Below are 144179 nucleotides of genomic sequence, written 5' to 3'. Positions count from 1 at the left end.
TAAATATGGAATAAAATTGTATGCTCTCTGCGATTCATCAACTGGTTATATGCTAAACTGTGATGTATATATGCGTTCTGCAGGCAGTGTTGATTTAATATCCAGGCCTTGTAAAAAGGTTGTGTTCACAGTACTTTGGCAAAGGACATTGCATTTATATGGATAGGTACTACACCAGTCCATCTCTTTTGGACATGTTGTGAAAAAAAAAGCTCTTGGAGGGGGAACTATAATGAAAAACAGGAAAGATTTGCGAAGAATATTCAGAACACTAAAAGTAAAAAGAGATAGTTTTTCAAAGGAAACACCATCTCTTGACAGTGAAGTGGAAGTGAAAACGAGATATTTTTTGTCTTTCCACAAAGCATAAGTCTACCAACACCAGTATTCAAGTGAGGGCCAAAGGTGGAATAGCAGAAATTGTAAAGCCAGACGTTATTATTGATTACAATAAGAATAAAGCTGGAGTTGACACAGCAGTTCAGTTCTCCAGCTATTACCCGTTTGCCCGAAAAACTTGGAAGTGGTGATAAAAGCTGTTTTTCCACTTGTTTATAGTGTCAACTGTCAACAGTTTTATTTTATATAAAGAGAACACTAGGAAGAATTTATCCCTAGTAGACTTTATTCACAGAGTGGGGAAGAAATTGGCTGATAAGGGCCGAAATATTTTTCAGCAACAAGCCGCTTCGCCTCACAAATTGAGAGGACATTTGCAAGGCGCTTTCCAGAGAAGGTCCCACCCACTGCAAACAAGGTGAATACCACTAAGTATTGCAAAGTATGTTCAGACAGGGGGAAGAAAGATATGGGTAAGCGCATCAGGAAGGAAAGCAGATGGTGGTGCAAGGACTGTGGCGTTGGCCTTTGCGTCCCACAGTGTTTCCAGGATTTTCACACAAAGGCTAACTACATCTGAAGTATTAAAATACTCTAGTTTGCAGGTACCTGCACTTAGACAGTCCAGTGATATTTTGTTTTAAATTTCGATACAGTAATAATGGCATTACTCAAAAGAGAGATCATGTAAAACTTTTTTATCCACGATATTTTTGTGTTTTCCTTTTTAGATCATAACACCCATTTGTATTTTATATTGTAAAATAAACTCACATTCTTGTAAAACTCTTACTTTTTCCTTTTAAATGATGCAAGAACCGTATTCCTATCATTTTTCTGTTCTTTGCAATCTAATTTCAAACATGCATTAAACATGCCAGTTCACAGCCAAGTGTCGGGTGTAAAGAGGGCAGTGTTGGAAGTGTTAACTTCCTAAGAAGAAAAGAAAGGCTGAGCTCCACCAAAAGACGTAAACTCGAGCAAAGAGTAGTGTGAACGTAATACTTTACATCTGATAGCTCCAAAAGTGTGTTTTGGGCTACGAATTCTGCCCCAAGGGGTGTGTGCAACAAAGCTGGAATTTGTTGCCAACAACTGAGACACCTTTCGGTCGCAGTGTAAGAAAATCGAGCAACTAAACTACATCACCTATGCTACTGCATGATAACGCACTCTGTTGATTTGAGAAACAAAACTATCCAGGAGATTGATAGGAAAGTCATCTCTCAGGCACTTGTATTGATAGGGAAGTCCTCTCTCGAGCACTTATCCCTCTCGTCATATATTCGTAAAATTTTACCTTTCCCGCTCTTGATTGATCAACCGTCAAGGCAATTCATTTCTAGACGAAAATACTCTTAAAACTACACTGGTTTAATGACATCGTTAGAACCAGTAGGTTTTTACTGGCGTAGAATTTGTAAACAACTTTAGCATTGTCAGATCGTTTTAGATATCGTGAAAGAAAATTCTGCGGCTGATTAATTTCTCTTTGATGATTATTGTTGTGTTTAGTAAAGTAATGGAAAATGCAATTAAAATATTCACTGTACTAATACAAATTAAATTTAGCTTACTACAGAAACATCACGACGACAGTCTATCTTAATAAAGCATTAAGTGTCTGTAAGACGATTGAGTCTATTTTAACACGAATTAGTAGGATATTACCGACTTTTGACTTCGAAAAGATCTGTATTTACTTCATTTCCTGTATCATTCGCAAGTATTATGAAAATGTGGCATTTCATAGATAAAATTATGTATTCACAACAACAAAAAATATGTCGGCAGAAAACAAAAGTGGCATTATGGATTTGGCAGTACCGTAAGGTTTTCGCTCTGACATTAAGGGTTACTGAAAGTAGCAAGACGAATTTTGCTCGAGCGTTGTCTTACGATTCCCTTATTGAGTTTGTATCTGCCTGCTTGTAGCCTTGCTACAAAAGAGTTAAAAATCTGGCTTTCAGCAAGACTCGAAAGGCGAACGAAAGCAGCTTACACCTGGTTGCCAAGCATGTTATGTGGGAACTGGTTTTTTCCCAAAGTGAGAAGACATTCTTTTGTGGTTGAATTGGCAAATGTCAGTCAGACATGTGCCGTTGGTCTAAGCGTTTCGGTGTGTTGAATTTGTACCAATGATTTTTCTACAGGTTTTTTCTGTTGCAAATAGAGAGTTGAAGTCTCCCATTGGTATTTTCACGTCATCTTGGTGAATTTTGCTCATAGTATTTTCGAGTGTGTTCCAGAATTTTTAGACATTTTCGGTATTTTTCTTATTTTCGGTGTTGCTGGAAACATGTGCATTGGTAAGTGTATATTTTTTACTGGGGCTCTGAATGAGCATAGTCATGAGTCGATTGTTGATGGGCCGGCCGCGGTGGCCGAGCGGTTCTAGGCGCTTCAGTCCGGAACCGCGCGATTTCTACGGTCGCAGTTTCGAATCCTGCCTCGGGCGTGGATGTATTAGTATAAAGACATGGATATTTACAGGAAAATTAACATTGTCGGCTGGAATAGTTGTGCAATATGCGTACGCAATAGTAAGAGATCCAGTATACTGACAAATGCAGTCGAATGATATCGTATTTGATGTGAGTAGGACAGTATATAATAACACATCAACGGTTCTGTTGGCAGAGGGTGAACTCGGTATAAAGACGGTCGGCTCTGTGTCGTGTTACACGGTATGTGTACGCACCTCTACTGCAGATAGGAAAGAGGTTCAAAAATGGCTCTGAGCACTATGGGACTTAACTTCTGAGGTCATCAGTCCCCTAGAACTTAGAACTACTTAAACCTTAGGTTAGTTAGGTTTAAGTAGTTCTAAGTTCTAGGGGACTGATGACCTCCGCTGTTAAGTACCATAGTGGTCAGAGCCACTTGAACCTTTTGATTGTTGATGGTTGTGATTTCTTAGACAGAGTTGTTGATAGATCTGTGTTCGAGAAATGCAACGCCGAAGATTGGCACGCCTTTCGCTACCTGTTGTTGTATTTTGTTCTTGAAGATGCAATGGTTTCCGTAACGCAAGGTTTCATTGTCAGTTAGTCGTGGTTCTTGAAGAGCAAGGAAGATAATTTTTTGTCGGTCGATTTCTTTTGTGAGAGTATTTAGTTTTCGAGTTTGGATCAATGTATCGATGTTTAGTTTTCCAATGCATGTTTTCTGCTTGTGGGGAAATTTACCAGAGATCTTCGGTATTTTCTGCCGTGCTAACCTGGACTCCCCAGAATCCGAAAATCCAACTGCCGCCTGTCGACAGCCAGGTTGTGTACCACCTGGGGCGAAGTTGACTTTGCTTGCATAGTTCATGTTTGCTTGTGTTTCATTGGTTTGGCTTGAGTGACCCCCGGACCGGACAGGACCAGAGAGTGTTGAAGCCTTTGGAAGCAAATATTTTCAGCCGAGCTCATTGAACTAACTGACGGTGACCAGAGCAGCGGTGATTTTCACTCTGACGTATCTGGATTTTGGGTTCAACGGATTGAGTAGCCGTTCAGGATTGTGTTAGTATTTGGTTCACCCCAAGTATTTGATTTCCTCGGTACCACCCATATGGGGGAGGGTTTCCCTAACCGCCACACGGGATTATTATTATTATTAGTATTATTATTATTGTCATTATGTCATCAGCGAATGGAGTGTAAAGCTAGTTCGCGTCCGTAGTAGAATACTACACGTGCACCCTGGGTAACGCTAAATGAACTAGCAAAGTACAGGCGACCAGATAATCCTTAGTTGATCTCCTGGTCACGGCAAATCACGATGAATTCTAGCAAAACGAACCCTTTGACTAGAGAACTCGGATCGCTGATTCGAGTCTGCCACGTGAATATTGAAGGCATAAGTAGAGCCAAATGCATGTACTTGCATAAAGTTTTAACAAAGAACGACATTGACGTAGTCGCAATTCAGGAGACCCATACTGAAGATGACGAGCAGCTAAGATCAAGGGGCATAATATCTGGCTATGACCTAATAGGCGCCACACACCACAGACATTATGGCACGGCAACATACGTCAGGAGAAATATCGAAGAAGTGGCTCTCGTATCAACATCTACCACAAACGAGATTCACGAAGTCATTATAAAAGTGGGTGAAGTCACAATAAATAATATATACAAGCCTCCAGGGCAATCGTGGCCCCCACAAGCCCTTCAAATCCTGCCTCACCCAGCAATATACGTGGGTGACTTTAATAGCCACCATGAACTGTGGAAATATCGAATATCTGACCAAAACGGCGAAGACCTGGTGAAATGGACAGAAGATCATAATACTCAACTAATCTTTGACGCCAAAGACCGAGGTACATTTAAATCAGCCGCTTGGCTAACTGAGACCTGCTCTGACCTCAAGAACAACAAATCCCTGCCGGTCTCTCGCAGGGTACTTGAGGATTTCCCCCACTCTCAGCATCGTCCAGTGCTCTTAGAAATAGGTCTTACTATTCCCCTGATATCCTCTTATCCTCGTCCTAGATGGAACTTTGGGAGGGCAGATTGGGCTGCTTTCTCGGAGAAACTTGATAAATGCCTTGGATGGATACCCCCAACGTATAAGAACTACGAAAGATTTGTTGGAGCCGTCATCAGCTCAGCTAAAGTTAGTATGCCCAGAGGATTCAGAAACGAATATGTGCCAGGATGGAGCGAGGAAAGTGAACGGCTTTATAGACAGTTTGTGGACAATGGGGATAAAGAAATTGCAGACGATCTATTACATAGCCTAGACGCGGCCAGGCGTGCTAAGTGGATGGAGACCGGGAACAAATGCATTTTACAAGATCAAGCAGAAGGGCGTGGTCTTTGCTTCGGAGACTTGGAGGTGGAGGTAAAAATCTGCGAATGACCAACGCTATGTCCCCAAATACAGTTGCGGTTCACATCAGCAAGACGTCCAGGGCCCCAAAGGAACGAGCCCATACTATAAAAATTAAAAAGGAGCTTAAAGAGCTAAAATCGACAGCAGAGAACAATACATCTTATTCCCAACCCTTTTCAGTCGAAGAGTTAAATATGGCCCTGAACGATATAAAACCAGGAAAGGCCCCAGGGTTTGATGGGATTCACCCAGAATTTCTGCTCCACTGTGGTAAATTTGCAAGATTATGGCTTGCGCGATTCTTCTCTAACGTGTTGCAAACTGGAAAAATTCTGCACACTCTCAAAAAGGCTAAAATTGTTGCCATATTAAAACCGGGCAAACTGAGTGACCAACCTCAGAGCTACCGCCCAATCGCCTTACTCAGCATGATCTATAAATTACTGAAGAGACTTTTGTACAACAGAATGAGCGAAGTCATCCTGGAGGCTGTACCTGTAGAACAGGCGGGCTTCCGACCGAAAAGAAGCTGCACGGATCAGGTCCTCGCTCTAACAACCTACATCGAGGCGGGCTTCCAAAGACAGCAAAAAACATCAGTGGTATTTGTTGACCTGACGGCGGCGTTCGACACTGTCTGGAGACAGGGCCTGATTTATAAGCTCCTCCGCATCGTGCCATGTCTAAAAACGGCTAACCTTATCAACGAAATGCTCTGCGATAGACCATTCCAGGTTGTCATCGGTAACAACAGAAGTAAATTCATGAAACTTAATAATGGCCTGCCCCAAGGTTCAGTACTGGCTCCACTGCTTTTCAGCATGTATATAGCCGATATGCCTAGGACGAGATCCAAAATGTTCGGATATGCGGACGACTGGGCCTTGGCCACACAACACCGAGTGATGGAGGAAACTGAGATCACACTATCCAGCGATTTGACCACTCTAGGAAAATACTTCCGTGACTGGAGGCTCCAACCCAGCCCATCCAAAACAGAGGCCACTTGTTTCCACCTGAATAACAAATTAGCAAACAAAGAGCTCAAGATCCGCTTTGATGGTGGCATTCTTCCATATAATAAAACACCAAAGTATCTGGGCGTGACACTCGATAGAACATTGAGCTATAAACAACACCTTGTAAACACTGCTGAAAAAGTCAGAACTAGAAACAACATTGTCCAAAAGCTTTGTGGCACTAGTTGGGGGTCCACTGCCCTCCGTTCTGCGTAGCTCTGCACTAGGACTTGTCTATTCTGCAGCAGAGTACTGTTCCCCAATATGGTTAAATAGTGCTCACATCAAGAAGGTGGATGCAGTCTTGAAACAAACGATGAGGATTATCTCTGGAACGATCAGGTCAACTCCTGTCCAATGGCTGCCTGTATTGAGCCATATCCCGCCGCCACATTTGCGCAGAGAACACGCACTTGTCAGGGAGTGTCGAAAAATCCAGAATAGCCCAGATCTTCCTATCCACACCCTGAGTAATGGAATTGAGCAAAATAGATTGAAATCCAGACACCCCCCCTCTCGCAAGTGCCAAAGATCTGGTAAAGAACGCTTTTATTCTTGAGGACCGCTGGAGAGAAGAATGGGAGGAAAAGACACCGCCTCAGGTTAACACCTTATTGGGAACATCTAACAGACCTCGGGGCTTTGATTTGCCCCGCAAAATCTGGTCTACCCTTAACAGGATCAGGACGAGCCACGGCCGTTGTGCGGACTCCTTGTACAAATGGAGCATAATGCCATCACCACAGTGCGACTGCGGCGCTGACAGGCAAACAATTCACCATATCGTGGTAAAATGCCCTCTGAGGGCCTACCCTGGCCAACAAGGGACTTCATGGATGCGACTAACAGTGCAATCGATTATATTTCTAACCTAGATGTTTGTTTGTGATATTGTAACTGTTTTGTGTGTTATGTACTTTTAGACTTTTCATACGTGATTTGTACTTGCCATACGCTAAATAAATAAATCAGCGCATCCGATATGGTGTATCTTCCCTCCACTGAAATAGATGTGTATTGTTCGATTCAGTATTTCCATCACATAGATATGGGTTATAATCACGTTACATTGCTGCTAGTAGACATATTTCTCACTTTTTCTTAGACAGTTGCTAGCTGTTACTCCATCATAGGAATTTATGTGCGCAGCATTGTTGCAATACAGACGTTCAAATTATCCGATTTGTGTAATTTCATTTCGTTACCAGATCGTTCTAGTCCGATTCAGCCGGTCAGTCTTAATGTGGATATCCGACTACGACTCTGTGTCGACAAACTACTAATACGTTATTTAAATATAAATATATGAACTAAAGAGATAACAGTTTATTTACATCATAGCAGAGCAGTGCGAGATTGGTTTCAGGGCCAAGAGAGGATAAAGCTGTTGCCGTTTGTTCCACGATCACCGAACATCAACCAGATAGAGAATATGTGGGCAGAGGTAACAAGGTCATTGCCATGTGGACTTACAAATGCAAGCAACCATTGGACGAATATAGAAAACGTATGGTGGGAAGTAAACCATCACGCTACACTGTCGACGACTTATGAAGTCAATTCCCCTATGCCTTCGAGAAATCTTACGTAATGATCGTCGGTGGGTTGGTTACTAAAAGTATAATCGTCCACAAAACCCATGTGGACCATTATCTGATAATCGGTCAAGTTTTGCTTTGTCGCAGCTCTTTAACGTACAAGTCCATTTACTTTCAGTCACCTCCTTACAATTCTTGCAATGCAAGGTAATTGAAAAATCTCATCCATTCGACGCCAACTGAGGAACTGACTGGTCCATGTGTTGTTCAACACATAGTAGTTGTCACCCACACTGGATTCAAAGACTGTGTGTGTTTGTGTGTGTCTGTGTGTTTTCGTGTTCACGCACAATCTGAATCAATACTATTAACATTAGAGAGACAACCAACAATAAATATTGCATCAAATATAACTGTAAAGTATTTTAATGCGATGGGAAGTTACAAACTGAATTTTTACCCAACCCACGTCCTGCATCTTACGTTAAGTAAGATGTATTAACTCCATAGTACCGTTAGCAGAGACAGTGCGGTCTTGTTGTCGAGGCTCGCGACAAGTGCAGCGATTAGCAATGCCCAATGCCGCCGCGATTTGTTTATGTTAGCTGAGCGTGGACACTGCACCAGACGCCTCGCCATAAACAGAAAGAAATCACCTTGGCTCTGACTGCAGTGAGCGGATATCACTGCCTTCGTGTTCTTATAGTAACCAACCTGAGACTCTACTCAAACTGCTTACTGTAACGTTAATGGTGGCGCACATAATTTAGCGCTGACTACCTACTTAAGTAAAGAAGGCATTGTAGGGTCGTCGCTTGTCTTTATTGGGCCTCAGCTTGAGTAATCCGATTTAACGAACATAGTACTCCATTCGCGGGCTGCTAATGATACAGTATGACTACAGAGGTCATCGTGCGGGTATTACATTAATTCTGCAATGAATTCAAAAATGGTTCAAATGGCTCTGAGCACTATGGGACTCAACTGCTGAGGTCATTAGTCCCCTAGAACTTAGAACTAGTTAAACCGAACTAACCTAAGGACATCACACACATCCATGACCGAGGCAGGATTCGAACCTGCGACCGTAGCGGTCGCGCTGTTCCAGACTGTAGCACCTATAACCGCTCGGCCAACCGGCCGGCATACTGACCATTCTTTATTTGACTAAATATGAACTACAATCTAATTCGCATATATATGATATGGGTTAGCGCCAGCACAAAGCAATGACTAAGGGTTGGATGCCTTTGAAGTCCCGTTACATTGATGGCAAGACAAATGTTCGTAAATCACCTCTATTGCCTCAAAAAACAATTGCATCTTAAATATCGAAGGACCGACGTCCACACTGTCACAGCGCGTTGAAATACAGCGACGACGGCAGATGAAAATTTGTGACCGACTGGGCTTCGAACCTAGACCTCCTGCTTACTTGAGAGACGTGCTGATCACTCCACTATTATTATTTTTTTTTTTTTTAAGTTTGAGAAGACTTTCAGCACCAGGTAGGCGGAGGCAAAGAGGGCAGGGGCCGAAGATCCGAGGCCTAGTCACCATGCCTCCCCCCTACCAGTCACTGAGCAGCTGCATTATTCCCATGTATTCCATGTTTGCACCCATATATTCCTTTAAATTGTAAAACAAAATTGAAGTAGTAATTAAGGTAAAATAAAATACATATTGCCGCCTCCAGTGGCGTGCGTTCCTTGTAGAACATAACTTATAACAGTGAAAAGGGTGTCGGGAAAATACATAACAAACATTCATTCAGAAATATATTCACAATTTAAGTTATTATGCACTGGATGCATATGAGGTCTGTAAGGAAGCCATATATTTTTCAACAAATGAAAGAAATTTCGGAGCCGTTGTGGTTTCGACAAATTAGAACAGCACTGATTTTAGAACCAACGTACAAGAATATTCCCGGAATAAAAAAGTGAAAGAATAGTATTCTGCTTCTGATCAATAAAACTGTCCACCTCTTTGTAGCCCACATAAAGCAATAGATAAAATATTTTAAACCATTCCTTATATTTGTTAATCTTCTTCAACTTAAAATGTTCTTCTGCAATATATAACGTGTACTCTTCTAAGTTCTAAGTTTTGTTTGTTACGACGTAGAACACAAACTGTCCCAGAAGCCACGAATAACTGTTATTCTTTGCGGCGGGTAACATTTCCAGTCGGGTTGTAAAGCTTCAGTTATCGGTATATGACTTTCTGCGGTTCTGTTGATGGTGCTAGTTTCTTCCTAGTCCAGTTCCAAATTCTGATTCTATTTTCACATAAGAAGGTGTGCGCTACAGTTTCTACAAGCCGACATTTGTTGCAGTATGGAGATGGTCTCAATTTGATTTTCCGTAATCGTTCCGCTGTGGGTATGGTTTCGTTTACAACGTCGCACCATATGGCACTGACTCTAGTTGGTATAATTTTACTATTGATATTTTTCCAGACGTTCCTCCAGTTTTTTGTAGGTTAATGTACCGAAATTGGTTTGTGAAGGCGATGTCTGGTAATATAATCATAAACGGTTCCAGTGTTGGTTTGTGCTGGTGGAAGTTTTATACAGCTCCAATCGCCATAGTACTTTCGGACGTAATCTAGGCTACATTAACAGGAGCGTTCCCATCCCCAGGATCTAACGAGAGGAACAGAATTTTCGTGATGCCTGTCTTAGTGGAATGTATTAGTTTAAAAGCACGTCTTTAATTCCAAGTCCTCCGTTTTGCCTCTGCAAAGTCGCCGTGTGGAAGGATATTTTGAAGATATTTTGTTTCCACACATACCAAGATGCTACCAAGCCCCCCCCCGGCAATTACTCCGCCCGCTCGCGGCCACACTGTATTCCCGCGAGGGTTCGGATGATGTCGTGCGTGTAGCACTGAAAACTTTCGATGACCCGTCGAGACGCAAATAATTATACAGGATGTTTCAGGAGGAATAGTAAATATTGTAGGAGGTGATAGTATAGACAAATTGCAGAAAAAATAACATATAACATGTGTCCCAATTTTTATTGCATACATATAGCTGGGTTCATTGCATTTTCGTTGCGTATGTTGGCACTTATGGGACCCAGTTGTCTACACTTCCTTGAAAATGAGCTTCCAGCGCTATTGGAAGAGGTTCATTTGGCTACAAGAATGCGTATTTTCCTCCAGCATGACGGGGCACCTGCACATTCTAGTCGTCAGGTGACACATTATCCAAACCTAACATTTCCCGGAAGATGGATCATTAGATATGGGCACTTTTCTTGGCGTTGAAGGACCCCGAACCTTATCTCTTTGGATTTTTGCCTGTGGGGATGGTTAAAGGCGAAGTCTACAAAGAAAAATTAAGCCTAAGAGCCGATTTGATCGTTCGGATTATGAATAGTGCAGCCCTCATAAAAAAAAACGCAAAGACGACCTCAGAAGAGCTACACGTGATGTTATCAAGAGAAGTCAAATGGCATTGAAGTTGGTGGGGGAATTTTTGAAAATCAACTTTGAACGACCTCATTTGCCTTTGCTTTGAATTTGTTAGGGTTACGTACTAACAGCTGTATCTCTGTACTCAATAAAAAGTGGACGCATTTATATGGAATTTTTATGCAATTCGTCTGTACTACCACCTGCTAAAATATCTACTATTCCTCCTGAAACACCCTGTATATGGATATATGTGTGGTGTCTGTTCTTTCGGACATGTCCAAAAGAAAATGCTTCATGGCATTCTGCAACGACCTTCGATCTAGTTGCAGGGACTAATAGAGATTTCAGAGCTGCTTGGCTGTCTGAATAAAAGTAGATGCTACGATTTTTGTAGGGTCTGCTCTAATTCTCCTCCGTGACATGCTGATAGAAAATACCATGTAATACTGTAGCCATCTTCCCGAAAGAGATTCTGGGCAGTACACCAGACCCGGTACTTTCATCTGTTTTCAACCTGTCAGTAAACCTCTATATTATGTCTCCTGCATGGTGTAGTGGTTCGTTCTTCCACTGCTTCCCGCTTCCAACTGTTAGATCGCAAGGTTTATTGAAACAGCTAGAGGTTATTGTATAGTTAGTCGGCATTTCCTCAGCCATCGCCATACTGATTTGGGATTCCGTATATTCTAACTGTATCCAGTTATTTCCAATTCTTAACCTTTATGTCCCTGCCGCTGCGTCCATTTTAAGCCACACGTGTAAGGCGGGCATGTCTAGCATAATATCCATCCCAAGAGTGGATGTACTGCTAATTCTATCTGTTTGTGAAAGCAGGCCAGTCTCGGCACTTTGCCAAACTCCCTAGCAGCCACCTTCTGTTCGACTTTGTTTATATTATAGGCCATTAAATTATCATTGGTCTTTTTGCAGAGGTGTATATCAAGTACGTACTGGGTTTAGACTCCAGTTTACCCTATAGCAGCTTCTACTGCTTATGAGATTATCTTTCGCATTGGAACATTTTCTTTATGTGAGGTGTTCATAATAGTTTTCCATCCAAGGCTACCCTAGATACACTACAACCCTCTCAAGAGTTTCATCGAGAAACATAATTTTTCAGTATGAGTGCTGGTCACGCTTCCCCATAAATAGTACTACATCAGTTTTCATGGGGCTCGTCTTTAAATACTTTTTCACAATGTTCAATGCACATAGGTTTAACAGTACTAGCAAATTTTCTGAGTTTTACTGTGAACAGATCGTCTACTTATTCTTTTCAAGAGTAGTCTCCCGCATTCAGCTCATCTATGAGTTCATTCACCACTAGTTTCTTCATCTCTAACCATTTACTCGAAGGTCGTATTACTAGAACCCCCTCGACATCCAGGAAGATACAGAGAGCATCCAGAAGTGGTAGTGCCTTTTCCACCTTCCCAACAAGTTGGTGAAGTGTTACTTCACATGATTTGCTTCGCAAGTATTATGAAAATGTGGCAGTTCATAGATAAAATTACGTATTCACAACAACAAAAAATATGTCGGCAGAAAACAAAAGTGGCATTATGAATTTGGCAGTACCGTCAGGTTTTCGCTTTGACACTAAGGGTTACTAAAAGTAGCAAGACGAATTTTGCTTTAGCGTTGTCTTACGATTCAGTCATTGAATTTGTATCTGCCTGCTTGTAGTTCTGCTACAAAAGAATTAAAAATCTGGCTTTCAGCGAGTCTCGAAAGGCGAACAAAGGCAGCATGCAACTGACGAGCAAGCACGTTACCTTTTTTTTAAAAAATGTATTTATTTATTTTTTTACATGATTAAATTTAGGAAACGTGTACAAATGAGAATTCTAGGAACTCAGTGTTACAAGTAAGTATTACAACAACAAAGGTGGCATAAAAGAGTAATCAAAAAAATAAAAATGTAAATCACTGATGCAATTCCAACTAAAAGGTTCTTCAATAAATGTAACTGATTCCACTTGGTGCTTCGCCATCGTTATCTGATATCTCCAACAGCGCCTTTGAAGGGCATCTGCAACGGAGGCATTCTGCTGCGCTAGTGCCTCAAGGAAAACAGCATCCTTGCAGCAGCCTGTCTCTTCCGTCGCTCATGGCTGACAAGGCAGAACGTTCAGCCGTTAGTGTGATGCGCCACAGAACATTGGCCATGGCGTCAGTGACACCCCCCCCCCCCCCCCCCCCCGCCTACTTATACGCGCTAGGCATGAAATGTTTTCATAACACCGCCACCATTCCAAAGCACCATTATTCGACAACAACAAGGTCGCACCCAGTGTATCCACCACGTGGTGCGTGTCTAGTCCCTATTGCTGTGGTGCGGTGCGAGAGAGAGATAGCTTCATCTCTCTATGTCACAACCCCGCGCCTACATACACGCGCTGGGCAGGACCTATATAAATCAGTGCACGGTCCACCTCACTCTCACATTGCTCGTATACTTCGTTCGTCCACTACTTGTCACGCCTTCGTAATTAAACGTGCAAAAATGAAGCGTTCACGATCCGCCAGTGGCAGCAGCAGCAAACGTGCTCATGTGGACGAAGTTCCCTCGTGGTTCTCGTCTGCTGTCCCGCTCGTCGTCAGCTGGCCAGTCACCGCCACAAAGTGTAACTGCACTCACTAAGGATACGATATTTTATACGTGATTACTTATTGCCTAAGCCACTTCCTCTTACGTCATCACCACAATACATTACAATTATTTTACAGAAATACATTTCTTAAACAAAATTTTCAAAACAAAATTATAAAAACAATCATGATGATCTGTTTCTGTGGATAAAATAAACGTTTATTAATTTAGTCATCCCATCACCACATGGTCTCTAACTACTAATTTCTCTATTTCTACTTTCTACAGTTGACGTCAACATGCTACTACTACGTACCGTGACCTTTTATAGTAAACTCCTTCCCCTGGCGTCGCTCAGTTGCTGCTATTATCTGTGAACATTTAAAAACATTTGTTGCACATTATTGTAGGTTACTGTAACTCCGAATTTCTCCGATACCCCTTTGATGTTGTGCTTGTTTGACTGGTTATGGCATTGGTCTTCCGCTCCTAGTCTGCTGCTATCTGTAACGGTAGGCTCAATTCAACGTTAAGCTTATCTGTTGAACAAAACAAGAGTTAGTTTTGCACGTTACAGCAAGTAAAAATCAGTGATAGTGGTCAAGGTTCATGGCTGGACTTGAGAGCATCTATCTTTTGTGGTGACCTTCATTATCATCCTTTAAACTGACTGGCGTGTTGTTTTAGCGTCTCTGCTTAACTCAAGTAGTTAAGCCCAGACTCGGCTAGCGTCGCTAATACGTCTCTACAACACTCCTACGGCCCAAATCATCAATAAGCTCTGTCGATCACGCTATTGCGTGCGACCAGCCACCTGATTTACGTCTTTCTATGACGGCTCAAAACTCGCCTTTCCACACAACATCCTCATTGCACCCATTACGAATTATCCATGTTTGGTGCGTCCCTACCGCCTAATTTCGATTGACTGGCCACCGGATAATCGTTTTGATCACCGTACGCAATTGAGATAACAGGTGCGTCTCGAACAATACTGCGTCGGACAGACCACCTCATAATTATCACCCGAAACACCCACTATCGCCATACGCTAATAACGCAACGGGTGGGTCCTGAACACTACCGCGTCGGACATCACACCCTGCACTCGTCTCAACAAACGCAACACATTCGGTGGGACGCAATGTCCACCTACCACATCACAACACGCTCAACACACCCCAAATCCATCCACCACAGATCCAGATTTTGTCCTGAAAGTTCTCCTGTCCAATAGCCTTGCCATAAAATTTTGTATAGGAAGTTATCTGCATAATATAACCCCTTCTATAATTAATCTAATACCTCTAAATATTGTTTGTGTTATAGCTGAAACAAATTTTCTATACTAAGAGACCCAGTGGTCTCCATACAACAAAACTTAACATCAAACACATAATATACACACAATCCATACCAAAATAAGACGAGCACATGAAAAATAGCAAAATAAATACACACAACATAAAACAAATAATCACAAAACACAAATAAAACACTGCCTATAGTAATACAAATAAACATCGCCAACAAATCACAAAAATCTAATCTAATTATACACTACTTTGTTCCCGGCCACGTTCTTCCGCTGCCGGGTGTGCCGCCCTAGTCATTCTTGTCTGTTTTGCGCAGTTTGCGTACGGCCAGGGTTCGCCGGACGTATTTCGATTATTTGTGCAGGTTCTCGATTGCGGTCTTCACTCACTCTCCAGTTCTGCACTGGTTGATCCCTTCCATTTTGCTTGGCTGGGTTCCAGTTATTATTACCCTGGTTCCACCTACGTTCCTGTGGCGGAAAATTTTCTCGTCTATTATCGCGCCGCTGTGGGTTGTTTCCCTTATTGTTACCGTTACCGGCATACTTATTCCTCATCTGGTTTCTGTTTCTCTCTATATTCGCGTTTTGGCCTTCCTCATGCGATTCCCTTTGCTTCTTCTTCTCACGCACCTGCTGCTCGTTATAGGCAAACTCCAGTTCCCTAAGAATGCCCTTAAATGCTTCTACGTCATTTCCGCATCTACCAGTTAGTGTCTGCTGATATGTAAGTGGCAACTTCATATAGCATACGCGTATAATCTCCCCAGGGCTGCACGGTTCGTCCAGATACTGATTCTTTTTCAGCATTGTAATTTTTCCTCCTATCTATGTAATTATGTAGTTCTCAATTCGTTCGAGCAATCAATCATTCATAATAGGAAACACAACCATAACTCAGTCACTCAAAATGATTCAAAAATTTTACTTGTTAGAATGAAATCAGGCGATGATTCTTCTTCTCTGCAGGTTCGTGCTTTACGGCAGTCTGCTAATCTGTACAAATAAAATGCCTCGTAATTTTGGGACTATTAAATGCAGGTTCGTATCCAGTCTTTCGGAAGTTCCCTTCTGATTAACAAATGGTTCAAATGGCTCTGAGCACTGTGGGACTTAACATCTGTGGTCATCAGTCCCCTAGAACTTAGAACTACTTAAACCTAACCAACCTAAGGACATCACACACATCCATGCCGAAGGCAGGATTCGAACCTGCGACCGCAGCATCGGATTAACAACTACGCAATATATCGATGAATATCATTAATTCTCAAATGTCAAATACACACCTTTTTGTATGAAGGAGCAATATATATATATTTCCCTTTTAATCGTACAACTTCGTATCAGTTATCTTTTGTTATAAATCTCGAATTTCAGATTACAATTCTTCAAACAAAGTTCAGGCTAGTCGGCACGAAGATAATCCCGGAAGCTTTTTTTTCTAACAACCACCAGAGAGAGTACTACAGAGAATAATTATGCGCTCATGGCATAGCTATTGTATGAAACTACTTTGCGCATGGATTCTGCGAGTATGGAGATAGAAAATTGGTAAACGTCATTCAAGGGTAGAATTATATCAGAATAATTCATAGAATATAAAGAGATATTACAGCATGTTCTCAAAAAATTTCACAACACAACACTTCATGCAACATGCGAATTTCTTGAAGTTAATACGCATCTTATGCCGTCTGATATTCCCTATATTAGTTTCAATAGGCTGATTGCCTGATAAATAACATTATAACCGGTATCTAACTCGTCTTTGCAACAATTATTGTATTACAGTAAGGTACAAAATACTGCTACTTACAATACCACAGTGCCCTGTGTGGTTAGCCGCTACGATTTCCCACCCATCCCCTCCCCCCCCCCCCCCCCCCACCCAGTGTCTATCGTGGATTCTTATTGGCGCATGTTACTACCCAATAAATTAAATTATACGTTATTACCTTGACAAGGGCACCTGTAGAAAAGAGAGGTACAAGTGAATGCTGACGGCACTACGCTGAAGTGATTACCAAATTTGCAAACGTGAAATGTAGGAAGAGAGAGGAAAGGAAAAGGATGGGTGGGAAATCGTAGCGGCTAACCACACAGGGCACTGTGGTATTGTAAGGTAGCAGTATTTTGCACCTTACTGTAATATAATAATTGTTGCAAAGACTAGTTAGATACCGGTTATAATAATTTGCCGAAGTTAAACGACAAATCGAGAGCAGGGTAGAGGCACTGTCAGTCGACAGAACTTGTACAAATACAGGACAAACTGGAGCCGATATTCAGACGGTATCCACAGAAGGGTTAACCTCGGAAGTACGGCAACGGGACACAGTATCTGTCACAGGAGCTGTGAACCGACGTGATAATGAAGCACGCATGCTGGAAACCAGTCCGTTAGAACGTCAGGGCAGCTATGAACCGCGAGTCACACGTACGGAGGTACCGCGTGTAATAAGTGATTTGCCGGAGGCGGAGTTCAGTACCAGAACAACTGGCGCAAGCAATTGCTACCCGCTTAGGCGATCCACCTCGCACTTGCAAGAGCCACAGGATAACCAGAAGGAACACACGGAGGTAATTTATGAAAACATCGAAACACCACCGCAGAAAGATGAAACTAGGCAGTTTGATTATAAACACTTTCTGTCGGTACGCAAATTCCAGCACTATAAGGATGATAATAATACGTTAAATCCAAAAACGTTCATTGGACAGTTTGATCTAACGTTACCACCGCAGTGGCCGTTAATGTACTAACTTGACTTTGTGAGTGCGCACTTGGAAGGTGCATCAGCGGAAACCATGCGTAGTGTTGCTAAAGGTTGCAGAACGTACCAAGAATTCCGCGACGCATTTATGAGCAGATATTGGTCAAAGGAGACCCAAGACAGAATTAAACAGGAAATCCTTATGACATGCGACTGCGAGAGCTCAGGTTTCCGAAGTGTTGTGAAATTTTTTGAGAACATGCTGTAATATCTCTTTATATTCTATGAATTATTCTGATATAATTCTACCCTTGAATGACGTTTACTAATTTTCTATCTCCATACTCGCAGAATCCATGCGCAAAGTAGTTTCATACAACAGCTATGCCATGAGCGCATAATTATTCCCTGTAGTACTCTCTCTGGTGGTTGTTAGAAAAAAAAGCTTCCGGGATTATCTTCGTGCCAATTAGCATGAACTTTGTTTGAAGAATTGTAATCTGAAAATTGAGATTTATAACAAAAGATAACTTATACGAAATTGTACGATTAAAAGGGAAATATATATGTATTGCTCCTTCATACAAAAAGGTGTGTATTTGACATTTGAGAATTAATGATATTCATCGATATATTGCGTAGTTGTTAATCACAAGGGAACTTCCGAAAGACTGGGTACGAACCTGCATTTAATAATCCAAGAGCTCCATTACTTCTTCGGAATGTTAAACTTCATCAAAGCCAAATATCCACTTGATCTGAGGTTTCCCGACTGATTACACAATGCTCCCAAAATTACGAGGCATTTTATTTGTACAGATTAGCAGACTGCCGTAAAGCACGAACCTGCAGAGAAGAAGAAACATTGACGTTGAATTGAGCCTACCGTTACAGACAGCAGCAGACTAGGAGCGGAAGACCAATGCCATAACCAGTCAAACAAGCACAACATCAAAGGGGTATCGGAGAAATTCGGAGTTACAGTAACCTACAATAATGTGCAACAAATGTTTTTAATTGTTCACAGGTAATAGCAGCAACTGAGCGACGCCAGGGAAAGGAGTTTACTATAAAAGGTCACGGAATGTAGTAGTATCATGTTGACGTCAACTGTAGAAAGTAGAAATAGAGAAATTAGTAGTTAGAGACCATGTGGTGATGGGATGACTAAATTAATAAACGTTTATTTTATCCACAGAAACAGACCATCATGATTGATTTTATAATTTTGTTTTGAAAATTTTGTTTAAGAAATGTATTACTGTAAAATAATTGTAATGTATTGTAGTGATGACGTAAGAGGAAGTGGCTTAGGCAATAAGTAATCATGTATAAAATATCGTATCCTTAGTGAGTGCAGTTACACTTTGTGGCGGTGACTGGCCAGCTGACGACGAGCGGGACAGCAGACGAGAACCACGAGGGAACTTCGTCCACATGAGCACGTTTGCTGCTGCTGCCACTGGCGGATCGTGAACGCTTCATTTTTGCACGTTTAATTACGAAGACGTGACAAGTACTGGACGAACGAAGTATACGAGCAATGTGAGAGTGAGGTGGACCGTGCACTGATTTATATAGGTCCTGCCCAGCGCGTGTATGTAGGCGCGGGGTTGTGACAGAGAGATGACGCTATCTCTCTCTCTCTCTCTCTCTCTCGCACCGCGCCACGCCAATAGGGACTAGACACGCACCACGTGGTGGATACACTGGGTGCGACCTTGTTGTTGTCGAATAATGGTGCTTTGGAATGGTGGCGGTGTTATGAAAACATTTCATGCCTAGCGCGTATAAGTAGCCGGGGCCGCCATCATGGATAACGGTAATTTGGAATGGTACCGGCAATGGAATGGGACTGGCCTTGTTCCAGTACTGAGGCATTGTGGCCAGGCCTCGGATCTTCGGCCCCTGCCCTCTTTACCTCCGCCTACCTGGTGCTGAAAGTCTTCTCAAACTTTAAAAAAAAATAATAATAATAGTGCAGTGATCAGCACGTCTCTCAAGTAAGCAGGAGGTTTAGGTTCGAAGCCCAGTCGGTCACAAATTTTCATCTGCCGTCGTCGCTGTATTTCAACGCGCTGTGACAGTGTGGACGTCGGTCCTTCGATATTTAAGATGCAATTGTTTTTTGAGGCAAAAGAGGTGTTTTACGAACATTTGTCTTGCCATCAATGTAACGGGACTTCAAAGGCATCCAACCCTTAGTCATTGCTTTGTGCTGGCGCTAACCCATATCATATATATGCGAATTAGATTGTAGTTCATATTTAGTCAAATAAAGAATGGTCAGTATACAAGTATGCCGGCCGGGTGGGCCGAGCGGTTCTAGGTGCTACAGTCTGGAACAGCGCGACCGCTACGGTCGCAGGTTAGAATCCTATCTCGGGCATGGATGTGTCTGATGTCCTTAGGTTAGTTAGGTTTAAGTAGTTCTAAGTTCTAGCGGACTGAGGACCTCAGAAGTTAAGTCCCATAGTGCTCAGAGCCATTTGAACCATTTTCGAGAATACAAGTATTTACGAACAGTAGACACAGGATTGCAGCGAACTGATCACTTAACCAAGTGCAACATAGAGTACCTGCATAATGAGTCATTCCAGCTGCATAGCTGAGGTTAATATTTGTTAAGCAATTAATTGCAGAATTAATGTAATACCCGCACGATGACCTCTGTAGTCATACTGTATCATTCGCAGCCCACGAATGGAGTACTATGTTCGTTAAATCGGATTACTCAAGCTGCGGCCCAATAAAGACAAGGGACGACGCTACAATACTATCTTTACTTAAGTAGGTAGTCAGCGCTAAATTATGTGCGCCACCATTGACGTTACTATAAGCAGTTTGGGTAGAGTCTCACGTTGGTTACTATAAGTACACGCAGGCAGTGATATCCGCTCACTGCAGTCAGAGCCAAGGTGATTTCTTTCTGTTTATGGCGAGGCGTCTGGTGCAGTGTCCACGCTCAGCTAACATAAACAAATCGCGGCGGCATTGGGCATTGCTAATCGCTGCACTTGTCGCGAGCCTCGACAACAAGACCGCACTATCTCTGCTAACGGTACTATGGAGTTAATACATCTTACTTAACGTAAGATGCAGGACGTGGGTTGGGTAAAAATTCAGTTTGTAACTTCCCATCGCATTAAAATACTTTACAGTTATATTTGATGCAATATTTATTGTTGGTTGTCTCTCTAATGTTAATAGTATTGATTCAGATTGTGCGTGAACACGAAAACACACAAACACACACAGTCTTTGAATCCAGTGTGGGTGACAACTACTATGTGTTGAACAACACATGGACCAGTCAGTTCCTCAGTTGGCGTCGAATGGATGAGATTTTTCAATTACCTTGCATTGCAAGAATTGTAAGGAGGTGACTGAAAGTAAATGAACTTGTACGTTAAAGAGCTGCGACAAAGCAAAACTTGACCGATTATCAGATAATGGTCCACATGGGTTTTGTGGACGATTATACTTTTAGTAACCAACCCACCGACGATCATTACGTAAGATTTCTCGAAGGCATAGGGGAATTGACTTCATAAGTCGTCGACAGTGTAGCGTGATGGTTTACTTCCCACCATACGTTTTCTATATTCGTCCAATGGTTGCTTGCATTTGTAAGTCCACATGGCAATGACCTTGTTACCTCTGCCCACATATTCTCTATCTAGTTGATGTTCGGTGATCGTGGAACAAACGGCAACAGCTTTATCCTCTCTTGGCCCTGAAACCAATCTCGCACTGCTCTGCTATGATGTAAATAAACTGTTATCTCTTAAGTTGTCATCGGCGGTCAGTTTTATTGGCCACCTTAAGTGAACGACTCGGACTTAGTGTCTGTGGCGGCTGGCCGGCGGTCAGTTTTTATGTCTAAGACTGTAGATTAAGGGAATCTCAGCAGAAACTGTTTCGTACGAATCGAAAAAACGTAAAGCGGCACTAACAGCCAAACCTTGCAAAAGTAGTCTACAGATTATGAAATACGGAAGCTATCGCGAAACGCACTTAGTCATTTACATTGCTCTGCTACTGTCAAGGAGAGCTTGAATTTTTCAGTGTGAAACCGAACTCCAACCAGGCTATATCAACACAAACGATTGTACAGCCACACCATACCGTTCTAATAAATACAATTCGTATCCTGCACCATACAAAATCATCACTTCTGCATCCTGCACATAGCTAGCGACCACCAGACACTCAAACCTATACCGTGAAGACAGACAGATCCCAGAAAGCATAACCACATGCTTCGTATATAGTCGCAGCATTAGTCTGGTCGGTTATCCACGGTGGCTTACGGTCACGAGGCAACTGCCCCCGCACAAACTGGTGTGCTAAGACTGGGCTGGTTCCCTTGGGCACAAAGGCGTCCGCTCGCAATACTGCACCTTGCATGGCTCGCTTGCTGCCATGGTTTCTGTACTGAGTTCCAGTCATCTCCAAACTCTGGGATGACAACATTTACTTTCTCAGCTCTGTCTAAGAGAAATGCTTCGTCAGTCACTAACTAATTTACTGATTCAACATCGATATCAGCTGTACTATTCGATTTTACATGCCAAAAACCGATGTATTTATGACTCTTTTATGCTGAAATCATGAAGTAGCATATGAAAAATTTCAGGACTTTCATGTATTTTCGCATGATTTGCCAGAATATCATACCATTACCGTGATTGCAGTATGCTACCCATTGCTTGCACAGTATAATTCAGAAGATAAAGAGTGGAAATTATAACTCTATAGACCCAAAACATTAGCGACGTACGTCATTATGTGGGACACGCTGCACACCATTAAGTAATTAGAAACTTATCTCATCTGCAAAGATCTTTAGGTGAAAACTCGAAAATAGAGGAAACTGGTAGTTCCATTCGTATTTTTTTAATAAATACCGATGTCAACTATATAACAAACTCCATACCGTCCCTGTACTTTTCTAGTAAACTAAGGTCTTAATACCCATAATCGTATGTGTTTGTGATCTCCAGAGAACCAGCAAACGTCTCTTCCACCTGTTTTCCAACATCTAGGTGCGAACAACACATCACAATCGATGTTCTGTCAATCAAATAAAGACGGGAAACTTGTCAGTTTGCGTTGGAGGGAATAATTGTCCAGCACAAACACTCCCCGTACTGAATGTTCTCATAAATTGGAGACTACTCACAACATACACGATCACGAAGGCTGCCCAATACATACTGAGTATTAGTTCGGTATTCAGCCACCTAGATGGCGACATGGTTTGGTCAGCTGCAAATTTGTACCTCACCTGTCCAGTTCGGGCGGCTGAGTGACGGTTCCCGTCTTAACGGGAGGTTTACTACACTCCTGGAAATGGAAAAAAGAACACATTGACACCGGTGTGTCAGACCCACCATACTTGCTCCGGACACTGCGAGAGGGCTGTACAAGCAATGATCACACGCACGGCACAGCGGACACACCAGGAACCGCGGTGTTGGCCGTCGAATGGCGCTAGCTGCGCAGCATTTGTGCACCGCCGCCGTCAGTGTCAGCCAGTTTGCCGTGGCATACGGAGCTCCATCGCAGTCTTTAACACTGGTAGCATGCCGCGACAGCGTGGACGTTAACCGTATGTGCAGTTGACGGACTTTGAGCGAGGGCGTATAGTGGGCATGCGGGAGGCCGGGTGGACGTACCGCCGAATTGCTCAACACGTGGGGCGTGAGGTCTCCACAGTACATCGATGTTGTCGCCAGTGGTCGGCGGAAGGTGCACGTGCCCGTCGACCTGGGACCGGACCGCAGCGACGCACGGATGCACGCCAAGACCGTAGGATCCTACGCAGTGCCGTAGGGGACCGCACCGCCACTTCCCAGCAAATTAGGGACACTGTTGCTCCTGGGGTATCGGCGAGGACCATTCGCAACCGTCTCCATGAAGCTGGGCTACGGTCCCGCACACCGTTAGGCCGTCTTCCGCTCACGCCCCAACATCGTGCAGCCCGCCTCCAGTGGTGTCGCGACAGGCGTGAATGGAGGGACGAATGGAGACGTGTCGTCTTCAGCGATGAGAGTCGCTTCTGCCTTGGTGCCAATGATGGTCGTATGCGTGTTTGGCGCCGTGCTGGTGAGCGCCACTATCAGGACTGCATACGACCGAGGCACACAGGGCCAACACCCGGCATCATGGTGTGGGGAGCGATCTCCTACACTGGCCGTACACCACTGGTGATCGTCGAGGGGACACTGAATAGTGCACGGTACATCCAAACCGTCATCGAACCCATCGTTCTACCATTCCTAGACTGGCAAGGGAACTTGCTGTTCCAACAGAACAATGCACGTCCGCATGTATCCCGTGCCACCCAACGTGCTCTAGAAGGTGTAAGTCAACTACCCTGGCCAGCAAGATCTCCGGATCTGTCCCCCATTGAGCATGCTTGGGACTGGATGAAGCGTCGTCTCACGCGGTCTGCACGTCCAGCACGAACGCTGGTCCAACTGAGGCGCCAGGTGGAAATGGCATGGCAAGCCGTTCCACAGGACTATATCCAACATCTCTACGATCGTCTCCATGGGAGAATAGCAGCCTGCATTGCTGCGAAAGGTGGATATACACTGTACTAGTGCCGACATTGTGCATGCTCCGTTGCCTGTGTCTATGTGCCTGTGGTTCTGTCAGTGTGATCATGTGATGTATCTGACCCCAGGAATGTGTCAATAAAGTTTCCCCTTCCTGGGACAATGAATTCACGGTGTTCTTATTTCAATTTCCAGGAGTGTATCTTTGGCCAGAATAAAGCATGTCCTTTTAGAATTTTTTCTGGGGATGTGTTATAGATATCAATGTCAAATTTGGTCAAAATGTTTATTGATATTTCCTCTACAAACTGGAATTTTTTCGACCGGAAATGTCGACGAGCAAAGGCGGAAGTGCCGTCGGAACGAAACAAAATTTCGATGTAGACCTCCACGCGCGGTATGTCACAGATCAGCCGGCTTGTATGAAATCAAAACTGAGTTGACGTTAGCGAAGTATATAAGATTCTTTGGGAATCGTACCTCGCTTAAGTTATTTGGACCACAGTAAACAAAATGGCGGCCTATTAAAAAAATAGCGTTCTTTTCATCTGTTTTTCGACTTCGTCGGCCAAGTAAAAATATTTATAGATGATAGATCGGAATAAAAGTGGTACAACTCCTAGACAATTTAGTTAGCTTCGTCGGAGACAAAGAATCATGCCAATCGGTTCAGTAGATTTGAAGTTACGATACCGCGCGAAAAAAAAAGAAAAAAAACGTCATTTCGAGAAAACCGCGTTTGAAGTTTTGACTACATATAAATGCAATATTATGCAACGTGCGTTCAATCTGCTATTCCGGGTCCATGAACTAGTCCTTCTTCTTCCTCATAGAGGGCGTTCTGCTCGATTTGGGCCATCCTGCGCTGCTCCAGAGCCGCTGATACGGCCGGTGACAAGCGATTTTCGGCCGCTTCAATCCAGTGGTCGCCCGAATGCTCGGCGAACTGCGTCGCATAGAGTCCCAGGGTGACGTCCATCGTTGTCATGGTCTTCAGAATTGCTGAATACCCTTCGTTGAAGCTGCTCACTCCCAGGAAAGTCGCAATCTCCACAGTCTTCGCACCAGAATGCAAATGCTTGGGGGCTAACTTCCAAACACACGCATTCAAACTTTCATTTTAATTTTGTATGTTTCCTCCCAAGCACCGGTACAATAACTCGTCCTCCGAAAGAAAAAAAAAACTGGTGCATAAAAAGGCCGATTTCAGGCAGGTGCATTTTTTGGTTCAAACGCTAATAACAAACATTTCCGTTCCGTATTCAAAAAACCCGTTTCAGGGACGGATTCTATACACTTTTATTGATCCAAAAATGCAATTTAAAAAAATCGATTTTTTGAACCAAAAGATAGTAAACCTTCTCTTAAGCCAGAAATGTCCAATCGTTCCAGTCACTGGCTACCTCTGCCACGCACTCGCATGCCAGGCAGAATCGTCCTAAGAAACCAGCCAGATGTTTATCAGCATAATTACAATTAAGTATTACTATCGTAGCGCCAATCTGGTGACATTCAAGAATGATCGAAGTATCAGAAATACCTTCTCCTGGCGACTGTTGCTCTGGCAGTATCAATACCTATAGCGTTCTTATGATTGGACAGAATTTTCCACGGAAAGTCTTTCATCCCCCTTACGACTATCGATGCACTGAAATCACAGTTTTCCACATCAACTCTATACTTCTATTGCGTCTGAACATGCTCATTTTTTTACACATGTTGGAACATGGATCACAGTAATTTTACACCGCATTGTATACAATTTCCAGGCAAGCAGTGCAGTTATCGTTTATATGTGTGTAAAGCACCCGAAAAAATTGTGGTATGTCCTCACTCACACTGTCTAGGTGCCTCCAATCTCCTCAGTTCTAAGAAATTATTTGACATTTAAGTCTTGCAGTCAGCACTTCCGCAAGGTGCTGCATCCCGCCAAGACTATCTCAAACAAGTGTTGTAAAATATAGACGTCCGACACTATGTGATAATCAGCAAGGCTGTGGCGTACGAAAGGGTTGGAAAGACATCACTGATATGGGTTGGTGTACCATAATAAACATCGCAGCCGATAGTGCAACAAAGAACACATGAGGATCTGCTTAGGGAAGCCAAAGAGGGGACATTATGTGTATCCATTTTGTTATAGCTGTATTGCACGTCCTGTTTGCACACTGTGGCACATCCAGTTGAAACCTTGCACTGCTGTATTGTGCAGGTGTTTGACGAAATGAATCGATCACCCCTTATGGTCAGATATACTCCTGAATGCGTTGAAATCACAATTCACCACATCAAATCTATCCTCCCCTTACGACTAGAAATATGCATTTTTTTCACATAAATAGTGGTCTAATCACTTGCCACAAACGCCTGGTGGATATGTCAGGACATAAGCCACAGTACCTTTACGTAAAGATGTGATGGATTCATTTCGTAAAGAACCCCAACAGTACAGCAATGCAAGGGCTCAACGCATGTGCTATAGTTTTATATTCAAACAGCGTAACATTTCTAACTATCGTTTATAGCTGCATGTTATTGTTGTTGTGGTCTTCAGTCCTGAGACTGGTTTGATGCAGCTCTCCATGTTACTCTATCCTGTGCAAGCTTCTTCATCTCCCAGTACTTACTGCAACCAACATCCTTTTGAATCTGCTTATTGTATTCATCTCTTGGTCTCCTATGATTTTACCCTCCACGCTGCCCTCCAATACTAAATTTGTGATCCCTTGATGCCTCAGAACATGTCCTACCAACCGGACCCTTCGTCTTGTCAAGTTGTGCCACAAACTTCTCTTCTCCCCAATTCTATTCAATACCTCCTCATTAGTTATGTGATCTACCCATCTAACCTTCAGCATTCTTCTGTAGCACCACTTTCGAAAGCTTCTATTCTCTTCTTGTCCAAACTATTTATCGTCCATGTTTCACTTCCATACATGGCTACACTCCATACAAATACTTTCAGAAACGACATCCTGACACTTAAATCTATACTCGATGTTAACAAATTTCTCTTCTTCAGAAACGCTTTCCCTGCCATTGCCAGTCTACATTTTATATCCTCTCTACTTCGACCATCATCAGTTATTTTGCTCCCCAAATAGCAAAACTCCTTTACTACTTTAAGTGTCGAATTTCCTAGTCTAATTCCCTCAGCATCACCCGACTTAATTCGACTACATTCCATTATCCTCGTTTTGCTTTTGTTGAGGTTCATCTTATATCCTCCTTTCAAGACACTGTCCATTCCGTTCAACTGCTCTTCCAAGTCCTTTGCTGTCTCTGACAGAACTATAAGGTCATCAGCGAACCTCAAAGTTTTTATTTCTTCTCCATGGATTTTAATACCTACTCCGAAATTTTCTTTTGTTTCCTTTACTGATTGCTCAATATACAGATTGAATAACATCAGGGACAGGCTACAACCCTGTCTCACTCCCTTCCCAACCACTGCTTCCCTATCGTGACCCTCGACTTTTATAACTGCCATCTGGTTTCTGTACAAATTGTAAATAGCCTTTTGCTCCCTGTATTTTACCCCTGCCACCTTTAGAATTTGAAAGAGAGTATTCCAGTCAACATTGTCAAAAGCTTTCTCTAAGTCTACAAATGCTATAAACGTCGGTTTGCCTTTCCTTAATCTATTTTCTAAGATAAGTCGTAGGGTCAGATACATAGGTACATAGCGCCCGAAAAAAATTATGATATGTCCACACTCGCACCAGCTGGGTGTCGTTTGACACGGCGCAGTAGCAGATCCTACCCCCCTCCCGCCTGCCACATCATCGTCGTTATCGCATATTTGGTTGTAATTACAATTAAATAAGCCCTGGCGTCTTTTTTATTTTCTCAGTTTCGCCACTTCTAGAGAAACCTTTCATGATACTTGTAAATCCATCCAACAGAGTGGTGATTCTATGTATTTTGTTATATTCCATCTTAAACTCCACCCCCTTAATAGCACTAATCTTCAGAAAAACTAATGTCACTTGCGTCATACACACAACACAATGGGTGATAGGTGTTCCTTATTTTTCTTTTGTAAAGAAAAGCCACAAAGATGTACTGTAACGAACGTTTTCATTTATTCAATTCACACAGATACAATTCAGTTCTGGAAGTGCATTTCAGATCTTGAGATACAATTTGACTCTGATATTTCAATGCGAAAGGCTGTTAACTTACGCACTACAACAGCAACACTGGTTGAGAATATTGCTTTACAATTTTTTTCCTGTAGCACTGGACGAGAATATTTAGATTTTTTTTTTATATATTTGAACCACCAAGTCGGAATTAATTTTCAGGGACCAAGCAAATGGCTAGAACAACGTTCGCATTTCCCAAAACTGTTCTGCATCGAATTTAGGCACGTTTCAAGTTCCTGTTGATAAGGACCGTAACTGTTTAATAATTTGGAGTAGGAGGTCACCATGTTATGTAGAAACCTCCTATAGGTTTGAATGCAAATTCCAAGAGTACAATAGACTTCCGCTTGTCCTTCAGCGCACCAGCTGTATGTAACTGAATAACCACTATAAATATATCGTCATTCAGTTGTTCAGCTCCAAGTTTGTGCAGCTTGTCCGTGAATAAAGTGATGCCGTAACTCTAATAGTCAATTTGAAGAGTGGTAGTGAGTGTATTGTGAAAAGTATGGTCGAGAACGCCGATGTTCATGCTTTAGTTATCGCTGTTTCAAAACTGTTAAACGGGAGTAGTGACTGCAAGACTCTGCTTTATTCAGGAACACAACTATGGCCGCACATTAGAAAAAAATTTATAGCTCTTACTTCCTCAATATGTTACGAAAGTTAGCCTTGAGGACTACGGATTCTCCAAGAAAAGAGAATGTTACCGCATACAACGCGTTTGAACTGGTGAAATCAAGAAATGTGAGTTAGGCGCTTTCGGATTTTTATATGAAACTGATTAAAATTACGAAAAAATTCGAATGCGAATGCCACGAAGCCAAAACTGAAACGCCAATCCAACGAATGGGGTTATTATGGGTCGCCGCGAAAGTCGAAAGAGCGTCAGAGCCCCAGTATGGTGAAAGTTATGGCGATTCTCGTGTACGACTGTGATGGTGTTATCCTAATGCATTACGTTCCTTCACGGCAGACCGTCAATGCACAGTATTACTGTTCGTTTGTGGAGCATCACCTGCGACCAGTTTCGCAAAGGAAGCGGCGAATCCTTCTGCGCAACCCATCCATCATTTTGCACGACAATGCGCGGGCGCATACAGCGCAAGCTGTGACTGCTGTGTTCGGTCGATGGGACTGGGAAGTACTGTACCATCCACCATACTCCCCGGACTTAAGTCCTTGTCACTTTGATTTGATTCCGAAGATGAAGGAACCACTTCGTGGCATTCGCTTCACAACTGTTCCAGAGATTCGACAGGCAGTAGACCGCTCCATTCGCACCATCAACAGAACAGGCTCTGCTAACGGTATACTACCTCCTCCACATTGCTGGCAATGGGTTCTACACAACGCTGGTGACTACTTTGAAGGACAGTAACAGGTGCTAACATGTAACTCTTTTGTACCGATTGTGAATAAATAGTTGCTACTTTTTAAGTTCCAACCCTCGTATTATAAAAGTTACACTGCTGGTTCTGAGTTACTTGAAAGTCTTGATGCCCTTTAAATGTAACCAGCATTCTAGAAATGACTCATGAGCTTCTAAATAAATGAATACAGTGACTGTTGGCCTGATTGTTAGACTGAGGAATGCATGCATCTACCAAAGCACTGCTGGATTTGGGACAGACAGTTACAATGCTCCTACTAAATTCTGAACAAGGGTTGCTCTAAGGTACCGGTGCTGCTAATAATAGTCAACATGAATTACTGACACGAGATGTGCAGTGTTGCCATCACAACTGTCTCTGTGAGGTACAGGGCGAGGGACGTGGTTCCACTGATACAAAATCTGGACCTCGGACGAACTCCTAGATCCACCCTTGTCTGTGTCTTTGGGTGAACTCTTCCATGCACATTTGCTTTCGTCCATGAATGAACTCCCAATTTTCAAGCTGAATCATACAGCATGCTCTTTCCTTCCAGCCAAACGAGACATGACTGTTAGTCATTGTATAAGAACACTCAGTCTGTGAATGGTGTAACTGCTTCTTCTGCAAGAAAATGCGTCGTGTTAAAACTACAATGACTTTTTGATCAACCCCTTTTTGCCTGGTAACTTCTCCTTTGACCAATTTTCCAGACATCACAAGCATGCATTTTCATGCCCAGCATCTAGCCTCACATCGAAGGTTCTCAGAAGGTTAAAAACTGCACTTTTAGTTAGGCTCTTATTTTGCTGCATGCCATGTTTTATTTTGGTAAGCACTAGATTGTTATCTGCTGAAGGCATTCTTCAGAACATGACAGACAACCAGTCTCCTACTGATAAAGTTCCTGCCCTCAGCACTGCAGTGCCGCCAGGTTGGAAAAAATGTTGTAAATGAACAATAACACTGGTCCCATAGTGGTTGCCAAGTGATGCAACTTTTACGGATACAACACCTTATGCTACCTGCCCCGTCCGAATGCCAGAGTCCCTGCTGGTTGCTCAGGCCCACTTTTTCAATACATTTGATACTACCTTGCCCTCCCAAATAAAGTGTGTGCCCTGTTCACACACACTCACAGAAATCAAAGGAAAAGAAGACTTGCACCATGATAAATGTAGTTAAGATGTGAATTTAGTTAAAGGTCAGTATGTCCAGACACTGCAGTCCAATTCCCATTTATAGACCATTATTGTAATGTTCTGCCACTTCATTATCCATTTAGTGGAGTGTAATTTCTTATTAAATATAAATGGACATGCCAAATGGCTTACTACTTTTCAAGTGACCATGCTAACCCACATAAAATATAATACATGACCCCTATGATAGAGGCTTCAATTTTAGTGTCCAATTTTTATCAACAGTATTTTTGTCCCACTGTGTACCCAACTTAAAAGGATGCAGAAGGATTCTGAAGCAGAGGTTTCAGAATTCCAAGCTGTGATGCCATACCTAGCGGACCACTGTGAAGAAGCAAAGGGTGTGGCGGATTATTGTTTAGCAGAGCTTGCTCTGTCGGCACACCCATCCAGCCCCCAAACGACAACAACCTGGCAGACGTCCTCGGACAATGAGATGGATAGCAATACAAGCCAGCGCAGGCTCACAGTCGTTATGCAGCCTCAGTCTCGGCTGAGGCAGCAAGTGGTATGGTGGATGGCTGTTTCGCGGGGCTTGCCCTGTCAGTGGCCACTAACCACTGGCCACCTACGACTGACCAGTCCAAAAGGATTGGCGTTATGCAGAAGTGCAGGCACGCACTTTCGGTGGATGGGGGCATGCCCCTGCACAGTGAAGCCCATGTACTTGACGCTGGTGCCTCTTCCAAGAACAGTGCGGCCATATCTTTGGCTTTGCGTGCGCCATTGTTGGCCGTTCTGCAGCCACAATGTGAAACGGATACGTACCAGACAACACCATTTCGCAGGGGAAAGCAACTGCAACGGATCCAGCCCAGATGCCAGAAGCAGAAAGGCAGCTCGCCTTCCTGATGGGCCTTATCCCAGGTGCCAACCCAGTGGTCGAAACGATGGAGGTGGAGAAGCACTCGTGCAAGCAGCCAGCTGATGTGAGTGTGCCAATCGACTCCATGAGATCCACCACTAGTACGTCTAATAGCGCACCAACCCTCTGCACTCAGCAGAAGGCATCGTGGAAGGGATTCAGGACCCCTCCTCCAACCATCGATGATGACGGCTTAATGCAGCCCACCCGCAAGCACACAGCCAGGGATGTGGTCCTTGGTCAACCATCAGCTGTTAACACAGGCAACTGGTTCTCTGGCCTCACTGACGATGCCGGCATGCCCATGGAGGACCAATGGTAGAAGAGGTCGCCCCCACCACCCCCTGTTGTCATCAAGTGGACTGGCAGCTTCGAAGAATTTTGTGAGAAGATCAAAGCTGTGGGCAAGGGGAATGTGACATTTCGCATTGCAGGGCATGACTTGCACTGTGTTCTCACAAAGAGCACAGAGGATTACTGTGGGATCATGGAACTCGCCGGAAAAGAGGGACTTCACAGCTTCACCTACTGCTCGAAGCCGGTGAACACTCTTTAAGTTGTCTTCGACAAGATCCCCTTCAATATGGATCCTGGATACCTGTGGGAGCTGGTCAAGGACTTGGGCTTCCCTATGCGCGCCACAGCGTGTATGAAGTCACCCAGGGACAACTCCGATATGCTGCTGTTCATGGCGGTCCTCAGTGACACCACTGAGAACCACAAAATCTTCCAGCTGACCCACCTGGCTGATGTCGGAGTTACCATTGAAAAACTGCGCAAGCCGGCCGTGGTGGCCGAGCGGTTCTAGGCGCAACAATCTGGAACCGCATGACCACTAAGGTCGCAGGTTCGAATCCTGCCTTGGGCATGGATGTTTGTGATGTCCTTAGGTTAGTTAGGTTTAAGTAGTTCTAAATTCTAGGGGACTGATGACCTCAAATGTTAAGCCCCATAGTGCTCAGAGCCAAGCCAAACTGCGCAAGAGACGAGGACTGCAATAATGCTTCAACTATCAGGGCCTGGACTATGTGGCGAAGTTCTGCAAGATGCCTCCTTGCTGTGTCAAATGTATGGAAGGCCATTTCAGTCGGAAGTGCTAGATCCAGATCCCAAAGACGGACATGCCCAAATGCTGGAATTGCAGCAAGAAGCATATGGAATGCTACCGAAGATGCATTGCCTTCCGGCATGCTGCTGCAAAACAACAATGGCAGCTGACGCATTCCATGCTGGTATGACCAGGGAGGAGCTACACTTCCGCTGCTGCTGATGCAGCACCTGCCAAGTCAGCTGAGCAGCGCCCTGCCGCCCCCGTAGACGTCCAGGGGCATGGCAGACAGTCAGGGCCTGCGCTGGAGGTGGTAGTCGCTCTTGGGTGCAGACTGCCAAGGGAACACCCTGCATCAGCTAGGGCCTGCCGCCGGTGCGGATGGTGGAGGGAGCACCCTGTCTGTGAGCCTGCAGCCCCACAACGTACCATTCGAGATCAGGAACTGTCACCATCTCCCTGCACTGACAGGACTTCTGCAGGGAACTTTGCAGAAGGAGTCAGAGCCATGAGGCAGAAGTTCAAGCTGCTTCTGAAGCAGCTTCAACAGATGATTGTATCTGCAGTGCAGTCGGCCATCCGGGCCATACCAGCTGTTCCCACACACAAACATAGATAGACACATCCAAGGTCGAACCGTTTGTGTGTGGAATGTAAACAGCATCCGAACTCAAGTTGGAGAATTCTGCCAGTTTCTGTGACATGAGCTTGTGGATGTCTGTCTCGTCATTGAAACTTGGCTGACGCTGGGCGTGGACGTACGGGCAGCGAAGTTTCACTGCTACCACACTGACCGGGTGACTCACCGTGGCGGAATGGCAGTCTACATGAACATGTCGCTGCACTACTACGAGGTGCAACTCCCCGAGACGCCAACCCTGGAAACCACCAGCATCGTGGTCAACACCTCTGTGGGCCAGGTTACATTCGTGGCAGCCTACTGACAGCCGACAGGACATCTGCAACCGAGGGACTTCAAGACACTGCTGGCGCTGTGCAGGGACCTATTCATCGGCGCCAATCTCAACGTCAAATAACCGGAGTCGAATTCCAGGGTCACCAGCACCAGTGGCATATGGCTACTCTGGGTCGTTAATGACCACAACACCATAGTGCTAGGTACTTCAACCCCACACACTACCAGACGCATGGTCGTCCCAATGTTCTTGACATTGCGATCATCGTACGAGTAGCACACAATGCAATTGCGACCACTCACTGTGCCCAGTCGTGTTATCACCTGCCACTGATCTTCAACCTGGATACAGATGAGATGGCGCCACCTGAACATCACTGCTCCCGCCTCATCACAAACTGGGTTCACTTCCAGCAACACCACCACGCCCAAGCCAGATGAGGAGCAGGTGGATGCTGCACTAGCCGCATTCACCCATTACACACTCGCAGTGGCAGATGCAGCAGCGCCGCGGCGACTGTGGAAGCCAAAGGACAACTCCAAACAGCTTCTGCCTGACATCCTGGAGTCCATCCAAGAGAAAAGCCGGGTTTTCCGTGAGTGGCAGATCACGCGAAATTCCGCTACCAAGCAGCTGCTCAACCGACTGCACCGTGCGATTTTGGCTGCCATTGGCCACCACCAAAATCGAGACTGGGCTGGCAACGTAGCACGTTCAGGATCGACGACAGCAGCCCCTGGGCAATCACGAAGAGCTTTCTGAAGAAGGACCAGCACATCCCGCCGCTACAAGTTGGTCGTGACATTGCTTCAGAGCCAGATATCAAAGCCAACATGCTCGCAGACACCTTCGTGGAGAACTGTAGGCCAGTGGATGACGTCATCGATGACAACATGATCTGGGAGGTGAATGAGCATCTACCGCTGTACTTGAATCAACAGGACGAGGATGATGTCATCAAAGCCACCACAGAGGAAGAAGTCCAACGCCACCTGCAGGAAGGCAGGGACATGTGACAAGATTGACAGCACACTGCTGAAGAAGCTGCCATCGGAAGCAGTGTGCATCATCACCGTGCTCTTCAATGCTATCCTATGTACTGGCGTCTACCCCACTGTGTGGAAACACACGGCCTGCTTCCTGACGAGCAGTTTGGCTTTCACTGTGCTCATTTGATGCATCAACTTTTGTGACTGGTGGAGCAGAGGATGGGGGCTCTGAAACGTCATGAGTACCTTGGGGCAGTACTCCTTGACGTTTAAAAGGCCTCTGACAGCGTGTGGCACTATGGCATCCTGTATAAGCTGCCGGTATTGGGGGCACCCATGCCGCACGCCCACATGCTTCAGTTCTACCTGTGCAGGCATACATTCCATGTGGATGCTGATGATGGTGTGTCAAGGGCGCGCCACATCCAAGCTGGTCTACTGCAGGGGTCCATGCTTGCCCCCCTGCTGTACTCTCTTTATACCACCAACATACCAAAGACGACGCTGAGGGTACATCTGGTGCTCTACGCCAATGACAACATGCTCTACATGCACAGCATGAGCGCGCAGCTGATGCACCGCAACCTGCAACTTGCCTGCAACGATCTTGGAGCTTGGGCTACCAAATGGCAGCTCAAGTTCAATGCTGGGAAGAGCCAGTCAGTGGTGTTCACAGGCCGGCGGTGAATTCCCGATGCACTGCCGCAAGTGCAGATCATGGGAGGCTCCATTCCGTGGTCTCACTCTGGAAGATACCTCGGTATCACCATAGACCGGCACCTGATCAGGGGACCACGCATCCGGGAGTTGAGAGGCCAAGCGCTCAGGAGGATATGCTTGCTGTATCCTCTACTCAACCCCCACGACTACACTGCCTCTTCCCCCCCCCCCCCCCCCCCCCCCCCCCCCCACTGCAGCCTCTCGCTCTACTTAGCACTCATCAGGCCAGTGCTTGAGTACGCAGCCGTGGTGTGGACAAATGCGGCAGACACCCATCTGCAGACACTGCAACAAGTGCAGAATAAAGACCCCCGGCAGATGCTCCATCTGCCACGAGACTTTGACACAAGGCAGCTTCACAACATCGTGGGAATCCCGATGCTGCAGTGCCACTTCCACACGCTCGCAACAAAATTCTACGCATCAGTGAGGACATCGCGAAAGCTGCTGGTCAGTGGACTGGGCAAACAAGTTTACTGGTGCCCAGGCACCAGATAGCCCGACCTACTCCTAGAATGATAACTTGTAGCAAGAGAAGAAGAAAGCACCCCCATGACAACTGAGAAGATGAACCGAACTAAGGTGACAACACATCCATTAAGATTCCCGAAGCAGGAACAGCAGCCTCTGCTTAACCTGCATTGACTGTGCATTGACTGCACTTGAGTCACAATGCACGTATGTGTACAGAGGTTTCAGAAGTGTCCTCACTGCTGCAATTTTGCTGGACCCGCATAGAATGCGTACTCACACAGACTCAAGATGCAACAAGCTGGTTTATTATGTCTGCTGTGACTGTGTCATTATACCAGTGGTCACTTGTGAGATAGGATATGCTGTGGATTCAGTGGTCACATAAATGACAGATTATTTACAGTATTTGTCTGTGTCACTCTTACAACTGGCCCTGTTCAGTGACTAAGTGGTCGCCCCTGCAAAGGATGTTTTGTGATACTGTGATTGTTATGTGATTAGTTTCTTGTACCAACAGTGCTATAAATAAATGTTAACTTAGTAAGCAATTGTATTTTTTATGTGCCAGAACATGCCTGTTATACACTGAAGAGCCAGAGAAACTGGTACACCTGTCTCGTGTCATGTAGAGCTCCCGCGAGCATGCAGCAGTTGCCGCAACATGACATGGCATGGACTCGACTACTGTCTGAAGTAGTGCTAGAGGGAATTGACAGCATGAATCCTGCAGCACTTCAATAAATCTGTAAGAGTATGAGAGAGTGGAGATAACTTCTGAACAGCATGTTGCAAGGCATCCCAGACATGGTCAATAATGGTCATGTCTGGGAGTTTGGTGGTCAGTGGAAGTATCTTAACTCAGAAGAGTGTTCCTGGAGCAACTCTGTAGCAATTCTGAATATGTGAGGTGTCACATTGTCCTGCTGGAATTGCCCAAGTCTGTCAGAATGCACAATGGACATGAATGGATGCAGGTGATCAGACAGGATGCTTATGTACGTGTTACCTGTCAGGCGTCCCATATCACTCCAACTGCACATGCACTGCACCAATACAGAGCATCCGCCAGCTTGAACAGTCTTCTGCTGACATGCAGGGGCCATGGATTCATGAGGTTGTCTCCGTATCCGTACACGTCCAACTGCTCAACACAATTTGAAACGAGCCTTGTCTGACCAGGCAACATGTTTCCAGTCATCAATAGCCCAATGTTGATGTTGACAGGCCCAGGCGAGGCACAAAGCTTTGTTTCATGCAGTCATCAAGGATACATGATGGGCCTTTGGCTCCAAAAGCCCATATTGATGATGTTTTGTTGAATGGTTTACATGCTGACACTTATTGATGGCCCAGCATTAAATTCTGCAGCAATTTGCGTAAGGCTTGCCTTCTGTCACACTGAATGATTCTCTTCAGTGGTTGTTGGTCCTGTTCTTGCAGGACTTTTTCCAGCCACAGTGATGTTGGCAATTTTTATGTTTTGCCAGATCCCTGATATTTACGGTACACTCGTGAAATGGTCGTATGTGAAAAATCCCCACTTCATCGTTACCTCGGAGATGCTGTGTACCATCACTTGTGTGCTGACTATAACACCACATTCAAACTCACTTAAATCTTGATGACCCACCATTTTAGCAGCAGTAACCAATCTAACATCTGCACCAGACACTTGTTGTCTTATATTGGAGTTGTCAACCGCAGCACCTTATTCTGCCTGTTTACATGTCTGTCTCTCTCTCTCTCTCTCTCTCTCTCTCTCTCTCTCTCTCTCTCTATTTGAATAAGCATGCCTATACCAGTTTCTTTGGTTTTTCAGTGTATTTCTTACGTAAATTACTACAAAACTCGAAGATATAGTATTTTATGACATTCAGTCGTAGCACATGGGGCAGATGTGCAGTAGGAGGCTTTCAACCATCCGAAATATGAATTATGTAATATGGCAATTGGTCGGCAGAAGGCTTCTGAGTAGAGTCTGTTCATGGGTAAGTTATGTATGTAAAGCACTTTGATCACTGCATTTCATTAGTAACCTATTATTGTTTAAGTATATTACCACAACCAAGTCAAGTAGGTCTAGAAAATAACAGAAGTTTGTGAGATACAACAAGGTAAAATCATTTCAGACTGTTCTCCAGCACTGACCATATTGGTAATTGATTAGAAGTATTCACCACTCAAGAACATTGCATTACTAATACTTACACTTGTTAACTGACTGTGTAAAATTCACTACCTATGTTTTCAATATGAGGACCCTCAAAAAGGAATACCGATCAGTATTATTAAAATCATTCACAGTAATGTTTCCATGAACAAATTAAAAGTGATGTATTCTTGCTGCAGGAATCCCTGGACACACAATTTACACTATGATTAAAATCTTGTGTTTAGTTTTTATAATTTAAGGCTGTTATGTGTAGTTAACTTGTTACTTAGAATCAGCTGTAAGTAAAGAAAATGAGTAAATTTTGTCAGTTTGTATCAAAAGAGGTACTAAATTTGTTCATGAAAACATTACTGTGAATGATTTGTTTAAAAAAACAAACAAAAAAAAATAAAATAAAAAAAACACCAGCAATGGCTTCCTGATCTGATCTACAGAGGTGCAGAAATCAATATGCTGTTCATGGTCAAAGTATGTTCTGAAATAAACAGCAGAACAAGTTGTACTTTTTTCTTGGTTGAGCTCCCTGGCAGTAGTGCAGAGTTCCTGACTTGCTACTGCTCTCTCAGCTCTGCAACCTTTTGCCTTCTGACTCAGATGTGTATTTCCCAGATGTATGGCATTTAAATATGGTTCTTTTAGTGCCATCCTTCACCTGCCTGGCACCACCTTGCTTCAAGAAGTTAATCCTCACTGCTTCTCTTCTTCAGCCTTCCACTGAAGGAAGTCTGAAACGCCCATTGGAGGATTATTATATTAGGCACAAATCTGGCAATGTACATCACTCTATTCACAGCAAATATGTATTTCATTATACAGGATGTGTCAAAAAGTATCATCCGATTTTTAAAAAAATCATATCTATTATGTTATCTGAGATATGTGTGTGAACAGTGTACTGTTAGTAAGATCAACTCTTGAGTTTTATATGGTCCCCACAAGTTAGCAGCAGTGTGTGCTCACTTCAGTTCTAGTAAAAATGGTCTCGGGACAACAAAAAGCATTTTTTGTTCTATGTTTGCACAGTGTAGGTCAGTAATAACTGTTTAGTGTGACTTTTGTACTAGGAATGGTATGGATTCTCTTGCAGCACAGAGCATTAGATGACTGCATGAACAATTCCAAGAAAGAGGTTGTTTGTTTAAAGGTAAATCACCAGGTCATCTTCAAGTGTCTGACACAGACATTGACTGCATCTGCCATAGTTTCACAAGGAGTCCACAGAAATAAGTTCACTGTGCACCTCGACAACTCAACATTCTCCCGATGTCCATCTGGCATGTGTTGCATCAATGTTTACACATGAAAGCATACAAAATTCAGTGACTGCAAGCTCTTCGTGTGGGTGACAAACAACAATATGTGGAGATCTGTAATTTCATTCTTGGCAAGATGGAGGACGACAGTTTTCTTCCACACTTTGTGTTTAGTGATGAGGCAACATTCCATTTAAATGGAAAGTTGAACCATTATAATGTGAGAACATGGGGTACAGAAAAACCACGTGAACCTGTACAACATGAGAAGGAGTCTCCAAAATTTAATATGTTTTGTCCAGTTTCACAAGAAAAGGTGTATGGTCCATTTTTCTTTGCAGAGAACACTGTTACAAGAAGAACATATCTTGATATGGTTCAGAACTTTCTTCTTCCACAATTGGATATTGATTCGAACTTCATTTACCAACAGGATGGGCACTGCCACACTGGCATGTGGAAGTGTGGAAATTTTTAAATCAAAGGGTTATTGAACAATGGATCGATCGCACTGGAGCAAATGATTCAGCCTTACATCACTGGCCTCGAGGGTCACCAGACCTGACTGTATGTCACTATTTCTTGTGGTGGTTTATAAAAGACACTATTTATGTGCCTCCATTACCAACAACAATAAATGAACTGAGACACTGCATAACAGCACCTTTGGAAGCTGTAATTCAAGACGTGCTCACTGCATCATGGGAACAATTTGAATACTGCACTGACGTATGCCGTGCATCTCAAGAGGGCCATATTGAACACCTATGAAAAGGGATAAAAAAAGAAAAGAAAACCTTTTTGTGTTTCCTGTTCTTCAAAAAACAAAATTCATTGTGTATTTTTATTAGTTTGAGAAATATAGAAGTGCCAAATTGTATGATTCTTTTTGATACACCATGTTTAATAGTTGAAAGTGCTGTCTACAGTTACTGTTGCAATTTTGAACATTCAAAGGTTTTAGTGAGCACAAGACTGTGTTTCTGAAAGCAAATATTTGATCTATATGAAATTTACAAAGAGTACAATTTGAGGCAAATATGAAAGAAAGGCCGTTAATACCTTTTAAGGCCTTTATATATGCATTGAAATCAATTTTCTGTTTAACACTGTGGCTAGAAAGAGTGAAAATCAACAAATGTAGTAACTTTATTACTGTTCTTAACCAGTTGATAGTATAATTAAACATAGCTTAGCACATGATAAATTAATTATTATACAAATATAATAGATAATACTATTCCCTGACCTGGATACAATCATTTGTTTGACTATTGCAACCATGTCCCCGTTCCGTAATTGCAACTCTGCTAAAATGTTGCATGAGTAGCCGCAGTCATCCTTCGGAAACTTAACATCATAAGCTCACCTTCCCTATCTGATTGTACTCCTCAAGTGTGCATACTAATTCTTTCTCAGTGTAAACTCTTTATTGCCCACATAGCAAACATTAACATCTGTCACGATTTGAATGGCCAGCCTACCAGAAACAATATTCAAGTGCAGCCAACCAGAAACAGTATTCAAGTGCAGCAGTGACACAATACTGAGTAACGTCACCGATCATGAAGAAGATATTTGGTTATTTTTAATGCTTGTTTAATAGTCAGTTACAATGTGTAAATTATAAAATGCATTTTACTTATTTCTTTCCATTCATAAAAACTGTTCACAAAATACTTGACATTATACCTTGCTTACTTAACCACTTGTACCAAAAAATTACTTATACCCAAAAAGTTTGTGTGACTGGTAGGCACGAGGGCAAAGCGGAGGGAGGGGAGGGGGGGGGGGGGGACTTGTTTGTGACAAGTTACACCTCTGCATTGGGTGCCAATCTACCTAGCAACAGTACTGTCCTATTGCGAAGCACTGCCACTCACATGTTACTACGTATTTTGATTTTTGTATCAAAAAATTACATCATATAAGCAGTAACGATAAAGCTTGTCTCAGATTTTTTTTCTGAAATGCAGTCTTTTAAAAATGAAAATGTTGTTGAATTTTCACATAGATCAACATATGTAGTTCTTGGTACTCTACAAGAACACTGAGTCCACACTGTAACAAAAATACTGTGTGGTCTCTCTCAGCCTTCATAATTTTAGCACTTTTGTGAAGATTGTGCACTTGAGGGCCATTCCACACCCCTCCAATGACAAAGTAACCATAACAGACAAAAAATTAGTCATATCCAGGAGACATCATGCTAATACTATGTAACACTGCCTCTAGCTTGATAAGATATTTGATTCAGTGATTAAAAGGGTCCACACATTTCTTCAGGTATAATATATCCAGTTGAATACATTAATTGATTAATAGATCATATACAGATACCAAAAAGTGTGGGTGTTGAGTGATTTCCAAATAGTCCCAGGCATTTACTATAGGATTCACATTGGGCAATTTCAGGTGTGACAGGATGCCTGTGTGTCCAGCAAACCAGGAATTAAATGTGCAGCAATGTGAACACAGCTATTGTCATCTTGGAACATGGGAGTATCTACAGCATAATCATTATGAAGATGTAGAAGAAAGAGCAACACTTTATCAGCATGAATGTTGAAATAAACATCATGATTTATATTTATGATAACCTGAATGAGCAGGTCCAATTCATGGTAAAAAAAACACCCTCAAAACATCACAGGACCACTTCCAATACCAATTATACCCTGTACAAATAGTAGGCTAAACACTACACTGGGACATCAGTGCACTCAGTGCTTTACACCATAAGAAAATGAGAAAAGAGGCAAAATCATGACTTGTCAAATGACAACACACCCCGCCTGTCAGTTATGGTGCAGTGTTTGTGTTGTTTGGCACACTGAAGAACATGCAGTTGTATTTGCTGCTGTGAACATTGACTGTTTGTGAGGTACCTGACTTCAAACGGCTATTGCATGCAGTTTCCTTCACAGTGTTCCCTCAGAAACTGGTTGAGACTGATGCACAATCACTGACAGTAGCAACTGGTGTTGAGTTGACTAGGTGTGGCACTCGTCTCCAGTCCATGTTGGTTAAGATCTTTTATGACCACAGTTTTTATGTTATGTTACATAGCTGTAAGTTGTACACCATTTCTTGCAGACACACTGGACCATCCAAGCTGATACAAGAACAAACTGGGAAACTCACAGCGTGGTGATGAGCACATTCAAACATGTCAGTTCACTACTGCTCTTCTGCCACATATCCACCTCAACCCACACAGCTGCAGCAACTCTGTACAACTGACTGGCATACAAACACCATTTCACTGCCATGACTTACATCAGTGCTGGAGGGTCATGTGAGCACCTGGTACCAGGTCTACATAACCCACAGTGCTCCAAAGTGACTAGTGCGCTCTTTTAAGATAGTTACTAATATTTTCTCTGGTGAGCTTGTTTAGTTAGCCACAGATGGAGATATCTATGACTTATTCACAGTGGCTGATTGTATGAACCTGAACTTCATGTTACAAAAAAATGTATGTCTGCCATATACGGTACAATAATGGAGTCTTTTACATCTTACTGGAAAAAAAAACAATTCTGAAACTTACAACAGGCAGTTACAGCAACTAAAACTTTTTAACATGTCATACACAGACCACCTGCTTAGGGGAAGAAAGCTTGTAAAAGGAAGCAGTCATCGCTTGTTTATCTAGAAATGAATGATTCACAACATTATTTGAAATAGAAGGCCAAATTATTTCTTTTTGTTGATTGTACAGGAATAACTGTTGAAGCAAATAAAGAAGTCTTAACAGAGAAAATTTTAAATGTCATTTTGCACAGTGCTTTTCCATTCTCCCAAGAAATATCATTCCCTGAATTAAAAAAAAAAAGTTAATGAAGTTGGGTATGTCTAAAAAAATAGCATAAGTAAAAAAAAATACTCCATCCGAAGAGGCCTTCAAAGGCCCAACGGTATTGACTGACTGCTGTATCATCTCAATCGATAGGTGTTATTGCATGCGAACACGGATGGTCATGTCGTCAGCACATCGCTCTCCCAGCAGTTGTCAGTTTTCGTGACCGGAGCCACTACTTCTCAGTCAAGCAGCTCCTCAATTGGCCTCACAAGGGCTGAGTGCACCCTGCTTGCCAACAGCACTAAGAAACCCAGATGGTCACCCATCCAAATGCTAGCCAACCCCAACAGTCCTTAACTCTGGTGATCTGATGGGAATTCGTGTTACGACTATGGCAAGGTCATCAGTAGTAAATACAGCAACCTCAAAAGAATCAGAACTGTGGCAGTACATTCTACTTTGCATGGTTACATTTTCCAAGAACTTAAATTGAGACACTCATACTATGACACCCTTAAAACTGAAGATTTAGTTACGTTTGCAACAGGAAGAAGATGGAGGGATAAATCAGAAAATAAACATTATGTTCTTGTGTAAATGTCATATGGTGTAATATTGTGGGAAAATTCTACACTGAAACCAAAAGTATTTATCCCACAGAAGAGTATAATTAGAATTATGTGTGGTATTCAAACTCACAAATCTTATAAATATTTACCCAAACAATTATGACAGTTATGTGGACAGTATATCATGGCAATCGGGAGCAACCATAAATGAATGAGAATGTAGACTGAGGGTAAAGGAATGGTGCAGGGGAATAAACCCCACATCCCTCTTGAAGGGTTGACATCTTACATCCGCGTTCTGTGCTTCCACAAAAGCAGAACTGACATAAAGACTATAGAGTTCGCTGATTCCTTTAATTGTTGTGAGAGATGCATTTGAATCCCTTTATGCGCCAGATTATTCCCTCCACTCATTTTAAAATAAGAAAAGAAAACAAGCAATCCACAACACAGCATAAATTGGAGTATACAAAGCATTTGGTAGTGGCTACAGTGCAATTGTTTGCTGTGGTTGGCAGTGGTAGTTGAGGCCCGACTTCTACTGATATCTTATGCGACCACAGTTCAAAACACTCCCCACCTAAATCTGCCATGATAGAGTGTCCGCATAATATCTGAAACACAATTACAGTACATTTGTACTATAATACAATTTGGTACCAATACTCACTTCCAGTTTGAGAAGAGCTTGGAAATTCATAAATAAACTACTCAGAAAATGTTGTGCACCATTTTTATGACTTGCATGAATTTTATTCTTGTGATCTGAAACTTCCCTGTGAATACTCTTCAACTACAAGAAATCTCTAGATATGAACCCCCCCCCCCCATTTTTAATGGAGGTTTATTCATTGTTCACTCATTCTGTCACACATTGTGTTCTCAAAAATCAATATGAAGGGAATCCTTCATGGATATGGAACATATCAAGTTGTACGTTAACAGGCAGAAGTAGTCAATGAAGGCTACATCTGAAAAGTAATCTAACAACAAACCATGTTGTTGTTGTTGTGGTCTTCAGTCCTGAGACTGGTTTGATGCAGCTCTCCATGCTACTCTATCCTGTGCAAGTTTCTTCATCTCCCAGCACCTACTGCAACCTACATCCTTCTGAATCTGCTTAGTGTATTCATCTCTTGGTCTCCCTCTACGATTTTTACCCTCCATGCTTCCCTCCAATGCTAAATTTGTGATCCCTTGATGCCTCAGAACATGTCCTACCAACTGGTCCCTTCTTCTCGTCAAGTTGTGCCACAAACTCCTCTTCTCCCCAATTCTATTCAATACCTCCTCATTAGTTATGTGATCTACCCATCTAATCTTCAGCATTCTTCTGTAGCACCACATTTCGGAAGCTTATATTCTCTTCCTGTCCAAACTATTTATCGTCCATGTTTCACTTCCATACATGGCTACACTCCATACAAATACTTTCAGAAACGACTTCCTGACACTTAAATCTATACTCGATGTTAACAAAATTCTCTTCTTCAGAAACGCTTTCCTTGCCATTGCCATTCTACATTTTATATCTTCTCTACTTCGACCATCATCAGTTATTTTGCTCCCCAAATAGCAAAACTCCTTTACTACTTTAAGTATCTCATTTCCTAATCTAATTCCCTCAGCATCACCCGACTTAATTCGACTACATTCCATCATTCTCGTTTTGCTTTTGTTGATGTTCATCTTATATCCTCCTTTCAAGACAATGTCCATTCTGTTCAACTGCTCTTCCAATTCCTTTGCTGTCTCTGACAGAATTACAATGTCATCAGCAAACTTCAAAGTTCTTATTTCTTCTCCATGGATTTTAATACCTACTCCGAAATTTTCTTTTGTTTCCTTTACTGATTGCTCAATATACAGATTGAATAACATCGGGGAGAGGCTACAACCCTGTCTCACTCCCTTCCCAACCACTGCTTCCCTTTCATGTCCCTCAACTCTTATAACTGCCATCTGGTTTCTGTACAAATTGTAAATAGCCTTTTGCTCCCTGTATTTTACCCTGCCACCTTTAGAATTTGGAAGAGAGTGTTCCAGTCAACATTGTCAAAAGCTTTCTCTAAGTCTACAAATGCTAGAAACGTAGGTTTGCCTTTCCTTAATCTTTCTTCTAAGATAAGTCGTAAGGTCAGTATTGCCTCACGTGTTCCAATATTTCTACGGAATCCAAACTGATCTTCCCCAAGGTCCACTTCTACCAGTTTTTCCATTCGTCTGTACAGAATTCGCATTATTATTTTGCAGCTGTGACTTATTAAACTGGTAGTTCGGTAATTTTCACATCTGTCAACACCTGCTTTCTTTGGGATTGGAATTATTATATTCTTCTTGAAGTCTGAGGGTACTTCCTCTGTCTCATACATCTTCCTCACCAGATAGTAGAGTTTTGTCAGGACTGGCTATCCCAAGGCCGTCAGTAGTTCTAATGGAATGTTGTCTACTCCTGGGGCCTTGTTTCAGCTCAGGTCATTCAGTGCTCTGTCAAACTCTTCATGCAGTATCGCATCTCCCATTTCATCTTCATCTACATTCTCTTCCATTTCTATAATATTGTCCTCAAGTACATCACCCTTCTATAGACCCTCTATATACTCCTTCCATCTTTCTGCTTTCCCTTCTTTGGTTAGAACTGGGTTTCCATCTGAGCTCTTGATATTCATGCAAGTTGTTCTCTTTTCTCCAAAGGTCTCTTTAATTTTCCTGTAGGCAGTATCTATCTTACCCCTAGTGAGATAAGCCTCTACATCCTTACATTTGTTCTCTAGCCATCCCTGCTTAGCCATTTTGCACTTCCTGTCGATCTCATTTTTGAGATGTTTGTATTCCTTTTTGCCTGCTTCATTTACTGCATTTTTATATTTTCCCCTTTCAGCAATTAAATTCAGTATTTCTTCTGTTACCCGAGGATTTCTACTAGCCCTCGTCTTTTTACCTATTTGATCCTCTGCTGCCTTCACTATTGCATCCCTCAAAGCTTCTGCTTCTGTGTATTTCTTTCCCCCATTCCTGTCAATTGTTCCCTTATGCTCTCCCTAAAACCCTGTAAAACCTCTGGTTTAGTCAGCTTATCCATGTCCCATCTCCTTACATTCCCACCTTTTTGCATTTTCTTCCATTTTAGTCTGCAGTTCATAACCAATAGATTGTGGTCAGAGTCCACATCTGCCCCTGGAAATGTCTTACAATTTAAAACCTGGTTCCTAAATCTCTGTCTTACCATTATATAATCTATCTGATACCTTTTAGTATCTCCGGGATTCTTCCATGTATACAACCTTCTTTTACGATTCTTGCTATGATTAAGTTATGCTCTGTGCAAAATTCTACCAGACAGCTTCCTCTTTCATTTCTTAGCCCCAATCCATATTCACCTACTATGTTTCCTTCTCTCCCTTTTCCTACACTTGAATTCCAGTCACCCATGACTATTAAATTTTCGTCTCCCTTCACTATCTGAATAATTTCTTTTATCTCATCATACATTTCATCAAACCATGACCAGCATTAAATAACTTACACTGATAATTATGGGAATTACTTCTAGATTACTTTATAATAACATAATTTTATAACTTTATAATGAATATATTATTTTATAATAGAAAAAGAGTTACTTTGAATAAAGTCATTGGATCTCCCCCTACATTACTCAGATTTGCTGATTTTATATAATACTTTATGTTCAGTATTTATGTCAATTTACTGATTTCAGTGACCACTATGGTCATCTGTACACTGGAAATGTTGTATACATGTTTAACATGAACACTAATGTTAACTAGAATTTACATCCTGTTGTCCAATTATTGTGATAATTTATGGAAGTGGTTAATAATCCTCTCTCTTTTTTTTTAATATATGGGGATTTTCAGTTCCCTGCGTGGGGTTATACCATACACTCTTACACCAGACTATAAAACATGTGTACCAAACCTTAAATAGGGATGCATAGACTCTGTGGAAATTACACCATACTGTCACATTAATACAACCACCTCTCAAAAGCCTGAATAGCCTTTTTGCAGCACGGACTGCTGTAAAATGTGCAGGAACAGTCAGTGAGGTTCTGGAGGGTACCAACAGGAATGTGGAGCCATACCAACTCCAGTGCCATCACCAGCTGCACTAGATTCTTTAATTGAGGATTCACGAACCAAACAGCAAGATCAAAGTGGTCCCACAGATTCTTGATTGTGTTCAAATATGGAGAGTTTGGTGGTCAGGGGAATATGGTAAACTTATCCTGACACTCTTTGAACTGCACACGTGCATGCGAGCCATGTGACATGTTGCATTGTCCAGCAGGTAGATGCCATCATCATTAGGAAAATCAAAGTTCATGTTTGGGTGAAAATGATCTCCAAGGAGAGATGCATACTTGTGTTGATCAATTGTGCCTTCCAGAATGATCAGATCTCCCAGGGAATGCCACTAAGACACTTTCCAGCCCATAACACTCCCTCCTTTGGCCCGGACCCTTCCAACAATTGTTGCACAGTGTTTGCTTTCAATCCCACAGAGCATAAAATGTGATTCATCTGAAAAGGCTGTCTGTCACCACTTAGTGGATATCCAGTTGGAGTACTGGTGTGCAAATTCCAGCCTTTGACACCAACAATATATCGGCAATCTGCATCTGCTGCGGAGAGCCATACACGGCAAAGTTTGCTGAACAGTCATTGAGGAGGCACTGTTTGTAGCCCGTCGGTTCATCTGGATGGTCAGTTCCTCAACAGTTGCTCATCTATTCACCTACATACATCGCCACAGCCATTGTTCAGCTCTGTCACCTATGGCCTGTGGTGCACCACAGATGCCTGTACCATTTTGTCATACACAGTATGTTTTAACCATATTAGCACACAGACAGTTTCCAAACTCAGCCATTGAGGAAATGCTTACACCCTTGGTCCAAAAGCCAATGATAACACCCTTTTGGGCCTCAGATAAATCGCTCCGTTACCACGGTATAACAATGACTGCATTATTTTCCTAGTCCCACCAACAAGCTTTACATACCCTGCCATCTATGAGTGGTTATTGCATGTTGGCATCAAATATAGGTGGTGCTCACATTATTGTGACTGAACTTTCTGCTTTTACTTTCAGTATTGTCATTGTGAACTGAACAGTTCATGTTAAAATCTAACTTGTTTTTGCCATCAAATGTCATTAGGAAGTAAATGCATTGGCATGTTAGTGTAACAAACAATTCCTAGCTCCTTAAAGACGTTTCTGCAAGATGGTTGCTTAATCAACTTTACATTATATTCTTACCACATGCTTCTGCAGAATAAAAAAGTACTTTTTTACCTCAGCTGGATAGCCCCACAAGAGTATGGCATAGAGCAGTACTGAGTGAAGGCATGCCAAATATTTTAGAAATCCTGTCTCCAGGTCAGCACAGTGAGATAGAGTTCTAAGCTGAACTGAAATGTCTGTCTAACTTAATCATGTACTGGTGCCACCTGTACGTCTGTGAACTCCTCAAGATGACTGGGTGTTAGTGTTGTCCTCATCATTTCATCATCATTCATGAAAGTGGTGAGACTGGGCTGAGCAAAGGTTGGGAATTTGTATGGGCACTAATAACCACACAGTTGAGCGCCCCAAAAAACCAAACATAATCATCATCATCATCATCATCATCATCATCATCTATGAACTCCATATATGGAGCCTCAGCCAGAGTGTGCTCACTGATCTCTACTTAAGATACCTGGGCATCACTTTTATCTATTTGGGAATGCAAGTATGAGTCTTTGAAAGATTAAGCTTTAAGTAATTGTAAGCCTGTTGCATAATTCTCCTGGTGGCATCTGGTATGGGTGTGTTTGAGCCCTTAAGCAGATTATTTTTTCAGTAGCAAATATCACAATTTTTTAATAGTCTTGTAACGTCCATGGTAAATCATTTATGTAGGTCAACAACAGGAGTGGGCTAATTGTCAAACCTTGCATGAAACTATAATTCAAGATTTCCCACTTTAAATATAGTGCTAGTCTTGTGACATAATTTGTTAATAATTAAGGTACGACTCCAGCCATGCAAAGGGAATACATATAATGCCATGACATTTTCTTTTTCCTAGAAGAACTGTATGGACTACACAAAGTGTAGGTAAGATCAAGCACCAACAGACTAATTTTCCTTGTTTATTTCTACTAGTATGGAGTTTTGACATAATACCTGGATATCACTACAGAAAAGACTTTACAGAAGTCAAACTAAGCTTCTGTTAAAGGTTGTTATCAGAATGGTAGTTAAACATTTTGTTACAAGTTACCTTCTCAAATTGTTTTGAGACCACAAGGAGTACGGAGATGTGTCTATAACAGAACTCACCTGCTTATTCGAATTTTCGAAATAAATATTACTAATGCAGATTTCGTCTTTCAGGAAATATATCATGGCTCATCATATGATTACAAAGATAACTCAAGATTCCAGTTGGCACAATTACTTTTTAGTGACCTACAGAAATTTATGACCTCATTGACAACTTGATATGGTAAAACTACTGTCTGCTAGTGGAGCAGACAAAGTCTAAAGAAATCTAATGGATGTATTTTCAATCGTCCAGTGTCAGGAAGAATTCACAGAATTTTGTGGCCAGTGGTCTGATGTTAAAACATCATCTGTCTCACTACTACTGTCATCTACTTGGTAAATATGATTTGCCTTGCCAAGTTTATTTGTTTCATTCCTAATAATGCTGAAAATAGGCTTCGTGATGTTCATAGAATTTTTAATTTTTTTGATCAGAGCACAGTTTTGATGACACATTAAAGAATTTCCCAGTATCATTTGTACATAATGTATTGAATTTTTACGTGTTGGTTGCAGTTATCCCACTGTACCGAAGTACTGCGTGCCCTGGGAAAACTCTACCTTGTTGGCAGTATGTCATACAGCATCCCCCGTCAACCATCGTAAACATCGTAAACATTTCACATAAATTTTCTCAGCATGTTATAGTCTTAGGTGGAGATTTCAATTTACCAGATATAGACTGGGACACTCAGATGTTTAGGACGGGTGGTAGGGACAGAGCATCGAGTGACATTATACTGAGTGCACTATCCGAAAATTACCTCGAGCAATTAAACAGAGAACCGACTCAAGGAGATAACATCTTGGACCTATTGATAACAAACAGACCCGAACTTTTCAACTCTGTATGTGCAGAGCAGAGAATCGGTGATCATAAGGCCATTGCAGCATCCCTGAATATGGAAGTTAATAGGAATATAAAACAAGGGAGGAAGGTTTATCTGTTTAGCAAGAGTAATAGAAGGCAGATTTCAGACTACCTAACAGATCAAAACGAACATTTCCGTTCCGACACTGACAATGTTGAGTGTTTATGGAAAAAGTTCATGGCAATCGTAAAATGCGTTTTGACAGGTACGTGCCGAGTAAAACTGTGAGGGACGGGAAAAACCCACCGTGGTACAACAACAAAGTTAGGAAACTACTGCGAAGCAAAGAGAGCTTCACTCCTAGTTTAAACACAGCCAAAACCTCTCAGACAAACAGAAGCTAAACGATGTCAAAGTTAGCGTAAGGAGGGCTATGTGTGAAGCGTTCAGTGAATTTGAAAGTAAAATTCTATGTACCGACTTGACAGAAAATCCTCAGAAGTTATGGTCTTACGTTAAATCAGTAAGTGGCCCGAAACAGCATATCCTGACACTCTGGGATGATGATGGCATTGAAACAGAGGATGACACGCGTAAAGCTGAAATACTAAACACCTTTTTTCCAAAGCTGTTTCACAGAGGAAGACTGCACTGCAGTTCCTTCTCTAAATCCTCACATAAACGAAAAAATGGCTGACATCGAAATAAGTGTCCAAGGAATAGAAAAGCAACTGGAATCACTCAACAGAGGAAAGTCCACTGGACCTGATGGGATACCAATTTGATTCTACACAGAGTACGCGAAAGAACTTGCCCCCCTTCTAACAGCCGTGTACCGCAAGTCTCTAGAGGAACGGAAGGTTCCAAATGATTGGAAAAGAGCACAGGTAGTCCCAGTCTTCAAGAAGGGTCGTCGAGCAGATGCGCAAAACTATAGACCTATATCTCTGACGTCGATCTGTTGTAGAATTTTAGAACATGTTTTTTGCTCGAGTATCATGTCGTTTTTGGAAACCCAGAATCTACTCTGTAGGAATCAACATGGATTCCGGAAACAGTGATCGTGTGAGACCCAGAAAATATTAGATACAGGCTCCCAGGTAGATTCTATTTTTCTTGACTTCTGGAAGGCGTTCGATACAGTTCCGCACTGTCGCCTGATAAACAAAGTAAGAGCGTACGGAATATCAGACCAGCTGTGTGGCTGGATTGAAGAGTTTTTAGCAAACAGAACACAGCATAGTGTTATCAATGGAGAGACGTCTACAGACGTTAAAGTAACCTCTGGCGTGCCATAGGGGAGTGTTATGGGACCATTGCTTTTCACAATATATATAAATGACCTAGTAGATAGTGTCGGAAGTTCCATGCAGCTTTTCGCGTATGATGCTGTAGTATGCAGAGAAGTTGCAGCATTAGAAAATTGTAGCGAAATGCAGGAAGATCTGCAGCGGATAGGCACTTTGTGCAGGGAGTGGCAACTGACCCTTAACATAGACAAATGTAATGTATTGCGAATACACAGAAAGAAGGATCCTTTATTGTATGATTATATGATAGCGGGACAAACACTGGTAGCAGTTACTTCTGTAAAATATAAAACGATTTGAAGTGGAATGATCATATAAAATTGATTGTTGGTAAGGCGGGTACCAGGTTGAGATTCATTGGGAGAGTCCTTAGAAAATGTAGTCCATCAACAAAGGAGGTGGCTTAAAAAACACTCGTTCGACCTATACTTGAGTATTGCTCATCAGTGTGGGATCCGTACCAGATCGGGTTGACGGAGGAGATAGAGAAGATCCAAAGAAGAGCGGCGCGTTTTGTCACAGGGTTATTTGGTAACCGTGATAGCGTTACGGAGATGTTTAACAAACTCAAGTGGCAGACTCTGCAAGAGAGGCGCTCTGCATTGTGGTGTAGCTTGCTCGCCAGGTTTCGAGATGGTGCGTTTCTGGATGAGGTATCGAATATATTGCTTCCCCCTACTTATACCTCCTGAGGAGATCACGAATGTAAAATTAGAGAGATTAGAGCACGCACGGAGACTTTCAGACAGTCGTTCTTCCCGCGAACCATACGTGACTAGAACAGGAAAGGGAGGTATTGACAGTGGCACGTAAAGTGCCCTCTGCCACACACCATTGGATGGCTTGCAGAGTATAAATGTAGGTGTAGATGTAGATTATTGATTACCTATGCATATGCCTATAAAAAAATTTTTGTGTGCTTAAAAATTGAATCTGTGGTATGATACACACAACGGCGAATTGAAAAAAATCAACAGTGCACATTATTTAACGCCGTGTGACTGGTTTATGAAGCTCTATCAACAACTGAGGGGAGAATATTGTCAAACAGTCAAAATTTGACCTCACACATTCGGTATGTATTGACAATACTAAAAATATTTTGAGGCCCATCAGTACTGCTCATCAGTATTTCTAAAACTGGAAATATGTCAATACGTTCTATCAGTACATTGATAGTTTGACAATATTATTGAACATACGAAGATACTTCAACGCAGTTACAAAGGTCTTCAATATTATACACATTCATGGAAACGTCAAAATATTAAGATGTTTGTAACAGTTTCTGCAAGATTCTATTTTGCTTCTTATTGAATATAATTCATAATTATTTTAATTCTGGTACCAGATGTCCCAGTAAATAAATACACCTGTTTTTGTGTAAGTGTACTTGTAGACGTAAGTACAGATAAAGTCAGAAACTTGCTTAACATGTACAGTGTACCTAAATTTTCCTTTTTATCTCGACACATATTTATTAAAATAGATGATAAATGCACTCTACTATCGTGTGCAATGCGAAAATACTAGTTGGAATGATGGATACTGTTTACAACAGAGCCAAAGATATGGAAAACACCAACGTGTTAAATTTAACTCGTCCTCCCTCCCTCCCTTCTTCAGGTCTCCCTCATCTCCTAGCGCCTGGCATATCCTCTGTATTGATCATCATCAGTGTGCCACATCAGTGTTGTGTTTAGTGCCGTTTCTCGTGTGCGTCTAGAGGTGCGATTTTAATTGTGTCCTGCCTTGAGGTTCGCCGTCAGTGTTAGGTTATGTGCTATGCCATCCATCGCTACCTTTATGCTCTTGTCGTACTGTGCCTTGTATTCTTTTAACCGTCGCAGTGTGTGGCTTTTTGTGTGTGCTACTTTTAAACAGTTTTTTATCTCCATTTTACAGTCACCCCATTTTTTGTCTATTGCCTTCCATAATGTCCCCCCTTTTATATATCAATGTTCACCTTATTCCCTCCTTTGCTGTTTTTAAATGTCTTCTATTGTTTTGTTCTATGTCTTTCGGCTGAAGAGCAGTGCCTATGCTGCTGCCAGCCCGCCCCGATGGGGAATCGAAATACAATAAAAAAAAAAAAAAGAAAAGAAAAAAGGTGTATGCATGGAAGAGACACTGCAGGACATCGAGCCACACAGGATGCTTAACTACAAGCATGCGAATTGGACACTTCAAGGAAATGCTTGATAGTCGCATTCCTGACACCCACGAAATTAACAACACACAGCAAATCGATGAGGCTGTGGAGGCTCTCACAACTGCTGTCCAAGATGCAATGACTGACGCCATTCCATTTACAACAGCAAGACAACACTCGACGGCCCTGCCCCAGGAAATCCTGGGCCTTATCTCAATGAGGAACCGCCTCAGGAGATACTGGCAGCGCACCAGGCGCCCATTCTATAAACTGCACGACAAAAGACTCCAGGGCATAATACGGAATAAAATACAAACATTCAGAAATGAGCAATGGGGGCAGAAACTTGCTGGGCTGGATACCACACGTCCTGGCGTGTGGCAGCTGGCCAGACACTTCACTAGGGAGAAACATTACAGTCCCACGTTACAAGGACCAGACGGCCCAGCCTACTCCGCGACGGAAAAGGCAGAGCTTATGGCCACAACACTTGCAGTGTCCTTCATGCCGAAACTGGTTCCTTCAGACCCAGCATTCACACTTGAAATGGACCAGGAGGTTACACGACTTGTAGCCCAGCCCTCACGCAACGAAATAAGACGTACTAGCACAAATGAAATCACATGGGCTATCAAGCACACCAACGCTAGAAAAGCCCCTGGGCCTGATGGCATTCAAAACCGTGTCCTCCAGGAGTTCACGGATAAAGCTGTAGAATACCTCACACACTTAACGAATGCCATCCTGACACACCAACACTTCCCTGACTTTTGGAAGGCGGCCAAGGTCCTGATGTTCAGGAAGATAGGGAAAGACCACTCCCTCCCACAAAATTACCGACCCATCAGTCTGCTGTGTTCGCTCAGCAAGATTGTTGAGAAGGTAATACTAAAACGTATCACTAGGCATTGCATCGCCACCGACACCCTAAGACCGGAGCAATTCGGCTTTAGGAATCACCATTCGACAACACAACAACTCCTCCACGTAGTTGAACATATAACACACGGCTACAACATGAACAAAGCCACAGGGGCCATGTTCCTAGAGTTTGAAAAGGCTTTCGATCATCTCTGGCACAACGGACTCATACGCAAACTAAGTGAAGCTGGTTTCCCGGATGGACTCGTATGTCTCATACACTCATATCTCACGAACAGATGTTTCAACACTAACGTGCAGGATAAACAATCAACACAACACGGTATCCAAGCTGGAGTACCCCAACGGAGCATCCTAGGGCCCATTTTGTTTAACCTGTACATTAATGACTTCCCAGCGACACAAAACACGACGTTCACTGTCTACGTGGATGACACAGCCATCCTTGCGCAAGACTGGAAACCGTTGAACATCAATTCACGAATACAGACAGCACTCAGAACAGCTGAGCCTTGGTTGGAGTGATGGCGTATTAAAGTAAACGTCGACAAGTGTGAAGCAGTTCTGTTCACACGCAGACCAAAACTACTGCACAAACACCAACACTGTAGACCAATAACACTACATACATGCCCAACACGTTTCCAAGAGAAAGTCAGGTACCTTGGTGTCTGACTGGACCGGAATACGTTGCCAACCGAGCGCACACGAGGCTCAAACAGCTCTACCCAATGCTCAACAGGGAAAGCACACTAAATAGGAGGGTGTCGAGGTCCATATACACGACACTGATTAGACCTCTGATGACGTATGCAGCTCCCGTCTGGGGATATGCAGCTCCTACGCAACTGTGCTGCCTGCAGATCATACAGAACAAGGTGCTACGAATCATTAGCAACGCTCCACGCTACACACGCACCATGGATCTTCACCATGAATACCGCCTTGATACCCTCAAGGAAGTATTCAAAAAACACGCCACACGACTATACAGGAACTCGAGACACTCGAACAATCCTTTCATCCTCACTCTGGGAAACTACGATCACAACCACAGGTGGAAGCACAAGCGGCCAAAGACACTGCTAGCTAGGGCATAGCCACCTATGGGAAACTAACATACGCAAACAACGACAAACGTCGGTAAGCCCCTGCATATCAGCAACACTGACTGGCAACTACCAGCTGCTATTAAAGCCAACCAACAGGCCACAGCAGGGACACCGACGAGCTCGCCCACAGACGCACAAACAATCTGCCAACATTCCCTCACACTGTGCCTCGGGTATATAACCTATCGGACACAAGATCGATAACAAATCTAACTGTTGCAGGTTGCTGACGCTGAGCGAGGACTCTGTTCCAGCACCCAGCGCCAGCCGCTGAGCAGCTCAAACGCACAACGTCAAGGTATCGACATGCATGATACCCACTACTAACAAAGCCTATCCTTGCACAACCTATCGCCGGCAGCAAGACAACCGCTACTGCTCTTACCACCCGACCTAACTTTCGCAGAGGTTTTTTTCCCTTGGCTCTTGCCTTGACACTTTTTTTCCTCTGCCCTTCAAGCCACTACCCTTCGTCAGATTTTGACCAATCTATCTCCAGATGAGCACGTATTAATGGTTAATCCTAACCAGACGTACGCAAACATCGCAGTACCCACATCCTGCGACACCTCACTTTAGTGAATACTAACCCTTATGCAGAGATGGCAGTAGACCTTTTGTGTTGGCCATCATGCCGGTGTAGGTGTGGAGGGGCTCCACCTCTATTTTAAAAGGTGCATCCGCTCTGCCATTTTTGTCTTGCTTGACCTCGAAAAGGCCTACGACCGTGTCGGGCATCCCGGTCTCCTGTTTAAATGCCAAACCTACACCCTTCCTATTAATTACATCCGTCTGGTGGCCTCCTTCCTCTCCCACCGCCCCTCCTATGTTACCATCCATAATGCCAATTCCCACATCTTCTACCCCTCTGGAGGTGTGCCTCAGGGCTCTGTCCTCTCCCCTCTCCTCTACCTCCTGTACACGGCAGATATGCCCCAAACCCCCCCTACAGTACACCTCTTGCAATATGCTGATGACACCGCATTCCTCGCCCTTGCTCCTACCCTCCAACGGTCCCAACGCCTTCTTCAAAATCACCTTGACCTTTTTGCTGCATGGTATAACCAGTGGCTCCTGAAACTCAATCCTTTCAAGACCCAGGCAATCATCGTAGGTCGTACCACTCGCTCCTTCCGGCTCCTGGATTTTTCCCTTACTGTCTGCGCCCGTCCTGTCCGCCTCACCCCCACCCTCACCTACCTTGGCCTCACCATTGACCGTCACCTCACCTGGATCCCTCATCTCCGCTCCATCCAATCCAAAGCCCACAACTGCCTCTGACTCCTCAAACTCCTCTCTGGCTGGACATGGGGGTTGCACCCCTCTACCATCCTCCACACCTACAAATCCTTAATCCATCCCATCCTCTGTTATGCCAGTCCTGCCTGGATATCTGCCCCCCCCCCCAAATTCTATAAGTCCCTCCAGATCCTTGAGCGTCATGCACTCCGCCTCGCCGTCCGTATACACCTCCCGTCCCCCACGCGGATCCTCTATGATCTCATTCCTTTCCCCCATCTTCTCCTATTCCTCGAACATATCCACATCCTCTACACCTCCCACCGCCTAGAACCCCCTCACCCCCTGGTTGCTCCTCTCCTCTCCCATCCCCGCCCCCTGCCATGTCTTCACTGTTGTGTCCCCCCTACCCTCCATCTCTACACCCTACATCTCCTTTCCCAAGGTGGCTTCCATCAATTCCCCCTCCCGGATGATGCCCTCTCTCCCTCCATTTATCCCTCCTATCAAATCTGATCCTCACTCCCCCTCCTTTCCTCTGTCCTTTTCCCGGGCTCCCTCTCCCCCCCTTCCATCCTCTTTTTTCCCCACCTCCCCTCTCTTCGCCCTCTTCTCTTGCCCGAGTCCTTTTACATTTCCCTCCTCTGCCTCCTCTCATTCCCTCTCGCGTCTGCCCTTCTCCCCCTTTATTAGTCCTCTCCCTCCTTGGTTCCCCCCCCCCCCTTTTCGTTTTTTCCTCTCCTCCCTCCTTGTTTTTCCCCCTCCTCCAGGTCCCCCTCCCCCCCCCATCTGCCTTTGGCTCGGGAGTGCCATATTTGTGCCGCCATTTTCGTGCAGTGTTTTACAGTGTGTGTTTTTCCAGTGAGTGTTCCGTGTTGTGTCTTTTGGGAAGTGTAGCGAACAGCCATCATACTGTCGCTGGGTGTGATTTTTTATCTCTCGCGAACAGAAACCAGACTGTCGCCCTGTTTTTTAATTGTGTGTCTACTATGTTTCTTGTCTGATTCCTGTGTATTTTATCAACATTGCCAACCCCTTTTGCTTTCTGTTTTAACTTTCCACATTTTTACGCCATTTTACAGTTTAAGTCACCATTTTATCGCCTGTTTTTCCTTGTTTCTTTCTTCTTCCTTTTTTTTTAAAAAAAAGTCTGTAGGCTGTAGAGCAGGGTACTAAGCTGCTGCCAGCCCGCCCCCTTTGGGGGGAATTGAAAAAAAAAAAAAAAAAAAAAAAAAAAAAAAAAAAAAAAAAAAAAAAATCAGGTGCATCCGCTGGGAGCAGAGTTCCTGTGGCCTGTTGCACTACACGCCCTGAAGGAGTGGAGCAGGCCATGGAATCTCTGCACCCAACACAACCACTGCGACAGCAACACAGGCGCCTCAGCCAACATGCAACACTACAACCACATCGGCACCAATACCAGTCCCCAAAAACAACACAATAGAGGTAGGCTAAACGGTTATTCTGGAGTAACCCTTATCACAGTTCCAGTTATTACTTTTAACGGTTATTAATAACTGTCAAAAGTTATTTTTCGCTAGCGAATCCCGAATACTCCAACAGTTAAATAACGACGTAGTTGGAATCCATCAGTTTAGTTAATAGTTATCAGTAGTGTGAAATGGCAGGAATCTCGTATGAATCATTTCATAACCTTAGCTAATTAACTCTGGGTGTATTTTAGTTGATGTTAGAACGATTATTAGTGTTTCATATTACATGTATGTAGGTTATCGGTCGCTATTAGAAATATTATCCTCGCAGCTGCAACAGAAAGTACGTGGAACTTTGCCACAGCACTGTTTAAGTAAAATGTTAACAATGAGCATTTTTAAGTTTGAAGAAATATGTAAACTGAATACTTTAGGTTAAATTCAAAGCTTAATTTCTTGTGTTGTTTACTTAATAGAATAAGTGTGCTGCCTTGTAATGCAACACAAAAATATACGTAATGTGAAAGATTCGTTTACTCCTCTACAAGATAGTCATATGGTTGAAAGTGTGAGTACGCTAGTTGGAAAACTGCTCGATTCCTCCAGCTGCAGCATGTGTATAACATAGGATGAATGGAAGCATCCGATTCCACCCGTCTGCTTTGACCTGTGACGTAAGGTTCTGTAATCCCATAACATATAAAGACATGGAGATCGAAAAGATTGACAGTGTTAAATTTCTGGGATTATAACTCAATAATAAATTCAGTTGGGAAGGGCTTACCACAGAATTGCTAAAGCTCCTAAACAAGTCTGTATTTGCAGTTAGAATGGTGTCAGATGTAGGAGACACAAATGTAAAAAAGTTTACATACTTTTATTCTGTTATGTCATAAGGGATCATATTCTGGTGTAACTCATCAACGGAGCAAAAGTTTTTAGCATGTAAAAGCGTGTAGGCCTAATAAAAATCGTTTATGGTATAAATTCAAGAACACCATGTAGAAACCTGTTCAAGGAACTTCATATTCTAACCACTGCTTTATAGTACATTTATTCCTCAATGAAATTTGTTGCAAGTATTTCCAACCAATAGCACAATATATAGTATCAATACTAGGAATAAGAACAGCATTCTATATACAGATCTAAAATCACTTACCTTGGACCAGAAAGGGGTTCAATATTCAGGAACACATATTTTCAATAAACTGCCAGCAACCATTAAAAACTTGGTTTCAGATAAAGCACGGTTTACTGAGAGTTTGAAAGACTTTTTGATAGGCAACTCCTACTCTATAGATGAATATCTTAACAGGGATTGTTAGACCAGCTTAAGTAAAAATTCTGCTACCAGCATATTTCAGTTTTGACAGCACTTGGTCACAACAGTCAAGATCAGGTATTCTGTGTGTGATAAATTTATTAATAGTGCATAACTATGTTTTGTTCTGGCAGTGTATTAATACTGTACATATTAGCAGCTCCAGTTTACTGCAATATATTCACATATTTTGACAATCTCGTGACAGATGATGATGGTGGTAAGTATTATATTCAAATGCTTTATATTATACTTTGACATGTTGCACATCCATGAGAATCATCTCATTTTTGGGTCCCTGGGACAAAAACAAGTTAATCTAATCTACAGTGAGGGTTTTGATTTTGTGGTGGGAGAATGACTAATGCATGTGTCCAAGCCTTCAGTTTGTTGTGTATCTCTCATGTTTGGCATTATTGTATACAGAATTCCAGTGCTGAATGATTGATTAACAACTCATAAGGCTTAATGTCTCAGATATCATTACAATACCTTTTCACTCTTTTTATACAATTCTTCTTTGCATATCCAGATTGTGAGAGTATGAATTAATGGTATTGTGTAGGTAATACAAATTTGCAGTAAGTTTTCAGAAATCTGATCTTGATTGTTGCAGTAAAGTGCTGTCAAAACTGAAATAATACTTTTTACTTAAGTTACTCTACCAGTCCCTGTTAAGATATCCATCTATAGGAAATACAAAATTTCCTTTCCTGGGGAATGCTTTACCTGTGGATTCCACATTTTGCTTTTTTTCTGTCTCACACGAGGCAATAATACGAATCCTTTCGAAACACATCATCTGTCAATGCCAGCTGCTTGCTTTGATCTTTTTGCAGTTTAATATCATGACAGTTAACTATCTGAATAGGTAAGACTAATTCATGAACAAGACAAGATGAGCACTCAAAATGAAGGGCTAAGTCTTGCATATAACAACCTCAATGTAGCAATGAGTGCACCTAACAGAGTTTTTCAGTGTTGCTTAACATAATAGAAAATGAACTGACTTGAGCTCTTTGAAAACAAAAAAGCATATTTTATTCATAAACGTTCATGTAGTATGCACATGTGCTAACAGGCCCAAATGTAAGTAAATCTATACTTTTATTTAAATACACTAACAAAGTATCTGACATGATTATTGTTGTAAGCTTATTGTATTCATGCCAAATATACCTCCGTGAAATGCTTCAATTGCAATACATCCTGTATGTTTGAAGTGTACACTGGACAATGTTCCTGCATAAAAGTGATATGCTCAAAACTATGTATAAAATGTTCGAAAGTCAATGGCCAAAAACCAATTAAATGAAAAAAAACCTATTTGCAATGGATGTGTACAAATTGAGAAAACTCATTTTTCTCTCGCTAATGCCACAAAGCTAAGTCTCACAAAATTACATAAGTTTCTTTGTATTCAAGTTGACCTGATACAGCACTGGCACTTTTTCATCATGATGCTACCAAGCATTAGTGATGGGGTATACTTGGAGAAGATACTCAACTATGTTCCATTTTTAGATCACCGCCAATACTCAAGGCATTTCAGTAAGTTTAAAATCCCTAGAAAGTATTAACATGTTGCATACACACTACTACACTTCATAGCTTTCCTTACTATGTATGAGACAGCAAGTGTTTGTGCTCACAGTAGTGCCACAAATTTTGATACATTTCTTTAGAAGGTAGGAGATGTGATACATGTATCACTTGAGATGAGTTTCCTATCCTGCCCCAAAATTAAAATATATTCTTACAAGATTACTGCACAGCTGTTTAATTTCTGTATGTTCTATGTAAGACACCTATGTTCATGAGACAGTAATATCACCTCAACAAAGACACATTACCATGCCACATGAGAGATTACCATATTTGTACATAAAATATATCCTAAAATGGCAGTAAGTGCTCATCTTTGAGCTCATGGGTTTTCAACAAATTACTTAAGAGTACAGGGAACAAAAGGAAGGAAGATAAGTTAAAAGAAAAATGGTAACCAACACAAATGTATGTACTTGTGAGATGATCAATTTTATTCTGACTTTTCCACAAAGATATGGAACACTTTAAACATATTACAGCATTATAAAGAGAATGAATAAATAGTTAACATGTCAGAGACTGAGCAGAACCTCAGATTGGAAATGGCAGGTACTCTGCCATGGCCTATTCAGTGGAACCAACAAAAGTATTTGCCTAAAGGAATTTAGAGAACCCACATAAAATGTAAATCAGGATGTTGAAACAGGCGAAGGATCCCAATGCATCTGAATGGAAATTCGGTGCCATAACCACTCTTCAATTTTCTCAGTGATTTAACATGTGACCACAAATACAAATGTATAAACTTTTTTATTTCATCCAAGAATATCTCAACATAATACAACAAACATCAATAATTCAAAATATGGGTATACACAGAATGTTTAAAGGATCTCTTTAAGGGTGGGACAGGTGGTCAGCCGTGGCCTTGATGAAGGAACCATCCTGGCATTTGCCTTAGCAATCCAGGAAAACCACAGAAAACCCGAATCAGGATGGCCAGACAGAGCGAACCCCATCCTCCCGAATATGAGGTCAGTGCTGTTAATAGCTACACTGCCTCATTCAGTTGTTACCTATTATACAATGTCCTGATTTACATCAAAATAGATCTTACAACTAGCAAAAATAATGATTAAATATATACACAATTACATATGCAATTACACTTTAACATTTTTCTTTATCACTTTACGCAAACAGACCACACAACACTTTGTTCACGGAACTTCAATAAACTGCCAGAGGCTGCTTCAGCAGTTGCTGCATATTTGGGTAGTTATCTGAAACAGAAGAACAGGAAACAAACAGCAGAAATATCATTGTCTAAAGACACTTTAGAAACAACATAAAAACTTGCAGCAACTACTTAGCTGACTCACATTAGTAGTAAACATATTCACTTAAGGCATGTCTAGCAATTAATTTAATATGTTCTTCAAACTTCTATATGTATGCTGATAACACTACACTGTAGAGTGTGACCACAATGAAAGTAACAATGTAAGGGATATCTTCTACACAAATTCTGGGATGTTAACATCTGAATAGCTGTTCTCTGCAAAACACTGCATGTGAAGCAAGATACTGAAACTTGTTTAAGACTTACTGAAATTTATCTTTTGATGCAGTTTTAGATTTGAAGTTAACATTTAAATACCTCCGATAATGACTGACTTTTTCAGTAAACAAAATGTCCATGAAAGCCTCTAATAATAATTCCATGTCCCACAAGGTAATTGTATTTTTTAAAGAGTGGAGCCCCTCCACACTGCCACAAACAAAAGTTCTACAGTCACCTCTGCATTGATTACGTTTTTAATCAATACAGGTTCATCAGGAGATAGCAAATGGATGAAAAATGTAACAAGAATTGAGATTTTAAGGGCAGAGGGCAAAACATGTCATGGCAAGCACCAAGGGCAAAAATCCTCCACAACTGTTGGACAGGTAGTAAGAGCAGTAGCGGATTTCTTGCTGTCTTCAACAGATCATGCAAGGGTAGATCACATTAGTTAGTGGGTACCATGCAGTTTGATACTAGTGTTATAACCACCTGCACATCAGTACAAATGCATGTTGGACCACCTCAGACTACAGCGGGGAAGGCCAGTTGCCTTCTGTACTCCAACCTTACTTACATTTAATGCCCGATTTAATAAAAATTTTACTCTTCCCTTTTTGGCACCCTTTCTAGAATACAAACTAGCAAAATTATGAGAATTTCTTGTGTTCCACCACAAAGATAGGAAAACTTCCGTGTTTTGCAAATGAAATTTAGTATTGAGCACAAGATGTTTCACCAATTCACTTTTGGCATTTTCAGTGGTATTACTTTTTGTCCTATTCAAGAAACCATTTCTTCCAGTAAATATTTCTCAGCAGGTAACCTATACTGCAAGTTTGCAAAGGCTGAAGTGTTGTTATCATTACAATAAAACAATTTCAGTTAACATCTGAGTAAAATAGCAGCATATGTTAATAATAATATACAGATTAGTGTTAACACACATGAAACTGATGTCAGTATCATTTTAAGAAACTTGAAATTCAAAATAATTGAATGTCAGAATGTATGCTACAGCTAACAATTTTTAAGTAAAGCAGGAAACAAAATGCTACTGTACTTACAAACTTTGAGGTGCCACATGCCTTGACACAGGCTACCAATTACCCACAAGTATTTTTGACATCTCATGCCTCACAGGTACTTAACTGGATTGCAATCTGATGATTGCTGCTATCAACATGAAAGAGAATATAGCTGTATCCAGTGACCAAATTTCAAAGCTGATACTGAAATTAAGTTCTAAGTTACAAATTCCAGTATTTACATATACATCACTTGTAATCCATTCACGTGTCATAACATTAAACTCAGTGCAAATGTACCTCCATTTTAAGTGAAAGGTCAAGTTTGCCATTGTATGCAAAACACTATTACCTTATACTTCAAGTTTGCCTCTATAGGACTGTGTAACATTTGCTGCTGCTAGCAGACTATCAGAGCCATAACTGGAACAAAGAGCTCAGAGTTACCACCTGCCAATATAAACAAACTTCAATTTTAAACTGAAGGTGAAATATGTCATATGTATCCAAACCACTACCACATTATTTTTCAAGCTTCTCGCATTATGGCTGTGTGACGTCTGCTGCTGCTGCTGACTTCTGGAGCTGTAACAGGAACAAAGAGCTTTGAGTTACCATTTGCCAGTATACTCTTAAGGACTGTAACTGTACCTTCATTTTAAGAGAAAGGTGAAATTTGCCAAATGTCAAACCACTAGTATCTTATTGTTCAAGTTTCCCATTTTATAACTGTGTGACATCTGCTGCTGGTGACTGACTTCTGGAGCTGTAACAGGAACAAAGAGTTCCGAGTTACCATTTACCAGTATACTCTTAAGGACTATAACCGTACCTACATTTTAAGTGAAAGGCGAAATTTGCCAAATGTGTATCCAAACCACTAGTACCTTATTCTTCAAGTTTCCCATTTTATAACTGTGTGACATCTGCTGCTGGTGACTGACTTCTGGAGCTATAACTGGAACAAAGTGTTCTGACTTACTGACTGACAATATACATTAAACACTTCAACACAAAACCACTAGTACTCTTTTAATGTAGCATAACAAATATATGCTATGCCCTACAGTTATATCTCCATTTTAAGTGGGAGATCGAATCTGCCAAAAATGTACCTAAACTAGAATTATCTTACTGTAATAATATCCCAAGTATTAAACGGAGACTCATCTGCTGGTGTTGGTGTGCCTCACGAATCCACTACTGAAACAAACATCTAAGATAAGAAAAGCATATTTTGGGGTATAAATCACCAGTAATCTCTCATTAAATACAATAAATAACAAGTACCCTGTAACAGGAAATTCAGGAGTTAGTACTGTTCATATTTAGAAATATAAGTTTTTCAACTTTAGACGCCTTCAGCCGTGTTCGCCTTTCATTTATAATGATACCAGTTTTAGAAAATATTCTTTTGCATGGCACAGAAGTGCCCACTATGTTGAATTTTTCCCTCACCACTTTAGAAATATTTGGGAAAATATATTGATTTCCACGCCACCATGCCAGTGGATTCTCACATCTACTAACAACTGGGCTGTCCATGTACCTTTGTACTTCCACAATAGCAACTGACTGAGGAGTGCCCTGGGGCTGTGTTGATTTTACACTTGCATCATAGCCACCCCATACTGACAAGGGATCAGTGGTGGTTGAAGTTGACACAGTTTCATGGCTCTGGCCTGTGTTTGTCAGTCTTCTGTCACCCATTTTTGTGCTACTAGTTCAATAAGCTGCTTCTTTGCATTATCTGCTGCAACTCGGCTTTCAAACACAAGAGATTTCAAGCGTGGATCTAGTAGAGTGGCTACTGCTATAGACTTGCTCATCTCTACATTGTGGAAATGGTCCTTCAGGCCTTTTGTTAATTCTTCAATGACAGTCCTTGTCACACTGTTAAATGGCCTCTTCAAAAGTTCTGCACACGCTGATAATAATCCCCTTGTCAGAACAATAACCTGAAAATTGGAATAAGTTCTTCAATATAACACAAACAGTACAATATCTCAGAAATGATTATGCCATAATACCACAGCTAACATTGTAGCAAGAAAAAAGCTGCTTAACTTACTTGGCTGCCAGTAGGATATGACTCAGCACTAAGCTGTGTTGAAACCTGTGCAAATGGCTTCAACACAGAGCAGAGTTCTGAGCAGATGTTCCATTCCTCGTCTGTCAGTTGTTTAAAATCAACAGTGAATAGTACAAGCGAAGTCTTTACTGCATCTTTAATTTCAACTATTCACTCTAACATACACAGAGTAGAGTTCCACCTTGTTGGCACCTCCTGCACCAGTTTTTTAACATGACCTGCCCCATTATTTTGTTGGTATGTCAGCAGTCTTTCTGTTGCCTTGCAGCTTCTCTTGAAGAATGCCACAATAGTTTTGACTTTCTGCTGAATTGACACAAAAATGTTTTAGTGCATTGTGCACAATAAGATTCAGTATATGTGCATAGCACCCAAAGTGTTTCCACTGTAAAATGGATACTGCATTTTTAATATTTGGTGCATTATCTGTCACAACCAGCAAAACTTTGTCTGTCGGCCTGAAGTTATCTGTCGTGCCTATTAGAGATGCCGACAGATTCGAAGCAGTATGTGCACCAGAGAATTGGGAACATCCTAACAACACAGATTGCAAGGTGAAATCTTCAGACACAAAATGCCCTGTCACCGCCATGTAATCTTCATTTGCTGCTGATGTCCAGCAATCTGTGGTCAAACAAACTGTCTTCACAGCTGACAGTTTGTCTACCACTTTCTCCTTTGCTGCTGTGTATGCTGCTTGCAGCATTACATCTGAAATATGCTTCCTGCTTGGTAACTCATAACGAGGATTAAGGGCCCACACGAAACTGCGAATCTTCAATGACTGAAAATGGTTGGATGTCTTTAGTGAACAGCTGAAGAAGTTGCCCATCTATCTTCTTTTTCTGATTCACTCTGATCCTTTTGGAGAGGTACGATGTCATAGAACTTTGAACACCTTGCTGCATTGAGGGGGCTGGAGCAGCTTGCTCCTCTTCCACACTACTGGTGCCAAGGATCACCTCTACAGGAAGGGTTTCACCTACAGAAAAATAGGTTTCATATCAGCATAAGCACAATAGAAATGATGCCATATTATTTTTGGTGATATATATTACAATTTTTGCGTACAGTATTCTACATGGTACATGCAGCTTGAAAATTTACTTCATACAAGTTGACAATTGACTCAGTTTTAGTAATGACTATAGCTTCAAGTTCCTTCTTTAATCCTAACAACACCAACACATTTTCAATAATGTGTATTGGGGGGAAGGGAGGGTACTGTATTTCCACCCTAAAAAAATATCTTAATTGTTGTTGACATATTATCATATTTTAAACAAATACTGATGCATAAGTAGGGTCCTGAACTTTAAAATATTCAATATGACTGTCACTGTGGAAAGTCACATGTACTATTAACATGTCAAATTTTTGGGTTAAGTTTAACAACAAAATTTAAAACATTTATGGAATTCAGTTGAAGACTCCATTAAAAACAATTATCCTTCTCAAAATTTTAAAATATGAAACAGTATCTAATTCCCCCCCCCCCCCCCCCTCCCCAGGGCATCGTCAGGGTTAAAGACAAATGATACACAGGAATGAGCACTGATACAATCTGCTATCCGATTAGTTACTAATAATTGCGAGAAGACAGTTACAGATGCTTCCAGATACACATATTATACATACGTATTGTAGTTAGTGCACTCAAATATTAAATAGTCTCACAGACGACATATATCACACAGTGGCATTTTATTAGCACTATTGTTATTACACCTGCAACAATAACTTCGAATTAAATAATTAAGTATTCCGGCACCATATGCAACATAATTTAATGTTTGAAAATGTCAAGGCAAACAGGTGCGGTGGTATCGACAGCTTAAGTAGTCATGACAAATGAAAACTTGCGTGTAACAATGCACAAAGCACCACACTGTATAGCATGCTCTTATTTTTAAAAAAATTAATAAAATAAAAAGAAATGATTATACATGCACTGAAATAACCGTAATTGCAATAAGTATATTTTTTTCATTACTCACCCAAATCTAGCTCCGAAGGTCTTTGTGAAGAGAAATTCACAATTAAATGCGATTTCTGAAGATGTTCTTTTTAAATTCGACGTCGTCGATTTGTACAATAATTTCTTACTGCACAAAGTACATTTCGCAAACTCTTCATCAAGAGTTTCGAAATATGACCACATTTCGTTAGACACACAATTATTCCGTTACCAACTTCCAGGTTATCTGTGGTGGTAGCCCGATAACTGCCAGAGAACTAGAACTGCTAGCCAATAACGATAACTGCCAGAGGAGAATACCGATCTCTGACAGTTATTCCCATAGTCGCTCGAATTCCTTAGTAACTCTCCTTGTACTACCCGTCCAAGCTAAATTAACACGTAAGGCGGTGGCTCAAGGGATCGGCTGTACTTGTTAATGTCTGTACTGCAGCTTCTATCAGCCACGGCTCGGACATTAACTTTATTTAATTGTTTATGCTAAAAGTAACGAAGGCCCACGAAATAGTACACAGTTCTTATCAACAGATGGCGCGCAGTCTCACAGTTATTCCCATGGTCTATAGAAAGCCTTCCAAATGTGCAGCACGATCTTCAGTCAACAGATGGCGCGAGGCACTGTTGACACTAAACAGTTATTGAAATAACTGCCAGAATCAGAGGAACGGTTATCGCAGTAACCGTTACTTCTCAGTAACAGGTTATTTCTATCAGTTACGTTATTTTTTGCCACCTCTACAACACAACCCCACCCCCTGAAGCCACTGCCTGCGAACCCACACAGGAAGACACATCTACACAAGGACCCCCAGAACCAAAAACCCAGAGAAGGTTTAGGCGACCAAGAGGTAACAGGAGTGGGAACACACGTGCACCACAACAAAACACTGACACACAGTCAGCAAGCCAGTGATACCAGCACACACACTACTCCACCCCTCACCACATATGAAACACAGCCGGCCGGAGTGGCCGAGCGGTTAAAGGCGCTACAGTCTGGAACCGCACGACCGCTACGATCGCAGGTTCGAATCCTGCCTCGGGCATGGATGTGTGTGATGTCCTTAGGTTAGTCAGGTTTAAGTAGTTCTAAGTTCTAGGGGACTTATGACCACAGCAGTTGAGTCCCATAGTGCTCAGAGCCATTTGAACCATTTTATGAAACACAGGCACCTCGAAATGTTCCTCATAACAACAACACAAGCGCCAGCCCACACATAACACCAACACCCACACCAGTGGCTGCCAACACCACAACCAAGCCACAGGCCGACACACACAACACTTGAGGGTTTATTGGCAACAATATTCCCCCATCACACGACCGCTCAGATCCTTAATAAGCTCGCGGCGGCCGTCACCACACTTGTCACACGGCTCATAACTGCTCAACCTGGGCAGTACTGGGCCACCATACAAACAGCGCTCACCACACTGTTTACACCCACACATGGATAACACACCACACGCGGCCCCCATTGCAAACAACCAGACACTGACACGGATCCTGTTCTGGAACGCAGAAGGGATCAACAACAAAAGGGCGGAATTTGCCGCTCTCATGGAGCATAAGGGTATCCTTATTGCACTACTGAGCAAAACTAAGCTCAAGCCACGCAACCAACTAAACTTCACCGGCTACTGCGTCTATCGTACCGACCGACCGGACAGCTCCGGTCATGGCGGAACAGCCATCATCATACACAAAGACAGAGAACACACAACCATAGTGCTCCCTGAACTTGAAAAACTAGAGGCAACCGCTGTCAGGGTCATGTTCAACGGAGCCTACACTACACTGGTGTCAGTATACAACAGCCTTAAAAACATCAAAACACGCGACATCAGGACAATACTCAACATATCACCGCGCATAATCGTCGCTGGAGATCTTAACGCAAAACACCCGGACATAACGACACTCAACGTTGCCGTTGAAAACGATCTGCCCTCAAATCACCAACCCATTATACTGTACATTGAAGAAACACTGCAGCGCATGGAACAACGCAGGATGTTAGACTACAGGTGTGCGAATAGGACCCAGTTCAAGGAAACACTTGACAGTCGCATCCCACCCTCCCACGCGATCAACGAGACAGCCAAAATTGATGAGGCAGTTGAAACCCTCACTGGCGCCGTCCAAGACGCAATAACCAACACCATACCGATCTGCACACCACAACAACACAGTGCTGCCCTGCCCCAGAAGATCCTGGGCCTAATCTCAATGAGGAACCGCCTCAGGAGACATTGGCAGCGTACCAGGCGCCAGCACTTCAAACAGCACATGAACAGGCTCCAGGGTATAATCCAGGAAAAAATACAAACATTTAAGACACAACAATGGGACCAGAAACTCGAAGGGCTGGACACCATGTTACATGGCGTGTGGCAGCTGGCCCGATACTTCACCAGGGAGAAACTGTACACCCCCATGTTACAAGGGCCCGACGGACCAGCATATTCTGTGGAAGAAAAAGCGGAACTGATGGCTCTCAACACTCGCAGCATCATTCACACCAAACCTGGATCCCTCAGACCCAGCGTTCACACTTGCTACAGACCAGGAGGTCACACGCATCTTGGCCCAACCAGCGCGCAACATCATCCGACAAGCTAGTACAGCTGAAATCAAATGGGCCATCATGCATACCACTGCTAGGAAGGCCCCTGGTCACGATGGCATTCAAAACCGTGTCCTCCAGGAGTTCATGGACAAAGCTGTAGACTACCTAACACACATCACGAATGCCATGCTCGAGCACCAACACTTCCCCGCCTTTTGGAAGACGGCCAAGGTCCTGATGTTCAGGAAGCCGGGGAAAAACCACTCCCTCCCACAAAATTACCGACCCATCAGTCTGCTGAGTGCGCTCAGCAAGATCGTTGAGAAGGTAATATTAAAACGACTCACCAGGCACTGTATCACAAAAGACACCCTGAGACTGGAGCAATTTGGTTTTAGGAATCACCACTCAACAACACAACAACTCCTCCATGTCGTTGAATACATAACACACGGATACAACACAAACAAAGCGACTGGGGCGGTGTTCCTGGACATTGAAAAGGCTTTCAATCATCTATGGCACAACGGCCTAATACACAAACTTAGTGACGCAGGATTCCCCGACAGGCTCGTACGTCTCAGACACTCGTATCTCACTGACAGGAGTTTCAACACCGACGTGGAGGGCAAACAATCGACACGACTTGGTATCCAGGCAGGAGTACCCCGAGGAAGCATCCTAGGGCCCTTACTGTTTAACCTCTACATTAACGACCTCCCAGCTACACACAACACGACGGTGGAAATCTACGCGAATGACACCGCCATCCTTGCGCAAGATTGGAAGCCGTCTAACATTAATTCACGACTACAGACTGCACTCAGATGGCGGAGCCTTGGCTGGTGAAATAGCGTGTTAGAGTAAACGTCGACAAGTGCGAAGCCATTCTGTTCACTAGAAGACTGAAGCAACTGCGCAAACATCAGCACTGCAACCCAGTGATACTATACACACGCCCAATACGTTTCTGTGAGAAGGTCAAATACCTTGTTGTCTGGCTGGACAGGAAACTACTCTGGGGGCACCACATTCAACACGTGACCAACAAAGCTAACGTGAGGCTCAAACAACTCTACCCTATGCTTAACAGGTGTAGCCCACTGAACAGGAGGGTGTCTAGGTCCATGTACATGACACTTATTCGACCCCTGATGACATACGCAGCCCCTGTCTGGGGATACGCTGCACCAACTCACCTATGCCGTCTGCAGCTCATACAGAACAAAGTACTCAAAATCATAAGCAACGCTCTGCGCTACACATGCATCGTGGACCTTCACCGGGAATACCGGCTAGATACTATCTTGTAGGTATTCCGAAACCTCTCCACACGACTGTACAATAACACGAGACACTCGTGCAACCCGTTTATCCTTTCTCTGGGTAACTACGACCACAACCATAGATGGAAGCATAACAGACCAAAGACGCTAACACGACAGTACTGGTGAGCCCCTGCAACACAGCTACTGCTGGTAACTCCAGATGTTTGACCAACCGAAAAACAGGCAACTGCAGGGGAACCATACTGTGCACAGCACGCAAACCAACCACACACACCCCCTACACCATCTGTGAGCCAATCTATGACCGATCGCCCACTAATGTACAACGACCTTGAACTGTTGCAGGGACGCAGCAACTGCAGGAAACCCTGCAACGAGCTCCAGCAACGACAAAGGTAACGATGCACGATACCTCGAACTAACACAACCACACCTTGCATGCACTGTCGCAGATAGCAAGCCGCTACTGCCCTTACTACCCGTCCTACTGTTGCAGAGGTTTTTTTCCCTTGGCGCCTTCCTTGGCACTGTTTTTCCTCTGCCCTTACAACCACTACCCTTCGATCGCTTTCGTCCACTTTCTATCTCCTGATCGACCATGTTAATGAGTAATCTTACCCAGACGCACGGATAACATCACAGCCCGCATCCTGTGACTCCTGATTCAAAAACTAACATGTTATACGGTGGTGACAGTAGAACTTTTGGCTTGGTCACCACATTGGTGTGGGCGTGGACGGGCCCCATCCTTTATGACGAAGCTGAAAGAGATAATTTACAATAGATGTGAGCCTGTTAACTTGTTCATAATTTAAACATTGTTAAATGCAAGGTTGTGGTGAAAACCTCTTTAACTCCATCTTCAGTTGCTGTGAGAGTGAGTTCCGTATTTCTGCAGTTGCTGTTGCTGGTCCCAAGCCCAGAGAAAGGAGGAGGGTTGGCAACTCACAGAAGCCGTAAAAGAACTGACATAAAATAGTTTGAGGCATCCTCATCCTGTGAAGGTTAATATCGAAGCAATAGTAATATCTTTATATTCCATGTTTTCAACTTATTTGTGTGATGCAAAACAGAGTGTACCGAGCAGTAGGACGTTGGAGCTTCCCGAAATGCAGACGCTTTTGGATGTAGCCGTTTCTCTTGAAATAGCACATCTCATGGTTAACGCTATTCTTATAACAGTAAAACGTAAAAGTTTACTAGTGCACAACCTGCACCCCTCCGCGCTTCTGACAGTTCCTGCTTTTATATATCAGTGTAACAGCATAAAGAGACTTATGTGTCAGAACGAAAGGATAGCGTGCTCAGCTTCCAAGTCAAGACAAAGTTGTGGCAGAAGTGGACATGTTCGATGCAGAGAGAAATTTTCATCTCATCAAAACGGTCGATAGAAATTATAAATCAAAATCCTTTCTGGGGAGTTAAATTTCTAATAATGGAATAATATTTTCGCGTAGTGTTTACACTCATAAATTGCAACAAAGTCCAGTATGAGCTCATCATTAGAATAAGATTTATAACCCCTTTGCAATGTTTGGAGGTGTTTCAGTTACACTTTCAGACGCGTTACAGAAAGAATTCAAAGTATCATTATTAGTAAATCAGGCGAAAAGAACAGTGATCCCTAAGACTGGCTGTGTCTGAAGATAAGTTTGTTTTCAAGTTTACAAGTGAACTTATTGTTGATTTCCTAATGTTGTGACCAACCTTCCCTCGTAGTTGCCCTCCATTAGCAGAAAAATTCACACTGTTTACACTGAAAGTGACGTGCCACGTTAACAGTAGAAAGATAAAATAATAGTGATTTTCCAAATATGATTAGATTAGATGTACTTTTCCTTCCAATCGAACCATAGTGAGGAGATACAACAGAATGTCAACAACAAAAAAAAATATATTATGCTGATGTTCCCACCATACCAGAGTGGAATGATCATCATCATGCATGTGGAGTGAATCTAAACTTTCTAAACATATTTTCATTTATGAGTTAATAAACAATTAATAGAAGAATCATTTTACAACACTTACTTACAATGATTACATTACTGCACTGCATTTATACGGAAATCAGATTGCACTAATATTCACGTTATTATATGCTATTAGTAATAAATCCTTTTTGCTCCTATTAAACTGAACTTTAGGGGTAGTTAAACTTTTTATGGCTTGTGGAAAGTTATTGAAAATGTGTGTTTTTGAATAGTGGACACCTTTTTGGACAAAAGTAGGTTATTGTGAAGATTATTCTTATTCCTAGTATTGATTCCAAGAAATGAACTGTTGGTTTGAATAAGACATATTTTTAATGACATATTTCATCAAAGAATAAATATATTAGGAAGCAATAGTTAATGCCCCTGATTCCCTAAACTGGCCTCTGCAGGATGTTCTTGAATTGACACTACACATAATTCTTATTTGACGTTTTTGTATCCAGAAAACTTTAGCTTGGCTTAATGAGTTACCCCAAAAGAAAATCCCACGAAAGTAAGCATCATACGTTTATATCCCCTATGTCACAACGTTCACATTGCAAAGAGAGATTAGTTTAGGTGTTTCAGCAGCCCTGTGGTTTGCGCCTCCGTTTCAATTTATTGTCAAGCTGTAATCCCAAGAATTTAACACTGTCCACTTCTTTTATCTGCTTGTCATATTTTGTGCATATACTGGTAAGAAACCTCTTACAAGTTCTGAATTGTATGTAGTGTGTTTTTTCAAAGTTTAGTGACAAACACTTGTCTAGGAAGCATAATGTTCATGAAAACTTCATTAGCCTTTTATTGCAATATTTGTATCAAACAGCTTGGCATCTGGTAATGTTTCTGATGAAAGATTCCCACTCAGCTGCCTCACTGCCCCCACTATCAACAGCACCATTTGAGGAAGAATGTCTCATAGGCATAGATTGTAGACTGTTTAGAGTACTCACATTTTAGAAGTACTGTACATTAAAGTGTAGGTGCTCAAACCAACTGTTTGAATTCAAGTGGTCATTTGACCTGAAAGCCACTGTAAATAATTGAAAATATATTTCAGTTCACTTGTTCAGAACAATGACAATTCCACTTGTCTCTTGCTTTTGAAAACATGCCATACACCAGAGTATTCTGTCATGTACTTCCTGGTAATGATGTGGTTTTGTCTAGAAGTTGATGCTTTAAGGCTGATTACATGCAAGTATGCGTGATGTAGATGCATTAAGGTTGATAACATGAAAGTGAAGAGAGTGGGAACTAAGTCTACAGGTTTTTCAGTTAAAGAGTTGACAATATGAATATGGTAATACTTTTAGTTGTGTGTGTTGAAGAAAATAGCTTCCTTGCAAATGCACTATGGTACTGCAAAACAGTTCACTGCAGCTGCCAGGTAAATAAGCAAGCATAAAACTTTTTGCAGGGGCAATCAGCTTGTTGAACTGATGCAGAACTGAAGTTAAACATGTGAAACAATGATCTTATGTTTTTTGCTTCATTCTATTTCACTGTTGTCACAGAAGTTTCGAAGTAGCAGGCATACTGCTATTTGATACTGCCATGTCCTTTTGCCACAAGTGTCATACTAGAGCAGACTGCAACACTTATTCTATGTTACCTGCCCACAAAATTTAAATACTGGGTGGAGATGAGGCATTCATTTATTTTCATCTATACTAAAGCATTTACATGCAATAAATGGCACCATGAATAATTTTAATAACAACTTTTACATTGGGAATTGACAAAACGTGGTTTTGTGAATGACATAATTGACAAATTTATATGTGACAAGTGCAGTGTGTCTTTAATTTCTTATGTTCTTTGTTGCTTCCTGTTCTGGTTTGTTTGCTAATGTGTACACATGTGTCTTTTGTACCTGTGTACAGTAGTTTAAAGCTAATTCACTGTCATTAAGCTTTGAGAAGACCCACTACATGCAGTTCAGAACCTATAAGACATTTCCTTCCAGCATGAGTATAACATATGAAGACATGCAGACCGAAGAGGTTGACACTGTTAAACTTCTGGGATTACAGCTCGATAATAAATTCAGTTGGGAAGGAAATACCACAGAATTGCTTAAGTGCCTAAACAAGTCTGTATTTGCAATGAGAATGTTGTCAGATGTAGGATACATAAATATAAAGAAACATGCATACTTTGCTTATTTTCATTCTATTATGTCATATGGGATCATATTCTGGGGCAACTCATCAAACCAAATAAAAGTTTTTAGGGTGCAAAAGCATGTGATAAGAATCATTTTTGGTGTAAATTCAAGAACATCTTGTAGAAACCTGTTCAAGGAACTTTGTATTCTAACCATTGCTTATCAGTATATTTATTCCTTAATGAAATTTGTTGCAAGTAATACATCTCTGTTTCCAACCAGTAGCTTAATATATAGTATCAATACTAGGAATAAGAACAATCTACACAAAGACCTAAAATCACTTACCTTGGTCCAAAAAGGGGTCCAATATTCAGGAACACACATTTTCAATAAATTGCCAGAAACCATTAAAAACTTGGATTCAGATAGAGCATGGCTTACACAGAATTTGAAGACTTTTTGATAGGCAACCCCTTCTACTCCATAGATGAATATCTTAACAGAGACTGTTAACCAGCTTAAGTAAAAATATCTGTTAGATTTCAGTTCTGACAACACTTGGTCACAACAGTCAAGATTAGGTATTTTGTGTATGATAACTTTATTAATAGTGCATAACAGTGTTTCATTCTGACAGTGTATTAATTCTGTACACATTAGCTGTTCCACTTTACTGCATTGTATTAACCCATTTCAACTATCTCCTGACAAATGATCAGGGTAGAAAGTATTGTATTCAAATGTTTTATGTTATACTTTGACATGTTCCACACCCATGAGAATCATCTCATTTTTTAGGTCTATGAAACGAAAACTGAATCTAATCTAATCACACTGTTAGTGTACATATTATGTATGTAAGAGATAGTGTCCCTACATAATTGGTGACCCCAAAGACGAAACTGTGCCATCGTGGATAGGTTATCTGCCATGACTACCGCACATAACCTTCTGCACGCCATCAATGACACCATTTAGGACATTAAAAATGAGACCGAGGTTCTACAGTGCCCGCCTCCTCTGCTTCAGCTTCTGGATTCTATGTCACACACCAGTCCATCTTGGAACATCATGGTTTTAACTGCACTGGTTGTGCCATCAGACACAGCGATACAATCACAGAACACCACTTCACACGTAATTTCAACAGTGTCATAAGTCATCAAACCCAGTGTGAACATGCTCCTAGTCATTTCACCATAATGGTACCACTTGTGGGATCAACAGAAATATCTACTCTTCAGCTCTTGCAGTCCTTGCATATTGCACCTGCAAATTCAGGCCCCATTATCTACATCCAATCAACGAAAAATTTAGTTTGCAATAATGAAGAGCATTTTCAAGCAACAGCAAATCAGTAATAATTTTGAACAGTTTACCTTTGTGATGAGTAATCTTAATCAACATGCTACTTCAGTGGTGTTGGATATTATATTATGGCCCCTCCTCCCTCCCCGTCCCACCCTGCTTACAACGCTCTCAAGATGGTGCTGATTTCACGTTGCTTAAAACCAACGGGTCAAAGGCTCATGCAAATCCTATACCATGAGAGGCATGAAACATGATACCATGTGAATTCTGGAACCATTTGCACGGAATGAGTGATCCCAGTATCATGCTGGATGCTTCACTGTTACACATATGGCAACACCAATTGCTCCCTTCAAGTAAGGTTAACTTTAATTGCTCACAAATGGCAGCCATTATGAAAGTTGCTTATGGTGCACACACCTTGCCTGACTCATATGCCACAGTGGCTGCCATGATAAGTTCATTCACTCTCAAGACAACCAAATCATCCTGGACCAGTCTAACATGCTGCTGCTTTGCTGCAATTCCACCTCTGCCCAAAGGTCACAGAGTCTTCCTGAGGACCTGTAAACTCTCTGTGTCACTATCAAGAGACTGGATAAGTAGTTGGAAACATTTCAACTATGGACAGTGACAGCTGAGAGTGTGTTTGTCCCACCATACCTTCCCACCCCAGTCATGTAGCAATGAGACCACTCAAATGTTTGCTGGTTCCACGAATGTTTCAGTCACCTGGCTATGAAATGTAAGAAATCATGTTTCCCACCCTAACACTAAAACACAATCTGATTTAGTTGCAACACAGAAGGACGCCCACCTACAGTTTAAGAACAGTCAGCACCCTATGTCAAAAAGGCATCATAGGACTGCTCATTTTACTGACTGTAATGGCATGACTCCAATGCTGCCAACTACTAAATGACCACATGACACTGCAACACAAAGGCTGTTCATCACTGACCACCATTCAGACCTAGTGTTATTAATCAAATGATATGATTAGATTAGATAGATTAGATTAGTTTAGTTTTTTTGTTCCATAGATCCATGCTGAGGAGATCTTCGTGGATGTGGAACATGTCTCTCTCACTCTCTCTCTCTCTCTCTCTCTCTCTCTCTCTCTCTCTCTCTTTTTTAAAGCTGAAATAACAATATGAGTATATACAATACATCATTTTTTTAAGCTGAAATAACAATACTAATAGTATGAGTATATACAATACATCATTTGTTTCCATTAAAAAATGTGTCAATGGAGTAGGAGGAGTTGACCACTAGTAAGTCTTTCAGGCTCCTTTGAAACTGATCTTTATTTGTAACTAAAGTTTTTTATCCAGAATGAGATTTTCACTCTGCAGCGGAGTGTGCGCTGATATGAAACTTCCTGGCAGATTAAAACTGTGTGGCAGGCCGAGACTCGAACTCGGGACCTTTGCCTTTTGCGGGCAAGTGCTCTACCACTGAGCTACCCGAGCAAGACTCACGCTCTGTCCTCACAGCTTTACTTCTGTCAGTACCTCATCTCCTACCTTCCAAACTTTACAGAAGCTCTCCTGTGAACCTTGCAGAACTAGCACTCCTGAAAGAAAGGATATTACGGAGACATGGCTTCTGTAAAGTTTGGAAGGTAGGAGACGAGGTACTGGCAGAAGTAAAGCTGTGAGGACAGGGCATGAGTCATGCTCGGGTAGCTCAGTTGGTAGAGCACTTGCCCGTGAAAGGCAAAGGTCCCGAGTTCGAGTCTTGGCCTGGCACACAGTTTTAATCTGCCAGGAAGTTTCAAATTTTTTTATGTTTGCTGGCAAATTATTGAAGATGAGTGTTCCTGAGTGGTGGACCCCTTTTTGAACTAAAGTAAGTGCTTTTAAGTCCTTGTGCAGATCATTTTTGTTCCTGGTATTGTATGTATGAACTGAGCTGTTTGTTGGAAAAAGAGATATGTTATTTAAGACAAATTTCATTAAAGAGTAATATACTGAGAGGCAGTAGTTAGTATACCCAGTTCTTTGAAGAGGTTTCTACAGGACGTCTGCTAATTTACTCCACGAATAATATGTATTACACGCTTTTGAACTCTGAAAACTTTTGTTTGACTTGAAGAGTTACCCCAAAATATTATATCATATGACATTATAGAATTAAAGTAGGCAAAGTTAGCAAGCTTTTTCGTTTTTATGTTGCCTATGCCTGCTAACACTCGAATTGCAAATACAGATTTGTTAAGGTGTTTCAGCAGTCCTATGGTGTGCTCCTCCCAACTGAATTTATTATCAAGTTGTAATCTCAGGAATTTAAGACTGTCAACCTCTTCTATCTGCTCTTCTTCATACTTTACGCAATTGCTGGGTGTAAACCTCTTACAGGTTCTGAATTGTACATAGAGAGTCTTTTCGAAGTTTAATGTCAGTGAGTTGGCTTTAAACCATTTATTAATATCCATGAAAATATCATTAACGGATCTTTCTAGAACTACACTCGACATACTACTTATTGCAATGGATCACTGTGGGACACCACATGTAATTTCTTCCGATTCTGATGATGACTGACGACTTAATTCACAAGTCCTTTGCACTGACACCCTTTGCTTCCTGTTAGCGAGGTATGACTTGAACCATTTTGCAACACTGCCCATGACACCATAGAATTCTAATTTATTTAAAAGGATGTTGTGATTCACACAGTCAAATGCCTTTGACAAATCACAGAAAATACCTGCTGCTTGTAATTTGTTATTTAATGAATTAAGTACATTTTCACTGTAGGTGTAAATAGCCTTCTCGATATCAGAATCCTTCAGAAATCCAAACTGTGTTCTTGATAATATGTTCTTTGTGGTCAGATGGTTGATAAGCTGCCTGTACATTACTTTTTCTAAAATTTTTGAGAATGCTGGCAAAAGTGAAATTGGTCTGTAGTTTGATGGTATCTCTTTATCCCCTTTCTTGAATAGAAGCTTAACATCTGCATATTTTAGCCAGTCAGGAAATGTCCCAGTTATAATTGACTGGTTACACAAGTAACTTAGAATTATCCTAACCTTACAAGAACATGCCTTAATTAACTTTGTTGATATTTCATCGTAACCACTAGAATGCTTTGTTTTTAAAGTTTTATTATGGAAGTTATTTCTTTTGGTGAAGTGAGTGACATATTCATGCACCTGAAGCTATCTGTAAAGGCTAGTTTCAGATATTCAAGGGCATTATTTACTGACCCTGACAATCCCATTCTATCAGTAACTGATATAAAGTACTTGTTAAATAGATTTGCCACACTATTCCCATCGGTTACTAATGTGTCATCTACCCTTAATGCTATTTGCTCCTGTTCCTTTCTGGTTCTACCAGTCTCCTCTTTCACAACATCCCATAGTGTTTATATTTTGTTCACTGACATTGCTATCTCCTTTTCATAGTGCATTTGTTTAGATGTCTGAATTAATTTTTTTAGTATTTTAGAGTATTCCTTGTATTTAGCTAAATCATCAGCATTGGAGCTATTCTTGGTCAACAGATACATTTTCCTTTTTTGTCGTACAGGAACTCTTAATTCCTTGTGTAATCCATGGTTTTATTATAGGCTTCTGTTTAATTTGAGTAACTTTTAGAGGAAAACAGTTTTCAAACATGGTACTGACATTGTTCATGAATGTGTTATATTTTTCATTCATGTCTTGAGTACTATAAGCATCTTTCTAGTTTATATTTTGAGCAGTTTTCTAAAACACTCAATTTTTGGTTGATTGACTACTCTCCTGTACTCCAATTTAGTAGTCTTGATAATCTGCTTAGAATTTACATCTAAAACAAAGAGCTGCATGTCATGATCTGATAGTCCATTTATTACAGGTTTTATGATATGATTTTGTTCCTTCAATTTGTCTATAAAAATGTTATCAATGGCTGTCCTTGAGGATTTAGTGATCCTAGTTGGAAAGTCTACAGTGTGAGTTAGATTGAAAGACTACATTATTAACTGCGGAAGATTGCATTGGAAAATCTGTATTAAAGTCAGCAGTAATCAAAATTTCTTTGTTTCTTCCTGTTAAATAACCCAAAAGAGCTTCTAGTTGATTTATGAATAGATTATAATTTCCTGCAGGTGCTCAGTAAATAGTTACTATTATATAGGATCTGTTATGGAACTCTACTTTGTAGCACATGCTTCTAGATGCTGCTTGAACTGTGGATTGCTTTTCAAAGAATATTCTTAAAATTTTATTTTATTTACTAGTGATTCATCAAGAACATTAACACATTTATTCACAATATGTGAGTGTGGAAGTAGTTGCCAGGGAGTATTTTTTTTTTTTTTTTTAAGAAAAAGAAACAGATTTTAAATTATAATCAGAAAGCACCCTGTAAATATCAAGTTACAATTTATTCAGAGGCAGAAAGAACAAATTTTTGACTGTATGAGCTTTCAGGCTGAGAACCTTGCCGCCCCCTTTTGACACGGCCGTAGTAACGACCGCTCACAACAACCTCTGAAAGACAACACTGGTGCAAATTGTTTTAACAATTCACACAAGCACATAAACTATGCACCCTGTAGGAGGGAAGGAAATGGTACAAAACACTAAAATTAAAATATTAACTTGCCATCAAAGGTGCAACTTGATTTTAACTTCTAATAAAACGACCATTTAAATAAAAGCCCATGAAATGTAATCTTATATAAAATTATACAAGGTTGGCCAAACGAGCTAACATGCTCTACAGTACACATATACCACCTCTCAAGATGATAGGCAAGATCAAAACATATTTCAGGAATTAGGCCGTTACACTCGAAGCAATAAATTCATTAACACACCGAATCCAACAAACATGACAGAGGCAGCTCCGAACGATCAAGATACTAGCACTCCGACTGACAATCTGACTGATTTCCAACCATCAGATCCAACTGCACAAACAACAGAGAATATCAGCCGGTGTTGAGTAAACCAAGATACTTACACCTTCTAACTCAGCCTCACCAAGATCAAGGCATCAAACACCACATTATAGAAGTTTAAAGAAATACAGAAAACACAAGTCACAACTGTCAAATCACTACGAAAGAAGGCTGCGGGTTCTAGACCACAACACACACCACTTGTTATCACATGAGTGAACAACTGAGGAAACAACAATCCACAAATAATTAACAAATCGTAACAGTCAATATTTAAAAAGAAGTTGCTAACTACTCAACTTGAGGATCCTGCTTCAGAGGAAAGCAAAAAGTTGCTCTCGCAGCTAGCGCCTCCAAATGAAACAGCGCGTGCCCGCCGCCAAAAGTCCGGCCTGGCTTTGCGCTGTGGAGACTACGTCACTGCTCAGTTCCAACGAACCAACAAGGTCCAACCACATCCCGACTCAGAAAGTGGTGTTCATTCTGAGGATCCAAGACATCATCGACTAAGACGACCAGCCGAGCAAACGACCATGGCAGCCCGCTTTTACTGACAGTGGTCCTGGCTAATACTAACACCATACGGACCCGACTGTTGATGGCTGCCAACTCTTCCCGACTGATATTGGTGTCAGTGCTCAGCAGACCACATGTCGCCATCCGACGACCAGCAGACTGATCGACCAACGGCCTTCCGTCTGCATCGACCACGGTCCCGGCGCATATTTGCACCATGCGGACCTACCTACTGCTGAATGCCAACTTGTCCAACAGTGAAGTAATGATGAACCCGACTCAGTCCACAACCCAACAGCGACTGAGACTTAGAGTCGACTGACTAACATGCGTGTGTCTGCCTTCCAACTGACTCTGTCGACTCACTGCACCGACTCCCAGACTGACTCCAACTGACTGACTGGCAAGCTCATAGCATCCCTTAAATGCACATCAACAGGCAACCTTTCCCCTTTCCCACCAGAGGGAGACACCAAAGCTGTGATTGCCACAGCAGCACCACCGCCAGAAACGGAGGGCGACTGCTTTACACTACGCGCTGTGGCGCGCTCTTCGAAACAGCAATTTTTACCATGGCTCACTGCTCTAAACAGGATTTATTAATGTCAATGTTCTTGAATTTATGTCAGTTTTTAATAAATGTGGCAACTCTTCCTCCATCCATATCTACTCTGCAGAAGTAGGAAGCTAGCTTAAATCCTGAAATGTCTAACATATCTATACCGGTGGTCACTTGACGTTCAGAGAGGCAAATTATGCCAATTTGGTTAGATGAATTCATTTCATCAATACAAATGAGTAATTCATCAACTTTATTTCTGAGTCCTGGAATGTTCTGGTGTAATAAAGATAACTGATACTGCATACTAATGGTATTATAAATGCTTTGGTGAAGATGAACTGGCAGTTTCTGATTAATTTCTGTTAAACATTGTTTAAATGGAGGCTGTATGCTAAAATCTGACTCCTGTTCATCTGTTTTCTCAAACTGAGTGTGTCTGCCAATCTCTCTTAAAACTTGTTTTCTTTCCCCCTTCCCTATTCTAAAAAGGGCATCCCTCTGACACCTGTGACCACTGGTATTTTACCACTTGTGACAGTGTCCCCCCCCCCCCCCCCCCAAGTTTTCTGCAATCAACCCAGACAGTTTTCCCTTCCCTTTCCTATTGAGGTGAAGGCCATGCCTAGTGTAGTCCCACCTATCAATAGCATCCACAGGAATCAAATCAATATCCATCCTAAGCAGCCACTAAGTTCACCCTCCCGACGGAAGAGTTCAAATGAGGCCAATCGTGGCATTTCAACACACACAGAAATCCCACACTTGTATGCTTCGTTGCTGATGCTATCTTCACCAGGACACCTTCTATGGAATATACAGAGTCTCTGTCAGTGCTATTTCCCGGACCACCCACTATAACCACAGCATCCTCCTTTGTGAAATCCTTGCATAAAGAACCTACAACCTCTGTTACTCTACCCAGATCTGCACTAGGCTTGAAAACGTTTGTGACCTGGTACTCTGGACCTAGATTTTCTTGCAGTAGTTGGCCAACACCTCTATCATGGGAACTACCTAACAACAGAACTTTCTTTCTCTTTACAAAATTCCATACCTTTTTCAAGTCCTTTAAAACTTGTTGTGCCCTTTCTTTAGCTTCAGCTACACAAGGCTCATCCAATTCTCACTGAGGCAACAGGTCAAATGTATTTTTAAGATTTATGACAAAGCTGTCTGATGCTCTCGTTTGCCTGTTCCCTCTATTACCTGTTGCCACTTCCCACCTCTGTTCACCCTTCTCCCTCTTTAACCTGTCCAGATCCTCTCTTGCCTTGTCTAAATCAGCTTAAAGAGCTGCAATTTTCTCTTCCTGTTCCAGTATTTTCCTATCTCTACTGCAGATCCTACAATACCACTGGTGAGCCTCATTTATGTCCACATTTCCCACACCACTACGTTCACCCCAATGAAAGAAACTACAGCACCCATCACACCACACCCCAGATCTAACGGTCCTATGGCATGTCACACACTTCTCACTCATGGTAAAAACAGAAATCATATAAACTGATTTAAGTACTGACTAAAACGTAAACAAAGGGCCCTAGAAACTATTCAGGCAGATATAAATGAATTGAAAGAGTACTGAATAAAAAAACTGGTGATTACATATAAGTTTAAGTCACTGTTTACTTATGATACAGGCGCATGAAATTAAGCCTAAAATCCGTGCTATAGGTGCGAGAAGGAAAATAAACTTCTTACCCTGTTTAATCTTCTTCAACACTTCACTAACACTTCCACTAGTGTAACAACACTTATATTATATTTATACCAACTGGAAACGTTTACCTATAAGTTTAATTCACTGCTTACTTACGATTTGTGCACGTGAAATTAGGCCTAGGATTTGTGCTACAGGCACGAGAAGAAAAATATGCTTCTTACCCTGTTTAATCTTATTTTATACTTCACTAACACTTCCACTAATTTAACAACACTTAGATTATATTTATAACAACTGTAAATGTTTAAAAACAGCTTAATAACAACGCTTTTTATAATTATTTATTGCAGCAAATACTCAAAGAGTCCGCGTCCGCAAAGAAGAGATGAGGATACAGGGATCAGACATCAGCACACTGCTGGCGACATTCTACCCAAAGGTAAAACAACACATTATAGTCCCTTTAATGGCAGTTAATGAGGCCGTCATATGCACATATGGTCACAAGGCATTGGACTTCAATGTTGGTCTTGCCGAGAACTGGTAATGGGCTTTCATGTTAACTGATATTGATCAGTCTGTTTGGGTGCTGATTTCCTCACACAAGCCCCAATGACCTTTTTACCACTTTGCATGACCATTTTTGCTACTGGGAGTCCTACTGCTGCAACTTGAAATATGACCTCCATACCACGAAAAAGGATTATGCAACAGGCATGAAACAACAAAGTTGTATTAGGGTAGTGTGGTGTTGAAGGATACCCTACTGTAAACCAAAAGTGAATGCCAAGTGACCCGAAAAACATTAGAACAGTTTAGGACCCCTCTACAATGCAACCATGCTTCACACACAGGTATAGTAAAGCCACCTGTAAAGCCACAGAGTGTGGCCACACATACTATGGTGTACAATATCCATACCAACCCCAGTATGCTGTTTCATTACGAGCCCTTGGGGTCATGCTGAACTGCTTGCTACTGACTTCCGACAGGTACATGACAACACGGGGAGAACCAATGCCTCTCAACCCTCCGCCGCAGTCTCCTACCAACAGCTCTCCTCCTGACAACCACTTTATGGGACCAGCTATGTAATTGACTGCAGTTACATGTGCACCACAACTAGCTACTCACGCAAGCTGGCACAATGTCAAATTCAAATTCCCTCTCATCTCTGGTGCACTACACTATTGGAAGGGAGGGGGGAGGGGGGGAGGGGGGGAGGGGGGAGGGGGGGGGGCGAGCACTGTGTGGGAGTGACAGAATCAACTAATCAATATATGAGAAGTGCAGTGTGTCTTTAATTCCTCATGTTCTTTGTTGCTTCCTATTATGGTTCCTTTGCTAATGTGTATGCATGCATCTTTTGTATCTGTGCACAATGAAGTGGAGTTTATCATACTGTTAGTCCCTGTATGTATAAGCCTCATTAGGGACTTAGGGATTGTTACACATATGTGGCAATACCTATGCTCCCTAGTGGTGTTTGTAGTTAACAACAAGAGTGAATTTAGAATGATGATGTTTGGTTTTTGGGATGCTCAACTGCATGGTCATCAGTGCCCGTACAAAGTCCCAATTGTTTCACAGTCCAATTTTTTTTTTCACAGCTCAGTCTAGCCACTGTCACAAATGATGAGGATGATGATGATGAAATGATGAGGACAACACAAACACCCAGTCCTTGGGCAGAGAAAATCCCCAACCCGGCTGGGAATCGAACCCGGGACCCCGTGATCCAGAGATAGCAACGCTAGCCACTAGAGCACAAGCTGTGGATGAATTTAGGATGAACTCAGCAATTCAGTCAGGTAACTAGATGAAGTAATAATTTCTATATCAGCTATGTATCCCTTTCTGTGGTGCAGAATGGAGTTTTATATTCTGGTACAAAAGTCCGTAAAAGGTACCCAGTGGATGGCAGGCAGAAAAGTGAAAGATCAAGTATTTAAAAACAAAGTAAAATAATACCTCATTAGCCACTGTTTCAACAATTTATCAGAACACTTGGACTCATGAATGTAAGTCCTCTTTAAAAATGAAACACACTGCATCATAAAGATATGTGACAGAGGCAAGATACTAAGTTCTTTAAGAGGTGCTGAGTGATGGAAGAGAGATGCCCCTTTGCATTATTTTCACTATTCACTTTTTATAATAAATATATTTGAGAGAGAGAGAGAGATCCCAAAATGGAATGTAGTGTGGGATTACCAAAGGTACAAGGGCAAAGCAGGTACATTTTATCATTTCTGTGTTGGGACTTTACTGTGAATAGTGACAGCTCAGCACAAACTGCTCAGGATGTTTAAGGACTTCTCTTGAAGTATGGCCTATGGTGGAGGATTGTCTGTTGACACACAGGAATTTTCTGGATACTTCTTGGGGTATATGCACATTTTTAGTCCTAACATTTGTTACTGATGATAATTTTTTTTTTTTTTTGATGGGTGAAAGTTCATGTTAATAGTTTTGTTCCTATTCAGTAGCAGTTTTTTCTAATTTGGCCAATTTACCAGCATGCAGTTAGTTTCAGCAATCAGGGTTTTAGTTGATGAAAACAGTATATTAGTATCACCAGAAAATATTACCAGCAGACCTTTCTGAATGTTTAGGGACAGATCATTGTGAAATATTGTAAACAAAATTGCTCTAAGTGTGAAAATTGTGAAATTCCTTGTCTTACTATCTCGCTCCTTTAACTGAATGCTTTCATCATTTTTTAGTGATTACCATATTTTGGACTCTGTTCAAAACATATGATCTGAACCCATACTTGCATTTTCTCCCAGTTCCGTACTGTCATAAAGTAATGCATGGTTACCAAAATTTATGAGATCAAGGAATAACCTGTTGTACATTTTCTTTCATTGTTTGCACTATAGAATTAATTTAAAATGAAGCTGAAGCCTAATTTATCAATATTATTTCTCAAAAGCCAAGCTTATGGAGATTCAATAAACAATAACTTCCCGAGAAGCTCCTCAGGCTGAGTTATTGCACTCATGCCCACCTACCAGCAGTAATTTATGTGGCCAGATGGTACAGGAACGTAGAATTTCATTTATATTTTGTTCATAACTGTTACTGTAGGCCCCTCATTGCTCTAACCGTGCCTCCAAAAACAACATCTGCGTGAGAATGGCTCAAAGAACATGGATAAAAACCTTATTGATTCCTTACAGCAAAGTGAAAGCTTAATGATGCCATGGTCAAAAATACAGATTAAGAAGAGAAAAATACTAGCCTAGCAGCCCAAGCAGCTCCACTAAAGGAAGATTTCAATGTTCAAGCTACCCTGGTAAAGCTAGAGGAGTTGAAACCAGCTCAGCTATGTCTCACCTAAGCCATCTACTATTGCCAATAGTTTTTCTGCAGTCAGTCCTGTTCTCTCCTTCTTGGGGAAATCCATTGATTAAGATAATGAGGAAAGCTTTTTGCAAAATGTTCACAATGTCGGTCATGTTTGCACTTGGCCTGACACTTTTCTGTTGAATATGGCAGAATTTAACTTAACCAGAGGTGCATGCATCTATGTAGAGCCAGTTGACACCATGAAGTATGTTGAGAGATATGGATCCCTGGAAAAAGGTTTAGCAGATTGGTATTCCAACAAGTGTGGTACTAGTTAATACTCTGATAATCTGTCCACCCTCATACAAAGGTTGGGGAAGATTCGAACAATTTACAGACTACATAAGAAGGTCGGGATATGACCTACAGTGATATACTCCTTTCAGGAACTGAGGCATATGAAGCTGATGTTGTCATCCACAATATTAATCCACAAACTGGTGGAGAGGTTAAGGTCGTGTCCCTTATTTCACTACATGAAGTAGTCCATCTGGCACTATTATGTGCAGAAGCCAGGTGCTTTGTTGCCACCCTGGTCTGTAACTCTGAGTTGTGCCATGTGTTATCTAATGAACGAGTTTGTGACTGAGGAAAGTGCTCTGATCATATGGCAAATACCTATTGAGCACCTTATCATCCTAATTGTGAAGGTTTAAGCATTTAAGACTACATTGCCCACAGAACCAAAACAGATCATTCTGTAATTGTGTGTATTCTATTCAGGGAAACATTATGGGCACAGGCCCTACCACACAGTCCCACCCCTAGTAAAGTCAAATAACCCCATAAATTACCGAGGTTTGAAGGAGATGACAAACATAATTATGAGAGAAGAAATGTAAGGAAAACTAGCCCAAATTGTAGTGGATATGGATGACCAGATAAATTTAGTGTTTCTCTCATATGTTGGTAAGTGGCCATTAAAACCACCCCAGTGTTGTGTTAATGGTTTGGGTACTGGAATTATAAATCCCGAAGTTGCATGTTCAGTTAAGCTAAAAATCAATAACACCACCTATGTATTTGAGATGGTAGCAGAAAAGCAGAGAAAGCCTGATTTTAGCATCATACAGGGAAACGATATCTCATGTCAGTATCAGGGTGTCAAATTTGGTGAACAAGTTCACCAATTTGGCACCTCATGGGTATGAGGAAATTAAGGGAAGTGGCTCATTCCCTGAAATTCTGATACACCACTTATCTTGGTGTTGAAAGCCACCATCCATGTAATGATAACTGGCAGCATCAGAGCAGTTCTCTGGTTGATTGTCAAAATGCAGAAGCCTAAGAGGATAGTCTTTTTGATTGACCACTCACTCAAAATTCTGTCCTTGATAGAACACAAAGACATGTGAAATGAAACCGGTGCTGAGCAGAAACCGTGGAAGAGAAAATGCTATCCTATGCATTCAGATAATTTTGGAATCCCAGATGTGACAATACCGAAGGGAACTACATTGGCCAGTATGCAAGAAGTAACAGAGCATGAAAAGTCCAATTTTCATAATTCTGAGTAGTGTACACAATCACATCACCTCTGAAGCAAAAGTTACAGAATGAGATGCCCCATTTAACTAATTATGAGTAAAGTTTTTTATACCTAGTTTTAGAGGATTATTTGTGTTTTTTGAAGAGATGCATTACTTTCCAGCTTACTGATATTGTATAACATGAGATTCTAACAGCAAATGCAAGGCCAATTATCCAGAAACTGTTCCAAATTAAAAAAAAAAATATCTATTAGTGATGAGAAAACCTGCTACCTATGTATGGACATGGGAGAAATTAATAAGGTCACCAGTCCTCATAACTATCAATTTCCATGTATTCATGAAACGTTGAATAATTTAGGAAATTGTAAGTTTTTCACTACATTTGACATGTGCTTGTGCTACCATCAGATTCCGATGGCTCTTCAGGACTGATCTGAAACAGCTTTTGTTTTACCTTCTGGCTTGTACCAGTTTTTGCAGGTGCTTTTGGCCCAAGAAATGCATCCACAACATTTCAAAGGTTTACTGATTTGCTGTTAAGAGGTCTGAAACCCTCTACCTGTCTGGCCAATCTGGATGATGTTATCATTTTCTCTCAGACTATTGAAAAACATGCAGAATGACTGAAAAATGTATTGGTGAGGTTACAGTGTGTCCATCTAAGGTTGAAGTAGGCAAGATACTCTTTTTGCAGATTTATGATTTCAGTACTTGGGACATAGTATCAGTTTTGATAGGATAAAAGTGGACCTGTGATTGATGGAAGCCATGGATGACTTCCCTCTCCCAACCAATATAAAGGGATTAAAATGTTTTCTGGGGTCAAGTAATTACTATCATCATTTTGTAAAGGACTAGGCCTCTCTGACTAAGCCTTTAATGGAGTTATTAAAGAAAGGAGTAACTTTTGAATGGTCCACAGAATGTGAAACTGGCATGCAAAAAGTTAAAGAAGATTTGATGAGCTCACCTCTGTCGGTATATCCTGACTTTGAAAAAACATTTATACTCTCCAGTAATGCCTTAGACTTTACTGTTGGTGTTGTTGCATATTTTCCTTTTGCTCAGTGGTCACAGCTGATGCAGCCGCATACTCCTTTGCAAATCATAACAGGAGCATACAAGCCATGTAATGCAACCTTTTTGTGAACGCCAGAGTAAGAGAATAAGGACATCCTCTCAATAATTTACCACTTTTACAGATACATAATATTAGTGACGATTGCTGGTATGATGACTCAAACTGTGGCTAAAGCATTTATAAATCACCTGGTGCCACTATTTGGCAGCACTGATGCAATTCTAACTGATCAAGGAACAAATATAATGCCTTCATTATTTGTACAAGTGTGCAAACTACTCAGAATTAAAAAGTAGAGAACTACATGCTTTCATCCAAAGGATAACATCCATGTTGATCATCTGCATAAGACTGTTAAACAAATGTTATCCTGTAATTCTTCACGCTTTCCTGGCAATCTGTTGACATCTTGGATATCTGGGAATCCAACCAGATGTTCGCATCGTTCCCGCACAGTATTTTAACAGCATGCCTAGCTGTCTTCTTCAGGTGCTACCTGAGACTGGTCCTTGGGTTGATCGAGTCCAGTATTTATGCCTCGAAGGAGCGGGGCGTTCCGTAATTGGTCCATGCTGAGTCGAGTGTTCCATCTGTGGTCCACGCCCACCAGACTCGGCTTCAATGGACCCCTCCAGTCGCGAATGTTCTGACTGTCATCCGTGCCTGTTTTGGCCATCCTTAACAGTTGTGGTCGTCATCTGAGGTGTGTCAGACCCGATCTGAGATGTTGGGTACCCTGTCTCATGACTGTTACTATGATTTCCACTTCTGTTTCACGCTGGGCACTCCATAATCAGTCCGCGCTGCATTGTGTTTTCCATCTGTGGTCTGTGACTGCCAGACACAGCTACACTGGCCCTCTCTGGTCGCCGGTGTTTCGACCGCTGTCTGCGCCCAGTCTGGCCATCTTCTGAAGTCGAATTCATGATCTGGGTTGTGTCAAATCTGGCCTCTAATGTCCAACACCTTGTCTCATGGCTATTCTCTTGGTCTCCACTTATATTTCTTGTAGAGTCCCGGAGTGTCCTACGTTGAGTTTTCACAAGCTCAAGCGCTGGATTCCAGGCAGTGCTGATTTGGTATCCCGAGTCTCGGTTGATTAGATTATCTGTGACCTTAATCTCAATGGCTTCTTTAATGACACTGTCCCAAGATCCAAGATATCAACAGATCACCAGGAAAGCATGAAGAACTACATCAGAAGACTCTACAGGGAGGAGATGTACCGCAATATCAAGAAGCTGGATAAGCTTCAACAAAGGAAAGGGAGGATGCTGAGTTCTCTCAGTTTCCTGCTGAGATTCCGAGAGGGGGAGGTAGTTCCAGTTTTCACCAGGATCAAGCATCACGTTAACTCCAGAGCGGCAAACAGGATCAAACACCGAGCTAGTCTCACTCTGGTTAGGGAGAGAGTGCGTGACTTGTGCCACTGACTGGATGTGACGTCCAGGGACTTGCTGTATCTTCACCTAACTATAGCAGCTTCCTTGACCGCTCAAGACTGGGACCAGGTTAATGGTGCCTCCTGGTCTCTAGCAGAATGCACCAGCAAGAAGTCAATGGCATGCCAACTAGCCAAGTTTGAGCGCCTCAATAACAAGGTGCAACAGACTGGGGACACATGCACGGTGGTCAATCTGAGTGACAAGTAGCTTGATGAGACACCTTAAAAGTACTAAGCAAGGGCCTCAATTTCGCAGTGACACCTAGAAACGTGCCTGTTGCAGCCTTTGTCAGTGCAGTTGAGCAAGTGGCCAACACGCTACCTTCTAGTGTGGCTGAAGAGATCTGAAGAGAGACCTACAGGGTGCTCGCCAAGACCAAGCCACCCAAATCCAACATTTAAGGTGGTGAAAGAGTGGCACTGAGGTGACTCCAAGAGGATGACAGCATTGTGGTAATGCCCACAGATAAGGGGAACACTACAGTCATCCTAAAGAAAACAGAATATGACAGAAAGGTGCTACAACTGCTGGAGGATCCTGCATACATGTCAATAGGTAGCGACCCTACAGAGAAAGTGGACAAAAAGACCCGGGCTCTGTTGAAGGAGACGGTTCTGCCTGAACAAGACGTCAAGAAGCTGCATCCCAAAGCGCCAGCACCACCTAGACTGTATTGACTCCCCAAGATTCACAAGGATGGGGTTCCTCTGCAACCTATTGTCAGCAATAATGGCGCAGCAACCTACCCTACTGCGAAATACCTGAAGAAGATGTTGACACCACATGTGGGTAAATGTGCACATCAAATCCAGAACTCAGAGGATTTTCTGCAACGGCTGAGCCAGCAACACATCACAGACACAGACATCATGGTTAGTTTCGATGTGGTCTCTCTCTTCACACGGGTACCACTAAAGGAGTCACTTGAGCTTATTGGAGAGAAGTTCGATGGGGCTCTCCTTGACTTATTCAGGCATGCATTGACCTCAACGTACTTCCTGTATGGGGGTCAATTTATGAACAAACAAAAGGGGCGACAATGGGCAGCCCTCTATCACCAGTTTATTTATGGAAAGGTTTGAAGAGGAGCCACTCTCTTCAGCCACATACCAAACCAAGTGCTTTTTTAGGTATGTGGATGATGCCTTTGTCATCTGGCCCCATGGTAGGGAGAAGTTATATGAATTCCTGCTACATCTGAACTCTTGCCATCCGAATATCCAGTTCACAATGGAAATGGAGAAGGATTGACTACTTCCATTCTTGGATGTTCTAGTGAAGAGGAAGGCAGATAGCACATTTGGACACAGTGTGTACTGCAAACCTACACACACTGACTTATACCTACAAGCCATCAGTTTCCACCATCCGGCATAGAAGAATGGAGTGCTCAAACCACTGATCCACAGAGCACAAACTCTGTCAGATCCTGATAGTTTGGCCACAGAAACAGAACACTTATGATCAGTGTTCAGCAGGAATGGGTACTCCTCTAGAGATATCCAGAAGGCACTTCAACCTGCCAATCAGCCAAAGGATCCCGAAGAAGAACCAGAAGAGGCAAAGAAGAAGGTATACCTGCCATATGCCGGACCTATGTCTGCCAAAATCACCAGGATTCTCCAGAAATATGACATCAAGAGCATATTTTGCCTACCCACTAAAATTGGAGCTATGTTGGGGAATGTAAAAGATGACCAGGGGCTACGCCAGCCAGGTATTTACAACATACCATGCCAGTGTGGGATGTCATACATTGGCCACCCCACCAGAACTGTGGACATTAGGTGTAAAGAACACCAGAGACACACCAGAGGCAACTAAATCAGCCATAGCAGAGCATTGTCTGGAACTTGGTCATTCAATGGATTACAATGACACCAAGATTGTGACACAGACCTCAAGATTTTGGGACAGTGTCATTAAGGAAGCCATTGAGATTAAGGTCACAGATAATCTAATCAACCATGACTCTGGATACCAAATCAGCACTGCCTGGAATCCAGCGCTTGAGCTTGCGAAAACTCAATGCAGGACACTCCGGGATTCTACAAGAAATAGAAGTGGAGACTTAGAGAACAGCCATGAGACAAGGTGTTGGACATTAGAGACCAGATTTGACACACCCAAAATCATGAACTCGACTTCAGAAGATGGCCAGACTGTGTGTGGATGGCGATCGGAACATCAGCGACCAGAGAGGGCCAATGTAGTCACGTCTGGTGGGTGCAGACTGCAGATGGAACACACGATGCAGCGCAGACCAATTATGGAGTGCCCAGCATGAAACAGAAGTGACAATCATTGTAACAGTCATGAGACAGAGTACCCAACATCTCAGATCGGGTCTGACACACCTCAGATGACGACCACAATAATTGAGGATGGCCAAAACGGCCGCAGATGGCAGTTGGAACATTTGCGACTGGAGGGGTCCATTGAAGCCGAGTCTGGCGGGCGCAACCACAGACGGAACACTCGACTCGGCGCGGACCAATTACAGAACACCCAACTCCTTCGAGGCATAGATACTGGACTCGATCGACCCAAGGACCAGTCTCAGGTAGCACCTGAAGAAGACAGCTAGGCATGCTGTTGAAACATCATGCGAAAACGACGCGAACAACTGGCTGGATTCCCGAACATCCAAGATGTCAAACTATTACATCAGTCAAACACACTCCAATGGTCAGATACATTCCTTTCATACAGCACCTTAAAGTAGCAGAATACGAGTCAACAGGGTACACCCCACTCAAGGTAGTTTGTCATCATCCAATGAGCTCTCCCTTTGAGATAGATAAGCTACTACTGGGTGTAGACTCAAAAGAAATGAGAAGCTTAGCACACAGACTTAAAGGAATCTGACGTCAAGTCCAATGTAACAATATGAAGGCAACAGCCAAACAAGTACAGAGGAAAAATAAAGGAGCACTACTGCCTCTGTATCAGTCATGCAACTGGGTTCTATTACACAAACTTGCAGTAAAGAAAGTTAAAACTAGAAAGTTCACTCCACCTTTAGAAAGGCCCCTGTCAAATCATATGTTTGACTTCCTCTGTCAGCACAGAAATACAACTACCAGATACTCTTGTGATAATTCTCTTTGATAGTTAAAACCTTGTCAATGGAGTGCTGTAGCACCTCAGCCTCAGCCTCTGATATATCAGCCTAGAGACAAACCACTGGCTGTTATAGGACAGTGCTATGGAAGAAGAAACAGGTTCCACCAGCACAGGCATAGTCTAGATTGTGTATTGGCATCCTCACATGCTACTGTTGCATGATTAGGAGTAATGTATTACTAATGCAGCTACAGTTATCACACAGAATCGAGGTCCTCCAGGAACTTGATAATGGTGAAATGTGTCGGGTGAACACAGAGGTTCCCAGTCGATTATGGCAGTTATTCCTAGTACACTCTTCTGTTGTAATCTACTCATACACTCTATTATATTCCCTTGGTATGTTTTTGGCAGAGATTTCCACTCCAGAGATATAGTTTCCTTGTTCTTGGTGACAAAGAAGAGACCAATCTTCCCATTCTCCTAGTGGTAGCTATTTTACTAGCTGCCTGCGTATAATTGCACTTATGATAGCTGGGTAACACATGTAGCTCACTCAGTATGAGCTTTGGTGAAACACCACTAATTTTAGACATCTTTTTTGCACTGTCAAGAGTGATTGCCATCCAGATGAGTTTGCTAAATTTCTCTTCTAGGGAACAGGGCCATGTACCTCAATCAAATGCTTGCCAGCTGCATGGCATCACACTGCCTATTTGTAGCCTACAAGCTGTTGCATGAATTTTGTTGTATGTATTTAGTTTTCAGCTTTTTATATGTTTGCATATGCAGAGAAAGTGAGCAGACATTATCTGTCCATTACTGCAACACATTTAGAAGGTTATACCTGTCATTTGTAGTGCTGAGCACACTAATCCTTTAATGGGTGTCACAATGTTGACTCCCTCTGCTATAAATTCCAGAAGCTTCCTATTCTTTAGCTGATCCTCTTCTTGCAGTCCCACATCTTCTTGCTGTAATCACACATTGTCTTGGGATAAGTATTAGAACTGCCACGGTCGCAGGTTCGAATCCTGCCTCGGGCATGGATGTGTGTGATGTCCTTAGGTTAGTTAGGTTTAAGTAGTTCTAAGTTCTAGGGGACTGATGACCTCAGATGTTAAGTCCCATAGTGCTCAGAGCCATTTGAACCATTTTTAGAACTGCCAAATAAAAGTCGGATAGACACAAATGTACACTACTGGCCATTAAAATTGCTACACCAAGAAGAAATGCAGATGATAAATGGGTATTCATTGGACAAATATATTATACTAGAACTGACATGTGATTACATTTTCATGCAGTTTGGGCGCATAGATCCTGAAAAATCAGTACCCAGAACAACCACCTCTGCCTGTAATAATGGCCTTGATATGCCTGGGCATTGAGTCAAACAGAGCTTGGATGGTGTGTACAGGTACAGCTGCCCATGCAGCTTCAACACGATACCACAGTTCATCAAGAGTAGTGACTGGCGTATTGTGACGAGCCAGTTGCTTGGCCAACATTTACCAGACGTTTTCATTTGGTGAGAGATCTCAAGAATGTGCTGGCCAGGGCAGCACTTGAACATTTTCTGTATCCAGAAATGTGCGTACAGGACCTGCAACATGCGGTCATGCATTATCCTGCTGAAATGTAGGGTTTTGTAGGGATTGAATGAAGGGTAGAGCCACGGGTCGTAACACATCTCAAATGTAACGTCTACTGTTCAAAGTGCCGTCAATGCGAACAAAAGGTGACCAAGATGTGTAATCAATGGCACCCCATACCATCACGCCGGGTGATACACCAGTATGGCGATGACGAATACAAGCTTCCAAGGTGTGTTCACCGCGATGTCGCCAAACACGGATGTGACCATCATGATGCTGTAAACAGAACCTGGATTCATCTGAAAAAATGACGTTTTGCCATTTGTGCACCCAGGTTCGTCGTTGAGTACATCATCGCAGGCGCTCCTGTCTGTGATGCAGCATCAAGGGTAACCACAGCCATGGTCTCCGAGCTGATAGTCCATGCTGCTGCAAACGTCGTTGAACTGTTTGTGCAGATGGTTGTTGCCTTGCAAACGTCCCCATGTGTTGACTCAGGGATCGAGACATGGCTGTACGATCCGTTACAGCCATGCAGATAAGATGCCTGTCATCTCGACTGCTAGTGATACGAGGCCATTGGGATCCAGCACGGCATTCTGTATTACCCTCCTGAACCCACCAATTCCGTATTCTGCTAACAGTCATTGGATCTCGGCCAACGTGAGCAGCAATGTCACGATACGATAAACCACAATCACGATAGGCTACAGTCCGACCTTTATCAAAGTCAGAAACGTGACGAGGCAACACAACAACGTTTCACCAGGCAATGCTGGTGAACTGCTGTTTGTGTATGAGAAATTGGTTGGAAACTTTCCTCATGTCAGCATGTTGTAGGTGTCGCCACTGGCGGCAACCTTGCGTGAATGCTCTGAAAAGCTGATCATTTGCATATCACAGCAGTGAAGTATTTAATTCATTTTGACAATTATAACCATGCCACCTTTCATGCTCCTTAAACACTCTTCATACATGCAACACACTTCTATCAACACTAAAAGAATGATCCTATCCACAGTTACACAAACACAACAATTAGGTTTAGTAGAAGTGAATGAACAGATTGCCCCATTCATTAAAAGAGTTTTCATACATAGAGTTGGTAAATTACATAGTTTGCTTGTACATCATAAACCTCATTGGCGTTTACTGATACAGAGATTTTTAGCTGTTTTTAAGGCATTGAGTGAGTTTATGAAATACATACGCAACGTGTGCCACCAAGCTTTATGTGCCACAGTAGCAGCCATCATTAAAGTTGGGGCTAATGCCCCTTCCTCTCTTCCTTCTCACTCCCTGTGCATACCAGTACCACTACAAGGAAATAGTAGCAATGTGTGTGTCACCTGTCAAGTTTGCTGTCACTGGCATGTGGCCGCGATAATTCCTTTGCTTGAAGATTGATATGTCAACAATATACTTTCATGTTCTTTGGAACTACACAGTCTCATGAATAAATGTGTCTCATGAATAAATATGGGCATCTTTTACTTTGCTGCCATAACAGTGCATTGTTTACGATGCTGGCCATTTGTGGACAAGACTCTTGGTTGCTCTCGAAAGTAATGTGCAAGGGGTAGTCTGGCTTTGAAACATGCTTTAACAAGTGTGTCTGCCTGTGAACTCATGTGTTGCCTGCACTACCATTCTCCTATTACCTGCTGTGTGAGTTTCTATCTTCTACTGAGCACATCACATTGAGGTGTGGTATAATAATTCTCAGTTTAACCACCATTATTGGGTTATTGTCATTCCATATTCAGCTGTCCCAATCAGGAGTGTTATATGAATGTGTAAGCAATCTGCTGCATACACTGCATCAAGCTGTAATCCTTATAGAAATCAAATTTTTACCATTCCATAATGAAGAGGCTAAACTGCAATCTGTGACAGAGAAACTGATAAAATGTGAGCATGCTTTAGACAACACTAAGCAACCTGTCTCAACAGGATGTAATTAAACTGGTTAATAATGAATGTGAACAGTTACACAGCATTGCTGATGCTGTTCCACCCCACCATATAAATAGAGTGTGGTTTAAAGCAGAAGGATCTGTACTTAAAACTGTGTTTGGGACCCCTGACCATGCTAACACCAAATGATGGGTACACCGCTATGCAATACGCTACTGCCATTTCAAATAGTAATCATGACAAGCTCATCTGCTAACATATATGACACACACATCTAGAAGACAATCTGCTTGCCTCCATTTAACACATTCAAACTGTTATCACTAGGATGATACAACAATATGAGGTGCTATCCAAAAATTTTAGGACTGGTGCTGCCATCTGTTGAAAACCTTACCTTTGGACTAATGATCACCATCACCCTTGAAGTGGTTCCCATCCGCATGTACACACCGGTCGCAGCACTTCTGCCACAGGTCAAACGTTTTCTAGAAGTCCTGTTCTTTGAGGGTGTTTATCACCACCAGTGATGCTTCTTGAATCCTCTCTAGAGTGTCGAACCAATGGCCTTTCAACTTGAGTTTCAGTTTTGGGAATAGCGCAAAGTCGCAAGGTGCCAAATCTGGCGAGTACAGTGGGTGGGGTACAACCGCCATGTTGTTTTTTGCCAAAAAGGTCCTGGTGAGCAAGGATGTGTGACAGAGCGTGCTGTCATCATGCAGCAGCCAGTTCCCGTGATGCCAAAGTTCGGGCTGTCGTCGCTGCACGTTTTCACGGAGTCATCACAAAAAATCACAGTAGTACACGGAGTTCACTGTTCACTGTTCACTGTTTGGTTGGGTGGGATGAATTCTTTGTGCACAATTCCCTTGGTATCAAAGAAAATGATGATCACACTCTTCATCTGCCTTGCTTTGTTGGGTCTTGGAGAGCCCAGGCTCTTCCACTGGGATGACTGTTGCTTTGTCTCTGGGCCATAACTGTAAATCCACCTCTCGTTGCCAGTGATAACCCATGACAAGAAGGTTGGCTCATCAGATGTGGTCTGACGAAGGTCCATGCACACTTCAATGTGCTGTTCCTTCTGATCAGCAGTGAAGATCCTTGGCACAAATTTTGTGGCGACACGATGCATGCCAAATTCATGAGTCAACATTCATTAACATGTTTTGTAACCAATACCCACTTCATCCGCAAGGTCTTGAATGGTTTGATGTCAATCCACACATACCAATTGTTGAAGTTTGGCAACAATGTCTGGCATTGTGCAGCTAATGGGCCTTCTAGTGTGAGCATCATCTTCGACGTCTGTACGCCTGGCACTGAACCAAGCATGCCACTCAAATACATGGGTATGGCTCATGCTCTGCCATCAACCACTTGTTGAATCATTGCAAGGGCCTCCATAGCACTTTTCCCAAGATTCACGCATAATTTGATATACACGCACTGTTCTATTCGCAGATCCATCGTAAAATCACCACACACCAAACACTGCACATGTGGAAATAATCCACCTTAACGACAGATCTTAGTGCAAATAAAACTACTTACACCTGAACCACCTGTGAATTTGAATGTTACCAGTTACATACATTCCCTGTTGAGCGGGAACCATTACAAAAATTAATTACCTGGCAGAACAATGGTTACTTAGCTGGACCAGCAAACACATGCCACCTTAATTGTTTTTCAAGTTGCGTCAATGTTTCCAAACAAAGAATTATTTGTTTTCTGATCTAACAGTTCAATCAGATGCACTCAGCTGTGAGATAGCTCTTATGTTAGCTGAGTTTACCAAACCTCAGTGCCTTCAAATTTTGACTACATTGCAATCACACATATTCATCCCTCTCAGTAACAGCAGGCTGTACTATGTGCCCAAAGTGGTAAGTATTATCTCAGTCTGCTGCAACCATATCCTGGTGCCACAAACTTATCATGTATCTGTAACCAGAAATGGACTGCTATTCAGTAGCTCCCACTGTGACATTATCACTCCATCCTTTAAACTACCCACTGAAGTTGGAATGCAACTCTAACATTAGTGTGAAACCATTTCTATTGTATCTAATGGACCTACCTTTAGTGGTGAGTTTCCACAACAGTTGGGTGCTGCTACTTAACTTTACAGACAAGCAGTTGCCACATTCATACATAAGCTAACTATCCAGGAAAAAGGACAAATTAGTGTGAATTGTGCTGTCACACACATTGATGATAAGCACTGGCAGAAATATGCATTGACTGTGACATTGTCTAGAAGCACTTCCACTCCTCTATCCCTAGCGCAACATGGTGTTATCCTGTGGTTTTCAAACAAAAGAGGTTATTGTAAATGTTTCTGTAAGCCATCTCAACCTGTTGTTCCTGAGTGCTAGTCGCAAGGCAATCTTACAAGTCAGTGAAGCATGGACCCCTCCCGCCTTATACATGTAAAGATAGTTGTAAGATTATTCATGTTAAGTAATTTTTAAAGGAATTCTTGAGTTCAGTGCCAGTATTTTTGTACTCAATGGTCAAAACTTAGTTTCATATTACTAGTGGTAGAACAAATTAACTTTTCTGTCACTTGTGAAGTATATGAATCAGAAGGGAAGGAACCCTTATTACACTAGCGACTTTCTTATTATCCCAGCATGTACCACCAGCCACTGCACCTCTGCATCCCCATTGTATTTTGCAGCTATACACCAAGATCTACCCACACTGCTGTGTGGTCTCCACCCTCACCTACAGTCCTCTACCTGCCATATTTGTGCACTACATCTCTCTGTCAACAATCAACCCGCCGCCCAGGAGTGCCAGGTGAGATGTTATAAAGACACATTGTATGGACATTCATATTTTGTGATAACAAAAAGGGAACATAGAGACAATTTATTGTGACTTTTATATTGAATTACACTTTATCACTGTAATGCTTTAAGATTTGACATATGGCCCTATTCTTTGCAATGAAATATCAAAGTATTAGACCCTTCCTTTGACGTTCCAATGGAGCAAATGTGCACATTGCACCTATTTGTGTTAAGTGTTAAATTTAGTGCCATTACTTGTGTCTTCAATGAACCTGCAGTGACTGCAACTAGCTAATGCACAGTTCAGCCAACCACAGTTCCATGATTTGCTGAACTTAAAGCACAAGCCAATAAGTGGCACTGCCAGCACAGTTAGTCAACTGCAAGCTAACACAGTTGGCCACAGTGTGGTGCTGCTAATATGCAGACAGCCAATGCACACAAAAATATAATACAGGATCCCAATGATAGATGTTGCTAGTTTGGTGCACAGTTCTTAAAGAATTATGGGACAGAGGTTTCAGATGTGTCCCCACTACTGCAACTTCACTGGATCTGCATATAATGCATAATACACAGACATAAAGTGGAACATGTTGATCTCTTATGTGTGCTATGACAGTGTCATGATTCCACAGGTCTGGTGTGTGATGGAGTATGCTGTGGTTTCAGTATTCACACAAGTGATGGATTTTGTAATGCATTAGTGGATGCTTGTATGATGGGCAGTCTCAGGCAACTGAAACCACACTGTGATCAGCAGCACCAGCACATGATGGGAGTGGCAACTGGGTGGGGGTAAGGAGGAGGGTGTGGCGGGGAGGGGGTGGGATAGTGCAGTTGGGATGGCAGATAGTGAAGTGCTGAAGGTTAGATGGAGGAGGGGTGAGAGTTGGGAAAGGGGTGGGGGGTGGGGAGGGGGGGGGTAAGTAGTGGAAAAGCACAGAAATAAAATGAGAGAAATAAAGAGACTGGGTGTGGTGTTGGAATGACGGCTGTGTAGTGCTGGAATGGGAACAGGGTAGAGGCTGAATGGCTGAGGACAATGACTAGTTTGAGGCCAGGAGAGTTACGGGAACATAAGATGTGTTGCAGGGAAAGTTCCAAGCTGTGCAGTTCAGAAAAGCTGGTGTTGGTGGGAAGATTCCATATGGCACAGGCTGTGAATCAGTCATTGAAATGAAGGATATCGTGTTTGGCAGCATGTTCAGTACAGGTTGGTCCAAATGTTTCTTGGCTACAGTTTGTTGGTGAACATTCATGTGGACAGACAGCTTGTTGTTTGTCATGCCTACATAGAATGCAGCACAGTGGTTGCAGCTTAGTTTGTAGACCACATGACTGGTTTCACAGGTGGCCCTGCCTTTGATAGGCTAGGAGATGTTGGTGACCAGACTGGAGTAGGTGGTGGTGGGAGGATATATGGGACAGGTCTTGCATGTAGTCTATTACAGGGGTATGAGCCACTCGTCCATCTATCTGTGATCCACCCCCACTGCCCCCAAACTACCCTCTGTTGACTTTACAGAATTTCTTAACCTTGAACCTTGCCTCACCATCATTCCACAAATCCCTGAACATGCAAACTAACCATACATCTGCAGAGATAACTGCAGTCCACCATCTAAAAACTGATTGCAACCTGACCTTAGGCTCCTACCTGCGGACAAAGGCTCCACCACTGTTGTTTTGAACCGCAAGGATTACCTGGCTGAAGGACTCTGCCAACTGTCAGATACTTCCACCTACAAACCTTGCCACAGTGATCCCATTCCAGTAGTCCAGCAAGATCTCCAGTCACTAGTCAAATCCTTAGGCCCATCCCAGAACCTCTCCCCAGAGTCCATCTCTCTACTCACCCCTACCACTCCCTGCACTCCTATCTTCTACGTGCTTCCTGAAGTCCATAAACCTAACCACCCAGGACGCTCCATTGTGGCTGGTTACTCTGCCTCCACTGAGGGTATCTCTGCTCTCATAGATCAACACCTTCAACTTATTACCTGGAACCTACCCTCCTACGTAAAAGATACCGAACATTTCTTCCATCGACTCTCCACAGTTCCCGTCCCTGTACCACACGGTGCCCCGCTCGTCACTACTGATACCACCTCCCTGTACACTAACATTCTTAGTGCTCATATCCTTACTGATATTGATTCCCAATGCCCGACAGATTCCAAACTATCAACCTCTTCCATAATCGCCTTGACTAACTATATCCTCACCCACAATTACTTCTCCTTAGAAGGCATTACCTAAAAACAAATCGGGAGTATGGCTATGGGCATTCATGTGTCATGATCCTATGCAAACCTATTCATGGGACACCTAAAGGAATCCTTCCTAAAAACCCAGAATCCTAAACCCCTCACCTGGTTCAAATTCATTAATGACATCTTTGCTGTCTGGATCAAAGGTGAGGACACCCTATCCACATTCCTCCAGATTAGATTAGATTAGATTAGATTAATACTTGTTCCATAGATCATGAATACGACACTTTGTAATGATGTGGAATGTGTCAGGTTAATAAAAGATGTCTGTACAAGATATTACATTACACAAAATATTTCATGACACTAATGTTTAAGCTGGGTTTTATCCCCTCCCTTAATTTATATCTAAAAATTCAGCCAATGAGTAGAAGGAGTTGTCATCTAGAAATTCTTTTAATTTATTTTTAAATGTTGGTTGACTATCTGCCAGGCTTTTGATGCTGTTTGGTAGGTGACCAAAGACTTTTGTGGCAGCATAATTTACCCCTTTCTGTGCCAAAGTCGGATTTAACCCTGCATAGTGAAGATAATCCTTTCTCCTGGTGTTATAGCTATGCACACTGCTATTACTTTTGAACTGGGTTGGATTATTAACAACAAATTTCATAAGTGAATATATATACTGTGAGGTTACTGTGAGGATCCCTAGATCCTTAAATAGATGTCTGCAGGATGACCGTGGGAGGGCTCCAGCAATTATTCTGATTTCACGTTTTTGAGCAATGAATACTTTTCTACTCAACCATGAATTACCCCAGAATATGATGCCATACGAAAGCAGTGAATGAAAGTAGGCATAGTAAGCTAATTTACTGAGATTCTTATCACCAAAATTTGCAATAACCCTAATAGAATACGTAGCTGAACTCAGACGTTTCAGCAGACCATCAATGTGTCGCTTCCAGTTTAACCTCTCATCAATGGACACACCTAAAAATTTTGAAAATTCTACCTTAGCTACAGACTTCTGTTCAAAGTCTATATTTATTACTGGAGTTGTGCCATTTACTGTACGGAGCTGTATATACTGCGTTTTATCAAAATTTAAAGAGAGTCCGTTTGCTGAAAACCACTTAATAATTTTGTGAAAAACATCATTTACAATTACATCACTTAGTTCTTGGATTTTGGATGTTATTACTATACTTGTATCATCAGCAAAAAGAACTAACTTTGCATCTTCATCAATGTGGAATGGTAAGTCATTAATGTATATCAAGAACAGTAAAGGACCTAAGACCGAACCCTGTGGGACCCTGTACTTGATAGCTCCCCAGTTTGAGGAATCAGCTGTTTTAACATTACATGAACCACTTATTTCAACTCTCTGCATTCTTCTAGTTAAGTATGAATTAAACCATTTGTGCACTGCCCCCCCTCAAACCATAATGATTTAGCTTATCTAAAAGATAATGAATGATTTACACAATCATAGGCCTAAACAACTTCTGCCCCATTTGCTTCATCTGGTCCTACTCAACCCAAAAGCCATCTTCCTAGATGTTGACATCAGTACCTTTGTCCATATCAAACCTACTAACCACCAGCAGTACTTCCACTTCAACAGCTGCCACCCACTCCATACCGAGAAGTCCCTTCCGTACAGCCTAGCCACCCATGGTCATCACATCTGCAGTGATGAGTAGTCCCTCTCAAAATATACCGAGGGTCTCACTGAAGCCTTCACTGACCGTAATTATCCTCCCAACCTTGTACAAAAATTAATCTCCTGTGCTTTATCTATTCAGTCTCCCACCACCTCCCAAAGTTCCACTGTCCAACCACAGAGGAGCATTTCCTTCATAACTCAGTACCACCCAGGATTGGAGCAACTGAATTACATTCCCTGCCAGGGTTTCAAATACCTCTTGTCGTGCCCTGAAATGAGAAATATCCTGACCACTATCCTTCCCACCCCTCCTACAGTGGTATTCCGCTGTCGACCGAACCTACACAATATACTCGTCCATACTTACACAACCCCTGCTCTGCTCCCAATCCCTTACCACATAGTTCATACTCCTGTAATAGATCTAGATGCAAGACCTGTTCTATACATCCTCCCACCACCACCTACTATAGTCCAGTCACAAACATCACCTATCCCATCAAAGGCAGGGCTACCTGTGAAACCAGTTATGTGGTCTACAAGCTAAGCTGCAACCACTGTGCTGCATTCTGTGTAGGCATGACAACCAACAAGCTGTCTGTCTGCATGAATGGCCACCGACAAACTGTGGCCGAGAAACAAGTTGGCCAACCTGAAGCTGAACACACTGCCAAACATGATATCCTTCATTTCAATGACTGCTTCACAGCCTGTGCCATATGGATCCTTCCCACCAATGCCAGCTTTTCTGAATTGTGCAAGTGGGAACTTTCCCTGCAATACATCCTATGTTCCTGTAACCCTCCTGGTCTCAACCTTTGTTAGGCACTGTCCTCAACCATCCAGCCCCTTCTCCGTTCCCATTCCAGCACTACACAGCCATCATTCCACCACCACACCCAGTCTTTTTATTTCTCTCCTTTTTTTCCTCTGCTTTTCGGCTACTTCCCCCCCCCCCCTCTTCCCACCTCCCCCCCATCCTCCGTCTAACCTGCAGCAGTTCACTGTCTGTCATTCCCAACATACTATCCCTCCCCCTCCCCGTCACAGCCTCCTCCTTACCCCCATCCAGTCACCACTCCCATCATGGTGTGTGCGCGCACGTGCATGTGTATTGTGAGAGTGTTTTTGTTGTGCCTATCTGTGACTCAGCATCTCCACTATATATTGAGTAGCAACTTTCCTTCTCATAATATTGTTACATGCCATCCTGGATTTTCCATTGTTAGATTGTTTACAGTGCTTTTCAATGGTCGCTCCTGCAACAGGCCCTGTATAGTAGCTAAGTGATCATCCCTGTGACTCGTGTTTTGTGACATTGTGATCATTATGAGGCTAGTGTATTGTACCAACAATGAGATCAGTAAATGTTAACTCAGTGAGCAGTTGTGCCTTTTATGTGTTAGAGCATGCTATTATACTTTCTTCATAAATTATCCCAAAATGGTGATACCCAGCTGGCACAGACTAATTGCTTTTTGTACATGCATACATCATAATTACCTCCAACAATGTGCTTTCCACTGACCTCACAACCACTGCTGACACTGCTATCTCATCATTGTCCAGCAAGCTGCATCCCATGGTCTCCCACTTCACTGTCTGACTACCACCTTTCTGGCCTACATGACCAGCTCTCTGGTTCAAGGAGGTCAAGGCCAGCTTCCACTACAGTGGCATAACATTGGAGCATACCAAGTACACTTACATTGTCAGGCAACTTGACCAGCACTATGCCACTGAGGTCACTGACATCATCACTGCACCACAACCCACTGAGCTATACTAGGACCTTGAGGGTGATATCATATGCTGCCTCTCTGTGTACCCAAATTAGAGCATATGTTGGCCAATTACCGCCAATGATGTTGGCAACAGAACTCCATCAGAGCTCATGCACAGCCTCTGCAGCATGGTCGACATTGGCACAATTCCAGATGATCAGCTCCATGTTTTTGGCTCTACTGGCTGCCTAGCTACACATATACCACTTTTGCTACTCAGCAGATACTTCCACTGCAACAACAGTGGCTCTCATTGACACCATGGTCAAGGACCTCTGTGCAGCCCCATGTCCTGCCACTACCAGCCTAACCAAAGCCACCTCCAATATAACAGCACACCACTTTCCCATGCAGCAGACCATATTACTTTGGCACCCCCCAATGGCCACTCAGGAATTCCAGCTGCTTTTGGTAGAGTTCAAGTTCCTCCACTTCATGCCCAGCCTGGTGCTGTTCTCACACTGCTGCATCCTTGCCTGCATATTCATGAACATTGTTATGTCTTAGACCAACTCACTGTGTGTTAGTACTGTGGCAACTCAAATTCCTGCTGCTGTTCCCACACTTCCACACCCTCACTTGCACACTCACAAATGATGATGTGCCATAGGCCAGCCCACTATGTGTTGGTACTCCCACACTTTCCTGTACTACCCACTGTGCAACCACCCAAATGCCAGTAGCACACCCGAGTAAGCACGCACAGGTGTCAGGTTGCCTCAAATTGCTTGTTCATCGCAGAGAGAAGGTCTGGCCAGTGTTTCCTTATAGACACTAGGTCTGACCTGTGTGTCTATCCATGCACACTGCTCCCAGAGCATAGACTAACATTATTTTGGCTGTCAGCTGTCAACAGCTCGTCCATCACCTACTATGGTGTCTACCTAATTCAATTAGATCTAGAACTGCACCACAGCTTCAGCATCACAGATATCTCAGAGTCAATCACTGGTGCTGATTTCTTAGCACATTTTCTACTCCTCCCTGACACTGCTGTCTCTCATTGACAAGGACTCTGGCTGCTTAACTGACAGGTCCCACCATGTTGTGCAAACCTTTGTGCTGAAGCTTGTCTACATTGGTGATGCAGGGCAGTACCAGGACTTTCTCAATCATTTCCCTGCCATTATATGCCCACCTGGAGCACCACAAGAGGTACAGCATAGCGCAGTCAATCATATCCACACCACACATGGCCCTCCTTTCAACAGTCTGCAATGCCTCACACCAGAATGACTTGCTGCTGCTAACGCCAAATTCCACAGCATGGTTCACATGGCATCATTCACTATTTGGACGGCCCCTGGTCTTCTCCTCTCCACCTTCTACCAAAGGAGGATACATCCAGATGACCCTGTGGCGACTATCATTCTCTTAACACATGCGCCATCCAAGAGAAATATCCAGTCCCAAAGTTTCATGACTTCAGCCATGCCCTCAGTGGCAGTTCAGTGTTCAGTATATTTGACTACATGAAGGCATTCATGCAGATACCACTCACCATGAAAGACATTCCAAAACAGCCATCACCATGCCCTTTGTCCCCTTGGAATACTTTACATTACATTCCGTCTCTGAAATGTTGCACAGACACGGCAACAATTCATTGACAGTGTGCTACGTGACATCCTTTTTTGGCAACAGGGGTATTCTCTCCTTCACTGTAGCAACACTGTGAACACCTGACAGCAATGTTTCAATGGCTAAACGATTTTGAAGTTATCTTTAATCCCTCCAAATGCACCTTTGGTGCCCCCCCCAGATGACATTCCTGAGACACCAGATTTGTGCAGATGGTATCACTCCCCTTGCTGAAAAACTTCAGGCTTTTCAGAAAATTCAGCACCCACAAACTGTTCAAGTACTCCACTGGTTTCTTGGAATCCTGAACTACCACCATTATCTCACCAGCACAGCCTCCATTCAAGAGCCACTGATAGATGCTCTTGCTGGTCCAGATACTTATAATAGTCCAGATCGTCGGACTGAGAAATGCATACATCTACCAACACAGTGCTGGACTTGAGACAGGTAATTGCAATGATCTGACTAAATTCTGACTGAGTGTCACCCTAAGGTGCCAGTGCTGCTAATAATGCTCATTGTGAACTATTGATATGAGATGTGCAACTCGTTGTGTCATGACTGTCCCTCTGAGGTTGTAATCTAGCTGTCCCTCACATCATTTGCTGATTGAACATCACTGTCTTTATGGTTAACTCTTTTAATAAGCTTTGAGAGAAGTAAGATTTACAATAAACTTTTTACTTATTTTCTTTTTTTGTAGTTTGCTCCAGTTCTTCACATCTAGGGGCTGCTTCTTGAAGCTACAATTTTTGACATTATAGGTTCTCATGGTCCCAATTGACATAATAAATTTGAAGTAAACCTGCACTGTATTTTTTGTTTTGCTCAAAATTTCATTCTCTCACATTTTTCTATATCACACTTTCTTTACAATTTCCACATCAACAACGCTGAAAATTACATTGTTCTGCCCAAAAATAAAAACATGTCTGATCACATCAGAGGCATGCACACTACTACTTCACTCTGTGGTAATGACAGTATTCCAAAGGGTTTACAAATTTTCTTGACAAACGAATATCTATCAATTTATGTTACCATTTTATAAATGAATCCAGAAATTAACAAAATAAATAGTGCCAAATTGTGTAAATAAGAACAGAAATTTTAAGTGTGCCAAACATTTTGTAATTTCAGATGTTTCTAAAAGAAAATAATTTCAACTGTACATTCAGAGCTAGTACATATCGATTGTAACAACGAAAATAAAGTAATTTCTTTTTACAGATTTTAGCTTCAATTATAACACATTGTGTACAAAATCATATGAAGTTCTTTTAAAAACACAGCTGGGATAATATTAACCTATTAAAAATTCATAGATATTTTTTGTATTGACTACTTCTGTTGAGGAAAAGTAATGTTAGAGGAAGGTGTCCCTTTATAAGGTACAGGATGAAGAAAGTGCAACACTGGGCCTCGGACAAACTTCTAGATCCACCCTCATCTCTGTCTGCAGATGAGCTGTTCCCTGTGCACTCATCCCTATCCCTGAACAAAATACCAATTTTCTGACTGAATTGTACCATCTCCTGTTTCCTTCTTGCCAAATAAGAAATGACCACCAACTGCTGTATAAGAGTACTCAGCCCGCCAGTGGTATGACTGCTTCTTCAACAAAAGTCCCACTAAAAAAACATGCTGCATTAAAACTCCAGTGACTTTTTGATCAAATTCTCTTTTCCAAATAACTTCTCCTTATGATCCATCTTTCTGACATCACAAGCATATTTAACAACTGTGCATTTCCATGCCCAGCAGCTAGCCTCACATCAGAGGTTCTCAGAAAGTAAAAAACTGCACTTGAGGCTAAGTTCTTATTTTCCAGCATGCCATGTTTCTTTAGGAATGCACTATGTTTTTTTCTGCTGAAGGCACTCTTCAGAACATGGTAGAGTACTTGTCTCCTACTGACAATGTTCTCCCTCTCAGCACTGCTCAGCTGCAAGGCTGGAGGCAAGTCATAAATGAGTAAAAGCACTCCCACCCTTGGAGTTACCCAGTAATGCAGCTTTCATGGAGACAACACCTTACACTATCTGCCCTGTGTGAAAGCCAGAGTCCCTGCTGGCTGCTTAGGCAGGCTGCTTCATTGTATCAGACACTGCCTTGCCTGTGCCAAATCCAGTGTGCACCCTGTTTGCACATGCTCTCAGAAAGCAAACAAAAAGAAGACCCACACCATACTAAATGTAGTTAAGAAATGAAGTTAGTTAGAGGTTACTATGTCCAGCCACTGCAGTCCAATTTGCTTTTATAAACCATTGTTGTAATGTCCTGACACCTCATTATCCTCTTAGTACAGTGTAATTCTCATATTAAATGAAAAGGAACATGCTAAATGGCTTGCCACTTTTTGTGCGGATGTGCCAAGCTGCATGAACATATAATAGAGGACTCCAATAACAGAGGCTCCAATTTTAGTGTCCAATTTTTATCAACAGTATTTCTGTCTCACAACATGCCCAATTTATGTGGGTACATGGGTACAGAAGGCTTATGCAGCAGATGTTTCAGAAGTGTCCCCACTGCTGCAACTTTGCTGGGGCTGCATATAATGCATACTCACACAGACTCAAGATGGAGAATGCTGGTTTTTTATACATGCTTTGACAATGTCATGATTCCAGTGGTTGCTTTTGTGATGGGTTATTGTGTAGTTTCAGTGGTCACCCAAGCAAGAGATTGTGTAATGCATTAGTGGTCATTTTTTCAACAGGATATGTCAGTGCATGGAGTGGTCACCTAAGCAACAGATTGTTCACAGTGTTTCTCAGTGTCATTCCTGTGACACTGGCCCTGTACAGTGACTAAGTGGTCACCCTTGTGATGGATGTTTCATGACATTGTGATTATTATGTAATTAGTTTCTTGTACCAACAGTGCTATCAATAAATATTAATTTAGTAAGGAATTGTGTCTTTTATGTGCTGAAACATGCCTATCATACTTCTTATGTATCAAAAACAAGAAGATAGTATTTTATGATATTTAGTCTTAGCATATGGGGCAAATGTGCAATGTGCTGCATTCAGCCACTCCAATTATAATCTATGTAATACAGCCACTGCAAAACGATGTCTTTTGAAAGGAGATCTTAAAAATCGCAGAAGGCTTGTGCAAAGAGCCTGTTCATGGATAAGTAAAGTCTGTAAGGCACTTTGTTCACTGCACTTCATTAGTAACCTGTCATTGTTTTGTATATCACCACAACTTATTCAAGTAGGCCTACAAGGTAACAGACATTTGTGAGATACATTAAGGTAAAATCATTTCAAGTTGTTCTCCAATACTGACAGTTAATTAGAAGCACTCCCCACTCAAGAACATGGCATTATCAACACTTACACTGCTTAATGTACTGTGTAAAATTCACTAACTGCATTCTCAATATGAGAGGCCTACAAACAGGAATTCCAATCAGTATTATCATGATCACTCACAGTAAAGTTTCTACCCACAAATTTACAACCAAATTCTGTCCACATCTTTGGTCAAAACTGTCAGACACTACACATTTTCCTCACTTACAGCTATTTCTAAATAATAAGTCAACAACATGTAACAGCATTACATTATAAAAATTTCAACACAAGAGTTTAATCACGAGTGTGAATTGTGTGCCTAGGGACTCCTGTTGCAAGAATATATAAATTCTAAAGTTCAAACAATTCAGCCAAAACACCAGCAATGGCTTTCTGATCAGGTCTACAGAGGTGCAGAAACCAATATGCTATTCATGGCCAAAGTTTGTTCTGAAATAAACAGCAGAACAAGTTACACCTTTTCCTCAGTTGAGCTAATTTCCCAGATATTCAAATATCATTGTTTCCTTTCACGTGCCTGACACCACCTTGCTTCAAGAAGCTACTGCTCTTTGCCTTCTCCTGTTCAGCTTTCCACTGAAGAATGTCTGAAACAGCCATTAGAGAAAGATTATACTAGTTACAAGTTTGCCACTGTAAATCAGTTCATTCATAGCAAATATGTGCTTGATTATATAATAACTAAAAGTGCTGTCTATAGTTACTGTTGTAATGTCAAATATACAAAAGTTTTAGTGAGAACATGAATGTGTTTCTGAAAGCAAATATTTGAGCTATACAAAATTGACAAGGAGTACAGTGTGAGGCAAACAAGAAAGAAATTTCTATTAATATAAGACAACTATTTTACATATGCATTGAACTCAATTTTTAATTTAACTCTGTGGCCAGAAAGAACAAAACTTAATAAATGTAACAATCTTATTACTGTTCTTAGCCTGTTGTTAGTGTAATTAAAAATAGCTTAGTACATGATAAATTAATTAGTATACAAAGATACTTATAATCCCCTAACTTGAATACAATCATTTCTTTGACAACTGTAACCATGTGCCTTTTTGCACATGTAGTTTAAGCTGTGCCAGAATGTTGCATGAATATCTGCATTCGCCCTCGAGGAACTTAAGATAATAATCTTACCTACACTATTTGATTGTACATTATGCACATTCCTCAAGTGTGCATATATTCAAATCCACCATGACTGGAATGGGCAGCCAATCAGTATCAGTATTTGAGTACAGTGACAAGACAGTAATGACTAAAGTCACCATCTTTAAGAAGATCTTTGGTTAGTTGTGCTGCTTGTTCAATTATCAGTTAAATTGTTTTATTTATAAATGCATTTTACTTACTTGTTTCCATTCATAAAAACTGTTTCCAAAATATTTAACATTATACCTTGCTTACTTAGCCACTTGAATCAAAAGATTGTTTCCCCAAACAAATTATGTGAAGTTTTTGTGGGTTTGGTAATGGTACGGGTAAAGGTGAGGGAGAGGAGGGGGCTGCTGAGTCAACTCCACACTGGGTGCCAATTCCCATTTATAAACCATTATGTTCTGCCACCACATTATCCATTTAGTGGAGTGTAATTCTCATATTAAATCAAAAGGGACATGTCAAATGGCTTATTGTTTTTCATGTGGCCATGCCAACCTACATAAAAATATAATACAGGATCCCCATGATAGAGGCTCCAATTTTAGTGTCCAAGATTTATCAACAGTATTTTTGTCCCACCGTGTAACCAATTTAAGGAGGTGCAGAAAGATTCTGAAGCAGAGATTTCAGAAGTGTCCCCACTGCTGCAACTTTGCTGCACCCACATATGATGCATGCTCACACAGACTCAAGATGTAACATGCTGGTTTGTTATGTGTGCTGTGAAGGTGTCATGATTCCAGTGGTCGCTTGTGTGATGGGATATGCTGTGCTTTCAATGGTCACCTAAGTGACAGATTGTTTACAGTGGTTTTCTGTGTCCCTCCTGCAACTGGCCCTGTTCAGTGACCAAGTGGTCACCTTTGTGAAGGGCATTTTGTGACAATGTGATCGTTATGTGATAAGTTTCTTGTACTAGCAGGGCTATAAATAAATGTTAATGTAGTAAGTAATTGTATTTTTTATGTGCCAGATATGTCTGTTATATTTCTTATGTAAATTATCCCAAACACCAGAAGATGTGAGCATTTCATGATATTCAGTCTTAGCACAAGAGACAGTTGTGTAATATGATGCATTCAACCACCCAAAATAAAATCTATGTAACATGAAAATTGCTGACAGAAGGCTTATGAGTAGAGTCTTTTCACAGGTAAGTTATGTATGTAAAGCACTTTGATCACTGCATTTCACTAGTAATCTGTTTAAGTATATTACCACAGCTAATTCAAGTAGGCCTACAAGATAACAAAAGTTTGTGAGATACAATAAGGTAAAATCATTTCAGACTGTTCTCCAACACTGGCCATATTGGTAATTAATTAGAAGTACTCACCACTCAATAACATTGCATTATTAACACTTACACTTGTTAACTGACTGTGTAAAATTCACCACCTACGTTTTCAATATTAGGATCCTCAAAAGGGAATGCCAATCAGTGTTATCAAGATCACTTCCACTAATGTTTCGACCAACAAATTAGCTATCTATTTCTGTCCACATATTTTGCTAAAAACTGACAAACTTTACACATTTTCTTTACTTACAGCTGATTCTAAGTAATAAGTCAACTAAACATAACAGCCTTAAATTATAAAGACCAAACACGAGATTTTAATCATGAGTGTGAATTGTGTGCCCAGGGACTCCTGCAACGAAAATATACCACTTCTAAAGCTCAACCACAACCCCAGGAATGGCTTCTTGATTAGATCTACAGAGGTGCAGAAAACCAATGGCCAAAGTATGTTCTGGAGGGGGGGGGAAAAAAAAAAAAAAAAGAAAAAAAAAAAAAAAAACAGAACAGAACAAGTCCAATTTTTTCTTGGTTGAGCTCTTTGGCAGTAGTGCAACTGAAGACATGCAGCTGTATTTTCTGTTGTGAGCAATGGCTGTTTGCAAGGTATCTTACTTCAAACAGGTATTGCATTCAGTTTGCTTCACAGTGTTTGCTTGGAAATGGGGTGAGACTGACCTACATTCGCTGATAGTAGCAACTCGTGTCAGGTTGGAAATCCAATGTTAGTGACTAGGTGTAACACTTGTCTCCAGTCTGTGTTAGTTAAGAGCTTTTTTATGACCACAGTTCTTATACCATGTTATATAACTGTGGGTGGTTCACCATTTCTTGTAGATACAATGGACCATCCATGTCGATACACCAACGAATTGGGCAACTCACTGTTTGGTGACAGGCACATCCAAACGTGGCAGTTCATTTCTGCCCTTCTGGCACATCTCTACATCAACCAATGCTGCTGCAACAACTCCATACAACTGAGTGGCACAAACACACTATTTCACTGCCATGACTTACATCAGCACTGGAGAGTCACATGACCACCTGGTACCAGTTCTGCGTAATACATAGGGCCCCAAAGTGGCTAGTATGCTCTTTTAAGTGAATGACTAATATTTTCTCTGATGAGCTTATTTAGATAGTCACAGTTAGAGATAGCTAAGACTTATTCAGAGTGTCTCATTGTATGAGCCTGAACTCCCTGTTACAAAAAATGTATGTTTTCTATATATAGTACAAAACTGGAGTCATTTACTTCTTATTGAAAAAAAGAACAAGTCAGAAACTTACAACCATTATGTCATTGACATAATGGTTACTAGAGATAGACCAGGTGGTCTATCTCTAGTAACCATTATGTCAATGACATGCTTGTTGTAAGTTTCTGACTTGTTCTTAGGGGAAGAAAGATTGGAAAAGGAAGCAGTCATGGCTTGTTTATCCAAAAATGAGTGATGCACAACATTATTTGAAGCAGGAGGCCAAATTATTTGTTTTTGTTGATGGTATGAGAATCATTGTTGAGGCAAATAAAGAAGTGTTAACAGTGAAAACTTTAAATGACATTTTGTGCCATACTTATCTTGTCTTCCAGGAATTATCATTCTCTGATTTTTTCAGAAGAAGCAGTTAATTACGTCGGGTATGTCTAAAAAATAGCATCAGTAAAAATACTCCATCCGAAACAGGCCTCAGAAGGCCCATTGGTACTGACCAACTGCTGTATCATCTCCACTGATAGGTATCATAGGATGTGAATATGGAGGGGCATGTGGTCAGCACACTGCTCCCCCAGCTGTTGTCAGTTTTCATGACCAGAGAAACTATTTGTTAGTCAAGTAGCACCTCAATTGGCTTCACAAGGGCTGAGTGCACCCTGGTTGCTAACAGCACTCAGCAGACCCAGGTGATCACACATCCAACTATTAACCAAGTCCAATAGTGCTTAGCTTTGGTGATCTGAGGGGAACTGGTGTTACCACTGCGACAAGGCCATCACTAGTAAATGCAGCATCCTTAAAAGAATCAGAAATGTGACAGTATATTCTATTTTTCATGGTTACATTTTCCAAGAGCTGAAACTAAGACTCTCATGCACTTATATACTTATACTATGACACCTTTAAAATTGAAGGTTTAGTTACTTTTACAGCAGGAATAAGATGGAAGCATAAATCAGAAAACAAACATTATGTTGTTTTGTCAATGTCCTATGGTTTAATATTGTGGGAGAATTCTACACTGAAGCCTAAAGTATTTATTCTTCAGAAGTGTGTAATTAGAATTATGTATGGGATTCAAACTCTTAAATCTTGTAAATATTTATCTAAACAATTATGACCATTTTATGGACAGTATATCATGGCAGTTTGGAGTGACCATAAACAAATGAGGATGTAGACTGCAGCAGGGGAGAGGAGTGATGCAGGGGAATAAGCCCGCCTCCCTCACAAAAGGCTATCATCGTACGGCTGCATTCTGTGCTTCCACGAAAGCAGAATTGACATAAAGGTCATAGGGTTTACTGCTTCCTTTTCTCATGGTGAGAGATGCATTCAAATCCCTTTATGCACCATCTGAACATATGAAAAGAAGACAAGCAATCCACAAGGCAAAGTAAATTGGAGTACACAAAGCATTTGGTACTGGCTACAGTGCAGTTGTTTACTATGGCTGGCAGTGGTAGTTCAGGCCGAAGCTCTACCGATATCTTATGCAACCACAGTTCAAAGCGCTACCTAAAACTGCCATGATACAGTGTCCACATAATACCTAAAACACAATTGCAGTACATTTGTGCTATAATACAATTTGGTATCCACAATCACTCCCAGTTTGAGAAGAACTTGGAAATTCACGTAAAAAACTACTCACAAAACACTGTGCACCATCTTTGTGACTTGCATGAATATTATTTTTGTGATCTGAAACTTACTGTGAATATTCTTTGAGTACAAAAAAGTCTACATATGGCCCCCTGTGTAATGAAGGCTTCATTCATTCTTCGCTCAATCCATCACATATCGTGTTCTCTAAAATCAATATGAAGGGAAACCTACATGGATATGGAACATGTCAAGTTGTATGTCAACAGGCAGAAGTAGTCAATGAAGGCTACATCTGAAAAGTAATCTTACAACAAACCATGACCAGCATTAAGTAACTTACACTGATAATTATAGGTATTACTTTATTTTAATTTTAATGTCAAGTTCCGTAGGACCAAATTGAGGAGCAAATCTCGAAGGTCATCAAACGTATCAGAACATTAACTTACAACATAAAAAGTAATAACAGATAAAAATAAATGTTCATGAACCTGAAAGAAAATCAGTCCATAAGTTTAAGCAAACGCTATCAGCAATACAATGAGAATCATCTTAATTTTTGAAGCAACTCCTCGACAGAATAGAAGGAGTGACCCATGCGGAAACTCTTCAGTTTCGATTTGAAAGCACGTGGATTACTGCTAAGATTTTTGAATTTGAGTGGCAGCTTATTGAAAATGGATGCAGCAGTATACTGCACACCTTTTTGCGCAAGTGTTAAGGAAGTCCGATCCAAATGGAGGTTTGATTTCTGCCGAGTATTAACCGAGTGAAAGCTGCTTATTCTTGGAAATAAACTAATATTGGTAACAAGAAATGACAATAAGGAATATACATATTGAGAGGCCAATGTCAAGATACCCAGACTCGTAAAAGGAGGTCGACAAGAGGTTCGTGAACTCACACCACTTATTGCCCGAACCGCCCATTTCTGAGCAAAAAATATCCTTCTAGAATGGGAAGAGTTACCCCAAAACATAATACCATACGACATAAGTGAATGAAAATAAGCAAAGTAGACTAATTTACGTGTCGAAATATCACTCACTTTCAATACCGTTCGAATAGTGAAAATGGCAGTATTAAGTCTTTGAACAAGATCCTGAATGTGGGCTTTCCACGACAGCTTACTATCTATCTGAACACCTAGGAATTTGAACTGTTCAGTTTCATTAATCATATGCCCGTTCTGTGAGATTAAAACGTCAGGTTTTGTTGAATTGTGTGTTAGGAAGTGTAAAAAGTGAGTCTTACTGTGATTTAACATTAGTTTATTTTCAACAAGCCATGAACTGAGGTCATGTACTGCTCTAGTTGAAACAGAGTCAATGTTGTGCACAACATCCTTTACTACCAAGCTAGTGTCATCAGCAAACAGAAATATTTTAGAGTTACCCATAATACTAGAGGGCATATCATTTATATAAATAAGGAACAGGAGCAGCCCCAACACTGATCCCTGGGGCACCCCCCACTTGACAGTACCCCATTCAGATCCCACATCACAGCCGTTATCAACATTGTGAATAATGACCTTTTGCTGCCTGTTGCTAAAGTAAGAGGTGAACCAATTGTGAGCTACTCCCCTTATTCCGTAATGGTCCAACTACTGGAGCAATATTGTGTGATCAACACAGTCAAATGCCTTTGTTAAATCAAAAAATACGCCAAGCGATCGAAACTTTTTGTTTAGCCCATCCAGTACCTCACAAAGAAAAGAGAATATAGCATTTTCAGTTGTCAAACAACTTCTAAAGCCGAACTGTACATTTGATAGCAAATCATGTGATATCAAATCATCAATTATCCTTACATACACAGCCTTTTCAATATTTTTGCAAACACTGATGGCATAGAAATAGGTCTAAAATTATCTACATTATCCCTTTCTCCCATTTTATAAAGCGGCTTTACTACTGAGTACTTTAATCGCTCAGGAAACTGACCATTCCTAAAGGAAAAATTACAAATATGACTAAATACAGGGCTAACATGTGCAGCACAGTACTTTAATATTCTACTAGACACTCCATCATAACCATGAGAGTCCTTAGTCTTCAGTTATTTGATTATTGTCTCAATCTCCCTCTTGTCTGTATCTCAGAGGAGTGTTTCAGACGTCAATCTCGGAAAGGCATTTGCTAAGAAATTTATATGATTTCCTGTAGATATTAAATTTTTATTTAATTCACCAGCAATGCTCAGAAAATGGTTGTTAAATACAGTACATATATCTGATTTATCAGTAACAGAAATATTATTACTGCGAACTGACTTTATATCATCAACCTTGTGCTGCTGACCAGACACTTCCTTCACAACTGACCATATGGCTTTAATTTTATCCTGTGAATTAGCTATTCTATTTGCATACCACATACTTTTTGACTTGCTAATAACATTTTTAAGCACCTTACAATACTGTTTGTAATGGGCTACTTTAGCTTGATTGTGACTACTTCTAACATTTTGATATAAATCCCGCTTTGTTCTACACGATATCCTTATCCCACTAGTCAGCCAACCGGGCTGTCCATTACTGCTAGTACCCCGTTTAGAATCTTCTAATGGAAAGCAACTCTCAAAGACCGTGAGAAATGTGTTATGGAAAGCATTGTATTTATCATCTATATTATCGGCACTATAAACATCTTGCCACTCTTGTTCCTTGACAAGTTTTGAAAAACTCTCTATTGCTGTTGAATTAACTTTCCTACGTAGTTTGTAATTAAATATGACATTGGTTAGACCACAAAAACCTTTTAGTGTTAAAATTTGTGCATCATGGTCTGAAAGGCCATTCACCCTTTTACTAACAGAATGCCCATCTAGTAATGAAGAATGAATAAAAATATTGTCTATGACTGTGCTACTGTTCCCCTGCACCCCAGTTGGAAAAAACGCAGTTTGCATCAGATCATATGAATTTAGGAGATCTAACAACATCCTTTTTCTTGCACAATCATGTACAAAATTAATATTGAAGTCACCACATAGAACTACTTTCTGGTACTTCCTACAAATGAATCAAGAACCGTCTCTAGCTTAAGCAAAAATGCTCTGAAGTCGGAGTTAGGGGACCTATAAACAACAGCAATTAGAAGTTAAGTTTCACTAAATTCAACTAATGCTGCACAACTTTCAAATATCTGTTCAGTGCAGTGTCGTGATACGTCTATTGTCTCAAATGAAATACTGTTTTTTTACATACAGAGCCACTCCCCCACCCCGCATGGAACTCCTTGAGAAACAGCCAGCTAATCTGCAGCCTGGTAAAGGAAGCCTCTGAATTATCAAATTATTTAAGTGGTGCTCAGATATACCAATAATTTCAGAGTTAGCATCTATTAGCAGTTCACTAATTTTATCTCTAATACCTCTTATATTTTGATGAAATATGCTAATTCCTTCTCTACTTGGAAACATTACATCCTCTGGAGGTGAGCCCTTAGTTAGAGGCACTTCCTTTAAGCAGGTATACCTATCAGCTGACTTCAGTCTAAAACAGGTGCAGCTCTAACACCAACTACTATAGGAATTTTTCCATGAGTGATACCACTACCACCACCACCACCACCATTACACTGTCACCTATAAGCTTAGCCAGCCTCCCCTTCCCATACCTATTGAGGAGCAGGCCATGCCTAGTGAAACCCCATCTACTGATAGACCCAACTGGCACCACTGAGATGTGATCCATGCCCTCCGCCATCAGTGCCCTCCCCAGCCCCACATTAACGCGCCTAACAGCCGCATTAATGTGAGGCCGATCATGATGCTGAAACAGTTGCACGAAATGCACATTAGTAACACCAGTTTGAGTAGCTATCTTAACCAAGTCACCCCTGACATCATATTCCCCGTCCCTATCGAGACTGTTCCCTGCTCCACCCACTATCACTACCTGATCCTCTTTCGTAAAATTCTTACATAACTCCCCTATGCTTTCAGTCACCTGAGCCAACCCTGCACTAGGCTTCACAATGCTGGTGACCTGGTACTCGCTCCCCAACACTTCCTGCAACTGCTGTCCCACACCTCTACCGTGGGAACTACCTAGCAGCAGAACCTTCTTTCTGCTAGACTTCGCAACTAACCTAGGCCTCCTAATTGCTGAGGACTGCTGCAAGTTACCTACATCTACGGCTACACAAGGCTCCTCTCCACTCAACTCTGACAGTTGGTCGTATCTGTTGCATGTATGCAAAGTAAAACTGTCTGCGTACCTCCTCTTCCTAGCTACCTTCTTGCCAACTGCCAGTTCCCATTCCCCACCACCCTTCACCCTCCTCAACCTGTCTAGTTCCTCCTTTGTGCATTGTAACTGCACCTGAAGGGCACAGATCTTATGCTCTTGCTCCTCTATTAACTTGTTTCTACTACAGATTCTACATTCTCAGGAGAGGATCTCCCTAAAATGACCACTGGCTTCCCCACTGTATTCCCCCCAATGAAAATACTTTGAACAAATCCCACACCGTAATCCACTACTCACAAACGTACGACAGAGCCCACACTTTTCACTCATGGTAAATTTTACAGTTACTGAAAAAAAAACTATACATCTATGTTACCAAAGTTCAGTTACACCAGTAGAACTATTTAAGATCTAACAATAATGGTCTCGAAATTCTTTGCCTACTAAGAAAGCAGCTATGTGTATTAATACTACTACAATACAGCAATACCAATACCAGCAAAACTTCACAAAATTATTAGCTACAACCAATAAATTAAAACTACCACTGTAACACTAAGCGAAGTTAAAACACTATATGAAAATTTTACTGAAATATTTCACTACAAAGAATAATAAACGTCAGGTGAAAACTAAAGCACGAAAATTACTAACGACTTCAACACACTGAAAACTCTCTAAAACACAGTGAGCGAACGATTACAAAAGTTTATTAAGTCGTTATTTCGCCACAAACAGCACGCAACATCGCTGAAATCTATTAAATTTAATAACTGTATTACAGAGCACAAATAAGTTTGTCAGTACTTAGCTTATAACCGCTACAGCTGCAGTGCACACCGCAAAATGTAAACACACTACTGAGGTGCGAGGCTTAGACGAACGACGAAAGCAGACTCACAAATAACAGACCACTCGAGTCAATAACACAGGAAGAAAGACTGAGATTAATGAAAATCCACTAAGTTACTTTTACGGCAAATATTAAAACAAATAAACTTTAAAATAAGTAAATGAAGTCTAAAATTTATAAAATATTAACGAGCTATTTCAACAGATCACAACTTCTAGATCACTTTATAATAAATGTGCATATTAATAGAAAAAGAGCAATTTTGATGAAAGCCACTGGTTCTCCTCTCACATTACTCAGTGTTTATGTCATTTTACTGATTCAGTGACCACCATAGGCATCAGTACACTGGAAAAATTGAAAATACGTTTAACATGGACACTAATGTTATCCAGAATTTACATTCTGTTGTCCAATTATTGTGATAATTTATAGGAGTGTTTAATAATGGCCTCTTTTACTTGTGTTTTGAATATCTGGGGATTTTCAATTTCCTGCCTAGTTTTATACCGTACACTTATACGCCATAATATAAAACATTTATACTGAACCCTAGATAGGGAAGCATAAGCTGTATGGAAATTAGACTGCCTAACCACATTAATATGACCACCTCTCTAAAGCCTGAATAACTACCTTTTGCAGTGCAGATTGCTGTAAGACGTGCAGGAGGTTCTGGAAGGTACCAACAGGAATATGGGGCCATGCCAAATCCAGTGTCATCATCAGCTGTGGTAGGTTCCTTGATTGAATTCATGGCACAAATGGCAAGATCAAGGTGGTCACACAGATTCTTGATTGGGTTTTTATCTGGAGAGCTTGGTGGCCAGGGGAGTATGATAAGCTTGCCCTGGTGCTCTTTGAACCACAAACATACATGCGAGCTGTGTGATGTGTTGCATTGCCCAGCTGGTAGATGCCATCATCAGTAGGAAAAGCAAACTTCATGTATCGGTGAACATGATCACCAAGGAGAGATGCATACTTGTGTTGATCCATTGTGCCTTCCAGAACAATAAAATCACCTAGGGAATGTCATTGAGACACTTCCCAGCCCATAATGTTCCCTCCTCTGGCCTGGACCCTTCCAACAATTGTTGCATGATGTCTGCTTTCAATCCTACAGAGAATGAAATGTGATTCATCTGAAAAGGCCATGTGTCAGTAGTCAGTGGATGTCCAGTTGCAGTGCTGGTGTGCAAATTCCAGCCTTTGACACTGACAAACATCCATAATCTGCATCTGTTGTGGATGCCCATACACATCAATGTTTGTTGAACAGTCATTGAGGAGACACTGTTTGTAGCTTCCTGGTTTATCTGGTTGATCAGTTGCTCAACAGTTGTGCATCTATTTGCTCACATACATCACCACAGCCATTGTTCACCTCCATCATGTATGGCCATGGTGCATCACAGATGCCTCAGTGTCAGTTCTAGATAGCGCTATTTTGTCATGCACGGTATACTTTAAACACAGTGGCACACAAACAGTTTGCAAACTTAGCCATTTTGGAAATGCTTCCACTCTTGGACCAAAAACCAATGCCTATGCCCTCGTGGGCCTGAGATAAATCAATCCAGTTCCACAATACAACAATGACTTCATTGTTTTCCTTGTTCCCCCAACATGCTTTACATACTCTCCACTGCTAACAATGGTGCCTGCCATCTGTGAGTGGTTATTGCATGTTGGCATCAAATAGGCTGTGGTCACATTAATATGACTGGACCTTGTATTTTTACTTTCGGTATTGTAATTGTGAACTGCACAGTTCATGTTAAATTCAAACTTGTTATTGCCATCAAACGTCATTAAGGAGTAAATGCATTGGCATGTAGGTGCAACAATTCCTAGCTCCCTCAAGAGGTTGCTGCAAGATGGTTTTTTAATCAACTTTATATTATATTCTTACTGCATGCTTCTGCAGAATAAAAAGGTACTTCTTTACCTCAGCTGGATTACCCCAGAAGGAGTGTACTGAGTGAAGGCACACAAAATATTTTAGAAATCCTGTCTGCAGGTCAGCACAGTGAGTGACAGAATTCTAAGCTGGACTGAAATGTCTCTCTAGATTAATTACATACTGGTGCCACCTACATGTCTATGAACTCCACACATGGAGCCTCAGTAAGTTTGGGCTCACTGATCTTTACTTAAGATACCTGGAAGTCACTGTTGTCTGCTTGGAAATGCGTAATATGAGTCTTTGTGAGATTAAGCCTTAAGCAGTTGTAAGTCTGTTACATTATTTTCCTGGTGGCGTCTGGTATGGACGTATTTGAGCCCTTTAGTGGATTATTTTTCAGTAGCAGATGTCACAGGTTTTGAAGAGTCATGCAACATCTATGGTAAATGATTTATGTAGGTCAATAACAGGAGTGGGCTAATCATTAAATCTTGCAGGAAACTGTAATTCAAGGATTCCACCTTTAAATATGGTGTTATTCTTGTGACATAATTTGTTAATATGGATTCCTGTTTCCTATAATTAAGGTATGACTGCAGCCATGCAAAGGGAATGCCTACAATGCCATGACATTTTCTTTCTCTTATAAGAACTATATGATCTACACTAAGTCTTGATAAGGTCACACTTCAACAGACTAATTTTCCTTTTTTATTTTTGCTAGGATCCTTTACAGAGGTCAAACTAAGCTTCTGTTAAAGTTTATTATCAGAATGCTGGTTTAATATTCTATTACAAGCTACCCTTTAAAAATGTTTTGAGAACACAAGAAGGAGGGAGGTGTGTCTGTAATAGAACTCACCTGCTTATCTCCACTTTTTAAGTAGATATTACTAATGCAGATTTCATCTTTCAGGAAATATATCTTGACTCATCAAATGATTACAAAGATAGCTCAAGATTGTAGTTGGCACAATTGCTTTTTCGTGACCTACAGAAATTTGTGATCTCATAGACAACTTGATATGGTAAAACTACAGTCTGCTGGTGGTGCGCACAAAGTCTAAAAAAATCTAATGGATTTGTTTTCAATTATCCAGTTTTTGTCAGTGTCTGCAGCTACTGTCTGGAAGAATTCACTGAATTTTATGGCCAATGGTTTGGTGTTAAAACGTTATCTGTCTCAGTACTACTGTCATCTAGTTGGCGAATACAATTTGCCTTGCCAAGTTTATTTGTTTCATGCCTAATGACAACTGCAGAATTTTCCAGTATCATTTGTACATAATGTAGTGAATTTTTAAGTGTTCATTGATGTTTTCCCACTGCATCAAAGTACTGCATGCCCTAGTATCCTGGGTAAACTCCCTTTCACTGAAATTTCCTGGCTGATTGAAACCGTGTGCCGGGATGATATTCAAACTTTGTAGCTTTACCTTTCGCAGAAAAGTGCTCTGCTGACTAAGTTACCCAGAGATTTTCACTCTGCAGCAGAGTGCTAGTCTTGCAAGTTCCACAGGAGAGCTTCTGTGAAGTTTGGGAGGCAGGAAATGAGGTACTGGCAGAAGTAAAGCTGCAAGGACAGGTTGTGAGGTGTGCTTGGGTAGCTCAGTCAATAGAGCACTTGTCTGCAAAAGGCAAGGCTCCTAAGTTTGAGTCTCAGTCCAGCACACAGTTTTAATATCCCAGGAAGTTTCATATCACTGCACACTCCTCTGCAGAGTGAAAACCTCATTCTGGGAAGACCCTCAGGCAGTGGCTAAGCCATGTCTCCACAATATCCTTTCTTCCCGGACTGAGCCTTGCAAGTTTTACAGAAGCTTCTGTGAAGTTTGGAAGGTAGGAGATGAGGTACTGGCAGAAGTAAAGCTGTGAGGACGGGTCATGAGTTCCGCTAGGATAACTCATGCAGTAGGGCACTTGCTCATAAAAGGAAAAGTCCTGAGCTCAAGTCTCAGACCGGCACATAATTTCAGTATGTCAGGAAGTTGCAGTTCAGCATACAATCTGCTGCAGAATGAAAATATCATGATGGAAACATCCTCCAGGCTGTGGCTAAGCCATGTCTCTGTAATATCCTTTCTTCCAGGAGTGTTAGTCTTGCAAGTTTCGAATGAGAGCTCTGTGAAGTTTGGAAAGTAGGAGATGAGGTACCAGTGGAAGTAAAGCTGTGAGGATGAGTTGTGAACGGTGTGGGTAGCTGTCAGTAGACTACCTGCCTGTGAAAGGCAAAGGTCCTGAGTTTGTCTTGGTCCAGCATGAAGAACTTTCAATCTGCCAGAAAGTTCCATATCAATGCACACTCTTTTCCATTGTTTATTTAGTAAATTCGTTCTAAGTACTGTACTGTAACTGAGTCAACATTTGCATAATTCTTTGAAACTGTATTTTTGCTTTACTTGGTAAAACTGATTAATAAGAAATCTTTCTTGCTACAGTGTACATTAAGGTCAGACAAATCATAATTGACTGGGCAAATGTTTACTTCATGGGAGCATGTTGATTTTGAAATGCAAGATACCGTTACCAGTAATACCAAAATCTCAGGTCTCAAATCGACAACCGAATCTGGTGATACAATGCTGGTAATAAAACTTCTTATTCGACAGCGACAGTCAAATGAAGTGCCATAATCAATATGAATAGAGTTTCTTCATCTTGTCTCATAACAGAAACACATGGAATATTCATGTGCTATTACTCAGGTAAAGAGCACCTGGATCTCATTTCTCTTCACAATGTTCGTTTGATACTCGAGAATGGCATTGATCCATTATCTCGTGTACTATAAATCATTAACAGTGAATTTATAAGTAACAATACACACTTTAACTCTTGTATGGTACATTATGCACTCAAATTATATAGGTAATATATCCAGTACCATAGCTAAACCGAATAAAACTCAGTAATGAGGTTTACATACCGCCATTGGTTTGTAGGCTATAGATTTTCTTACCAACTGGTACATACACAATTTTATCGTCACTCCAGATGGAGTCCTAGTTGGCAAATTTTTTGGGATAGGTTTTCCAGTTCTGGCCTGGACAACCTTGACAAGTACAGAGGAATGGGAACTGTGGTTGTGGTTTTTATTGGCTCCGTAAATTACCTTTTGTACGTAGGGTACGTTATTATGCCTTCAATATAGACTGTTTGTACATATAATAGCTTGCACAGTAGTCCTGTATACATAATGTTACATAACATACAGCGATTTATGATAGACATTAATTTATAGTACTGGTACCAGAGTTTAAAAATATGCAATTTTATGACATAATATTAGCTTTGACTGTACATGAGTAGTTGTAATTCTAGTAACAATAATTTCTAATTATAACTTCTCTTAATGTGGTACATAGAGTTTATCACTCACAGGATAAATTTTTGCTCACTGTCTGCTCATAGGCTCAGCCACACTATATTTGTTTATTTGTCCATAAAAATATCTTTTTCAGCACATATATTGTATACAGGATATTCGACAAAAAACCTTTTTAGCTACTGGTTATCTATACAGATAATAATTGCAAATTTGATTAAATACTATATATTTATAACTTACTTCTACAATTTAAGGTACACATTACATTTTTTTCTTGTACAAGATATTGCGAGATTGAATATTAGCAGTTTTGCAGTACTTAGGGTGTCACAGACTTTTTAAAGTTTTGTCGTTCATGAAAAGGTTTTATATGTCTTGGTAATCAGTTGTATAGTTTTCTTCCTGCATGATAAACATCTTTTTGGCATAATGTGATGTTACAATGACTAACATATATGTCACTGTCTGACCTGCTACTGTAACCATGGGCACTTTTCTTTTGAGGGAAAAGATTTACTTTTCCCAATATACTTTTCTTGACATGCGTGAGTACTTCCAGTATATAAGGTATAAGATCATAATATCTTTAAACAAAGGTTTGCGTAGTTTTCTGCTGATCTCTTGTTTCATTATTCTTATAATTGCTTTTTGTTTTCTGAAAACTGTTATGGCCTGGCGTACATTTCCCAAGAAAATGATACCGTACTTCAGTACTAAATATACATGAGCATGTACACAGCCCTAGCTGTTTCTGCACTAGTATTGTTGCAAAGATTTCTTGCCACATAGCTCATTTTTGCTAGTTTTGTATTTAGGTATGTGATAATGGAGCTCCATTGAAGATTTTTCTGGATATGAATCCCAAGAAGTTTAGTTTCAGTGACAGCACTAATGTTTTGGTTATCTATACATATTACTGATTGTGCTGTGTTTTTGTCGTGGAAAGTCATGACTGCTGTTTTTTGCAGATTAACTATTAGCCTGTTTCTGATAAACCATTCAGACACTTCTTCCGTGGTATCTTTTGCAGATGCAGTAAGATTTTCTTCTTTATTTCCGAGATTCAGTAGACTGGTGTCATCTGCAAACAGAGCTGGTTCTGAATCCCTAACGTGTAATGGGAAATCACTAATGTACACCAAAAAAAGAAATGGACCTAGAATAGAGCCGTGTGCATCACCATGACTTAGTCCACATGGTTCTCAAAGGTGTACCTGGAGTTCATTTCCTCCCATGTATTAATTTCAGGTACCTGGGAGCTATGTTCCAAATATGATTTAATCCACGGATTTGGCACGCCTCTTACATCATACTCTTCAAGTGAGGCTATGCTAATGTCTAAACTATTGGCGCACTACAGAGCTCTTGATGCTATTCACTGAGTGACGCCAGGATGTGCGAATATACTGGAACGAAATGTTCAAATCAGAATCTGCTTCAGTGGGCTGTGCAATTTTCTAATAGTTCAGCAGAAAGGATTGAAGCAATGCAGAATTGTCAGCATCTATGTGACAACGAGATGCAGCAGAAGTGTCAAAGTCTGTGCCAGGACCAATCGGAAGGCATGAAAGTGCGTCCGCATTACGATGTTGAGCTGTCGGACGATACAAAATCTCGAACTGGTATTGAGACAACAACAAAGCCCATCTTTGCAATTTTTGGGCAGTTTGTACAGGAACCGGTTTTGTCGGATGAAACAAAGACTGCAAAGGCTTGTGAACCGTTACCAAGTAGCATTTTATGCCATACAAATAGTGGTGGAATTTGGTGACACCATACACAACAACTATATATAAAGCCTCTTTTTCAGCTTGTGAATAGTTACACTGAACTTTGGATAACACTTTTGATGCCAAAGTAATAGGCCTGTCTTTATCACCAATTCTATGCGAAACCACTGCACCGATACTGTAAGAGGAAGCGTCAACTTGCAGTACAACAGGTTTCAGGATGAAAGTGAACTAAGGATTGATTACTGAGCAATTCTGTGATATTAGGAGGAACTTGCAAGTCTCATATGGCTAACAAACGCGACTGAAGAGGATGTATACCTTGACTGTTTATGACATGTCCAAGATACTGCAACTCAGTTTTTTTTTGTTTTTGTTTTTTTTTTTTTTTTTTTTTTAATACACTTGTCATGTCTACGCTTTAATCCTGCATCAGACAACACACGAAACACAGGACGCAAATTTGCAATGTGTTCTTCAGGTGTAAGACCCGCTATGACAATATTGTCCAAATAGCTTGAACAGTCTGGCACTTGTGCAGTCAGCTGTTTCCTGTTTCAGATACCGTTGGAAAAGGGCGGGTGCAGTAGCACTGCCAAAAGGCAAACGCAAATATTTAAACAAGCCCATATGAGTATTTATTACACACACTTTTTGAGATTCTTCATCGAGCGGTATTTGAAGATAAGCGTCGCGCAAATCGATTTTTGAAAAGTAGCGTCCAGCGCCTAATTCGTCAATGAGATCCTCTGGGCCTGGTCTTGGATAAATATCAATGATAGTTTGTGAGTTGACTGTAGACTTAAAGACAACGCAGAGGCGAATGCGACCTGAAGGTTTGGGGAGTAAAACCAGTGGACTTGCCCACTGACTAGCTGATATGGGTGCAATAACTCTGCTATCTTGCAATTCTTTAAGTTCAGCAGCGACTTTGTCCCGTAATGCAATGGAAACAGTTCTGGCCCGGCAAAATTTCGGCTGAGCATTGTCTTTCAGAGTAATATGTGCAACAAAATTTTTAGCCTTGCCTAAACCTTCAGAAAACAGTTCCAGGAATTCTTTTAGCAAGCTCGCTACTCTATCTTCTGCATTGAATGCAGATACTGACAACACATTGTCCTGAATGTTAAAGCCAAACAAGTCAAAAGAATCAAGACCAAATATATTCTCACTCTAAGCTACCACAAGCGGAACACTGAGCTTGTCGGGAGGGCAGTCTTGGCGTTTGTGCCGTGAATGACACCGTGGGCAAGACTTACATCTGTTCGCCTGGGTAGCAAACTGCATACGCGGAGTGGAAGGTTGTTTACTCGGTGTGGCTAGCGCATGCTACCGGTGTGGAATGGGGCGATCGCAACTAACGGGCTCAACCCGACAAATTCTGGCTGCTCAAATGTATGAGCCGATAAGGTACCGGAATCGTACTGATATAGTATTTGCACTACCTGCTGAAATGATGGATCAGACTGTTTCAAAATTTGTTCTCTGAGTTTCACATCAGGCACAATGTACACGATCGCATCACGCAACATGACACCTGAATATAAAGCACCGCAAGCACCTTTGAATTTGCATTTCCTTGTCATAGCCTTCAAATCCCCACTCGCGATAAGTTTGTGCTGACAGTTTTTTGCAATTAAAGAATTGATACCTAGCTGCTACCACATTCACTTGTTGGTCACAATACACACATCAAAAAAAGTTTTGCATCACCCTGGTTCCCAGAACTCCTGAAGATAGACGTTGGCTGTGGGTATTGTATCACATACACAGTCCCTTTGACTGATCAGAGATGTCACTAAACCCACCCAAAGATGTCAACAACCATGCATGAGCAGCACCTATTAGATGTAGGGGTCCAGCCCATCAGTTCCAGTCATTCCACCAAGAAGGAGGTACACGGCTCATGTTGTCTGAAGTTCAACCATACCTAGACGCTCAATACCGCGGCTCGATCGCGTCCGCATTGTTATTTTGTGACAGAAAGGCCTCTCAACAAGGGAAGTGTCCAGGCGTCTTGGCGTGCACCAAAGCCATGTTGTTCGGACGTGGAGGAGATACAGAGAGACAGGACCTGTCGATGACATGCCTCGCTCAGGCCACGCAAGGGCTTCTACTGCATCGGATTACCGCTGCCTACGGATTATGGCTCGGAGGAACCCTGACAGCAACGCCACCATGTTGAATAATGGTTTTCGTGCAGCCACAGGACGTCGTGTTACGACTCAAACTGCGCGCAACAGGCTGCATGATGCGCAACTTCACTCCCGACGTCCATGGCGAGGACCATCTTTGCAACAATAACACCATGCAGCGCGGTACGGATGGGCCCAACAACATGCCGAATGGACCGCTCAGGATTGGCATTACGTTTTCTTCACCGATGATTGTCGCATATGCCTTGAACCAGACAATTGACCGAGACGTGTTTGAAGGCAACCCGGTCAGGCTGAACGCCTTGGACACACTGTCTAGCGAGTGCAGCAGGATGGAGGTTCCCCGCTGTTTTAGGGTGGCATTATGTGAGGCCGACGTACGCCACTGGTGGATATGGAAGGCGCCGTAACGGCTGTACGATACGTCAATTACATCCTCCGACTGATAGTGCAACCATATCGGCAGCATATTGGCGAGGCATTCGTCTTCATGGTCGACAATTCGCGCCCCCATCGTGCACATCTTGTGAATGACTTCCTTCAGGATAACGACATCGCTCGACTGGACTGGCCAGCATGTTCTCCAGACATGAACCCTGTCGAACATGCCTTTGATAGATTGAAAAGGGCTGTTTATGGACGACGTGACCCACCAACCACTCTGAGGGATCTACGCCGAATTGCCGTTGAGGAGTGGGACAATCTAAACCAACAGTGCCTTGATAAACTCGTGGATAGTATGCCACGACGAATACAGGCATGTATCAATGCAAGATGACGTGCTACTAGTGTGTTCAACAATCTGGACCACCACCTCTGAAGGTCTCGCTGTATGGTGTTACAAGATGCAATGTGCGGTTTTCATGAGCAATAAAAAGGGCGGAAATGATGTTTATGTTGATCTATATTCCAATTTTCTGTACAGGTTCCGGAACTCTCGGAATCGAGGTGATGCAAAACTTTTTTTGATGTGTGTAGTTTGTTAGGGCCTGTACCACCTGCTCATAACCAAGTTCACTCGGTGTGGCGTTAGGAAAGAGTTTCTGAATTGACGTGAACACTGCACTTCCTACCGTTGGTAATGGATAGGGAAGATTCATAGTACCTGGCACATTGTGGGCGATGAGATGCGATTCGAACTGAGATAACTACTTGAGCCATTCTTCTTCTTGTTCACTAAACTTTCGAAAAGATGGTATGGCAGCTGTAGTAGGCAGTGCTTGTTCCGTAGGGCGCGCAGTATTGGCGAATAGCTGCTGCACCATGTTGAGCAGTGTAGGAATCTGCTGCGTCTGAAACTGAAACATCTGCATTAGCTGTGTGGAATTTAACACTTGCGGCTGTGGCGCCTGAGCAGGGGGTGGGACAGGATTGGTGGGCATGTCAGAAGACACATATGCGAAAACCAAGCGAAATAGGAAAGAAAATTCTCTAACGCCCACCTGAAAACACTCATTAGCAAAAACGACAAGAAACTGTTAAAGCAAAGCGATTGTCCCTGCAAAGTAAAGACAAGAGAGAATTAAGGCCCCTGGAGAAGTATGTCCGTGACCGTCGTCACGTAGGTCGTTTGGAGTCTGATCGCCAGTTGTTGTATGTTGCCCACTCGCTGGTACAGGGTGCCGAAGTGCTGTGGCCTTCTCCACCAGACGTCACGGCGCCTAGAGTATCAGCAACTAAATTGACAGCCTGCAGCCGCGGGTTGCCCACTTCGCAGGCACACCAAAGCACTACACAACCGACAGTCAATCTTGATGAACGGCCACAACGACAACAACAACAACAACACAGCAAAGACACCAACGGCCACCAGAGGCCAATACCGGCTCACATAAACATAAGGAAGAGGTCGCTGCAGATCCCGGAACTATTTTCACACGTCAAACAACGTGATGGAAAATAGTTCCGAGGTACTCATCCGCCGAAGCGCTATGAAGGCAGGCGCTCGGTCGCACATCAGCAGTTCATCGACCGCCAGCAGACGTGGATAGCTGCCGCCCACGGCAGCCCAGCTTGGATCTTCTCGCTGATCTCTGGATTAGGCTTGGTATATCAGAGAAGTCTCTGGCGGAGGCTAGTAGGGAATTATTTCAGTTGTTTTCTATATTATTCTTGTATGTAGTTGTGATTCGAAGACGGATCACGGATCATGGAGTTATACTTGGAGAATTTGTTTGGTTAATTGAACAGTCCAATAAATTGTTTTCGGACTTTGATCGTTAGTTTCTTCTGCTTACGCAGACATATCACTAAGGGATCCTGCGTTCTCGCAATTCTGTACGACAATTCAAGCAAATAAAATTAGTAGTTTTATTTCTAGGAAGTAGTTTTAACAATACTTAACTTTGGAGTTACATCGATGTCGCAAGTAACATGCAAACAATAATATTTTTCGTTATAGACAAAGTTCCTGCAAGTTGTACGCACGTCACTGATAACTAATGTCCGCACTGAGCACTAATGTCCGTATACGGAGCCGATCTGAGCGCTAATCAGGCCGAGGCTGGCAGGAGCTGCGCTTATATTCAATTCTCCCAGAAGTCGCTCCTGGCGCGGCACAGTCTTTGTCAGCGGGCTTACATTTCCTCACCGCATTCTCTCGTCTTCCGTTTCTCCACTTCGTTCCGGCGATTGTGGTTATGCCAGAACAACCCTCATTACGGACCCTCAAAAATTAACGCGTATGGCCAGTTTTCTCCCTGTCAGACAGTAAAGCAAATGCTCTCATTTTCTCCTGTATACGTTTCTTGCTTTTCATTTCTCGCCCAATAATGTCACTTTACTTTTTCCCCAACCTTCATAACGTTGTTTTACCGCATTCCTCTTTCTATCTTCCACCCCATTTTTCTTATATTGATTGCCGCTGGCGCCCGTTGTTAAGAACTACCTCCCTGTAGCTTTATTTAACTTTTTGCTCTATGTAATTGCTAAATGTTTTCTAATGTTGAACACTAGATGTACCATGTGCTTATTGTAATAAATATAAACGGAAAATGTGTAGAATGCCTGGTTAGGTGTAAGAGAGGTACTTATGGCCCTAGTCTTGACTGGCTAAATAAATCCGTAAATAACAAAAGACAAATCTCAGATACAGATGATGATGATAAGATAAAAAGGATTAAAGATTAAGGTGTGCGCGCAAGCATACAGTTGGTGTTTCGTCGCACCGCACGTGGATGAAATAGGACAGGAATTGGGAAATACTAACACCAAGTACCCTCTGCCGTGAACTGGATGTTGTCTTGCGGAGTGCATACGGAAATACAGATGCCGCCTCCGCTCACACCTTCCTCGACTCTGAGAACATACAACTCTTTCACCACTAACACTGTATTAGGCTTTCTTCGACGAGACACCGAGGTACTACATACATGTTAATGGTTTTTCATGGTTTTCCTAAATCGGTAAGTGAATGCTGCTATCTTTCATTTCGTTTCAAGTGAACACGGCATGTTTCCTGTCTTATCATTGTCCTATCTGAGCTTCCTTTATAATAATCTCTACGTCGATGGGAATTAAACCAGCCGGCCGGAGTAGCCGAGCGGTTCTAGGCGCTACAGTCTGGAGGCGCGCGACCGCTACGGTCGCAGGTTCGAATCCCGCCTCGGGCATGGATGTGTGTGATGTCCTTAGGTTAGTTAGGTTTAAGTAGTTCTGAGTTCTAGGGTACTGATGACCTCAGAAGTTGAGTCCCATAGTGCTCAGAGCCATTTGAATTAAACCCTAATATTCCTTCATTCCACCTTTCTAAAGATGCTGCAGACGCTCCAATCGACCCACCGACATATTGGAGATATACAGGATGGTCCTAAACTGTAGAGGCAGGTAGAGGGGATATAAGTAAGCAGATTTCGTATAGGAATATGTGTGTGCGGTAATGACATATTACAGCGCTAGCTTGTACAGCAGTATGAATCACAGGAAACTGAAAAGGCATGTAAAGACAAATGACATTAGAAACTTATTGATAGTTTACAAGAGGTGCTCGAAAGAGCGGCCACCAACAGCGATACGCGATTTACAGTGACGGCGCATGGATCGGAGTACATTAGAAAAGACGTCAGGCAGCAACAGACACGCGGGCAACTAGATCTTCTTCAGATGTGACGGGACTCTCGTACACCAGAATTTTCGCGTGACCCAACAAGAAAAACTCCTCGCAGGTTAAATCGGGAGAACGCGGTGGGAAGGGACTGGACCGCACCGTCCTATCCCCTGCTCGCCGTAGACAGCGCCCAGGTGAGTCCTGACGTTTCGACTGAAGTGAGCTGGGGCTCCATCGTGCTGGAACCACATTCGTCTGCGGACAGCTAGAGGAACATCGCTCAGAAGTTCACGTAAGACCTCCTGTAGGAAGATGTATGTGTGGCCAGTTAAACGACTAGGTAGAATGTGCAGTCCAGCTAAGTTACTGTGCGCAATGCCTGCCCAAGCATTAATGGAAAAAATTTTCTTGGTAGGCGTGTGATATTGTGCCATGTGGGTTACCATGAGCCCACAGGTGAGAATTATGAATGTTCAACATACCCGACTGCGAAGAGGTAGCCTCATCCATAAATGAAACATCTGTGGGGAAGGTTTCATTGGCTGAAGTCTGCTGTAGGTAGCAACGAGCGAAGTTGAGACGTAGAAGATAATCGTCAGGGGTCATTGCTTGCACACTCTGTAAATGATACGGATGCTTTCCGTTTTCGAGTAAAGTCCTCAAAATATTTTGATGGCTCATACCCAACGCACGTCCCGCAGCTCTCGAGCTTGTCGAAGGATTATCCTCTATTGTGTTCAGTATTATTTCTTCTACTACAGGAGTTCTAAGATATCAAAAATGGCTCTGAGCACTATGGGACTCAACTGCTGTGGTCATAAGTCCCCTAGAACTTAGAACTACTTAAACCTAACTAATCTAAGGACAGCACACAACACCCAGCCATCACGAGGCAGAGAAAATCCCAGACCCCGCCGGGAATCGAACCCGGGAACCCGGGCGTGGGAAGCGAGAACGCTACCGCACGACCACGAGATGCGGGCAGTTCTAAGATATCTTCCAATGCCAGTTACACGCCTGGAAGCATAAAACGATCCACTCGTGGGTAACTCCCGATGAAGACGCTCGAATGTTAAGCGATATAGCTAATTCCCGTCCGGGAATTGCTCCCTGTACAACCTTTGAGCAGCCAATCAATTTCCTTCTGCAGCCTCATACATGAAATCCATGTTGGCCAGCTCTGCATTGGTTCAAATGGCTCTGAGCACTATGGGACTTGAACATATGAGGTCATCAGTCCCCTAGAACTTAGAAATACTTAAACGTAACTAACGTAAGGACATCACACACGTCCATGCCCGAGGAAGAATTCGAACCTGGGATCGTAGCAGTCGCGCGGTTCCGGACTGAAGTCCGCATTGGTGAAACGATGCATACTGTTAGAGATCCGTGCAGGAAGTGATGAATCCAGTTAGCGAAGCACTTTAACACGCCGCAGTCGTCAGCACTCTTTGTAGGCTGAAGACGGCCTTACCGCACGCACATTCCTTTACGACATCTGCTAATTTCGGTTCACTCTACCTGCCGTTACGTTTCTGAAGTATAGTTTAGGACCACCTTGTGTAGGCGCTTTGACCAACCGACCGGCGAACTTCCCTTGTCCAGGATGTCGAGCGGGTACGAGCACAAGACAGCCGACCTCCACCACTTCATCCAACAAAAAATAGATAGTGTCATGTGTAGCACTGTCGTGACAATCACCCGACAACAGTGCATCTTTGTCACTGTGCGCGGGATTAAATGCAGGTCTACAGAGTGCAAGGGGGACGAAACAATGACAGAGTTTCTGATAAAATTTGAAGACTATTTGTGGGACACGTTGTCCGAGGAGTATAACAGTAGAGACGCAAGAGCACTTGTTACGTTTTTTAGCGAATGCATAACGGTTCAAACGGCGTACAGGGAGAATAAGATATATACACTGATGAGCCAGGACCTTATGACCACCTGTTTAATAGCTCCTTTGTCGGTCTTTGGAACGAAATACATCACTGATTCTGCGTATCAGGGATCCGACAGTTTGTTAGTAAGTTTTTCGATCTACAGGGTGACAATTATTGAACTGTATGAAACGATACGTAAATTAGTTACAAACTACGGCGCGCACACACACTTTATTCAACATGCAAACGTCATTACAGATATTCGGGTTTAGTTTATGACATGTTAAATTTGCCTTCCATCATTGGTGACGATGTTACACAGTCGAATAGCGAAATTCTGCATGACCCGCTGAAGTGTCGGAACATCGATGCTGTCGATGACCTCCTGAATGACTGTTTTTGGTTCAGCAATGGTTTCAAATTTATTGCTGTATACCTTGTCTTTAATATAGCCCCACAAAAAGGAATCGCACATGTTCAGATCCGGAGAATATGGCGTCCATTCGAGGTCCATGCCAGTGGCCTCATGGTACTCCAGACCCAGAATGCGGTCCCCAAAGTGCTCCACCAGGACATCAAACTCTCTCCTGCTTCGATGAGCTCGAGCTCCATCTTGCACGAGCCACAGCTTGTTGAAATCAGGGTCACTTTTAAATAATGGGGATGAAATCATCTTCCAAAACGTTCACGTACTTTTTGGTAGTCCAGTGCCATCAACGAATATCGCACCGATTATTCTGTAACTGGACACTGCACACCACACAGTCACCCGTTGAGGGGGAAGAGGCTTCTCGATCGCGAAAGGCGAATTCTCAGTCCCCAAATGCGCGCCAATTTTCTTATTGAGGAACCCATCCAAATGAATGTGGGCTTCGACGCTAAACCAAACCATACTAATTCCCATCATGCCCCGCTGCCAACCGTGCAGTTTGAACGTCCTAACGCAAACCGTTCATAAGCTGTGAAGATTTTATTTCATATAGTTCAATAACTGTCACACTGTATGTGGCATTAGGCGTCTACGCACAGGTCATGTAATTCGCGTAAATAACGGGTTGCTGATATGCGTACTCGGTGATGGTGCCTGATAGCGACCTATATGGGTTCCATAGGATTTACATCAGGCGAATTTGGTAGCCAAGGCATCAACGAGAGTGCACTGTAACGCACCTCAAACCTCTGTAGCACGGTTATGGCTCCGAGACATGAGCAATTATACTGCTGAAAGATGACATCGCCGTCGGGAAAGACATCAAGCATGAAGAGTGATGAATGGTAGCTAGCCTTAAATGTGGAAAAATGTAAGTTAATGCGGACGAGTAGGAAGACCAAACCTGTAATGTTCGGATACAGTATTAACAGTGCCCTGTTTGACACAGTTAAGCCGTTTAAATATCTGAGCGTAACGTTGCAAAGCGATTTGAGAAGGAACTAGCAAGTGAGAACTGTGGTAGGGAAGGAGAATGGTCGACTTCAGTTTATTGGGAGAGTTTTAGGAAAGAGTGGTTCACCTGTAAAGGAGACTGCATATAGGGCGCTGGTGCGATCTGTTCTTGAGTACTTCTAGAGTGTTTGGGATCGGAGCAAGGTCGGAGTGAAGTAAGAGATCGAAGCAATTTAGAGGAGGGCTGCTAGATGCTTTACCGCTAAGTTTGAACAACACGTAAGTGTTACGGAGATGCTTCAGGAACTCAAATGGGAATCCCTGGAGGGAAGGCGACGTTATTTTCAAGAAACACTATTGAGAAAATTTAGGGAACCGGCATTTGAAGCTGACTGCCGAAAGATTCTACTGCCGCCAACGTACATTGCGAGTGAAGACCACGAAGATAAGATACGAGAAATTATATCTCATACAGACAGGCATATAGATAGTCGTTTTTCCCTTGCTCTATTTGCGAGTGGAACAGGAAAGGAAATGACTAGTAGTGGTACAGGGTACCCTCCGCCACGCACCGTACGGTGGCTTACGGGGTACCTGTGTGGATGAAGATGTAGATGAAGGGATGCAGGTGGTTCGCAGCTGTAGGATGTGCCCGCTTACTACCACAGGTCCCATGTAAACACAGGAGAATGTCTCCCACGGCATAATACTGGTCGTCATTCGCTCACAGAGACGTGCCTTCCGCGTTTTTAACAGTCATCCAACGATGGCAAACTGCATTCGTTATGCCGGCCGAAGTGGCCGAGCGGTTCTAGACGCTACAGTCTGGAACCGTGCGACCGCTACGGTCGCAAGTTCGACTCCTGCCTCGGGCAAGGATGTGTGTCATGTCCTTAGGTTAGTTAGGTTCAAGTAGTTCTAAGTTCTAGGGGACTGATGACCTTAGAAGTTAAGTTCCATTGTGCTCAGAGCCATTTGATTTTGCATTCGTTATAAACAATTGCGTGCACAGTGTCGTCGCGCTCTTCAGGATAGCAGAAAAGCTAGCTGGATTTCATATACTAGTTCTTTTAACAGTTGCACTCCCTCTTCTGCCGTGTGGGCCAACCTCCAACAGCTCTCTGGGACTAATGTCCATTCCCCAGTTTTCGGCCTGGCAGTAACAGACGATGTCACACTGGACCCTATTGCTATCTCCAAGACCCTGGGCCGCCATTTTGTGGAGACTTAGAGCTCTTCTCACTATCACCCTGCCTTCCTCCATTGGAAACGATTGGAGGAAACTCGGGCGATACCCTTCTCTTCCCAGAATAGTAAGTGCTACGATGCCGCCTTTATTATGATGGAGCGAGATCATGCCCTCACTTCTTCCTCATCCTCCGCCCTAGGCCAGATGATGTTCACATTCAGATGTTGCAGCACCTTTTTCTTGTGGACAAGCTCTTTCTCCTTCATACGTACAACCACATCTGGGCAGTGGTACGTTTTGCAGACCCTGGCATGAAGCCAGTGTCATAGTCATACCTAATCCAGGTAAGGACAAACACCTTCCTTCTAGCTACCACCCCATTTCACTCATCAGCTGTGTCTGCAATGTTATTGAACATATGATTCATGCCTGGCTGGTATGGTGGCTCGAGTCTCGCAATTTGCTAACCACTGCACAGTGTGGATTCCGATCGCGCGGTTCTGCAGTTGAACTACTCGTCACTTCGTCCATTCATGTCATAAATGGTTTTCTGCGAAAATCCCAGACTGTAGCCATGTTTTTCGACCTGGAGAAAGCCTCCGACACCTGCTGTAGGAATGGTATCTGCTGTACTCTCTACACACGAGACTTCCGTGGCCGCATGCCCCGTTTCCTTCAGGAACTTTTAAAAGACCGAGTTCTCAAGTTATGTGTGGGTACTGCCTTGTCGGACACCTTTAGCCAGGAAAACGGTGTGCCTCAGGATTCTGTCCTGAGTATCATCCTCTTTGCTATCGCCATTGACCCTATAATGGCCTGTCTCCTGTTGGACATCTCTGGCTCCCTTTTCGTTGACTATTTTGCCATCTACTGCAGTTCTCCAAGGACCTGTCTCATTGATCGGTGTCTTCAGTGATGTCTCGATCGTCTTTACCCATGGAACATCGACAATTGCTTTCCTTTTTCCACTGACAAATCCCTTTGTATGAATTTCTGGCGGTGCAATTGGTTTCTTCCACTGTCTTTACATCTCGGGCATGTTGTTCCTCTGTTCGTTGAAACTACGAAATTCCTGGGGCTCTTGGTCAGTGGGAAACTTTCTTGGTCCCAGTGGAGGTTCGAGTCCTCCCTTGGGCCTGGGTGTGTGTGTTTGTCCTTAGGATAATTTAAGTTAAGTAGTGTGTAAGCTTAGGGACTGATGACCTTAGCAGTTAAGTCCCATAATAAAAAAAAACTTTCTTGGTCCTCCCATGTGTCTTACCTGGCCGCCCACTGTATGTGGTCCGTCAATGTCCGTATCCTAAGTGGTATTTCCTGGGGAGCAGATCAAACCACCCTCCTCCGTTTTTACAGGTCCCTTGTCCGTTCGAAACTCGACTATGGGCGTTTTGTTTATGCATCTGCACGTCCATCCCTCTTATGCCGTTTCAATACTATCCACCATCGTGGCATCCATTTGGCCACTGGCGCCTTTTACACTAGCCCGGTTGAAAGTCTGTATGCAGAAGCTGGCAAACTACCACTGTCCTACCACCGTGACTTTCTCCTCAGCAGATACGCATGCCGTTTTCCAGCCATATGTGGCCACACATCCTATGCTGTCTCGTTTAACGACTCCTTTGATCTCCTGTATGGGGCACGTCCCTCTTCTCTCTTACGTCCAAGAGTTCACTTTCGGCACTTTCTCCGGCAGCTTAACTTCATGCTACCTGTCACTTTCCCCATGGGTGTGAAACCTTCACCACCTTGGCTTCGTGCGATGGCCCATGTTCACCTTGACCTTCATTCGGTTCCTCAGGACACTACTCCAGCCTCGCTCTATCGCCCTCAGTTTCACGACCTTCGCACGGAACTTCGCAATAGTAACTGATGGTTCTCGGACTGACTGTGATGTCAGGTGTGCCTTCGTCATTGGCACCAACGTTTTTCGGTATCGCCTTTTGGAACACTGCACAGTAATTACAACAGAGCTCTTCGCCCTGTATCAGGCCACGCAGTACATCCGGCGACACAGGCTTTCTAATTGCGCCATATTCTCCGGCTCTCTGTGCCCTTCAAAGCCTCTGTGTGCTGTACACTGTCTATCCCTTAGTGCAACAGGTCCAGGAAAGCTGTTACTCATTTACTCTGTGAACGCACGAAACGCAACACCGCTCCCAGTCACGACCATGTGACCTATCGTCACCTCCACGAAGCTCCCACCTCCTTCCTCTCCACCCTGGCCAGACTCTATAACGTGGTCTTGTCCACCGGCTTCTACCCCGACCTGTGGAAAACCTCCCGGATCCTGATGTTCCTCAAATCCGACAAACCGCCATCTGCTGTCTCCTCCTACCATCCCTTCAGCTTTACCTCGGTGCTCAGCAAGGTCCTGGAATCCATCCTCACCCGAAACATCCACCAGCATCTCCACCAGCACCGCCTCCTTCCCACTACCCAATGTGGCTTACGGCCGTCCTTCTCAGTTGATGGCCTTCTCCTTCACCTCACTCACCTCCTCTCTGAACAACTCAATTCCTGTCACTCCGCCATCTTCCTCTCCCTCGACCTTGAACGTGCCTATGACCGTGTATGGCATTCTGGCCTTCTCTTCAAGCTCCAAAACTTCGCACTTCCTGTTAACTACGTCTGTCTGATCGCCTCCTTTCTTTCCCACCGTCCTTCCTATGTCACCATCCATAACACAGATTCCTACACCTTGTACCCCTCTGCCGGTGTGCCCCAAGGTTCTGTCCTCTCCCCTCTTCTGTACCTTCTTTACACGGCAGACATGCCGTCGTCTTCACCTCCCTTACACCTTCTCCAATACACTGATGACATCGCCTTCCTTGCCCTTGCCCCCACCCTGCAACGCTCTCAGCACCTTCTCCAATCCCATCATGACTGGGTCACCACTTGGTGTAACCAGTGGTTGCTCAAGGTCAATCCTTCCAAGACCCAGATGATCACTATAGGCAAAACCAACCCTTCCTTCCGTCTCCTTGATTTCTATATTACTATCTACGGCCGTTCTATCAACCTTATCCCCACCCTCAAGTACCTTGGCGTCACCCTTGACTGTCGCCTCTCCTGGACCCTGCCATCTCTGGACGATCCAAGCCAAAGCAAACTCCCGACTCCACCTCCTCAAGCTCCTTTCTGGCCGCACATGGGGTCTGGACCCCTCCACCGTCCTCCACACCTACAAATCCCTCATGTGCCCTATCCTCTGTTATGCCCATCCTGCCTGGATCGCCGCCCCTCCTAACTTCTACAAATCCCTTCAAATCC

At 42.2% G+C, this 144179-nt stretch overlaps 1 long non-coding RNA gene across 1 annotated transcript; it reads left to right on the top strand.

Annotated features, from left to right (window-relative positions):
* The first annotated feature begins 56706 nt into the window (after positions 1–56706).
* LOC126471178 (uncharacterized) lies at positions 56707–112515 on the top strand. The gene is made up of 5 exons (XR_007586303.1): positions 56707–56783; positions 72896–72945; positions 85950–86038; positions 102240–102361; positions 112333–112515. It is a non-coding gene; the product is annotated as an uncharacterized LOC126471178 (long non-coding RNA).
* Positions 112516–144179: the final 31664 nt, after the last annotated feature.

This window comes from Schistocerca serialis, chromosome 3 (genome assembly GCF_023864345.2).
Source record: "Schistocerca serialis cubense isolate TAMUIC-IGC-003099 chromosome 3, iqSchSeri2.2, whole genome shotgun sequence".
Taxonomy (NCBI): domain Eukaryota; kingdom Metazoa; phylum Arthropoda; class Insecta; order Orthoptera; family Acrididae; genus Schistocerca; species Schistocerca serialis.
Note: the sequence above shows the minus strand (reverse complement) of the source record. Positions and strands in the feature narration are given on the sequence as shown.